The sequence below is a fragment of the Microchirus variegatus genome (genome assembly GCF_963457635.1).
Source record: "Microchirus variegatus genome assembly, chromosome: 4".
Taxonomy (NCBI): Eukaryota; Metazoa; Chordata; class Actinopteri; order Pleuronectiformes; family Soleidae; genus Microchirus; species Microchirus variegatus.
In genome coordinates, this window is record NC_139805.1 from 29,609,085 (window position 1) to 29,753,263 (window position 144,179).

The 144,179-nt window shown below is 41.1% G+C and overlaps 10 protein-coding genes across 10 annotated transcripts; 7 read left to right on the top strand and 3 right to left on the bottom strand.

Moving 5' to 3' along the window:
- Positions 1 to 10,763: 10,763 nt before the first annotated feature.
- Positions 10,764 to 19,522, top strand: LOC310925931 (translocon-associated protein subunit alpha-like). Its single transcript, XM_083888002.1, has 9 exons — positions 10,764 to 10,901; positions 12,638 to 12,756; positions 14,108 to 14,201; positions 14,294 to 14,421; positions 16,049 to 16,183; positions 16,363 to 16,439; positions 17,241 to 17,319; positions 18,585 to 18,678; positions 18,786 to 19,522. Exons 1-9 carry the CDS (start codon positions 10,832 to 10,834, stop codon positions 18,848 to 18,850), a joined length of 861 nt encoding a protein of 286 aa, XP_083744128.1. The 5' UTR covers positions 10,764 to 10,831; the 3' UTR covers positions 18,851 to 19,522.
- A 1,673-nt stretch (positions 19,523 to 21,195) lies between these two features.
- LOC310926189 (neuritin-like) lies at positions 21,196 to 22,953 on the top strand (the record flags this gene model as incomplete). Its single annotated transcript, XM_083888288.1, has 3 exons — positions 21,196 to 21,253; positions 21,895 to 22,048; positions 22,725 to 22,953. The coding sequence occupies 3 exons, from the start codon at positions 21,196 to 21,198 to the stop codon at positions 22,951 to 22,953; spliced, it is 441 nt and encodes a 146-aa protein (XP_083744414.1).
- A 6,972-nt stretch (positions 22,954 to 29,925) lies between these two features.
- On the bottom strand, positions 29,926 to 34,389 carry sys1 (SYS1 golgi trafficking protein; the record flags this gene model as incomplete). The annotated part of the gene is made up of 4 exons (XM_083888096.1): positions 34,252 to 34,389; positions 31,900 to 32,155; positions 31,747 to 31,814; positions 29,926 to 30,166 (listed from the first exon to the last, which is right to left on the bottom strand). Exons 2-4 carry the CDS (start codon positions 32,059 to 32,061, stop codon positions 29,926 to 29,928), a joined length of 471 nt encoding a protein of 156 aa, XP_083744222.1. The 5' UTR covers positions 32,062 to 32,155; positions 34,252 to 34,389.
- Positions 34,390 to 36,247: 1,858 nt separating this feature from the next.
- On the top strand, positions 36,248 to 50,781 carry LOC310926190 (acyl-coenzyme A thioesterase 2, mitochondrial-like; the record flags this gene model as incomplete). Its single annotated transcript, XM_083888289.1, has 17 exons — positions 36,248 to 36,269; positions 36,669 to 36,956; positions 37,241 to 37,340; positions 41,471 to 41,661; positions 41,751 to 41,926; positions 42,051 to 42,167; positions 42,277 to 42,362; positions 46,447 to 46,721; positions 47,553 to 47,652; positions 48,151 to 48,341; positions 48,431 to 48,606; positions 48,738 to 48,854; positions 48,964 to 49,049; positions 50,174 to 50,267; positions 50,370 to 50,450; positions 50,528 to 50,663; positions 50,729 to 50,781. 17 exons carry the CDS (start codon positions 36,248 to 36,250, stop codon positions 50,779 to 50,781), a joined length of 2,289 nt encoding a protein of 762 aa, XP_083744415.1.
- Positions 50,782 to 66,672: 15,891 nt separating this feature from the next.
- LOC310926191 (bile acid-CoA:amino acid N-acyltransferase-like) lies at positions 66,673 to 81,263 on the top strand (the record flags this gene model as incomplete). The annotated part of the gene is made up of 12 exons (XM_083888290.1): positions 66,673 to 66,787; positions 68,434 to 68,620; positions 69,438 to 69,652; positions 71,992 to 72,091; positions 72,512 to 72,702; positions 72,792 to 72,967; positions 74,593 to 74,709; positions 74,819 to 74,904; positions 80,285 to 80,381; positions 80,474 to 80,554; positions 80,643 to 80,778; positions 81,163 to 81,263. 12 exons carry the CDS (start codon positions 66,673 to 66,675, stop codon positions 81,261 to 81,263), a joined length of 1,602 nt encoding a protein of 533 aa, XP_083744416.1.
- An 11,256-nt stretch (positions 81,264 to 92,519) lies between these two features.
- Positions 92,520 to 98,378, top strand: LOC310926192 (bile acid-CoA:amino acid N-acyltransferase-like; the record flags this gene model as incomplete). The annotated part of the gene is made up of 11 exons (XM_083888291.1): positions 92,520 to 92,547; positions 93,004 to 93,213; positions 93,312 to 93,411; positions 95,891 to 96,081; positions 96,171 to 96,346; positions 96,440 to 96,556; positions 96,656 to 96,741; positions 96,865 to 96,958; positions 97,884 to 97,964; positions 98,059 to 98,194; positions 98,278 to 98,378. The coding sequence occupies 11 exons, from the start codon at positions 92,520 to 92,522 to the stop codon at positions 98,376 to 98,378; spliced, it is 1,320 nt and encodes a 439-aa protein (XP_083744417.1).
- A 431-nt stretch (positions 98,379 to 98,809) lies between these two features.
- On the bottom strand, positions 98,810 to 99,788 carry LOC310925582 (protein S100-B-like; the record flags this gene model as incomplete). The annotated part of the gene is made up of 2 exons (XM_083887563.1): positions 98,810 to 98,953; positions 99,660 to 99,788. The coding sequence occupies 2 exons, from the start codon at positions 99,786 to 99,788 to the stop codon at positions 98,810 to 98,812; spliced, it is 273 nt and encodes a 90-aa protein (XP_083743689.1).
- A 2,567-nt stretch (positions 99,789 to 102,355) lies between these two features.
- Positions 102,356 to 111,477, top strand: inpp1 (inositol polyphosphate-1-phosphatase; the record flags this gene model as incomplete). Its single annotated transcript, XM_083887924.1, has 6 exons — positions 102,356 to 102,493; positions 107,764 to 107,969; positions 108,067 to 108,127; positions 108,620 to 108,820; positions 108,905 to 109,079; positions 110,979 to 111,477. Exons 2-6 carry the CDS (start codon positions 107,766 to 107,768, stop codon positions 111,475 to 111,477), a joined length of 1,140 nt encoding a protein of 379 aa, XP_083744050.1. The 5' UTR covers positions 102,356 to 102,493; positions 107,764 to 107,765.
- A 91-nt stretch (positions 111,478 to 111,568) lies between these two features.
- dnajc14 (DnaJ (Hsp40) homolog, subfamily C, member 14) lies at positions 111,569 to 119,137 on the bottom strand. The gene is made up of 6 exons (XM_083888741.1): positions 117,738 to 119,137; positions 117,433 to 117,539; positions 117,033 to 117,152; positions 116,752 to 116,912; positions 116,103 to 116,205; positions 111,569 to 115,623 (listed from the first exon to the last, which is right to left on the bottom strand). Exons 1-6 carry the CDS (start codon positions 119,016 to 119,018, stop codon positions 115,332 to 115,334), a joined length of 2,064 nt encoding a protein of 687 aa, XP_083744867.1. The 5' UTR covers positions 119,019 to 119,137; the 3' UTR covers positions 111,569 to 115,331.
- Positions 119,138 to 124,229: 5,092 nt separating this feature from the next.
- nab2 (NGFI-A binding protein 2 (EGR1 binding protein 2)) lies at positions 124,230 to 130,069 on the top strand (the record flags this gene model as incomplete). The annotated part of the gene is made up of 6 exons (XM_083888567.1): positions 124,230 to 125,135; positions 125,246 to 125,379; positions 125,786 to 125,843; positions 125,974 to 126,076; positions 126,216 to 126,401; positions 129,972 to 130,069. The coding sequence occupies 6 exons, from the start codon at positions 124,230 to 124,232 to the stop codon at positions 130,067 to 130,069; spliced, it is 1,485 nt and encodes a 494-aa protein (XP_083744693.1).
- Between the last annotated feature and the right edge of the window lie 14,110 nt (positions 130,070 to 144,179).

Consider the following 144,179-nt stretch of genomic DNA (forward strand, 5'->3'; position numbering starts at 1 on the left):
CTGCTACGGCCGCTGTAGCTCGCCCTCTCCCTCGCCTCACGAACCTCATCTGCTGACACGGAGAAAGGCGACGAGGACGACATTTGACCGGCTGAGGATACCGTAGCGCTCAGGGAAGGGAGGGGGTGAGCAGAGGAGCAGTTCTTTGTTGTAAATTTCAGCCTCTCCTCTAGACAGCACTATAAACTACTTACTTCACCTTTAAACAAAGAAAAAACTGAAATTATCGTTTTTGGAGCCAAGAAGGAACGATTAAAAGTTAGTTCCCAGCTTCAAATGGTCCTGCTAAAAACCACAAACCAAGTCAGAAACTTAGGCGTCAGACCTAAACTTTAACAGTCACATTAAAACAGTGACAAAGTCAGCCTACTACCACCTGAAGAATATATCAAGGATTAAAGGACTTATGTCTCAGCAGGACTTGGAAAAACTTGTCCATGCATTCATCTTCAGCAGGCTGGACTACTGTAACAGTGTCCTTACAGGTCTCCCCAAAAAGTCCATCAGACAGCTGCAGTTAATTCAGAATGCTGCTGCAAGAGTCCTCACTAAGACCAAAAAAGTAGATCATATCAGTCCAGTTCTGAAGTCTTTACACTGGCTTCCTGTGTATCAAAGAATTGACTTCAAAATACTATTGTTGATCTACAAAGCGTTGAATGGTTTAGGGCCAAAATACGTCTCTGATCTTCTGCTTAGCTACGAACCATCCAGAACTCTCAGATCATCTGGGACAGGTCTGCTCTGTGTACCCAGAGTCAGAACTAAACATGGAGAGGCAGTGTTCAGTTTCTATGCACCACATATCTGGAACAAACTCCCAGAAAACTGTAGGTCTGCTGATACTCTCACCTCTTTTAAATTAAGAGTGAAGACTTTTCTGTTTGCCGCTGCATTTCAGTCATTTCCAATACTGCACAGTAACCTCTGTTCCTTTGATACTCTTGATTTTATTTTTTTATCTTTTTATTTTATTTGTATCTATTTTATTTTTTAATCTTAATCTTTAAATGTTACCTTCTTGTTTTTATTTTGATGTTATATCTGATTTGATAAATGTCTCTTTTCTATGCTTTTTAATGTTTTATGTAAAGCACTTTGAATTACCTTGTTGTTGAAATGTGCTATACAAATAAACTTGCCTTGCCTTGCCTTGCCTTGCCTAATAAGAATGAGAGTTTACTGTTAGTTTTTCTTTTATTCTAATACATTGCTGTTCTATGTCATCAACACTGTACACTGCTGGAATTTTTTTTTTAGTTTACTGTTCTGTTTTGTATGTAGACCACTGTATGTGCAACTTTGTGTTGGTTGGGATGTACACTGTGTACATTTTTTTTGTGGGAAATACATAGGAATAAAATATATTTGTTACTGTGTATTTGTGTGTTTTGAGTATAAAAACAATCCATTCATTATCTGCCCCTTCGTCCTCCACAGGAGGGTCACGGGGTGACATAGAGTGATCAGCGGGGTCACAACCTGGACAGTTCACCAGTCCATCACAGGGCCTATAAAAACAATATTTAAAATATTTTACACACTCATGTATGTACTGTCTGTAGTAAGTGTAACACTAAACACTAAAAAAGGCCTAAGTCATTATGATCAATGGAGAAGAAGTGTTTTCCATTCATCATAGTGTTTTACATTGATCACATCAGTGTTTAACTGGTTCTAATGTCTGTTCATATGATGGTTTGTGTGTCATCTGAAAACAAAATACCATTTTGAGAAGAAATAACATTGTTTTGAATGTAAATTTTCATTTTGCAGGAGAATTGAGGAGTTTGGCCCATTGTGGGTGTGTTTTTGGATTTGTGTGTAGAGTTCTGAGAGCATGAGGCATGCTTTCAGAAAATGTGTGTAAACAATGGAGAAAAACTGTATTAGTTGCTCTCTGCTGCACTGTTAGCTGTGCATCATTGTGAAAATGTCATTGAAGGTGCATCTGCAGTGTTTGTGCTGGTGATGGAGGTCGTGATCTTGGCCCCGTTTGTTGTTTTCATCACTTATGACAACAGGGTAAGACGAAGTCTTTATTTTAGAATGAAGTCCTGTCTGTCTTGTGAGGCCAAAAAGAAGCTCTATGCAGCAACGTGTTTTACAAGCATGCGTCTTCTCAAAGCTTACATGCCCTGGATACACTTTCTTTGAGGTTCATCACTAATTATTACCCTTATTATACATATTTCCAAGCCTACATTCATCAGAACAATACAGGCAGTTACTGTCTTTGATCTCAGGACTCATCCCTATTGTCACTTCCAAGGTTTCGTATACTGATGAATTAGGAAAAAAATGCATTTAAATATGTAGCCATTTCTTCCTGGAAAAAACTGTAGGATTGTCTGAAACTGGTCTCATTGAACACTTTTAAAATATTTTGTAACTGAATTACAGGCAGAAACATATCACTGTAGATGTTTTACCTAAATGCACTATTATATTGCACTCTGCATATTTTATTTTATTTATTTTGTTTGTGTATGTCGCATGCTTGAGTGGTTGTAGCTGTGCACTAACATCTCCCTAACTTCTCAAACTAACATGTCAAAATACAGTGGTGTAAATAGTATATAATTCCCAATAAGATCATTTGTTCTCTCATCCTCCACCTCTTCCTCACATTATACTTCTGACATGTATTAATATTGTTTTATTATTAATTTAATTTCCTCTGTCCACATACTCATATACAGTAGAAACATTTCTTATTTTCCGCCAAGTACCACCAGAGGAAGCTTGCATACCACTGGTGGTACTCATTTCACAGTTTGAGGCCAGTTTGAGAACTTACTATAATGTACTGCTCCCTGTCTAAAAGACAGGAGGTGGAACTAGAGGTGGCAGAAGATGCTGAGTTTTTAATTGGGAGTGACCCGGATGGACAGGATGAGAAATGAGCAGATTCGAGGTTGAACAGTTTGGAAATCAAGTGAGAGAGTCAAGGTTGAGATGGTTTGGTCACCTGCAGAGGAGGGATGGTGATTAATATTGCAAAAAGGATGTTGAGGATTGAGCTGCCGGGCAGGAGGACAAAGGGATGTCCACAGAGAAGCTTCATGGATGTTGTGAAGGAGGACATGAGGACAGTTGGTGTAACAGAAGAGAACACAAGTTTTAGTAAAGATCACATTATTTATTTCAGTGTAATAGTAATCTTTAAAAAAAAATTAAGAAAAATTAAGCAAAGTTATAATTTGTTTGCATGAGTTAAAAGCTAATGCAGCTGCACTAGCACCATTTTCTTTTAATATGATGACAAACGGCGCCATCCTGTGGCAGCAGAACATTTTGTTTCCTATGACAGTGTCAGTGCTGCCTTCACAGATGGTTGGCATAGTCCTCTCCAGTGTCTGTGGTATCGACTGTTTTGGTGCGCTGAGTTTGCACAGAAGCGTACAGATCAGACGTGTTGACAGAGGTGTCTGTGTTGCCTTCATCTTCTTTTTCAGCCTCTGGCGAACTCTCCAACTGAACCACATCTGAGTACTGCATCTGTGGAGAGCTGCGGCCAGACTGAGGCCTGGGAGGCTTTAGGGTCAGATTGGCATAGCAGTCCTGGGGTTTGCACCAGAAAGAGACACAAATCAGAAGGTATCAGACAATATCTCTCTCTGCGTGTGTGTGTGTGTGTGTGTGTGTGTGTGTGTGTGTGTGTGTGTGTGTGTGTGTGTGTGTGTGTGAGTGTGTGTGTGTGTGTGTGTGTGAGTGTGTGTGTGTGTGTGTGTGTGTGTGTGTGTGTGTGTGTGTGTGTGTGTGTGAGTGTGTGTGTGTGTGTGTGTGTGTGTGTGTGTGTGTGTGTGTGTGTGTATATTATCCTTTTTATGTTATTTCTTTCTATGTACAGTTTTTTTTAATAATATTTTGTTTGTATATTGAGCTCCTGGAACACTGTCCACACTGTGAGAGTTTATATGTGAAGATTTTTAGTAATTAGCTCAACTGAAAACAATCCTGTTCTTTCCTTGTGAAGACAGTCTTGATATGCATGTTTATTCTTTCCAGCAGCACAAACAGAATATGGCGAATGGGCCAACAGTTGAGGTTGTACTTGTACTTGCACTTGAGTTAAAAATGAGTTAAAAGGCCGTACCTGTGAGTTAGAAGTGATTCTCTGTTGGTCTCTCACAGATGAAGAGCTAAATGATGATGAGTGTGCAGGATCACCTTCTGTGAACAGAGGTGTGTCTGTGGAACAAACATCACACGTGTGAACAATTAAATGTATAAAAACATAAACATCATATCAACACCAAGACTTAAACTCACCTGTCTTGTATATTACGTTTCCATAAATAGGATTATCTTCCATCTGCCTTGGGCTCCCTCTAACATATCACATACAGACAGGAGATGTTTATAGGTCATGATAAGTTGCATATATGTAGGCTAAGGGAATATAAATAGCTTTTTCCCCCTGAGTAGTAAATAAAAATGCAATATACCTTTGTCTTCGACATGTTTCTTTCCCTGGAGAAAAATGCATGCATCATTAAACATAAAAATAATTCATCTGTTTCAACTGGAACTTTTTGAAAAGCAAAGGCGGAAAATTACCTGAGCAACATTTGGACACACAGAAGAAAATGTTCAGTGACAGTGAGAGGAGCAGCAACGCTCCAATAACTGCAAATGGCACCGGTACCAGAGAAAGTGAACAAAAGAGACCCTCGCATGGAGGACAAGCTGAGAAACACAGAAAGACCTTTATTATCTGACATGGTTAAAGATTCATTAAAGACAAGACTTATTATTAAAGTATTATTTTTGCTTGGCTGAATACCTTTTGTGTGTTGTACACAAACGTAGACTCACAGACATCTAAAACTACTAACAAAACAAAACACGTAAATCTTGCACTAAAGTGTCAAAACCCTGGTACTCACTGTGCACCACTCCTGTCACTCTTACAGTCAACTAACTACCTAAGCTTTCCACAGCGCCACCTAGTGAACCCCCACCCCCATTTCGTGTGGCTAGCCATGACATTATATCAACCAAAGACGTCTGGTTTTTGTCATCATTCCATATAAAAACAAGCCTATAAATTTTTTTTTTTATAAAGCATGGAAACAAACATGGAAATGTAAAATAAGGGCAAAATAACTAGGTGATACAATATAAAGGATGTATGGGTGACACTGACTGAATGCAGCTTCCTATTTAAATACTGCAATTGAGTTGGGTTTATGGACATGCACAGAAAACACTTGATGTTGTTAGTTTGGCAGATTAAATGATTACACAAAAGACAGACATTGTGCAGCTAATAAATCCATTTTGTGAGCCTCAAACTATGTTTTTAAAGATGCCAAACAGGTAAACATGAACTCTTCTGGTCAGAGAATTGTTTATTTCTCAAGAGAACACAGTCTCGGCTTGAATAATACGTGACAGTGAGCTCAGCACTCTTCGTCACTCTGTGGTGAACTCACTGTAACTGTCTGCAGTGCATGTGCTCAATCATCATCAGCAAAAGTGGAAGATGTGGTTTCACAAAGGTGCACCCATGCACAGATGTTGCACACTACTTTTTGTTGAACACATGCTCAGCAAAATATGCTGGATACATTTACAACCTCACAACACACTATAAACAAAGCTTTGGTTCAGTCCAACCCACTGAGTTAGATTACAGTAACAAATCATGTTTATGTTTTGAAATCATGTTTTGGCATGTGGCGCCACCTACCGCCGTCTACCAATCATTGCAGTCAATAGAGTCTCAGCTGCCGAGCAACCACGGGTTGCCAGTTACGTCAGAAAATGAAACCTAAAAGACCTCTGTATTTTGAATTTGAATCTAGTACCGTTTTTGGCCACATTCTTACATATGGCACATTTAATGAGAGTTCAATGTTGTGTGGATGTGTTTGTTTTAATCAGAGTCAAATTAAATGTGGGGCTGTAAAGGCTGTGTTGCACTGGCTGTTTTCAATGAATTATCATTTCTGAAGAGAATGATCACATTGTTACCATGGTGACATCGCACTGATAATCATAGCTGCAATTTTTGACCACTTACCAAGGTATGAAATCAGACTGTGAAAACAATGTGAGAAACAGCTTTATGGATCATAATATCTATGTTCAGCTCTTAAACAGGCAAGCCAGAACTTTACTGTTGTGATTTAATACACTTAATACTGTCAATGTCCTTAGACACAGCAAGTAAAAGAAAAAAGGGTGAGAATGTTCCAAAAGCAATTGTCTTCTCTATCTGCACTAGAGCTGAAACAATTAATCGATTATTAATCGATTACTAAATGAATCGTCAACTATCGGTTTGAAGCTTTTTTTCATGATTAAAACAAGATTTCTGATTGTTTTAGCTTCTTAAATGTGAATATTTTCTTTGTTTCTTTGCTCCAGATAACAAAGAAATCATTAGAACTGAATCATTTTGGTTTTGTGGACAAAACAAGACATTATTTCCAGGTTTGACAAACACTAATCAACATTTTTCAATGTTTTCTGACATTTTATGGACCAAACTATTACTCGATTAATCAAGGAAATAATCATTGCAGCTCTACAGATGACAGTGAACACACTGGAGCATTTGGCAGATCTAATACCAAATAAAGTATTTCTCTCCTGAGTATTGCATGAAGAGAGCAAACAAACACAGAGATGAATCTGAATAATATTAAATATTAACCTTCATTGTTATTGTATTCATTTTAATTATGCCCTTTATTCATCTGCCATTTGTTTTTTGTTTTTTTGCATTTTAGTCAGTTATCGGTTTTAAAACATTTATAAGCTTTAAAGTTGCCTGACTATTTCTTTTTTCTTTTTCTTTTTTTGAAGTTAAAGAAGGAGTTCTTCCTTCTCCATTGTTGCCAAGAGCTTGATCACGGTGGTAATATTTAATAAATTTTGACTATGTAGGTCCTCGAGTGTGTAGTGATTCAGCATAGTATAAATGAAATAATAATAATAATAATAATAATAAAAATAATAATAATAATAATAATAATAGAAATTAAATAATTGTACTATATTATTAACAGTGACATAAATATAACATAAATCTTACACTGTTTGGATCAGTTTACATGGATCTTCTTTTTGAACAGGTAAACCAGACATTTCAACACACAACAGAAATCCTTTGAACAGTGTCTATGTTTTCATAAATTGTTACTGCGATCACAACTCCTGCACTTTATGTTTATCTAGTTGCACTTTTATATTTTAATGTTTGTTTTGTAAATGTTACATTTCCTGCTTTTTATTTAACTTTTGATGTGTGCTGCTGCCTTTCTTGGCCAGGTCACCCCTGCCAAAGAGATCTTGAACTCAATGGGTCTTTTATCTGGTTAAATAAATGTTAAATAAATAAAATAAAATAAATAAATTTCCAAGAGATTTACTGTATGTTTGATAATCAACTCCATTTTATGCACATTATTTAAAACACAGAAATAAAATATAAATATTAGGTTAAGGTTGTGGAAAAAACATCTGCAAATTTGTTTTTAAAAAAAAGAATAAGAAGAGAAAAGAAAAGAAAAACTAAACTTAAACTTAACTGAGTTCTACAAATGGCTGTACATTACTTACCTTTACAAATACAATATAATGCCTTATAGTACAAGCTCATGAATTGATTTAAAAATCAAATGTAGCAATTATCCTTTACGTCTCATATCCACACTCCACCAGCTATCATTTTACGGCGGTGAATCTTCATTCAAAACTTAGTGTTCAGACCTGTATTGTTGCATGGCATGGTGAATCCCTTTTCACCCAGGACAAATATATCTGTTCCTTTGTTTACCGTGTCTATAAAACACAAGACTACAGTGTCTGCTGCACATTCATGCTCACATGTGATGTGATGCTGTTCAAGGAGAGAAAATACTTTTTCAAAAGGACTGTTGGCACAGTACAGGATGTGTGCTTTTGCAGAAAACCACAAGCTTATTTTAGATTGATGAACACCTCCAAGGCAACAAGCAACACGGCTGAGAAAACTCTATCAAAACTTAGAAACACGGATGCTGTGTCTCAGATTATATACCTGTACAGTATATTAGTATATTATTATAGTACTGTATTTACTGTATACTTACTTGCGTAGTTTGACACATCATTCATCAAATTTGAATCTTACATAGAATGTAGACATGCGTCCATGACAACAAAAGACAACAAGATTAATGACAAATGTAATACATAAACAAATATATAAATAAATGTATCCCTGTGTGTTTCACATGTACAGTTGTCTGAAAAATAAAACAAAAAGTTGCCTAACCTTCAATTTTAACCTCAAGGTGAATGTCGCAAGTGCAAACATTTTATAATGGTAATGCAGTGGTGTAGTAGCGAAGTACAAATACTTTGTCACTGTACTTAAGTACAACATTTACACATGAATACTTTCTACCATTTGTATTTCTAACAAATGTTTACACTACTACAGTTTTGCCATTCACCCATCTTTAATACCCAATCACATGCTGCTGCATGGGTTTAAGTATCTTGCTCAATGACATATATAGACTAGCAGAGCCAGGAATTGAACCCACAACCTTCCAGTTGAAAGACAAATCGCAGTACAGTATATGTCATATACTCTCTTACTTTTAAAGGTGCATTATGTAATAAATCTAAAGCAACTGGCCATAAAATCCTCCTAATATGTCACAGAGACTCTGGAATAATGTTCATATAACAAACTGAACTCACCAACAACAACAGTACAGACAAAATATTTGCATTAAAAAAAAACATTTTGCAGACTGCAAATCATGTTTATGTTTTGAAATCATGTTTTGGCATTTGGCGCCACCTACCACCGTCTACCAATCATTGCAGTCAGAGTCTCAGCTGCCGGGCAACCATGGGTTACCAGTTACGACAGAATAAAGAAACCTAAAAGACCTCGGTATTTTGAATTTGAATGTAGTAACTAACTAACCTTTAAAAAAACCAAAAAAAAAAACATTTCTCATACGTTTAGTAGCAGCTCATTGCCACGCATGTACACGGAAACACAGTGCACCACTTGAGCTTTAAGCATAGATATAATAAAGGGTAGATATCTCCTCCGCCCTGCCGGCCAATGGAGTCGCACGTCTGCGCTGGCGGCCATCTTGTCACAGTCGGCTCGCTCACCCATAACATGTGTTGTAGTGGTACATGGACTTTTTAAAGAACCATAACTTTCTCAATTTTATACAGATTTTCAAACGGTTTGAGTTGTTATAAACGTCAGAGATGTAGTTAATTATGACACTGCATATTTATGAATAATTATAACCATGGGCTTTAAATAACATTAAACAGAACAGAAAGGTGCAATGAATACACACACACACACACAAGGTATTTATTTTAAATCAATATATGGGCTACTAAAACTCAGGAAACAGAATGGCAGGAGATGTGTATACTTTACATAGGAATATTTCTAACATATTCTAAAAAGCCTTTGTATCAACAACAATCTTGCAATACTATTATGTCATAGCCTCTCTGTTCCTGTGTAACAGGACCTGTATTGTACATACTTCCACTAACTAACAATTATCCTAAATATAAATCATAATTTTGCAATATGTTACAGGGGAAAGTTGATCCCACAGGTTCTTGTTTCAAGACAACAGCGATTAGAGCATCCGTACGCTGCACAAAAGTCTGGCATCTTCCCTGGTCAAAGTCAGCAATTTCCTGTAGAAATCATAATCTAAGATGTTTTTAACAAACCAAACCTATTGGAAATCATGTGCAAGTTCGTTATTGTGGTTAGTAAAACCTAGTTATATAGTGGGAAATATCAACCTTAATAACTTGCACAAGTAGGCAGGTAGACAATGTAGCCTAGCCGTGATACACAACTAAGCTGCACGATTAAGTTGTTTTCCGAAGAGAAAAGCTGCAATTTCAACATGTTAAGCATCCAGAATTATAACAACGTTAATAACGTTTGTAAGAAACCAAACCGTTTGTAAATCCGTCAAGATTTCAGCGAGATAAGAGTATTTACGTTTGTGCAGATCACTAACTTACGCTGCGTTCCAGAGCCCATCTAAACCAGTAGGACGTGGGACTTATCTTACCTCCAACTAGAAGTTCACTTGAATGCCTGTCGAAGTGGGACCTCCTACTCGCGAAGTCGGGGCTGATCGACCTACCCTGACCTTCACCAAAATGACGTTGGAGAATAATGGCGGCTCCCATGGAGTCACATGAATAGGCTATAAACTTGACCTTTCTGTTGTTTTAGACACAGCAATTTTATCACAACTTGTTTTTCATGTTATGGCGTGAAATTATGTCATTGTTGTTATCTGTTAGCATGAAGATATGTAGGGCTACGGTAAAAGCACACTCATGACGTTACTTATCGATATGTATCGCTTTTACATATAAGGCTCGCTTGTGTATGTAAGTAGACTGAATTGCTGACAGTCGAAATGCCTCTTCAAACATAAATCGTCCATGTTTTCTAACATTCGACTTCAATTGCTGGAACGCTTTGAAATAGGAGCTAGTACAATCCAGGTAGGATAAGTCCCACATCCCATTTGTTTGGATGGGCTCTGGAACGGGTTAGGGTTAGGGTTAACCTCAGGTTCCACAGGTCCCACCAGAGAGATGGACTGGGGCAAGATGGCCGCCAGTGCGCACGACGTTCAACACTCCGCCGTAAGACATCTACCCTTTATCATATCTATGGCTTTAAGTATCTGAAGCCCCGCCCACACCCACAGCGGCTCGCGCCTCCTCTTTCCCCTTCCTCTCCTCGCCGCTGTCCTCTTCTGCGCGGAACGCTGATGTGTAGCTAACGTCTGACTGCAATTCCACAAAAATGTTCAACCTCGGATCAAAATCGCTGTTGCTCTTTCTCTTGGCCTTTCCCTGCGGATTGATCTCCCTTGGTGAGTCCTGTTTTATTTATGTTTTATCTCTCTTTTTTTGTGTGTAACATCTGTCGCTTCGCTCTGGTACCAGACAGAAAAGTTGAATGAAAGTCTGAAACGTATTGACGTGGCACCACAGTTTCCCACAGCCACACACCACGTAGGCAGCTTTATATCTGCACCAGCGCTTTAATACAGTGGATGTGTGGACTACTTTTCTATATTTATATGTATGTATTCACCCGCGGGGTTGTTGCTCATCGTCCTGACGTGAATGCAAATGAACCACGTCATGTTTGGACGACTATCCAGCTATGATAAACTCTACTCTGTGAGCAGCACAAGTGCTTTTGATGTCTTTGATTAAATCAAGAGGACTAGTGTGTGTGTGTGTGTGTGTGTGTGTGTGTGTGTGTGTGTGTGTGTGTGTGTGTGTGTGTGTGTGTGTGTGTGTTCGAGTTTGTTTCACGAACAGTTGACTACGTCCTCTTGCTGGGACACGTCACCATAGATAAGATGACAACAAGGCTTTTTCCCTCTTACACGCATCAGATGGTGGTTTTCTTTATTGTCCTGAAGTTGCTCATATTAAAGTGGACTAGTAAACAACTTAAACCAAAATAAAATACTGTATTTTTTTTGTTTTCAAAATAATAAAATCACTCTACGAAGAGTACCCACACTCTTATGATTGAATGTACAATAGAAACAAATGTGTCTTGCTCGACTGGAACTGAAATCCATTGAGAAAAGATGGGTTTTGGTGGTTATTTTTTAAACTAGGGTCTTGATCAACAATTACAAATGTGCAAAATAGTGATTACATCCCTCTTCACACATTTTCACTGAGATTTCTCATCATCAAACTGTGCTCTCCCAGCCAGGCAAAGGACATAGCTTCATAAAAGATAACACAATATACGATACAGAAACTGCAACAATGACAGTAAAATGTGTGCAAATGCAAGATCACTTCTAATGTTGTGACAACCGGGCCAGAAAAATGCTAAAATGCTTAAGGAAAACCTGCTAAATATTAGCATTCATAAGCTAATCTTAAGGGTTAATTCATAAAAAGAAGCCAGATAAGTAGCAAAGACACGAGAAGGGGCTAGGTAAATACTACTCATTGCTGTGGAGACAAAAAAGACTATCTTTATGTCCCCTCAGGAGGAATTCTGTCTATCTGTATCTATGACCTGGGGGTACGAGCTCAAACTCCCCCCTGCAGGGGGCGATCAGGACAGTTCAGTATGACCTGGAACTTCTTCAGGACCTGCCTGGAGTAAAGGTCCTTAGTTGTACTCACCCTGATAATATTGCTTGCCAAGCTTAAGTACTTTGTTCAACACAAGGAAGGAGATGAGATATAGTGATCCATTAGTGACAAATAAACACAATAATATGAAAAACAAATGACAGGCTAAGTAATAATACCAAATATTCAGTACTAACATCCTGTGATTATTGCCCGTGTGCAAATAAAAGTGCCAGCACTGAAAATAATAAAATGAAATTCTTTGAATAAAACTACTGATTTCTATGGATTGTGTTCAGCTAATGTTATTTCACACCTCAACAAAATAATTTTCCCTCACCTGTATGTGAAAAAAAATCTCAGTGAAATTATGCTCTGGGAAAAGCTGTCACACCAAAGAATCTGCAAACTGATATTATAATATGACAGCTCTACGATCAGTACCTGCTGCTCTTGTGTCTCATATGACGTCACTGTCGTCTTCTGACCCACACAGGCCACGTCTCTGCAGAGCCAGACTCTGCTGAGGACATCGCTGAGGATGCTGACGCCGCTGTAGACGAGGAGGAGGACGATGAAGAGGTTCTTGTTGAGGAAGATCAGATGCAACCCTCGGTGTGTATCTGTGATTGAGTATCTCACTCACTCATCTTCAACTGCGTTATCCTCCACATGAGGATTACGGGGGGCGGGGGGTTCTCTGGTGTTCCCCAAGGCTCTCTTCTCAGTTCTATGCTGTTTATTATCTACCACCTCCCTCTCAGCCACATATTCCATAAATACAACATTCAGTTCCACTGATATGCAGGTGACGCCTAGCTCTCCCTGTCCACAAAACCCACTTCCACCCTCACACCCGCCTCCTTCTGACTGTCTACAGGAAATCAGATCCTGGCTCTGCATGAGCTTCCTAAAACTTAACAGTGACAAAACTAAACGTCTTCTCATTGGCACCAATCCTATCAAAGATGAGCAGCTTCTCCATTCTCACTGATAGCTCAAAATCTCACAATAGGTCTTAAATAGAATTTTGAAAGGTCTTAAAAATATATTAACGTGAATTTTATTTAAAACGTGCATAAACTTCAGTCTCGTGTTGAAATGTTTCGATTTTTGAGGACGCCGATAACATTACAACACGGAACTAAAGTCGAGCACCACTAGCTAGTGTGCTGTGCGCGCACCGCAGTGTGTTACCGCTTAGCATAGCAGCGGAGAAAACTTAACGTAAGCCCACAGCTAAGCCGAATTGCTTGCATAAGATGGGTAAGTGCAAGTTAAACGTTTTGTGGCTCCAATTTTCCTTCATGTCTTTTGTACTTTTTTGGCAGTATGGATGTGAAATGGGTCTTAAATTGTATTCAATATGGTCTTAAAAAGTCTTAAATAGTCTTAAATTTGACTTGTTGAAACCTGCAGAGACCCTGTAAATCTTATATCAACAATGTCACTTTTTCAGCATATTTTTTCCACCTGCGTGACCTCTCCTGCCTCTGTTCATCCCTCTCGCCAAACAGTGCTGCTATTCTGGTTCACACTCTGGTCACATCTAAATCACTGTGGCAACGCCCTTCTGTCCATCCATAAACTGCAACTGGTCCAAGACTCTGCCGTCTGCATCATTACCAGAACTCCCTCCTTTAGTCACAGAACATCTGACCTGCAGAAACTCCATTGGCTCCCCTTCAAATACCATATTATGTATACGATACCTGCTCATTTGACCACGATAGAGCCGAGAGCCTTTAGCCGCTCGCCCCCGTGCCTCAAAAACTCAGATTCTTTTGCCACCTTCAAATTTCAGCTCAAAAACCACCTCTTCAGACTCTACAATAAGTTCTGGTTCTTCTTTATCGACATTCCTTTTGCATTTGTAGTATTTTTTTTTGTTGTGTTCTATACTATTTTGTTTTATTTTAAGGCATCTATAAATAAAATGCATTATTATTGTGATGCTCATCTTCAGGAGGGAGATGAAGACGAGACAGATGAAGCTGCTGATAAACTGGTAACGTCTCACCCTGATATCGACACAACCATCCTCTTCACCACAGGAGAAGGTTGGTGCTCGTCTCATTACTTGAGCTCACAGCAGAATGTCATTGATGTTGTAGCTGTGCTTAATATTTAATTGTATTCATTATACATTTAGAGTTTCCTGCCAATGAGATTGTGAGGTTCCTTGTGGGTTTCTCCAACAAGGGGAGTCAGGAGTTCACTGTTCAGTCGCTGGAGGCTTCCTTCCGTTACCCCCAAGACTTCCAGTTCTACATTCAGAATGTAAGTTTGATATGTGACAGTAAACCACCAGCAAATGTCTCTGCATCTATTGACTCAATCTTGAGTTTGATGGGTATGTTTATTTTATTTATTTATTTATTTATTTATTTAATCAGATTAGTCCCATTGAGAGCAAGTGTCTCTTTTATAAGCGGGTAGTTACATTAAACATTAAAACATGCTAATATAAAGCACTTACACACAGACAACCTGGATTCACCAGAGCTCTAAACTCATTCAGGGTTACTGGGTTTTGAAGCTGAAAACAGGGATTAAAACTAACTTTTTTCACCACCGTCCCGGAAACGTCTCGAAAAACATTTTGAACCGTCCCGAAAATATTTTTTTACATTTTGAGTTGTTACTTACTGATAATATAATAAAAACACAATACATTATGTTGATAATAAATAATATATTTATTTCACAGAACTTGTCACAGAACTGTGGCCTACCAGACCTTCTGCCACTACTCCCATTTAGTGACTGCATTTAGTGGGTTGTAGTCGTCATGAGAAGGGCCATGCATTGAGATTTGCATGAGGCTGTTTAGGACTGTCAAAATTACTCAAAAATGACGTTTGAGCAGTCTCTCCGTCTCACTGAACAACACAAACATGAGCGCGCAGCCATTTACCTTTTCACATAAGTATTTCCCACCGACCGCGAACCCGTTCTGGTTCACAGAAAGCGTTGAAAACTTAAACAGAAAAATTTAGTCAGTCAAAATTCTCTTTCGTGCCGTGGTCGTCCCGAGAGCTAATATTGATCGTCCCGATGACAATTAATTACGTCCCCGGGACGATCGGACAGTGTTAATTTTAATCCCTGGCTGAAAACCATCTTATTTCAAATAATCCCAAGCAATCAGGTGTCAAAAACCTAACCACTGTCTTTCCCAAATAGATTGGAACTTGAGGGACAACAACATTGCAGGGTGTCCAAAGAACACAGATTATTATTTTAATTTTAAGAAGAAAAGAAGAAAACAATAATCATTAGAGATCTGATTTTGAGCTCTGTTAAACATGTTTGTTATTTACAACTGAACAACGATTCCAATTCATACTTTTGTTTAGAACCATAACTCGTACAAGCAGAGTTGATTCCTCCTTCTCAGCCATGACTCCATCCACAGTTTTTGTGCATTTCTCAGCACAAAACATCACACACAACAGCTATTAACTGACAATGCCGACAGTCCACCTCTATGTCTGTTTATATTCTGAAGTTACGTTAAATCACGCACATTTCTCTGAGATTGCAAATCCCTTGAATCACCTCCTTGAAATTTAAACTGCGTCTTGACTAGATCGTCTGTGATTTCTCAGAATTAAAACATTGAAAATCAATTGCAAAATTATTCGTGTCTGTGGTCTCCCATGTTTTTAAAATGAAGTCAGATTTGAAAATACTCCAGTGCTTTAGAGAGACTGAGTGGTTTTTAAAATTCAAAGTCTAATTTCGATGCAAAAAAATTCAGTGTTAGAAAATTCGAATTCAAACTCAGATGGCACAGATTTACTTCCATATCCCAGGCTGGTTAATGGAAATGATGACACACACAACAACACACATTAATATAAATGTTTTACATGAGTTTTTGTAATGGTTTTTGTGTTTTCAGTTCACAGCTTTGCCCCTAAACACTGTGGTGCAGCCTCAGGCTCAGGCTTCCTTTGAGTATTCTTTCATCCCAGCTCAGCCCATGGCCGGTCGTCCTTTTGGTCTCGTTATCCTCCTCAACTATCTTGACCCTGAGGTAAAAATAAATAAATAAATGATAACAATATTTGTTCAAAATGTTTCTGGTGATTGTTCTCATGCAAAAAGCCCTCCACAAACTTGAATAGACGATAATCAGGACAACCTTTTTTTCTTGATCCTATTTTCTGCGATGTTTTAGTCTTTGCTCATTTATTATTTTTCATTTTTCTTCAGGGTAACGGGTTCCAGACTGCCATCTACAACCAGACTGTCACTATCATTGAGAAAGAAGAGGGTCTGGACGGAGAAACGTGAGTCAAAAATGCAAAATCTTAACTAGATGTGATAATGCATCCAAATTTTCACAATACAAATTTACAAGACGCAAAACACTAACAAATGCTGAAACTACTTTAGATGAGCTAAAAACAAAAACCACAGCAACATGAACCGCTTACCAGCTGATTGACTCTTTTTTTCTTATGTACCACCACTTCCTTTCAACCTGGCTTTCAAAATAAGAGTGAAATGTGTACATTTGTTTTCAAAAGTGTAAGTTGCTTCATGTTTTGTTATTTGTTTTGGGATTTGTAAAGGTGTTTCATGTTTCATTGTAGTTGTAGTTTGTACTTCCAGGCCACCATACTGATGGACAAATGCTGTGTGAATAATGTGTTGAACAAAATATTCTCCCTCGTCTCTCAAGGCCCTTAAAAACTTCATAACACGTGCTGTCCCAGTGCATGTAAAGACGTGTAAAAAAAAAAAAAGTAGGTGTGAAAATGACACAAAAGCAATCAGTGTGCTGCTGGTGTGAGATTTGGAAACTGCAACCGCAGCCAAGTGAGAGAAACAACTTTGCATCCTAATATATGAACTCAGGAGATAATTGTTTTTGACAAGGCTTCACACCAACAAATGCACATACTGAAATATATGGCATGAGACAAAAACACACAAAATTTAATGGCTGCAAATTAAGGCCATGCATAGTAGGGGCACTGTAAATGACATGCATCTCACTTAAGATCTTAACTGACCTTTTGAGCAAATCCTTGAATATGAATGTGCTAAGAACTGCAGTTACAGAAACAATGTGGTTGTATTTGCAGGATGTTCATGTACGTGTTCCTGGTTGGACTGGTGGCTCTGATGGTCTTTGCAATGTATCAGGTCCTGGAGTCGAGGACGGTACGTGCTTGTCTTCAATGAACACTTACATTAAAGTGCAACTATGCAGGATTTCAACCCTAATTTAATAGCTTTGGAGTTTTTGTGATAGTTACATTTCTTGTTGTGGGAGATTGGGTGGGCTATCTCCACTCCCCCTACTGTCCGTTAGAGGAAAACCAGCCTTGCAAGATCAGGGCTGCAGACCTGGAGTCCTCAGTATAAAGAGGTCCTGAAAACGGTCCTTTACAGCAGTACACACACACCAGCCAGTTACGGGGTATCATATGAGATAGAGCTATTTTAGACGTTAATCGCAGCAGTGACTGTGAAAAAAAGCAGAGATAACCATGGTTGGAGGACGCGAGGAAACTGTGTTAGAGTCCAACAAAAGAGTAAACGTCGGAAGGTTTTTTTTTCATATGTTGAGAATTGAAAAACACAGAAGCTTGCAAAACAGATGCTTTACCGGCATGGACATGGGTCTACGGCTTGTATTCACCAGCTCCATAGAATATAAATGCAAATGGCCAGGACAGGGCAAGAGAGGGGGGTCATCAAAATAAATATATGCTAAAAATATGTACTCAAAACTGGAGGAGGAGCTCCGTAGAGAAAAAGGACCAGACTTGCAAAGTCCCGCTTTGTGATTCTATTGGGTATCGACACATACTCGGCATCTTGCCCTTTGTTAATAGAATGTGCATGAGACACTGATGCCAGCAGGTACACAAGGAAAAACTGATTTCAAAGGCCTCACCTAAAAATGTCTTTGCAATAGCTTAAGAACATATTCACTGCATTTCTTACCATTAAACAACCTTATCTAACTGGAAACACTGGAGCTGCTGGTCTACTGCTGCCTCCCTTGGTTAGATTGTAACACTTAGTTAAATCCAAATAATGGCAGCATTTTATGAACAACTCCTGTGTGCCGTTATGTAGAATCCTTGATGTTCTCAGTGGAGCTTGGTATGGGGAGAGGGGCAGTTAATAAACTTCAGTTTCCAGCAAAAAAGGCTATCTCAAAGCAGTGAACATCATCTTAAGATCAGTCTTAAGGGGGTTGTTAAGTGGCAGAAGTGTGATCTTCCACAGAGTCAGTGTTGATGTGTCTCATACAATCATACTTCAAAAAACCCAAATTATCACTTTAATTATGTTATGTTATGCACATGAAGTAATTCACTGTCTTTGTTTAAATGGTTCTCAACAGGGGAAAAGAAGCAGATGAAAGGGTCAAAGATATTTAAAACATGTGTTGCTGTCTTCTTGTCTTCTTGCAGAAAAAGAGAATCTCTGTGAAAATAGAGAAGGGCACAGGTGGCATCAACGATGTGGACATCAGCTGGATTCCTCAGGAGACTCTCAATGTCATGAGTATGTTCAATTTAATCCCAACTGTCACAACTAATAACAGCCTCATGTTCCTGTTACTCTCCGCGAGAATGAAAGATAACGAATGATCTTTGCATCCTATCTCACAGACAAGGCTTCACCGAAAACATCTCCAAGGAAACGAACCAAGAGAGCAGCTGGAACGGATCAATAAATCTGTCCATTTTCCATTCATCGTCATACTGTCCATCAGGCCATCAATTCATTTCCTCACCACAGTAACCAGATTCCCATTCATAATGGATTCCTGGAATGAAAATTTCAGTCCCGACCAGTCAGATTAAGATGTTTTATGGATGTCGGCCTCTCTGTAGGATTTCCCTGCTGCATCACAAGCAGAAAACACCCTGGACTCCACAGCTCTTCTCAGTGTGGCTGTTTAGACACTAACAGGACTGATCTGCAATTCATTTTTAAATGTGTGTGTGTGTGTGTGTGCGTGCGAGCATGTTTATGTATGTGAAACCAATGAGTCATTAAAATGGTGGAAAAATAAGAGGGATGTGGTGCAAAAAAACAAAAAGGGGAAGTTAAAAACCTCCACACAGTTGATCAAATGATGGGTACTGTGACTGTGATGCCCCCTGCGAACAAAAGTAAAAATAGATACAAGTGATTCAAAGGTTAAAACCCTCCCTAGGTTTGTAAAACCTTTGAGTTTGATGTGTCATTCATGTTCTCTGGGGTCAACGGCAGCTGCAAGTGCAACCAGCGTTATAACTAACAGTGTTAGAACAGTGAGGCTCAGTGGAGCGTTTCACACTCATGATGATAATAATGGTGCAGTCTCTCAGGCTGCATGACGTTATTTTTGATGAAAAAAATAAAAGCGGTGAACAAACTTGCTCTTATTTCTTCATAATGATGCTGTTGTTGTCACAGTTGTGCTGCTTGCATTAATATTGCATGTGTCTTCAGTATACACTCATTCAGTGGAATTGCAAACTGTGGACAAATAAGGTTAAAGTGAAGATGAGTGTTTGTTTTTGGGTGGGGATTTTGAGCACGTCGTCATGTTTTTATGGATTCATATTTTGCTAACTCCAAGACATTGATACTACTTTTCATGTCTGATTTCAGATATCAAACCCTTGATTATCTACCAAAATCAAAATCAGTATAATAAAGCAGCAAACTTTTAAAGATGGCAAGCTATTAAAAAAAACAACTAAATATCAATTCTTAATAGGAGCATTATGGACTACCGTGGTCTCTTTACGGACCATTTAAACGGTAATTTGTTGATCGTCCGTAAATGAGACCGCGGTAGTCAGCGTGCATAAGTTAGCAGGAGGTTTGATATTCGCTCATTCGCTTATTTTCTCAATCAACAAATAGATATTTTCTCATTCTGATCGCTGTAGTAGTTGCCAATGATAGACAGCTACTTACTAAAGGTGACATTTTGTTGATATCTGCCATTATTGTGAAATGGTATGAAATTAAATATTTAAAATATTCTCCCAAAATCAACAAATAGACATTTTCCCATTCTGATTGCTGTAGTAGTTGCCAATGGTAGACGGCTACTTACTACAGGAAAAGTGCTGTTGTTAAATATTTAATTTCATACTGTTTCACAATAATGACAAATATCAACAAAACGTCAAAGAATGTCAGGCTGAATGGTCGGCCCCCACACATTTTCACCTTACCAAATATGACCCTCACCCCTGAAGTAAAACCGTGCAATGAGCGACGACCCTGTGATCATGGAAAACAAGGTTTTCCGTTTTGAGTTAATGTTTTTATGTTTTCTGCTTTAGTGTTTGTGTAGTGTGATTTGCGTTTCCGTTTTGATTGAATGTTTTTGTGATTTGCATTTGTGTTTTTTGATTTGCCTTTTGCACCTCAGGGCCACCGTATAAGTGTAGTCTATACCTTTACCTCTATATATGTACATTTTTTTTTTCATTCCTATTCTTGATTCTAGAAAATGTTTGCATAGTATAACTTACTGCCATTTCAACGGATACTGTTCATCTGATGAATGATGTCATTTTATGCATGTGCCATTTAATAAATATCATATATTTGTGTATGCATATACAAAAACACACACACACACACACATATATATATAAAGATGCCACAAAGACACAAATTGTGTACCGTTTGTTGCGTTCATATAGCAGGTTTATTTGTTTGTCGGTGGCTCGTGCCAGTGTAGGTGAGAGCTGTCCTGCACTGAAGGGGAAGATGAGCTCAGCGCGCGCCGGGGGGGCAGGTGACGTCAGCAGTCGGCCGGAGCAGGGGAAAAAAGACTGAGCATATATATGTACACACCTACCGAGCGTTTATTATCTCCGCTTTATCAGAGTGACTCTCTTCAGGAATGGACACTTAGTCAGAGCTGTGTGACTGTGTGTGAAGCTTCCTCCTCTCTCTCTCTCTCTCTCTCTCTCTCTCTCTCTCTCTCTCTCTCTCTCTCCCTCTCTCTCTCTCTCTATCTCAGCATCCTCGCATCCCGCGCCTCCGCTCCGCCGGAGATGGGATGATATGGGATTTTTCATGTCGACGAAGATCGCGGGGATTCTTCTTCTGGCGGCTGCTCCGGGTAAGATGTCTCGCGCTCGCGTAATGATGGAGGAAACTGCATCTCTGCGCATCAGAGGTGTCAGGGCATCTCCATCACTTTTGTATCATCGTGATCGTGCCGTGTATTAGCGTGGCCGCCTTCAGCCATTGACGATTAATACTGGGGTGGCTACACTTGGGCGGGAGAGATGCAACACTCAAATAAGAAAGAGAGAAAAAAGAAGCAATAATACATTTGTTTCCAGCAATGAGTGCTTTATTTTCATTTTGCATTTTCCTCCTGCAAAAGTTCTATCGTGAAACTATGATATTATATTATAATAATAGTAGAATTAAAAGTTGTTGTTTTTTATTGCATGTGCTGTACAAATGGAAATAATAATAATGATGATGATAAAAGAGCATTGATGATGCTGCAGTCAAGATAGATAGATAGATAGATAGATAGATAGATAGATAGATAGATAGATAGATAGATAGATAGATAGATCGATAGATAGATAATCAGGACCCTATAGAGAAGAAACTAAATGTATGAACACATTTGACAATACATTTACTTTAAATTGCTTTCAGACCTGTCCATTAAAGAAGTACAGGAAGGACCAAACGTCACACTCACCTCTCTTTATTTATGTATTTATTTATTTATCTCCTCAGTTTTCCTGAGCCTCATCGTGCCAGGAGACTCGGCAGATGTGCGGTGTGAGAACGTTTACAAGGACTTTTCCGACTGTGTCCTGGTGCTGGGAGACAGCATGGACAACTACCAGGAGAATGTGACCAGCGAGAGGGGAGTGGCAGCCGTGTGCAGGTCAGGACAACCAGCATCTGTGTTCACTCTGTCATCAACACAAAGTATAGATCCTATAGGTCGTCAATGTGAGCCAACGCTTCCTGTAATGAATTCACTTTACAGGGGGGGGGGAGATAATTATGGTGGGCTGGAGTAAAACAGTCAAACAGTGTGTAAAACTGCCTCTCCATTCAATTTGTGTGAAATATTGTGATATTGAGTGGAATAATAAAGATGACAGGTGCGTCCTGTGACAAGAACAGTGGAGAGTCTCGCAGGGAGAATAGAGAAGTGACTGGTGCTGAGACACTGAGCCACTCTGCTAAATAATTTATGACTTTGCTGCAGCAGTAATGAAATTCCAGGGACATATTTTGTCATTGTTACTGCTGGTGTGTACTCTACAACCCCGGCACGGAATATTGAAGTCAAAGATTTACACATAAGCCGAAGAATAACTGCCCGGCTGCGATATCATCTGTGATATTGTTTCACTCTGTGATGCAGTTGCCATGGTAATTAAAGCTCAGTTTGACTTACTCAAAGCCACCAGAACCATGTGAGAAAATCAATGAGATTATTGGCAAGCGAATTTAATCCACAACAGCCAGTGGCACGTCAGCAAGTCACGGTGATTTGTGAGTGAAATGGCAGATGCAGAGTTAGTGTGATAATCCTTTGTTTGCCTGCACAGCCACTGGGAAGCGTTCCACACATGTGCTCTCACAGCGCTGTCCGACTGTCAGGAGGAAGTCAGCTCCATCTGGGAGACGCTGAGGCAGGACTCCAGGAAGATGCGCTTCCAGGGAAGTCTGTTTGACCTGTGTAGCCCCAGCTCTGCTCCCAGCACGTGTCCACATCTCGCTGCCCTTACTCTGCCACTGATGCTGATCATGAGTGGGTCCAGCTGGTCCTCTGTATAAAATGAGGTGGGTTAGAGGTGAGAGTTGGGAGATGGGAGAGGAAAGGAGGGTCTCACAATCACATTCCCCAGAGTTCAGTTGTTCCCGAGTTCACACTTAAAGCCATGGATTAAAGAGACAAATGTTTTATTGAGAATTATTTTGACACAGAGCCAAGGATGCCTTGTGGCAAACCAATCAATATTTGCTCAGATGAATAATGTCTGAAATCCCCTCAAATACTTCACAGCTTGATCTTCCCTCATGTCAAAGAAAACAATTTTTCTTCCAATCGTCAGTCCAGAGAGACCAGAGCCTGCAATCAGTCTGTGGATGTAAAACACAATACATCACCAGAGGGAGATCAGTGACACTTTGGGTTAAGATGGACACAACAATAAATGAGACGGGTCAAATTAGAGAATGGCAGGCCATCACGGTCCAGATAATTGATGTACATGAGGGATAAGTATCGACTGGCACGTCCAATACTTTACAAGAAGGTAAATAAGATATTTCTCACCATTCCGTTGATGTAGTGCTCCATATGTTAGCACCATTTCAATCTCCAGTGAGTTTGTGAATACAACAAAACCATATAAATGTATTTAGCTTCTACACTGTGGGAAAAGTTTAAAGGGACCAGACCAACAGCAGCAACAGCTTAACAAAGCTGCTCTAATAAGCTCTTAGAATGATGAAGATACTGAAACGTGAATCATCTACATCAGCCTCAGAGATTAAAGCTGCAGTGCGTAACTTTAAACAAACGTCTGTTACATTCAAACCATTGTCAAATGACTTCACACCAGTGCTGGGTGGTATACTGGTGCATACCAATAACCTGCATTTTTATTTATGTAAACTCATGTAAACTGCAAGACAAGAGGGGGACCCATTTCACTGCTGCACCACAGGGCTTAGCTGAAGAAGTAACTGTGATAATAAATGCATGTATTAGAGCACTAATAATGTATGCAGTTACGCGTGCACACACACACTCAACTATGCCACTCCCTCCCTCAATACGGGCAGACACACACACATGCTGGAGCACTCACTCATGCACATGCATAAAAAATACAGTTGTATACGGATATATATAGAAGAAGAAGAGAAGAGAAATCCTGAATAAAGAAACAGAATTTTACACCATAAGCAGAGGTTAGTAGGTAAATGAGCGGACATTTAAAATGAGGAGTTAAATATCCAAACAGCAGTGGGGATGAAGGACTTCTTTTGCTCAAATAACCTGGTCGTTCAACAGTTTAAATTTTCCTTGTCCCCACCTACCCCTGACTTGCTGCTGTATACACATAAACAACAATAAACAATGAAATATGTCATTGTATAATTCAAAAACATCAACAACAACAGCAAAAATTGCCAAAAGTTACAAACTGTAGCTTTAAAGATACCAAATATACTACAGGTGGAATGTACCTTTAACCTTTTCTCACATTACCTGACAATCAAGCCACTTGTATTTACCCTCCAACATTTCAGCTCACTGTGGCTGATGTTGCACGGCTGCTATAAAGACACCAAAAACTGGCATCAGGCACCGAACGTCCAGCTCCTCTCTCGCTCTCCCCGATCCTCGACCCACACTTTGGTTCAGTCTTTACACTCAGTCAGCCATTAAACGTCTGACCTGTTCATGTTTGTGGAAAAGTGAGAAAGTTCACTGTTCTTTGTCTCTAAATCCTCTGGTTGTTTGTGAAAGTGCTCACGTGTCCTTCATCACATCTCATCACGTGTGACCAGACCTGTACTTCACATTAATAATGCCAATAATGCAAAAAAAAAAACAAGGGAAACACATGATCTGTAGATTTTCACAGACAAGCTTGTATCACACTTCATCACAAAAGCATGATTACATTTTCACAAATTATCATATTTTAATACTCAAGACGCTGTATTCATTTTAATTTGTGTCCCTATATTCATCACTAATGAAGTCAAAATATATGCAAAAGCAGAGTTACAGCTTCTGTAATTAAAAACCATATTCTCTACGTCTTTTTTTAAAAAAGATTAATGGTACCAATTAAATATCTACCAGTTCATGCACTGAATAATTATGCTGTTAAACAAAGATTCCAAGGTGTAATTTTGGGGGAAAATTAGTCCTGAAAGCCCACAAACTGCAAAAGCAGCAAAGAAAGCAGCAGGGAATCTAAGAGAATGTGTGCTCAAGTTCAAAGCAATATCATCTCCACCGTATCCCATTGATTATTTTTGATGAGCAGCCCAAAATTAGTATTAAGAAGAAATTAGATTTTTAAAAATGTTACATTATTAATTTATGGTAAGAATAATATAGCAAGTGCATCGATTTCTGTTTCTCACTTGCACATTTCCTTTGTGATGGTGCTACTAGACGTCTAAATATAATTTCTGTGGTCCTGGACTAATTTTTCCTCATCTATTTTTATCACAAATGCATGACAATTTATGTGGCAGTGGCTAACTTGGACAGTGTGCAGTCAGTGGTATCAATCTGTGCATGAAGCGACACTAGCTCCTGTGTGTGTGTGTGTGTTTGTGTATCAGCATCCTTTCTTATGCAGACTCATTAGCCGACCGCCCTCACACCCGTTACATCAGCATGTTTGTTCTAGTTTTGATTAAATTCACGTTTCATAAGTGGTAGCCTTACGTCATGTGTGTCTGGTGATGAGAATACAAACAAAATCAAGTTGTGGTGTGTCCTCCAAGCATGAGCAATATGTGCGGTCACTCTCTGCTGTCCTCTTTGAAGAGACGACTCCTGAATCATCATATGCCGTTTAGTAAAAGCATGAAAATGAATGAAAATGTGTTATCGCGAGCATTACTCACATGAAAACTTACCATGAGATCAGTTTAAACACGGACAAAACTGCTGAATGTAACACAAGTCAGTCAGTATCCGTGGGATTTGTTTTTTCTTCAACTTACTGATGGAAAAGCACATTATTTACAGATTGCACTGTACAAAGCAATATATGGAGATATTTCTAATAAAGCACCACGTGTATAATTGTTTGTGTGTATGTGTGTGTGCTTAAATTTGATACAAAGGTGTAGAAACACAAAGTGGCCATTTTTTCAATGCAGTACGTCCTCTGTCGTACAACTCATTTACTACCGAGTTCCTTCCTGCAGCAAAGTGCTGGTAATGAGGGTCGACTTGTTAGTGCTCTTCCATCTGTTTCCTTCCACCTGGACACTTCTCACAGGGGCAGTGATGGGAGAAAATGAGGGGTCAGAGCCCGAGGAGGAAAAACCTTAGTGGAACAGCACACGCGCTCCTGCTTTGCCCCTCATTATAGAGCTTTCTTTGATGTCTCAAGCATAAGGGCCAATTATTTTTTCACCTGCAGTTTCCAAACTGGCATCTTCTACCAACTCTTAAGGCTGGAGCAAGCACCATTTAACTCTTCAGAGAGGGGGAAATAATACACTCTGACTGTCCTGATTCTGTGGTGAGAGCAAACTTAAAAAATGGTAATTATATGAATAGGTCCAGCTTGCGTTCTCTGTACTTATATACATTATATAAAGTAAAATGATGTCATGTTAAATAGTTAAAGGTGCCATATGTAAGAACGTGGCCAGAAACGGTTACTACATTCAAATTCAAAATACAGAGATCTTTTAGGTTTCGTTTTCTGACGTAACTGGCAACCCGTGGTTGCTCGGCAGCTGAGACTCTACTGACTGCAATGATTGGTAGACGGCGGTAGGTGGCGCCACATGCCAAAAAATGATTTCAAAACATAAACATGATTTGCAGTCTGCAAAATATTTTTTTAATGCAAATATTTTGTCTGTACTGTTGTTGTTGGTGAGTTCAGTTTGTTATATGTATACATTATTCCTGAGTCTCTGTGACATCAGATTTTATGGCCAGATGATTTAGATTTGTTACATAATGCACCTTTAATATAGAAACATTTTAAAATAGAAAATGCAGCATTCCATGTGAAAACTGTGTTCAGCCACTGCAAGAAATAATCTTGCATTGTTTACATTTGTATTTAGAGCTGCAACTAACGAGTATTTTCACGATTAATCGAGTAATCGCATGGTCCATAAAATATAAGAAAATGTCTTAAAAGTGTTGATTTCTTTGTTATTTGGAGAGAAGAAACAAATAAAATGTTCACATTTAAAATGCTAAAACAATCAGAAATATTGTTTTAATCATGAAAAAAGCTTCTACCCATTAATGGATTATCAAAATAGTTGACCATTAATCGAGTAATTGCTTCAGCTCTATTTGTATGCATTAAAGTAATGGGAATTGTTAGAAAAACCTGTAAAGGAGCTGGTAAATAGATTGTGTTTATCTTCAAATAAGACTTTCTCATGCATGTGTTAAAAGGTTCAGTGAATAACATTTAGGAGAGTGTTATCTAATGTATTTTTGCTCAACAATAAATATATTTCACTTTTAACGGCCTTACAATAGGCCTTTTATGTGGACTTGCTTTACAGCTTGCCGCCATCTTGTGCCAGCATCTTTGTACAGAAGCACAAACAGACGAACCAGCCTGAGCATGGGCTGCTGTGTTTAGAAGAGGAAGCAGCAGAGACAGTGAGAGCATTGAGAAGAGTGATTACATCCTTTCTAGCATTAGGAATAGTACCAAAATAACCTATACCCTGAGTGTTCCATTCTTTGGCACCCTTACCTTGGGGTACCAGAGTAAAATGGCATGGTAAGGTCAGTCCACCGACGACAGTCAGCTGATTGGGCGACAGAAAAATGTCACTCCTGTGTGACCAGTGTTTCGTCAACATCTGCAGTGTATTCTCATACAAAGCTGCTGAGACAAGCAACAACAAACGAATGGATGTACATTGGGACATGGGAATGGTGTCGATCGGTCTGCAGCAACGTGCACTCACAAAAATATCAAGTATTATCACCCTGCACCACAACATTGTACATAGGGTCACAGAAGGGCGGACAATTCTCAGCATGATTTAAATACAATTTAAAAAAAATAAAAAACATGACACAGATGATTTGTGTGTGAGCAGAACTTTATCGACGCTAAATTCTTTCATTGAACAATAACATGAATGTTGAGTAAAATAGTCCTCACAGAATGGCTTCAATAGTTCAGGTTAAATAATCTGTGATGGAGGAATAATGCAGGGGGTGTGGCTTCAATATGCCAGCAGTAAGAAGTGTGATATGTGCCTGTGCTGGAAGGAATAGGAGGAATAGCATTGATATTCAACTGTATTTCCATCAAATCTGATTGTTTTAGCCAAATTATGCTACAGTATATTTACCCAAAAATTAATTTCATTTATTTGCATTAATTCCCATAGAAAGTTGCCCATTTTGAACATTCCTTGAATTTTGCAACCCTAATTGTATACTACACTAAGCAGACTGCATAGACAACGTCGTCACTGCATATTTGAGGAATGTTCACCTCCAACAAACAGTGGATGTTTTTTTGGGAATAAAGTGGCTGCACCGTCCACATTACACATCCTAAAAAGACAAGAAAATAAACAATACTTGCTGTGCAAAAAAATACTGAAGGCCAATAACAAGCAGAATAAGACTGAATGTACAGACTCCATCTCATCAAGTAAAATAATTTATACTGTACACAAAAGACAGAGAAGGAGGGAGCCTTTTCTGTCCGTACTTTGCGTTCATTTCATCAGCCAATGCACATGTCGCAGGAGACAGAGCAATACTACAGAACACTGTCGGGACAGAGTCAAGAGTCCAATCAGTCAGGAAAATGATGAAGAACCTTTATGTGCATTTAAAATGGTGGAACGCTTCGAAGAGAATCTCTGCGAGATGGTGCAGAATTACATCCATCTGTACGATGTTAATGGGATGGCTTACATTCCTGGGAATCCGCTTGCATTTCTGTCTGTATCGGATCAAAGCATAATAAAATAATTATTTTCAATCAAGTCGGCAATGGTCAGCATGTTTGTTGATGCCTGCAACGTGGCACTGCCCTATAGAGGGGGTATTGTGCAATGTCCATAAATGGATATTATAACAAAGTACTGTATCTGACACATGGGCTTAAACAAAAAAATTGGGGGGAACAATAAATAGGGCTGAGCAATTAGTTTTTAATGAAAATGCATTTCCACCACATGGGCTTCCGTAGTTTGTAGTGGTGCAGCACGCCCACAAGCAGCACCGCAGCCCACAAGCAGCAAGGAGTTTGTTCCTTAAAAAAAAGGCTCAGTCATCTCAGTAGCATGGAACTAGTTTGGTTTTGCAGCATCAGACTTCGAGCAAACCACCACCTGCTGTGAACTGTGTTTAAATGTGATCACGATAATAAGCTGTGGGCAGAGTTGTGTTGCTGTGTGTTGTGGTTATAGTTAAAAACCCGAAGGAAATATCATGTTCATAGTTTTGTAGTTAAAGTAATGTCTCTTTGTCTCTCTCCTAAAACGAGTTTGGTGGAGCGGAGATTCAATTTTTAGGCCGTATCACCAGGACCTAAAAGTGAACATGTTACCCAAAGAACCGGCTACTGGACAGTTTAAAAAGATCAGTACAGTAATCTGTGACTTTGCACAATGGTGTAACAAACTTAGCCAGCATAATGCACAGAGAAAGGAATTACAAGTTGTGTTATTTGTTAAACTCCCTGTTTTGTGTAAAAAAAAAAAAAAAAGGAAAAAAAAGGAATTAAAGTTTTTAAAATGTGGGAATGTGGCATTTATGCAAATGCACTTACTTCTGAACGAAAAAATGACCAGAGAACTGTAGTTGTCAGAGAAATATGTTTTACCTAAATCTGCTTTCATTAGCATTCCAATGAGTATCTTAATATACTGTAGCTGAGTCAACACTGTCCAACATAAGAATAAATAGATCAGTTCATCTGATGCATCCATTAAGGAGTTCCTTTACTTTTGCCAACAGTGGAAAAGCTTCCCCTGCAAAAGTTCCAAGAGGTTTAAACATCCACAGGTTTTCATTGAGGTGTCCACAACAATTCACAGGTTAGACTTGGGTCCGCTGTTGACTGGAATGGCCCTGAGCTCAGTTCGCATGCACAGGTACTCTCCGATTACAGCCATCAAGGCCATGCAGGCCACGTTGACGAGCCACCAGGACAGAGCGGCTGGAAGGTGAGTGTTATAGATCCAGCAACCGATCATGTGGAAGAAATGCACAGTGACAGTGAAGTCTAAGCACTGTTTCCCTCGCCGGATGAAGAACCACAGACCGAGGGCACTGCGAGAACAATGAGACCAAGTGGGTATGTTATCATCAGCAGGGACGGACAAATCAAATACAAAATATTACTTTGTAATTTGTATTTTAGTGAGTTGATGAAAAAAAGCTTTATTTTATAATAATATTTTTAAAATACTGTAAAATAATGCCTTTGAAACGGCATGAGGACATCATAAGAACATAAATCAGAAAGCCCTGACTTGATGAGAACAGAGAAAGTTGATTCAATGACGCATTTCTTTAACCCATTGACGCCGGGGAAGCATTGCCGCACTTCAACCATTGACGCCGGGAGAGCGGCTGTGCGTTTTATTCTCTCATATACAACAGTAAAGCGGATACGTCAGTTTTCGGGGGTATAAGGGTTCCTCGCAACATTGTTTTGAAATTACTTTGCGCGAACATGGAGGACTTTGACAGCGGAGAGATTTCTGAAGGCAGTGATTTTGAGGAATTTCGTCTTCGATGGCGTCATCGCTGATAACTTCAAACGCGGTGAACAAATCGACCGGGATTTATGGTTAAGACATAATTATGTTTGAAGACGACGAGGTCGGCGATAATGGCGATAAATACCACCGTAATCGACGTTTACAACCGCGCACCAGGGGTGACAGTGGATTTACCTGCAGATGCTGCAGCGATGTAAGCACTATCACTGTCACATGTGAAGCAGACTGTTACAGTCATTACATGCTGTTCTTGTTCTTCACACAGGACAAACAAGTTGATATGACTTTATTTTCTTACTGTTTTTTTAATTGAAAATAGTTATTCCCTTTAATTTTACATTTTTGTATCTAAATAAACTAAATTTCACAGGAAAGCCACAGGTGTGAGCTCTCAAATACTTTTTGAATTGTGTTCCTATATCTGCTACAGAGGCTGAGAAATCAGTTATTTAGTAGCCATTGAAGCTCAGGTTTTAGAGACATTTTTCCAGGCGCTTCAGGCCTTAATTGGTTAAACCATGAATCACTTTCTGTTCAGTGTAACATTAGGCATTAACGTAGCTGCTAACTCTCTCTGTTAACTGATCATTTCACGTAAGAAACGTTCCCAAATAAGATTGTCCTATTGACACATTTGTATTTTCAAAATACAGTATTTCATTTTGATAGATGGTGTGGCCATGTGTCTTTATGATTCAGGTCTTGTGGATACACAGTTCAGCCATTACAAATTCTGAAGTTTATGCCATATCATTTCAATTTCTAGAAATTATACATGATCATATATACAAAATATATGAAATAACACTTTGAATCTGACTTCTGCATTAAACTGTAAAGTCAAAATTAAAAACAAAACTAAATCTAGTAAACTGATTACCTTGAAAACACTGTTAAGCTTAATTTAAAGTCTACTTGTTGCATTTACAACTTTTTAACTAATTGTAGGGCACAAAAGGTGTTTTACAAATTGTCCAAATCAATGCACATCAATTACATAGCAACTTTTAAATATGCATCTTAAATATATATTAACTTAATGACAAAACTGCAGCACCATCATTACCCACCAGGGGGTGACGGGCCACAGCTCTTTTCTTATCAAATATGGAAGAAATTAAATACCAGGTGAGAGAGTTTAAGATGAACGCCATCATCGACAGCCTCCCTTGCATTGTCGCAAAGCCAAGGGTCTGCAACAGTGGAGCAAAGATTTAAAAGCTTGTTCAGTAATGTATTTAAATAATAGTAATTAAAAAAGAACATCTTTTAACTTACTTCATAATTGAAGATCTGGTCCAGTGACCGACTGGTGTGCACCAAACTGTCAACTCCAGCCAACCACAGACCCAAGAAGCTGTAGTAGATGCACTGCATCAGTACAATCTGACACACAATGAGGACCGGGTCCCATATGTAGCTGCGGAAGTGACTGGCCATTGCGCTACACGTGCAGGGCCACAAGGATGTTAACAGATGGCTTTAAATGTTACCAGCCTTTCCATCCAGTCTGCACTGGGTGTGATCTCCAAATCTGAAAAAAATAAATGTTGCAACAAGTTCAATGAACCCAATATTTTGACAAACCCAGCTACACTGCTGGCACCTTTCATAACAGTTGTCTTCAAATCTCAACTGGTGAAACAAGAAAAACATACTAGCTAACAAAGCGTACACAGTTCATGCACAGGATTAGTCTAAAGTTAATCATAAGTTTTACCAATTGTCAGTGTCCTATGAGCTAATCCCCAATTAAAACCAAAGTATGAAAAGAACCTATGATTATTTCAAGCAGTACAAACAGCCCTTAATAAGTCATTTACCATTAGTCAGGTTGAAGAGGTCAGAAATGTAATCAGTCAAGTCCTTTGTTGTTGTCTGTATGCAAATCAATCTTAAACTTTGAAATTGCAGGAAGTAAGAAAACGGGGCCTTTCTGTTACAATGACAGCCACATTAGTTTTAGCTGTAAAGTGACTCATAACACAAATACAAAGATGTTGAAGTTGTGGAATGCTACTTTGTGACATAAAGAGGTTGTTGAACACCCTTAAGCCAAAGTACAACATCCTGTGTCACAGACATGCTCAAGTCAAACACCATTACCAGTTCTCTACAAATAAGTTCAACAGACTGCAAACATTCAGACTGCATCTGACTCACCACAAATTTGTGCTAGGGCTGCAACTATTTTCTTATTTCAGAATGGATGCATCTCTCAATTAACTTCTTGAATTACCGAGTAGTTGTTTGGTCCATCAAATAACAGAAGTTGTGGAAAAATATTGACGCTTGTTCAGCGTGCATAAGTTAGCAGGACGTTTGATATTCGCTGGATATTTGTTTTCGAAAGACATTCACTCAAAAAATAGATATTTTCCAATTCTGATTGCTGTAGTAGTTGCCAATGGTAGGCAGCTACTTACTACAGGAGCAGTTTTGTTGATATGTGCCATTATTGTGAAACTGTATGAAATAAAATATTTAAAAAAAATTCACCAAAAATCAACAAATAGACATTTTCCCATTCTGATTGCTGTAGTAGTTGCCAATGGTAGACAGCTACTTACTACAGGTGAAGTCTTGTTATGTGCCATTATTGTGAAATAGTATGAAATTTATTATTATAAATACTATTCTTCTAAAATAGTCTGTAATAAAAAAAACGACTTGTTGACGACGCCTTTGGTGTGTTTTTCAGAATTATTCCCACCCTGTTTCACCAAGTCACCTTAAGTAGCAGCTACCATTGGCAGCATGCCGGCTACGTCAAACAGACTTCGTAGAATAGCTGCCTACACTTGGCAACTACTACAGCAATCAGAATGAGAAAATGTCTATTTGTTGATTTTTGGTGAATTTCTAAAATATTTAATTTCATACTGTTTCACAATAATGGCAAATATCAACAAAGCGTCACCTGTAGTAAGTAGCTGTCTACCATTGGCAACTACTACAGCAATTAGAATGGGAAAATATATGTTTGTTGATTTTTGGTGAGATGAAGGCGTTTCCAAATGTCTTGTTTTGTCCACAAACCAATATTATAGTGTTGTCGATTTCTTTAATATATGGACCAAAACACAGCAGAACATATTCACATTTAAGTAGCTGAAAACTCAGAGAGCTGAACAAATACAAACAATGAATCGGTTATTAAAACAGTTGATGATTAATTTAGCAACAGCCACTCGGAACATTGCAAAAATATCTTAGTGTGGACATTAATTCGGCATTATCGTCCCGTGACATGTTGATATAGATACACATCCCCGTTATCTCCGTTAAAATGACAGAAAACAGACAGGACGAAACAACAACACAGTGATTTTAGGTCTATTCAGAAGAAGAATTAGACAGCACAACACTCAGCCAGAACTCTGCTTTTACGACAGGATAAAGCGAATACTGAGCGTGGACGCCAAGCTAACGATGTTACTGGATATTCTGATGATCTTAACATGGCAGCCGATATTTAATTTAAATATCTTTAAAATATAAAAGGGGAACGCAGTCAGCCGTGTGACAACAACACGTACATTATAAAGGCGACGCGGCAGAACAACAACTGCTAGCGTGTTAGCATGACAGTGTTCTCTCAGGAACAAAACACATAGAGCAGAAACACACCTGGTTACTGAGCTGCAGAGACTTCACGGCGCTTACATTAATGCCCAAACTGTAGTTGACCAACTGAGTTAAAACTATAATGGAAACAACACAGGCCTTGTGTTACAGTCTCCTAACTGGAGCTGGTGAACAACACGGAAGTGACGGTGTGTGAACTCGGAAGGAAAACTTTATCTGAATTCTTCTTTTTCATTTTATGGTGGATGGCAGATTCTAAACGGCATTACCGCCACCTATCGTGTCGGAGTTCGGACTTTACTTGCATTTCATTTAATTTAATTTCATCTGATACGATGGCCGGCGGGCCGAGACGCCACATGAACGCGCCTCGCTGTGCTCTTACACAGCTGTGACGTCACTCGGAGAAATAATGCTGCGTTCCAGAGCCCATCCAAACAAATGGGATGTGGGACTTATCCATGTTCATGTTTTGACGTCAGTTACTGGGACGCTTTGAAGTAGGAGCTAGTACAATTCGGGTGGGATCATTTTTTTGGATGGGCTCTGGAACGCAGCATTTGTCTGGGCTTTTTTATAGGCTTTAGGAAGGTTTTACAAATTAAAAAAAAAACTCCATGAATTAAAAATATAGAATATAAAGATCTATAAAAGCCTATTTCCATGTCTCAAGGTGTAATTGTTGACACTTACAGGTGTCTCTTTTACTATTGTGGTCAATGGGAAATGAGAGGGGGGTCGGACAAGGTTCTCACCCTATTTGGACTTATCACGGTAGCAATTGAGTTAGTCCCTGTGAACCAGATTCTATCTCTATCACTGAGGTCATATCGACCAGCCATTGCTGAAAAGAAGTTGTTGCTATGTCAAAAATGTTTCTACAAGTAGCTCCACGCCTCCAAAACAGGTTTGGCCAAACAATAACGTCCTAAACTATTCACATATTCTAGCTCACTTTGTATATACATTTAATTGAGGACAATATCTGAGATGTACAGTTTTTGAACCATGTCATTTATTTGTGACAAGTGTACACTTCCATATTTATGCTATTGTCCGTCATCTATAATCACTATTTTACAAAGCATATAATCTCTCTCTCTCTCCCTCTGTCTGTTTGTCTGTCTCTCTCTCTCTCTCTTTCTGTGTGCATGTGTTGACGTGTGTGTTCGTCGGTATAACTCAACACTGAAATGCTTTGGGGAAGGAAAACGGTGCTGAAACTAATACAGTGCTTCAGTTTACAGAGGAGACAGATAAGCCTGCACCATGCAGTGGGTAAGAATATTCTTTGTACTTTATTATGTTTTATCAAATCTGGTATTTGGAGATCTTCGCTCTCAGTAATGTTTATCAACCCCCAGGCATTTCTGCCAGTAGTTTACTTCCTAACATGTAGCTTTAATTGTGATGTGATTATTCCATTACAGCTTGTAAGGCAAGCTGTTTAATGTCAAACATAACTAAAAGGCTTATTCTACAGCTACAAATTTCATTTTATCTTTTTAAAGTGACAACTTGAACAAGAATACCTATTGTAATAACAAATAGTCAACAGGCTGAAATGTACTGTAGAACCTGTGACCCCAATGGTGTCTTCAAATAACTCCTCTGATATGTTGCCTATTTCACGTTTAGGTGTTTTTTCACCCCAAATTGCTGTACACAATGGCTCACTGCAACTGTGTATATGATCAGCAGGTGGCTGTCTGTATATAGTAACTGTTCTACATACTCAGTGTAGTGTATGTTTTGTTTTGTCTTCTTAAAATGAGTACCACCCCCCTTCTTCCTGGGATGAGATTATTTAAAGTCATTTCTCGATGAAGCATCTATGGATAGGTGGTATTAGAGTCAGCAGATAGCATCTGGCTGTCAGCCACTTCTAGCAATGATATGACATCACTGGCCCACACAAAACAGATGTGAGCCTAAACTGGCCCACATGTGAAATGGCAAATGCGGCCTGAATATCCTGAAACAAACATGGACCTTTTTAGATGATGTCACCCGAAAGTGGTCCGAAAGGCGTTGGGCGATGGTAGTCTACATGCTGCTGGGTACCTTTGCATATTTAATTTTGTCAGCACTTTAATTTGTAAAGGTCTTACTTTAATTAAAAACTATTCATATGAGATTTGTTTCCCCTTGTGTTTCCCCCTTGTCCTTTATGCACGACACAAGAAAGAAAACCAAACTTGTTAAAAAAGTAACAAAAAGTGGTACTTTTACATGAGTATAATATATCAGTACTCTTTCCACCTATGGTTATATTTTATATGGCCCAAACATTGTTAAACTGCACTTTGGGGAAAGATGTGATCCTTGCTGATGTGGTTATCAGCCTAAAGTGTTCTACGTATAATGCAATGAATGTGGACCAACTATCGTGAAAGATGTCTGGTGTTTTCCTGGTTCACTTTTTGGCTTTTTACCTTCAATAACCAAGTCAAAATAAGCAAATACTAACAGCATAAATAGGAAAAACATTATACTACAATATAAATTGGTCAAAATTGTGTCTCTAATACTTGCAGGTGCAGTACGGTGGCTGAGCAGAAACAGACCAGCTCCTCTCTTGACGGCTGCTCCTCTTCGTGCCATCATAGATGAACCGATCAGCATTAAAGGCCAATTCCTGCCCCCATACTCTCCAGTTACTCTTTGTGCACAATTGTGTTGTGAAGATGGTGACCTGTGGGAGGCATTCGCCCATTATAATACAAAAGCTGATGGCACTGTCAACTGTGAGTCACACTGAAGTTTGCTACGTTGTTAGAAACGTATTATATTTACTCTTGGATTATATACAGTAAATGTTTTTGTAGCAATGAAACTCAAAAATATTATCTTATCTTCCCTTTGTGCTGTTTTTCTGTCAGTAGCCAGAAGGGAAACTAAAATGTTATTTTGCATAACAGGTATTTCAGTCCAGTGTTGACTTCAACTCGTCTCTGACAAAACTAATCTCCCAAATATGCAGAAACATGTCAACTAAACTGTCTCCTCCTCCGTCTTTCCCTTTAAACAGTGACCAGGGATCATTCAGTTGGGGGTTCATATTTGGGCTGTGAACCAATGGGACTTTTCTGGGGACTGCAGCCAGCTCCTGGAGGAAGAGAAGGCCAAAGGCAAGTTATACTATCTATCTACAGATTGTGTAGTATGGGCCTGATTTACTAAAGCTTACTAAAGCAAAAACGTGCGCAAACTGGATTGCACACGCAAATTTGCGTTGATGCTGATCTATTAACAGGGTGCAACAAGGAGTGCGTCCCTCAGACGGGCAAAATAGCACTCGCAACCCATCTAGCGTGCTTGTCTCAATGCATATGCAATGTGGGGCGTTTGCACGCAATTTTGCGTGTGATGGGAGGAGAAAATGTAAATATGTTATTTTAGCACGCGCAAAGTGATTTATCAAACCTGAAACTGACTGCACGTTTGAAAGGGAGGTCTTAACTGGCACAGCGTTGTGCACACATGGCTGCGGTTATGTACATATCCTCTGAGAAATCCATAAACAAAAATACTATTTGTAAATCAGGAAATTCCGCTTTTCCAGAGCATGTTCAACTTCACGTTCACAGATGACGCACATTCATTTCTTATTTGGTATATCTGAATAAATGAAATATAGATATCCAGAGGAGAAATGCATGTTTGTACTGGTATGGGCTTACCTTGGTCTGCAGTTTGTGGTTCAAGGAGGGGTCGTACCTATGTTCACTGATTAAGACTGGAGGAATGGGGAACCCTGCTTTACCTTAACGGGTCCATCAGCTATAGATATATCATCTATATCGATTGTTCCGTTGCCTCTGACGTCAGATCAAAGGCTGTTGGCACGCGTAATGGAAACTCAGCCTGACTGAATGAACACAGATGAAACCAGGGACGGACTGGGACTAAAAAGCCGTTGTGATGATCCGCTTTTTTTATTTATTTACTTATTGACAAAAAAGTCACACATCCATTGAAATTTGACCTATGTGTAATCTTGAGAGAAACAGCAGAGCGCCCCCTGGCAGCTGTCAGTGAGCTGCAGGTGAGTCAGGAGGAGAGTGCAGCACCTTCTTTTTTTTTACGGCAACATCCATAGTCCATAGTTTTCTTTGTTTGATACGTCAGGTAATGGTGGAGCTGTCCATCATACTGACGCACGATTAAAATAATAATAATAATAATAATAATAATGATAATAAAAGGTCCTGGACCCGGGGAACAAGGATGTCACATCCCTCGATCACAGTTATCTGCTCATCGCAGAACGTCAGCTGTACTTTCTGTTCAGTGGCTTCAAATTCCATTCTGCGCGTCCGTTGAGTCTGCTCTTTCTCTATGTCGACAACACTAGCGCAAAATCCTCATTTCAATGGAGCGGTCGCAATCTTAGTAGTTCACCCGCAAAACGTAATCCAGTAGCAGGCGCAGTCTTTAAACTCGCGCACGCAATTTAGCGCTCTCTATTTGGAATCTTAGTAAATCAGGCCCTATGTCTGTTTCACTGGCACTGTTGCCTCTTTGCAAGAAGGTTGCTCGTTGCCCCAGTTTTCACCAGTATCCTCCACTGTCCAAAAACATGCAAAGATTAACTGGACACTCTAAATTGCATGTAGGTGTGAGTGTGCGAGTGGATAGTTGTCCGTGTCTATATGTTGGCCTTGTGATGGACTGACGACCTGTCCAGGGTGTACCCCACCTTTCAACCTAAATTACCTCAGATTTGTACCAGCAGCTCCGTGCAAGAAAAAACGGGAGACAGTAGACGGAAGAATGCCTCACTGTCACTATATTGTTCTGGCTTCTTACCATCTGTGCAGTCCCTATCTCGATGGTTGAAAAACTGGGGAGGGTGATCAGCTCATGTTAAAAGGTGGCTGGGTCTTCTGGGATGTATGGAAAAGGAATTCTGGAGATTCCTGTGTCCAGTCTTACGGAGGAATTCAAGTGCTCCAAAGTAAGTTCTGGACTTGACACTGTTAGAATCCTGTGACCCATCTGTAGCCCAGACAGGCTCCTACTCTGGTGACTGGGAGAAAATGGACCGCAAGCGCAGCAACACAGCAGGCAAAGGCAGACCTAAGGCACCATGACATTGATGACCTTGCAACAGGGGAGAGGAGGCGTTAGCCTTGGATCGAGCAGTCCATCTTGGCACAAGGCAGCACGATCCCAGCGCAGAAGCCTGGTTGTTGAGGAGGTGCGCTGGCATGAACAGGCAGCAAGGTGCGCAAAGGCTGTCGCTCAATCGAAAAAGGGGCAGTGGATGGGATGGGAGGGCATTGAGAAAGGAAGTTCTCTTGGAAGGAACTGTGGAATATGGAAGCTTTATCTTACGGGCAACATATGATGTCCTGCCATCTCCCAGTAACCTTAAATGAGGGCGGAGGCCAAGCCAAGCCAAGCCAGAGGCGATTCCCCAGGGGCGTCCTACGTCGGCCCCGAGGTGGCCCCGCTGGCCCCGAGGTGGCCCCGCTGGCCCGAAGGTGGCCCCGCCGGCCCTGAGGTGGCCCCGCCGCCCCACCTCCTGCACCACACACACTTGCCTTAGTACTCGCTTCACGCACACTCCAATCTTGGGCACAAATTGGCTCGGGGTTTGCGAGCTTAGCAGGGGAAACTATGAGGGTGCGGTCACGTACATCAGGGAAATGTGAGTGGTGTGCTGTGCTTAGTGGTGAGGCGGAGGTGCCCCATCCCGACGCTGCCTAGAGGACTATGCCACGTGCTATCCCGAGGCAGTGGCCCTGCGCAATATCTCTGCAATGAGTGTTGCACATCTCTCCCTTAGAGATAGGGTGAGGAGCTCTGGACGCCTCCCTCGGACCCTGGACACGCTGGAGTGACTACGTCGCTCGTCTGGCCTGGGAACGCCTTGGGATCCCACCGGAAGAGCTGGAGGAAGTTGTCCTGCGAGAGGGAGGTCTTGGCGTCCCTTCTCAGACTGCTGCATAGAAAGAGCGGTAGAAGATGGATGGATGGATGGATCTTTTATTCATACGAAAAAAATCTGGTGCTGTCTTTACAGATACTCTGTAAAACAGTTTGTGTCCTCTTATAAACAGTACAACTGACATGGTCATCTTAAACTCTCTCACTCTCTTAAACTCTCTCACTCTCACAAGTAAAGGCCATACTATACTTCTCCGACTGCGTAACCACGGAGACCCCTCAAGCCTTCATACTTACGCACTGCAATTTCCTGCCCGATCAGTAGGGGTCGCTACGCAAGGTTGTTGTGCGTTTAGCTACAGTGAGAAATGGCGTCCGAGAGAGAAAGACTGTGGAAGCGGAATAACATTGAAACAGTGGCCGCTTCTCACTTTTCGTTTTAAGATAATTTGAGGCAATAAATTGGCCATTTAGAGTCTAAACATGTGCTGTGTGTATTAAGATATGACATATTATAGTTTGGCAGCTTACGAGGTGGCGTAACGTTACTCTGCTTCTCACTGTGGTGGCGGCTAATATGCTGCTGCATGCTGCTCGTGTTGCCGCTATATGTTAGCAGTCTCTTGCAATATTTACATCTGGTACGCCAGATGAGCCCTCTGGAGGTGTCGTGGGCCTGTCATCAAAACACCAGAGAAAGAGGGTTCCCACCCAATGATCCCGATGAGCCCTGAACCCTTCTGTCTCATTAACAGTAGCATTACTCCTACCCAGAAACCCCTTGGATGCCTGTTCCAACCGACCTCACACCTCAGGAGTGCAAATCACTATGGGATTGTACAACCGAGTCTGAATACAGAACTGATTGTTACGACCAGGCCTGGGGGAAACCCTGACCACAAGAAGACTAAGGAGACCCCCTCTTCTGAACTCCCAAAAGAAACTAGCAACAAACCAGCAACAAGTAAAACTGTTAAGTGATGTGCTCTTATTTGTATTATGATATGATTTATTGCGTATTTCTGTTTAAAAATGATGATTTCACCCTTTGTTACAGTGGACACTTTACATTGATAGTATTTAAGGCCATGCGTGTGAGTTTGGGTGATCCGTCCATAGCTGCTGATGCATTTTTGCATTTATGCAGCTATTGAAGAAATAATAAAAAGTGAAGCGACTGAACATGCGTTCATTCCTTCCTTAACATGGAGGAAAAACTCTGAAAAACCAACAAAAACAAATACTTTAAAGGTTTATTTAAAAGCAAGCTGTCTGTTGTCCATAACATAAACTCAAATGCATGTTAATGCCTGTTTTAAACGGTTTGGTACTGATGAGACTTTCATGTTTTGTGCTCTTTCCACAGACTGAGGAAGAAAAATGTAGAAACTCCATACGTCGTGCACATTTCCCTCCTGGATGGGCATGTGTCACCCAGTCAGAGACAGAGCACTGAACTGGCTGCTGTAACTGCTGAGCGCTGGTACATGGCACCAGGCGTAAAGAGGATAGAGATTCGCCAAAATGGACTTGTAGGGACGTTATTCTTACCTCCTGGTGAGCACAGGATTTAAAGCATATACTGTATAAAGGTAGTGGATGGGAACTGTCCTCTCAACAGCATCATCTGTCCTGATTTCATGCAGGTCCAGGTCCATTTCCAGCCATGTTGGATCTTTGGGGAGTTGGTGGAGGACTGGTAGAGTATCGCTCAGCCCTGTTTGCATCCAGAGGTTATGCCAGCTTATCACTCGCCTACATGAAGCACAAAGACTTACCTGGCCCATTCCATTGCTTCACTGTTGGTGATTCATATTTCAAGGTACAGCAACATGGTGAAATTACTTTGTCCTGTTTCAATTCAAAACATTTTATTCTTCCCTCAATTCAGTGCAGATAATCATATACTAATGTTTTATGTATATCCTTTTATTCTGTTTGGACAGTCAGCTTTCCAGCTGCTTCAAGAACATCATCAAGTTTGTCCTGACAGAGTTGGGATCATCGGTCTGTCGTACGGAGTCTACCTGACTCTTAGAATTGCCACTCAGTGTGGTGTCAAAGTATGTCTGAACATCCACAGTCTCACATTGGTTTCTCATTATATTTTTTAAACATAATAGCTGTTAGCGGTACAAAGTTAGATTTGTTTTATTATGTTCTTCTCTCCAGCCATCATGCTTGATTTGTGTCAATGGACCAGCTATAGATATCTTGAAGAGCTCAGGTGGAGACAGCAGGACTCAAGACAGTGATAGGTAAATTGTACATGTTTGAGTTTTTTTTAGTATTAGATAAATCTTTGTCTGAACAGAATACATGTTATTAGTCACTCACAGTGATTTGAGGTTCTCCTCCCACCAGGCTGACAGTCACACAGACACACCCACAACACACTCACTCAGACACATTCAAAGAAGGAGAGAAACAAACTGCAAATAAAGGTGCCAAATGAATCAAAAACAATACAGACATGTAGTGACTAATCAGTCCAATTTTTAGCCACACTGCTTCGTGTGGGTCAAGATCTACTTCAACACACTTTACTGAAGAGATGTCCAGGTTTGGATTCCCCGTTTATTGATCTGCTACAAACTGGTGATGCAAATATTTTGTGAAGATGCATTGTTTAGCGGTGAAAATAGTGTGTTCCCATCACCCATACATGATCAGCTGCATTCATAGAGACTTAGCTACTCCCCATATGCTATGTTTATATTTCAAAGTTTTACACTATAGCTTGAAATTAACTTTTCTCTTCTCTGTGAACTTTTCAGTGATCCACAATATTGGACATATGACCATCAAGGCTACGTCACTTTCAAAGAAGTCTCCATGCCTCATAATATTGGCCCAGGAAGCAAATTGAAGGTGATGGGAAAGACTTAATTGGCCACTCTGCCACCTCCAGCACTAACACATATGAAATGTCATTTTACAAACACCAATCCAAGGTAATTGTGTTTTTTACAGCTGGAGAACATCACCTGCCCATTAATGTACATTTTGGGAGAAGATGATCTGAGCTGTTCAAGTGTGGAGACTGCAAACCTGGTAAATTGTATCTCTTTACTTTCTTTTTACAAATTAACTTGCTGCTGGTTTTATGACTCTGATATGTTGGTCATCAGATTGAGGAAACCCTGAGGGCTGCAGGTAAATCTCACCTCTTCACTCGTTTGTCGTATCCTGGTGCTGGGCACTTGATCGAACCGCCTTACACACCACATGTAAGGGCATCACTATGGAGAGTCAAACCAATAAAATGTGAGTCCTATGTCCTAATCATAGTCCTGAAATTGGACTATGATCTGTCCTATGTTGTATTTTAGATTCAGCCACATCACCCACACTTGTCATCATCATTGCCGTGAAATGTAATTGAAGAGTAATAACTGTGAGTCTGTGTTTTTTTCTTTAAATATACTGCAGTGATGATGTCATGGGGAGGTCGTCCCTCACCTCATGCAGCTTCCCAGGAAGATTCCTGGAGGAACATTCAGGAGTTTATGGAAAATAATCTGAGACGTTGAATCTGGTGGTGAAGACTTGCAAGGTCTTGCTTGTGTTTGGGAAATGCTGCATCTACGTCAAAGAGTTTTGCCTCAGCGAAACTGAAAGAAGAACTTAAAAAGTAACTCTTGTATTTCTTTGTCGTATCTAACATACAGAAAACAGAACGTTTTTATAACTGTGTGGAGTTTCTTTGGAGTGTGCATGTTGTCCTCAAAGCGATGTGACAGAACAACAACTGCTAGCATGTTAGCATGACAGTTTTCTTTCAGGAGCAAAACATATTAAGCAGAAACACACCTGGTTACTGAGCTTCAGAGAGTTCAGGTCGGCCGCCGTAATTTCACTGAGCCCCAATTTTCTGATCGGCCCAATTTCTGTCCACAAATACTTCTTTATAGACACTTCCTTTGTAAGATTCCTATCTTGTCTTATAATTGTTTCTACTTCTTAAGTAGTACAAACGCATAATCCTGTGGGATGTTTGGAAAGAAAACTTATTTATGAAAAAAAAAAAAATACTGTATATCACCTGGATGTCTCTGAAACATTCATCTTATGATGCCATTTGATGCTGCCAAGTTCAACTTTTTAAAAAGTTGTATTATAAAATATTAATGATAAGTTGGGTTAAAGTTGATTAAAGGTTCACGTAATAGCGGTATGACATTTACAGCGTAGTGTACAGGGACTCTTGTGCAAACCAGTTGGTTGCATCACATGAATTACAGACATGCTGATAATCATCCTTGCATGATTGAATGCTGGAGTTGCTCTCCCCAAGAGGGAGTGTCTGCCCATTTGAAGGGCCCAAAGTGACGAGATAAATGTCTAAAAACATCTGACAATTGATCCACTGTACAAGTAGAATCTGAAAACAAACTGAAAACAGTTTTTGTCGTTTCTGTGTCAACATTTATTCTCCAAGTTGCTGAGGTGTGTGTTAACATATTTTCCACACCTTCAGGTTTTGCCAAACAATAATGTCCTGAACTATAACACTTTCTCACTTTTTATATACATTTAATTGAGGACAATATCTGAGGTATACAGTTTGTGAACCATGTCATTTATTAGTGTAGAAGTGTACACTTCAATATTTATGCAATTGTCCATCATCTATAATCACTATTTTACAATGCATATAATATCCCCCGCCCCCTCTCTCTGTGTGTGTGTCTCTCTCTCTCTCTCTGTGTGTATGGTTCAACATATGTGTTCATGTGTATAACTCAACACTGAAATACTTCACAGAAAAATGGTGCTGAAACTAATACAGTGCTTCAGTTACCTACAGAGGAGACAGACAATGCACCATGCAGTGGGTAAGAATATTCTTTGAGTTTTATTGTGTTTTATCAAATCTAATATTTGGAGAGCTTGTTTCTCAGTAATGTTTGTCAACTCGTAGGCATTTCTGTCGGTGCTTTACTTCCTAACATGTAGTTTAAATTGTGATATATGTCATCATACAACACAGCTGTAAAGCAAGCCACTTAATGTCGAACATAACTAAAAGGCTTATTCTACAGCTACATATGTTATTTTATTTTTTAAGTGATACACTTGAACAAGCATAACTATTATATTTGTAATACATTTAATAAACCAGTCAAGATGCTGAAATGTACTTGAAGAACCTGTGACACTAATGGTATATTCAAATTCCTCAAATAACTCCTCTGAATATCAAACATTGTTAAAATGCACTTTGCCACTTTGGGGGAAAATGTGATCCCTGCTGATGTGGTTATCAGCCTAAAGTGTTCTACATATAATGCAATGAATGTGGACCAACTATCGTGAAAGATGTCTGGTGTTTTCCTGGTTCACTTTTGGCTGACAGTGGACAGTATGTGGCCTAAGTGCCATCACTCCACTCTGTATGTGGGTCCAGGGCTGGCCCAGGTCTTCATGGGCCCTAAGAAGAAATTGATTTGGGGCTCACCCCCACCACTTTGGCACATTTACTATATCCAATGTTTGACCACTCACACACTCTAAATATCCACCTGCTGTGGAGGAAATGAGGACATGAAGACAAATGTGAAGTATTGGAGCATTGATTGAAGTTTTATTTGTAGTAAAGTAACAGACATGATAGACTAAGTTCTAAGTAGAACCATATAAGGTTCTTCGGCTTGTCCTTATAGGAGAACCCTTTTTGGCTCCAGGTAGAACCTTTTTATAAAGAACCCTTTTAAAACCCTTTATTCAGGAAAGGGGTTTTAAAGGGTTCTCGGGATCAAAATGGTTCTTACTGGAACCATTAGTGTTACCAAGAACCCTTGAAAATCCTTTCTTCTGGAAAGGGTTATTCAGAAGCAAATGGTTCCTTGTAGAAGAACCCTTTTGGAACCCTTTTTTGCAACACATTTCTAAAAGTGAAGATACAGTTCAGATCACTTTCTCTCCCCAGGTACTGTGTGTCAGGGAGGTGAAAACAGCTTATCAGGGCAGCTCACTCATACTCACTTATGCATCAGGCCGGCTGTAGTGAAGTCACAGTATACGATACGATATGATATACCCTTATTGTCCCACAATGGGGAAATTCCCAATATTACAGCAGCAAGAGATAGTCACACAGCAAAAGAAAGTCAAACAATTATACATATGTTTGCACAGCAAACAAGGAACAGCAACAACAGATGCAGCATAGAAGCAGTGAATTGTGACAGTGGGTGAAAGAATTGAATATTTAATATTATAATATAATATTACAGTGGTGACTGGGTCTGCCTTTTTGATAAAGTGCATAAAAATATGGATTAATCCCACTCAGCAGTTTAAAAAGTTATTACCTTCAAAATAAGCAAATACTAACAGCATCAATAGGAAAAACATTATTCTACAATATAAATTGGTCAAAATTGTGTCTCTAATACTTGCAGGTGCAGTACGGTGGCTGAGCAGAAACAGACCAGCTCCTCTCTTGACGGCTGCTCCTCTTCGTGCCATCATAGATGAACCGATCAGCATTAAAGGCCAATTCCTGCCCCCATACTCTCCAGTTACTCTTTGTGCACAATTGTGTTGTGAAGATGGTGACCTGTGGGAGGCATTTGCCCATTATAATACAAAAGCTGATGGCACTGTCAACTGTGAGTCACACTGAGGTTTGCATACAGTAGAAACGTATTATATTTACTCTTGGATTATATACAGCAAGGATCTCAAAGCCACATGCGGCCCCCCAAATGATTACATGCGGCCCCCCACTCAAAACATGGCCCACGACCTCACCGTCTTTTTAACACAGCGTGGAGCTGAGGCACAGCTGCCAGCGAGGTGATAAATATTATAATATATGTTTGCAATGTTTTTTATAACAGTAATAGTAAGACATTTGGTCATTTATCATTTATCCCATTATTAAATGTATCATATACAACATTCAATTACATACATAAATACACTTGTTAGGGCCTGAGCCACGAACGGCAGCGGCCGAAACGGCTCCTGGCACAAATTTTAATTACAGTTGTCCACACTATTATTGATGTAATTTAAAATAAATGTCTGTTTTTGAAATTAATACATTGATTTTGCATCATAAATAGTATTATTAAGTATACGTGTGATATCATGATGCGATATGGTGAACAGTCCCACTTTTTGTTATCCAGGCCGGCCCCCTCTTGACCACAATAGATGTGCATTGGCCCCCAGGTCATTTGAGTTTGAGACCCCTGATATACAGTAAATGCTTTTGTAGCAATGAAACTCAAAAGACGTTATGTTATCTTATCTTCCCTTTGTGCTGTTTATCTGTCAGTAGCCAAAAGGGAAACTAAAATGTTCTTTTGCATTTTATGTTAACAGGTATTTCAGTCCAGTGTTGACCTCAACCCGTCTCTGACAAAACTAATCTCCCAAACATGCAGAAACATGTCAACTAAACTGTCTCCTCCTCCGTCTTTCCCTTTAAACAGTGACCAGGGATCATTCAGTTGGGGGTTCATATTTGGGCTGTGAACCAATGGGACTTTTCTGGGGACTGCAGCCAGCTCCTGGAGGAAGAGAAGGCCAAAGGCAAGTTATACTATCTATCTGTGTAGTACAGTATGATTGTTTCACTCGCACTGTTGCCTCATAGCAAGAAGGTTGCTGGATCATGCCCCAAAAAGAAACCAGATTGCAAGAAGACTAAGGAGACTCCCTCTTCCCAACTCCCAAAAGAAACCACAAGCAACAAGCAAAACAGACAACTTTAAAGGTTTATTTAAAAACAAGTTCAAAATGTCTGCTGGCAGTCTGGCTGTGAGTGGTTCAACTGCAGCTGCGATGATCAGGCCTCTTGTACTGGTGCCTCCTGTGCAGGACCAATTGGCTCCCAGGATGCACCGAGACTAACACACATGTCATTCACCCAAATATGCACACCTGCAACCCATCTCGCATGCAGACAAGTACACACAAGGAAAAGCAGTCACGACCCTGGGGCCCTAACATAAACTCAAATGCATGTTAATGCCTGTTTTAAACGGTTTGGTACTAATGATACTTTCATGTTTCGTGCTCTTTCCACAGACTGAGGAAGAAAAATGTAGAAACTCCACACGTCGTGCACATTTCCCTCCTGGATGGGCACGTGTCACCCAGTCAGAGACAGAGCACTGAGCTGGCTGCTGTAACTGCTGAGCGCTGGTACATGGCACCAGGCGTAAAGAGGATAGAGATTCGCCAAAATGGACTTGTAGGGACGTTATTCTTACCTCCTGGTGAGCACAGGATTTAAAGCATATACTGTATAAAGGTGGTGGATGGGAACTGTCCTCTAAACAGCATCATCTGTCCTGATTTCATACAGGTCCAGGTCCATTTCCAGCCATGTTGGATCTGTGGGGAGTTGGTGGAGGACTGGTAGAGTATCGCTCAGCCCTGTTTGCATCCAGAGGTTATGCCAGCTTATCACTCGCCTACATGAAGTACAAAGACTTACCTGGCCCATTCCATTGCTTCACTGTTGGTGATTCATATTTCAAGGTACAGCAACATGGTGAAATTACTTTGTCCTGTGTTTCAATTCAAAACATTTTATTCTTCCCTCAATTCAGTGCAGATAATCATATACTCAATGTTTTATTTATGTATATCCTTTTATTCGGTTTGGACAGTCAGCTTTCCAGCTGCTTCAAGAACATCATCAAGTTTGTCCTGACAGAGTTGGGATCATCGGTCTGTCGTACGGAGTCTCCCTGACTCTTCAAATTGCCACTCAGTGTGGTGTCAAAGTATGTCTGAACATCCACAGTCTCACATTGGTTTCTTGTTATATTTTTTAAATATAATAGTTGTTAGCGGTACAAAGTTAGATTTGTTTTATTATGTTCTTCTTTCCAGCCATCATGCTTGATTTGTGTTAATGGACCAGCTATAGATGTCGTGAAGAGCTCAGGTGGAGACAGCAGGACTCAAGACAGCGATAGGTAAATTGTACATGTTTGAGTTTTTTTTAGTATTAGATAAGTCTTTGTCTTAACAGAATACATGTTATTAGTCACTCAGAGTGATTTGAGGTTCTCCTCCCACCAGGCTGACAGTCACATTGACCTCATGTCTGGTCAGATGTTGTGTTCTAAAAAAAAGTTTGTTTTTGGCAAACATGTTCGCCTCCGAGGAGCGGCCACCTTAGGGGTTTGCGTGTCCCAATGATCCTAGGAGCTAAGTTGTCGGGGGCTTTATGCCCCTGGTAGGGTCACCCAAGGCAAACAGGTCCTAGGTGAGGGACCGGACAAAGAGCGGTTCAAAGACCTCTTATGATGATGACAATAGATGAAACTCACATTTCTTCGCCCGGAAGCGGGTCACCGGGGGCCCCCTCTGGAGCCAGGCCTGGGGGAGGGGCACGATGGCGAGCACCTGCTGGTCGGGCCTGCACCCATGGGGCCCTGCTGGGCATAGCCCAAAGAAGAAACGTGGGTCCCTTTTCCCATGAGCTCACCACCTGTGGGAGGGGCCATAGAGGTCGGGTGCAGTGCGAGTTGGGTGGTAGCCGAAGACCACCTGGTGGTGAGTTGGAGTGTGGAGTGCTCTCTTCAGGGTCGGGGATGAGATCCTGCCCCAAGTGGAGGAGTTTAAGTATCTTGGGGTCTTGTTCACGAGTGACGGAAAAATGGAGAGAGAGATCGACAGACGGATTGGTGCGGCCTCTGCAGTCTGTCTAGGTAAAGAAGAAGCTGAGCCAAAAGGTGAATCTCAATTTACCGGCCGATCTACACTCCTATCCTCACCTATGGTCATGAGCTGTGGGTAGTGACCGAAAGAACGAGATCGCGGGTACAAGCGGCTGAAATGGGTTTCCTCTGCAGGGTGTCTGGACTCTCCCTTGTTTGGATTCCCCATTTATTGAGCTGCTACAAACTGGAGAAACTGGCGATGCAGTATTTTGTGAAGATGCATTGTTTAGCGGTGAAAATAGCGTGTTCCCATCACCCATACATGATCAGCTGCATTCATAGAGACTTAGCTACTCACCATATGCTATGTGTATATTTCAAAGTTTTACACTATAGCTTGAAATTAACTTTTCTCTTCTCTGTGAACTTTTCAGTGATCCACAATATTGGACATATGACCATCAAGGCTACATCACTTTCAAAGAAGTCTCCATGCCTCATAATATTGGCCCAGGAGGCAAATTGAAGGTGATGGGAAAGACTTAATTGGCCACTCTGCCACCTCCAGCACTAACACATATGAAATGTCATTTTACAAACACCAATCCAAGGTAATTGTGTTTTTTACAGCTGGAGAACATCACCTGCCCATTAATGTACATTTTGGGAGAAGATGATCTGAGCTGTTCAAGTGTGGAGACTGCAAACCTGGTAAATTGTATCCCTTTACTTTCTTTTTACAAATTAACTTGCTGCTGGTTTTATGACTCTGATATGTTGGTCATCAGATTGAGGAAACCCTGAGGGCTGCAGGTAAATCTCACCTCTTCACTCGTTTGTCGTATCCTGGTGCTGGGCACTTGATCGAACCGCCTTACACACCACATGTAAGGGCATCACTATGGAGAGTCAAACCAATAAAATGTGAGTCCTATGTCCTAATCATAGTCCTAACATTGGACTATGATCTGTCCTATGTTGTATTTTAGATTCAGCCACATCACCCACACTTGTCATCATCATTGCCGTGAAATGTAATTGAAGAGTAATAACTGTGAGTCTGAGTGTTTTTTTCTTTAAATATACTGCAGTGATGATGTCATGGGGAGGTCGTCCCTCACCTCATGCAGCTGCCCAGGAAGATTCCTGGAGGAACATTCAGGAGTTTATGGAAAATAATCTGAGACGTTGAATCTGGTGGTGAAGACTTGCAAGGTCTTGCTTGTGTTTGGGAAATGCTGCATCTACGTCAAAGAGTATTGCCTGAGCGAAACTGAAAGAAGAACTTAAAAAGTAACTCTTGTATTTCTTTGTCGTATCTAAACGTACAAAAAACAGAAAGTTTTTATAACTGTGTGGAGTTTCTTTGAAGTGTGCATGTTGTCCTCAAAGCGATGTGACAGAACAACAACTGCTGGTGTGTTAGCATGACAGTTTTCTTTCAGGAGCAACACATATTGAGCGGAAACACACCTGGTTACTGAGCTGCAGAGAGTTCACGGTACTTACATTAATGTCAAAACTGAAACAGAACAGAAAAACCCACACAAAATTCATCTTTGTGAATACGCAGCCTGTTTCTCCTCCTGGCGGCCACCGTAATTTCACTGAGCGCCAATTTTCTGATCTGCCCAATTTCTGTCCGCAAATACTCTTTTTAGACTCTTCCTTTGCAAGATTCCTAACTTGTCTTATAAGTGTTTCTACTTGTTGTAGCCTACCTGTTGTACTCATTTGCAAACCAGTCCGTTTCATCACATGAATTACAGACATGCTGACAATCGTCCTCTTATGATTGCATGTTGGAGTTGTTCTCTCCAGCAGGAAGTGTCTTGTCACGTTTCCTTTAAGGGAAACGTCTGAAATGTATTAGTTGGACCTGAAATGCAGACGGACACGAGGAGTAAAATGATCAAAATAATATTTATTTTAACAATCATAGAATTCAGGTGATATAACGAAAACAGGAGAATTATGCCGATGCAGCTGCACAATTGCTTCAAGGCGAGAATAACAGTTCGTAGGTAGGTTCCATCTTGGAACAGACTCACTCAAGGCAGGAGTTGCGTGGAGGGAATCCTAGGAGCCGAGGGAGACGCTGCTGAAGACTCATGCCTTGTGGAGAGGAAGGTGAGAACACGACGATGAGTCGAGCGACAGTGAGCCACGGAGGAGGAAGTCGCTGGCGAAGAGCCGTGTCTCTCATGGAGCAGGAGATGTGGTGACCTGAAGATAAGCGTGGTAAGTATCCAGGAAGCAAAAGATTTGTTAGCATAGACTGACGAGACCAACGGGTAGAGAACAACTATCTGACGCTGGTGAACGGGCGGCTCCGGCTAAAGAGCGCTCCTGATTGCTCATCAGGAGTAGCTGGGGCGGAACAGCCACACAGGTGAAGCTGATCACTAGCGTCTTCACAGAAAGTAGGTTAGCCACGCCTCCTGCAGAGAGAGAGGGGGAGAGAACACGGAGCAGCAGAGGAAACAACAATAATAATAATTGAAGTATTGTGGTGAACGTGGGATCGTGTCAAGTCTGCCGATTTGAAGCGCTCAAAGTGACAAGATACACGTGAGATAAAAAAAAAAAATATCTCACAGCTGATCCACTGTACAAGCATAAACTGAAAACAGTTGCTGTTTTTGTGTCTATATGTTTTCTCCAAGTTGCGCAGGTGTGTGCTAACATATTATCCACCCCTTCAAAACTGGTTTGGCCAAGAATTAATGCCCTGAACTATTCACATATCCATCTAGGTCACTTTATATAGCTCTGTCTCTCTCTTTCTGTGTGTATGGGTCGTCATATGTTCATGTGTATAACTCAACACTTGCTTCGTAGAAAAATGGTGCTGAAACTAATACAGTGCTTCAGTTTACAGAGGAGACAGACCATGCACCATACAGTGGGTAAGAATATTCTTTGTACATGTTTTATCAAATCTAATATTTGGAGAGTTTGTTTCTCAGTAATGTTTATCAACTCGTAGGAATTTCTGTCTGTGCTTTACTTTCTAACATGTAGTTTAAATTGTTGTTGTGAGTCAACTTGTAATTGGTCAGAAAATATTACAGTTTTTCTCAATTGTTTACACACAAATACTGGTACTTGGGACACAATGATCACTCAAATTGCAGTTGTAAAACACACTTTTTTCAAAACACTACACACAATTCTCTGCATTTGGCACAATTTTCATGAAGAAAATCTCTTGTTTTCACAAAGAACAAACTGTCATTCAAAATTCTAAAGTTAATTTTCCTACTATGCAAACTGACTCATCACATGGGAAAACACCTGTCACACAGTTTTACAATTTGCAATCAGAGCGTTAGAATAAACGGGTTCTGTTTTGTATGTAGACCACTGTATGTGCAACTTGTGTTGGTTGGGATGTACACTGTGTACATTGTTTTTGTGGGAAATACTGTTACGCTTTTCCCTTTAAAGGGAAAAGCCGAGGACTTAGGCGTGGACCCGAATGCAGAGCAGGACAACCAGGTATCAATATAACAATATTTATTATAATAATAATAAATATACAAACAACAATAGCCGACCAGCGGTATACTCGATAAGAATATATATATATATATATATATATATATATATATATATATATATATATATATATATATATATATATATATATATATATATATAAAACAATAACAATATAGATATAATTATAGATATATATAGATATATAAACAAACGACGAGCACGTGCTGTGTTAGCTAACGTGACAACGGGGACAGAGACAGAAACGGGTTGAATGTCCAGCGAACGCAAAGTCAGCGTCTTCAACGACTCTTCGTGGCGACACAGTTCGTGATTGTTCCTCCAGGGAACGGACTCACTCGAGATGACGAAGAGCGGAGTCGGGAAGCACACGAAGATCGAAGAAGGGCGACGAGGCGATGCTGGCGTGGAGATGACAACGGGAACGGAGAGGAACAGGAGGTAGCGATTCCGGGGTGGAAAGGAATCCGCAGGAAACTCCGTGATCCTCTCTCGACAGGAGACGTGGTGACCTGAACAAAGACGTGAGGTAAGGACGAACGAAGTCAGGATTTCTAGCAGCAAAGAACGAGTAGTTACCAAGCGAGCGAAAACATGGATCTGACACCAGAAGACGCGAAGCTCCGCCTTATAAGCCCACGTGATCGCTGATCAGGAGCAGCTGGGCTGGAGCTGCGCAGGTGGAAGTCATTCTGGTGTCATCAGGGAACTAGGTCAGCCACGCCCCCTGCAGGGTGGAGAGAGAGAGAGGAGAACACAGAGTGGCGACGAACAAAACAACAACAAATAGGTCTGTGGTGCGAATGTGGATCGTGACAGTACCTCCCCCTCAACGGGTGCCACCTGGCGCCAAAGCAGGTACATCGGGGTGATCGCGGTGGAAGTCCTGGATCAGGGACTGGTCCAGGATGAAGCGACGAGGAACCCAGGATCTCTCCTCCGGACCATAGCCCTCCCAGTCGACTAGGTATTGGACCCCTCGACCGCGCCTGCGAATGTTAAGAATTTGATTAACTGTGAAAGCCTCTCCGCCCTCGATCATCCTGGGCGGAGGCGGGGGATCGGCGGGAGGGACCAGTTCGGACTCGACCACTGGTTTGATGAGGGACACATGGAAGGTTGGATGGATTCTCAGAGCTTGGGGCAACTTGAGGCGGACGGATGTGGCGTTGACCATCTTGTCCACCGGGTAGGGACCAATAAATCTGGGTGCCAGTTTGCGGGATTCAACCTGCAGGGGTAGGTCCTTGGTTGAAAGCCAAACCTTTTGGCCGGGAACATATTCGGGAGAAGGGATCCGATGGCGATTGGCCTGATCCTGGGAGCGTTGGGACGCCCTGAGGAGGGAGGCTCTAACCTCCTCCCAAACCGCCTGGCAGCGCTCCATGTTGGCGTGGACCGAAGGAACCGCCGCGTCTCTTTCCTGGTAGTCGAAGAGTGGGGGCTGGTAACCAAGAGACGCCATGAACGGGGAGACACCTGTTGACGCAGAGGTTAGGGAGTTGTGTGCGTACTCGATCCATGGTAAGAAGGTGCTCCACTCCTCTGGATGGCGGGCAGCAACACAGCGTAGGGCCACCTCCATATTCTGGTTGGCCCTCTCTGTTTGTCCATTTGACTGCGGGTGATAACCTGAAGATAGACTGGCAGATGCCCCCACCGCTGAACAGAACGCCTTCCACACTTGGGAGGCGAATTGGGGACCCCGGTCCGACACAATGTCCGTTGGAAAACCATGAATTCGGAAGACGTGCTGGACCAAAACCTCTGCTGTTTCCATAGCGGAGGGAAGGGCGGGGAGGGGGATGTAATGGACAGTCTTAGAGAACCGATCGATGACAGTGAGGACAGTGGTGTGATTGTTGGATGTGTGACCAGGGACGATGGGGAATGGGAAGGGGGTGTAGTAATCCAGACGGGGGACGATTAGACGACTTGCCTCTCGAGCAGGTGGGACACGCTGAGACGAAGGTATTAACATCTTGAGACATGGTGGGCCACCAGAAGCGCTGTTTAATGAGCTGGAGAGTGCGTGCGCCCCCAGGGTGGCAAGCCAGCTTTGAGGAGTGACCCCATTGGAGAACCTCCGAGCGAGTGACCTCCGGCACGAATAGCCGGTCGGGAGGTCCTCCTCCGGGGTCAGGCTCGTTGGCCTGAGCCTCGCGGACTCTGGTCTCCACAGGCCACGTAGCTGCGCCGAGGATACAGGTAGGGGGTAGGATGGTGCCTGGTTCCAGCTCCGGAGGATCAGGTGAGTAGATTCGGGAAAGGGCGTCGGGTTTGACGTTACGGGAGCCAGGACGGAATGTCAGAGTGAAGTGGAAACGGCCCAGGAACAGGGCCCAGAGAGCTTGCCGGGAGTTGAGCCGTTGAGCGTTCTGGAGGTAGGCCAGGTTTTTGTGGTCCGTCCATACGATAAAGGGTTGGACGGTCCCTTCCAGCCAGTGTCGCCACTCCTGCAGGGCCAGGACGACCGCCAGGAGCTCCTTGTTGCCCACGTCGTAGTTTCTCTCAGCCGGGGATAGCTTGCGACTGAAGAAGGCGCAGGGATGGAGCTTCTGGTCGGCGTGGTTGCGCTGGGAAAGGACCGCCCCTACCCCGGTGTCGGATGCGTCGACTTCGACCACGAACTGGAGATCAGGATCCGGGTGCGACAAGATGGGAGCGGAGGTGAACATCTCCTTCAGGCGTGTGAAGGCTGATTCAGCATCGTTGGACCACAGGAACGTCTGCTTGGGAGAGGTGAGGTTAGTTAGAGGTTCAGCAATGCGGCTATAATTACGAATAAAACGTCTGTAAAAATTCGCAAATCCTAGGAAACGTTGTAGTTGTTTCCTAGATGTGGGTGTGGGCCAGTCTTTTACTGCTGAGATCTTAGATGGATCAGGGGCCAAACTGCCTTCCTTGACAATGAACCCCAAAAAGGGAACCGACTGTGAGTGGAAGCTACATTTTTCAGCTTTTACAAATAGTTTGTTCTCCAGCAGTCGCTGGAGAACGAGGCGGACATGCTGGACGTGTTCCTCCTTCGTCTCAGAAAAAATCAGGATATCGTCTAGATAAACGAAGAGGAACTTATCCAGCATGTCGCGCAGAATGTCATTGACGAGGTGTTGGAACACCGCAGGAGCGTTGGTAAGGCCAAATGGCATCACCAGATACTCAAAATGTCCACTAGGTGTGTTGAAGGCTGTTTTCCATTCGTCCCCCTCCCTGATTCGAACCAAGTGATAGGCGTTACGTAGATCCAGCTTGGAAAACACCTTGGCCTTGCTGAGGGGGTTGAAGGCGGCATCTAGGAGAGGAAGAGCGTACCTGTTCTTGACAGTGATGTCGTTTAAACCTCTGTAGTCGATACATGGGCGGTGGGACCCGTCTTTTTTCTCCACGAAAAAGAACCCTGCCCCCACAGGAGACGATGATGGTCGGATGAGACCTGCTGCCAGCGACTGGTTGATGTAGTCCTCCATACTCTGGCGCTCGGTGCGGGAGAGGTTGTAGAGCCTCCTTGACGGGAGGTTGGCGCCAGGCAGGAGGTCGATGCAGCAGTCATAGGGTCGGTGCGGAGGTAGGGAGAGGGCTCGGTCCTTAGAGAAGACCTCAGCGAGGTTGTGATACACCTCGGGAACGTTGGAGAGGTCTGGGGGTGCTGGCGGTTCACTGGGTGGCCTGGTCGAGGATGGTTGAGCGGAACGAAGACATCGGGAGTGACAGGAAACGCTCCAACCGGAGAGACGACCAGAGGGCCAGTCGAACGACGGGTTGTGGAGGGAAAGCCAGGGAAGTCCCAGGACCACCGACGCCGAGGAAGCGGGGATCAGGAAGAGTTGGACCTCTTCGACGTGGTTCCCGGACAAAGTCAGAGTAAGGGGAACGGTGCGGTGAGTCACCTCGGCCAGTAGTTTGTCATTGAGATCAGAAATAGTCTTCGGTTTGTCTAATGGTATCGTCGGAATGCCGGCCTGTACAGCAAACTGAGTGTCTATGAAGCTTTCATCAGCTCCGGAATCCACCAAACAAGTAGTGGCAATGTTCTCCTGGCCCCAGCGAAGTTGGGCCTTTAAAGACACACGGGTGGGTGCAGGACAGGAAATGGTCCGGCTCACCAGCACTCCTGCAGGAGCTGGTGAGCCTAGGCTTTTTGGGCGAAGCGTACAAGCGGCGATGAGGTGACCCATTTGTCCACAGTATAGGCAGGCTCCCATCTGCCTCCGACGCTGTCTGTCCGTCGTCGAAAGACGAGTGCGACCCAGCTGCATGGGCTCTGAATAGCTATGAGGATCAGCCGGGACAGAAGAAAGTGAGGGGACTACTGGTGACGGGGCTAGAGGAGAACCTCGGGTTGTTAGCTTCCGTCGTCTCTCGTGGTTTCGCTCCTTAAGTCTAACATCCAATCGGATGGCTAACTCCATTAGCGACTCGAGGTTGGGTGCGACATCTCGTGTAGCTAACTCGTCTCTTAACTCGTCACTTAATCCCCGCCGAAATATAGCCCGTAATGCGGAATCCCCCCAACCACTCTCTACTGCCAGAATGCGGAAACTAATAGCAAAATCTGCTGCTGACGATCTCCCTTGGGTAAGGGACAGTAGCTGATTAGCAATATCACAATTCTGAAAGTTGTGGTCAAAAACCCGAGTTAGCTCTGTTGAAAATGTCCCGAAGGTAACCCCCCTATGGTGCCCCGACTGGAGGAACGCAGAAGCCCACTGGGCAGCTCGACCCGTCAATAAGTTGACGACGAAGGCAATCTTAGCATGGCTAGTCGGGTAAGTAGTAGGCTGCAAGTCGAACACTAACGAACATTGAAACAAGAAACTAGCGCACTTGTTTAATTCCCCAGAGAAACGTTCGGGGGTTGGAACGAATGGTTCGCGACCAATGTGCGGGGTAGCAGCTACGGGCGCGGCGACAGGCGCTGGAACGGGAGCAGCGGCGAGTGTCTGGGTGGGTGCCTGAGGCCTAACGCTAGCAGCTAGCTCCTGGAGAGCGGAGGCTACGTCGGTGAGCAACCCCTCGTGCCGACGGATAGCTTCGCTGTGTGCTACGAGCGCCTGTATAACCTGGTCTCTGTCTGCCGGGTCCATGGTTGGTCAGATCCAACTGTTACGCTTTTCCCTTTAAAGGGAAAAGCCGAGGACTTAGGCGTGGACCCGAATGCAGAGCAGGACAACCAGGTATCAATATAACAATATTTATTATAATAATAATAAATATACAAACAACAATAGCCGACCAGCGGTATACTCAATAAGTATATATATATATATATATATATATATATATATATATATATATATATATATATATATATATATAACAATAACAATATAGATATAAGAATATAGATATAATTATAGATATATATAGATATATAAACAAACGACGAGCACGTGCTGTGTTAGCTAACGTGACAACGGGGACAGAGACAGAAACGGGTTGAATGTCCAGCGAACGCAAAGTCAGCGTCTTCAACGACTCTTCGTGGCGACACAGTTCGTGATTGTTCCTCCAGGGAACGGACTCACTCGAGATGACGAAGAGCGGAGTCGGGAAGCACACGAAGATCGAAGAAGGGCGACGAGGCGATGCTGGCGTGGAGATGACAACGGGAACGGAGAGGAACAGGAGGTAGCGATTCCGGGGTGGAAAGGAATCCGCAGGAAACTCCGTGATCCTCTCTCGACAGGAGACGTGGTGACCTGAACAAAGACGTGAGGTAAGGACGAACGAAGTCAGGATTTCTAGCAGCAAAGAACGAGTAGTTACCAAGCGAGCGAAAACATGGATCTGACACCAGAAGACGCGAAGCTCCGCCTTATAAGCCCACGTGATCGCTGATCAGGAGCAGCTGGGCTGGAGCTGCGCAGGTGGAAGTCATTCTGGTGTCATCAGGGAACTAGGTCAGCCACGCCCCCTGCAGGGTGGAGAGAGAGAGAGGAGAACACAGAGTGGCGACGAACAAAACAACAACAAATAGGTCTGTGGTGCGAATGTGGATCGTGACAAATACATAGGAATAAAATATATGTGTTACTGTGTATTTGTGTGTTTTGAGTATAAAAACAATCCATCCATTATCTACCGCTTCATCCTCCACCAGAGGGTCGCGGGGTGACATAGGGCGATCAGCAGGGTCCCACCCTGGACAGTTCACCAGTCCATCACAGGGCCACATATAGAGACAAACAATCATTCACTCACACTCTCACACCTACGGTCAATTTACTACACCAACTACTACACCAACTGTGGGCCCCCTATAAAAACAATATTTTACACTCTTATGTATGTACTGTCTGTGTAAATGACAGAAGATTCTTTTAGGCTGTCACCTTAGTTTTCCTTTGTTTTTTTTGTTTGTTGAGTCAGTAAATGACCTAATACTGACATCTGGTGGCCAGTCTTTGTGGAGGGTAACAAGGTATAAGAGGGAAGAGACTATTGACGCCTGTAATCCTCACCTGTGCACATTCCCCCTCCTGAGTCTTTGTCTCCTCTGTGCTGGCATGGTGCATGTGCTGCTGAGTCTCTCCTTTGTCTGATTAATTGTGGCTTTCCATGTAAGTTTTATTTTAAAACCATTTATTGTAATCCTCATGTTGATTTGGTGCTGTGGTCCGCTTTAAGTTTGTTTTATTGTTGTTAGGAGGCAGATGGTTTCCCCCGACGGCACCTTTGAATCAAACAATTAGCTCCCTTGGTATAGTGGAACGAGGTATGTGGACCTCAGTTTCTGAATTATTTTTATCCTTGGGATGTCTAGATTCAGTTAATTCTGAGGAATGTGCACATTGTTTGATATGGTCCGATTGAGTTTTAACAATGATTCTGAACATGATTTAATAAATGTATATTTTAATCTTTTTATTGAACAGAAATAAATGTATTGATGTGTATAAATGAAATATTTCTCTGATGTATTTGATCTAATTTCCTATTTTTCCTTTCTGTATTTCCTCTTTATAGTTTTCACGGTGCAATGTCAACTAATAAAATTTAAGCACCCGTTGATTCTCTCCGCCTTATTTGTGAACGCCAAGGGCCCGCTACAGTCTGTAGTAAGTGTAACACTAAACACTAAAAAAGGCCTAAGTCATTATAATCAATGGAGAAGAAGTGTTTTCCATTCATCATAGTGTTTTACATTGAGCACATCAGTGTTCAACTGGTTCTTATAAATGTTTATTCATATGACGGTTTGTGTGTCATTTGAAAACAAAATACCATTTTGAGAAGAAATAACATTGTTTTGAATGTAAAGTTTCATTTTGCAGGAGAATTGAGGGGTTTTGCCCATTGTGTGTGTGTTTTTGGATTTGTGTGTAGAGTTGTGAGAGCATGAGGCATGCTTTCAGGAAATGTGTGTAAACAATCGAGAAAAACTGTAATACAAGTGATTAATTATTTTTAATAATTCATTTGTTATTAATTTTCTTAAAAACCCTTGCAGGGGGCACCATTGTGTTGTGGTTCAACAATAGTGGCAATAATTTGATTGATAAAAATAAAAGTAATAAACATTAATTCATTCGTTTAATAATTAATTAACTTTAGATCGGGGCACCACCCTGAAATCAGGGAAAAGACAATCAATCTTTGCCTTTCAACATCAGTCTAAATAATCACTGTAATTGACTATATCAAAGATATCCCAATTGTATGGAGGACCATACCTGACATATCAATAAATAAATAAATAAATGCATAAATAAATAAATACAGGAATAAATAGATAGATGCACCAATAAATGCATAAATAAATAAATAAATACACAAATACATGCATAAATAAATAATTAAATACACAAATAAATAAATATAGAAATGCATAAATAAATAAATAAATGCTTTACACATTTCTGTTCACCTACATTTATGTATTTATTTATTTCTGTTCACCTACATTTATTTATTTCTACATTTCTGTTCACCTACATTTATACATTTATTTATTTCTGTGTCCGTATGTTAATGAGGTAGGAGGTCCTAACCTCAGTCAGACAGCATGATTGGTTACAGGAGTGTGCTCGATTTGGGTCTACTACTTCTGCCTGTGTCGCTGATTCCTGCTACACCGGGGATAGGGGTTGCTATAGCCCCGTCAAAAATCTGTGTAGCCCCAGTTAAGCCCCTCAAGCATTTTATTTTATATTTTATAAAATATAGAATATATAAATGTATATATTTTCTAAGTTAAAAAAACATTTAATAAGTTCACAAGTAGCCATTCTGTTCCAATCCAATCCCCGCGTGCGTGTTTGTGCTGCGCCTGTACCCCATTGATTAGTGTGTGTGTGTGTGTGTGTGTGTGTGTGTGTGTGTGTGTGTGTGTGTGTGTGTGTGTGTGTGTGTGTGTGTGTGTGTGTGTGTGTGTGTGTGTGTGTGTGTGTGTGTGTGTGTGTGTGTGTGTGAGGGGACAAGATCAGGGGAGGGGGGTTAAAGAAGCTGTGCACGAAAAAGTGATCCTGCTGTCCAGGCTCCGTGCGCTATCACATGATGGTGCACGCATTGCGGAGGACGAGACACGGCCCGATTTTGTGAATGAAATAGGTGAGGGCGGGTCGGTAAGGTAACTATGGAGCTTTGGCCGCTGTCTGTGGTGCTCAAAGGCTGCTTTGTAGGATGAGTGTGTGACCAGTCACCTGTAACGTAAGCCTACATGGTGACAACAGCTGTTCTCTGGCTGTGAATGTCCAAGCGTGTGTGTGTGTGTGCGTGCAGTGCGAACGAGCTTGCGCTAATGTTTAAGACGGGGGGTGGACACTGCGAGCGCAGGTTCATAAACCTGAGCACAGGTGTGGAGAGAAAAAATCCTGGCGCCGTGCCTGACTGGAGCTTATTTGCAACGTCAAAGGTAGCACGACTCGGGGTGGGAATCGTTTGCTTTTGTCTGGCTCTCCGATTTGACCAATCATGCTGTCTGACTGAGGTTAGGACCTCCTACCTCATTAACATACGGACACAGAAATAAATAAATGTATAAATGTAGGTGAACAGAAATGTAGAAATAAATAAATGTAGGTGAACAGAAATAAATAAATAAATAAATGTAGGTGAACAGAAATGTAGAAATAAATATAAAGCATTTATTTATTTATTTATGCATTTCTATATTTATTTATTTATTTATTTGTGTATTTATTTATTTATGCATGTATTTGTGTATTTATTTATTTATTTATGCATTTATTGGTGCATTTATTTATTTATTCCTGTATTTATTTATTTATGCATTTATTTATTTATTTATTGATATGTCAGGTATGGTCCTCCATACAATTGAACAGTAATGAAGGTATGAATCCGAGCACTGACTCTCTTCACCCCCCGTTTGTCACAATATTCATGTACAAAAGACACAGACCGTTCCTTTAAGTGAACAAAAATAACAATTTATTAAATCAAATAACAAGAATCAATTAAACAATTTGATTCATCATTATTAAGTATCCAAGGTTAATTGAATGATCTAAGTTAATGAACATTAAAGCATAAATGATAATTTGGTAATTTAAATCAATAAATCCTACTTGCTAAAGCTAAAATCACACAACTAAATACACCACACTGTGCAGTGGTTCGAGCCCAGCGTGTTCTGTGACTGAAAAACAGGATCGCGTGTAAGTTGATGGCAGTGTAAACCACACAGACTTGACACAGGCGAAGCCAGACCAGTCTGTGAGTCATGACGTTTAAACAGCCCTTATCTCACCACGTGATCTGCCTGCTCGTTCACAGCAGGGGAGGATACCTGCGGGGCCCTGCAGTAATACCACAATAACGAACACAAAACGTAGACAAAGAAACATGTGGTTATGACGGCATGACGAACACAAATGTGAGCGTGTGGGTGCGCGATCCAACACGTTCAACACAAAGAAACGTTAACAAACAGGTTGTGTGGGCCGTGGGTCCGGTCGAATTTGTTGGAGCCGTGGAGTGTGGACGGGCCGTTATTTGGCTCATAGCAGACAGCTGTTGATCCTCTTTGTCTCTGAGTGGAAGCAGTTCGGGCGGCAGGTATGGAGGGTTGCGCTGGCGGAGGAATGGAAGCTTGCGGCTTCTTCAAACAGGGCATCGTTCGTGCCGCAAGGGAACGCCGCATGCCGAAGGGCATGGCCAGAGCCACGTTGCCCCACCAGCAAGAGAGGAACAGGAGCAGCAAGGAGAAGAGCAACCAGGAGAAGAGACCAAGGAAGAGGAAAAGAGAGTGAACAAAGAGTGTCTCTTGGTTTTATATGGCTGACCAGTCGAGCGGCCATAAAACAGAGACGGCCAATGGGACTTAAAGGAGCCTGTATGGCGTCATTATAGTGCCATATTCCGCGAGCATAAAAACATAATCAGCGAGCAGAAAGACCACTCTCCGCGCGCTCGCGAACACTCTCCGCGCGCTCGCGAACTCTCTCCGCGCGCTCGCGATCTCTCTCCGCGCGCTCGCGATCTCTCTCCGCACGCTCGCGGTCACTCTCTACGCTCTCGCTGTTTCTCTCTATAACTTCTGCTCGCTCGACTTTGCTGACTTTTGGCACTGGGGGGCGGGTATTGAATAGACGCCCCGTAACACCCCTCCTTTCTGATTGGTCACTTAAACGCCTGGGTCAGAGCCAATCCGAGGCAGAGTAGGGCGGGTCATCATTGCAGTTGGTGGCAGAAGAATGTGATTTAGAACGGCGGACGGAGATGTCAGAGAAAAAAGTGAAAGAATGAGTAGTATAAATAAAATTGACTTTTTCAAAACTACTCATTCTTTCACTTAATTAAAATGAAAAAGAAAAGGACATTTTAATAAAAATGAAAAAGACAAGGAGATTTTAATAAAATAGGTTGATTGATTGATTTATTATTCTTAACATGAAATGCATTTCAGTTTAAATGTTAGACACGTTTTGCTTCCATAGAAACTGTTGGAGCTATTTATTTATTGTTATTATTTAGTGCTGTTTAGTTTAGTATTTTTGTTTAGTGAGTAGTTAGTTTTGGTTATTCTGTGCAACAGTGGCCTTTTGATTCACATAATTTGAAGTTTGATTTGAAATCATTATTTGTTTGACAAACGGCCACTACAGAAACTATGGGAACTATGAAAGTCTAGTCTGTTTTGATAACCCATGTGCTTTGATTTCAAGGAGCCTCCATCCTCCCTTGAAGCAAGTTCTTAATTTAAATATCTGTCTGTTCCTCTACTTACTTATTTTTTCTCCGTTCTAAATCACATTCTTCTGCCACCAACTGCAATGATGACCCGCCCTACTCTGCCTCGGATTGGCTCTGACCCAGGCGTTTAAGTGACCAATCAGAAAGGGGGGGTGTTACGGGGCGTCTATTCAATACCCGCCCCCCAGTGCCAAAAGTCAGCAAAGTCGAGCGAGCAGAAGTTACAGAGAGAAACAGCGAGAGCGTAGAGAGTGACCGCGAGCGTGCGGAGAGAGATCGCGAGCGCGCGGAGAGAGATCGCGAGCGCGCGGAGAGAGTTCGCGAGCGCGCGGAGAGTGTTCGCGAGCGCGCGGAGAGTGGTCTTTCTGCTCGCTGATTATGTTTTTATGCTCGCGGAATATGGCACTATAATGACGCCATAAGCCTGCTACCCCCTGGGGGGCTCTCCAGTCATAAAACCAAATAGTGTTACAAAATGAAGGTTACCGATTGTGAAACTCAAATTCAGGCTTCAAATCCTGAATACAGGCCTTAGTCAGAGAACAATAGATTACAGCCATAATAAATACAGCTGTTAGGGCCCAACATTGTGATATATGTCATCATACAACACAGCTGTAAAGCAAGCCACTTAATGTCTAACATAACTAAAAGGCTTATTCTACAGCTACATATGTTTTTTTTTTAAGTGATACACTTGAACAAGCATACCTATTATATTTGTAATAATACATTTAATAAACCAGTCAACATGCTGAAAAGTATTAGAAGAACCTGTGACACGAATGGTGTATTCAAATTCCTCAAATAAATGCTCTGAATATCAAACATTGTTAAAATGCACTTTGCCACTTTGGGGGAAAATGTGATCCCTGCTGATGTGGTTATCAGCCTAAAGTGTTCTACATATAATGCAATGAATGTGGACCAACTATCGTGAAAGATGTCTGGTGTTTTTCTGGTTCACTTTTGGCTGACAGTGGACAGTCTGTGGCCTAAGTGCCATCACTCCACTCTGTATGTGGGTCCAGGGCTGGCCCAGGTCTTCATGGGCCCTAAGAAGAAATTGATTTGGGGCTCACCCCCACCACTTTGGCACATTTACTATATCCAATGTTTGACCACTCACACACTCTAAATATCCACCTGCTGTGGAGGAAATGAGGACATGAAGACAAATGTGAACTATTGGAGCCTTGATCTAAGTTTTATTCGTAAAAACAAGTTTCAAAGTAACAGACATGATGGAACATAGATATATGTTAAACATAGTTTAACATGTGTGTTGCGTAAGTGTGAGCATATGTGCGTGTGTGTTGATAACCAGTTGTGTCAATTCTTGGGACAATCTGACCCAACGCGCTTATAAAGGTGCATCATTTGCCCCAACTTTGGAAATTCAACTCAATTTTAAAATGTGACAATACTAATGAAAAGAAAATGTGCAGAATATTAGCTGGATTGAGAATTATCTAAGGGGTCCACCAAGCCTCTAAAGTTGTTTCTTAGCAGAGCCTGTATCCCCGTTCTTTTGGTAAGTGTCTGATTCTCAAATATTGCATTTTCCTTCTTATTGTTAGCATTTCTTTGTCCCAATAGCTAGTGAAGGTAGTCCAGTTATGGCGTTATGGAAATATATATTTTTTTTCATATTAATGGAACCAAACCTAAAGATACATGTATATCTAGACATGTATATCTTGCTGCTGTTGTTATCCTGTAGTCCTTGTCAGTATTTTTGTCACTATGGCAGCTAAGCCATTGCAAAAGGATAACAGCCCAAGCCAAAATGCTAAATAAGCAGCAACAAGGAAGTCCAAGTCCACATATGGACTGGGGGCTACAATAAGCAAAGATGATGCAATCATAACAGGTTCCAGGCCTCCAACTGTAATCAAGTCCTCAGATGTTTGATGTCCAAAAGGGCGCATCTGAGCCGTGTTCCAAATGGGATGCAGCAAAACTGGTGATGGTACAACTTCAAATCTTCTACCAGAAAGCCAACATCCCAATGATATCTCAGATAAAAGCCATGCAGAAGATAATAGCCTTGTCAGATGAGAATGCCAAGATAAGAGCTATCCAAAGCCAGCTTCACAGCATAAACTACAGAAGATGCAGGTCAAGCTTCAGGAGACAGTTTGCCATCTGACCTTCTAATGTGGAACAGCTCATGAAAAACCAAGAAGAGCTGGCATTTCTCCACTCCATGAAAACAGATCAGAAAGCAACCTTTGGTGCTCTGGACAAGATGACTGTTGCAAAGGAGAAGAGGAAGGAAGCCCGGTTGTCAGCAGAGAATGAGATAAAACACAGGTATGAGGAACAGGCATCCACATCTAAAGGAGCCATCAGAAGCAGAGATGGTGAGTATTCTGATGATGATGAATCTGTGCAGCAGCCTTCCAAACAGCGACCACACAAGCTTGTCAAAAAGACTGGCACCTGTGTGTTCACCGTTGAATGAAGATGGATAAGGAAACCCACAGAAGGACTGAACTGTGGCTGTACTTCTTAACAAAGACAGAGACAGACACAGACACTTCTGCTATGTGAGTGGACTCGTTAGCATTTTAAGCTAGCGATATTTATGCTAACATGTTAGCAAACAACAAACAGATGGATAATTTAGCAGCAGAAAGAAAGCAGGACATGACAGTAACTGGACACAGTAGTTAGTAGTAGTGGCTAAAGTTAGCTTTTCTTACGCTAACATCAATTCATTATGTGTGTGTTTCTTTAGCATGTTTAGCTATGTTTACATTCAGTGACGGTGTGGTCATCTCTTTGTGTGTTATAATAGCCAATCTGCAAGCTCACAATGTGTTGCAGTGTGTCTGCTGCTATTTTCACAACTTATGTGTAACACTGCCCAACAACAATCTCCAATACTTATTGACCTAAATAAATTTGTTAAAAGTACTTCTACTACTTAAAAATACTTCTTTTTTCAACTAAAACTAGGCTAAAACCCTTTTGAGTTTCCGTTGACTAAAACTGGACTGAAACTATCACATATAGAAGTGACTAAAATGTGACTAAAACTAATAAGCATTTTAGTCCAAAAGACTAAGACTAAGGGCCAATTCCAATTCCTATCTTAACCCTCAATCTTAACCCTCAAGCTCAAAAATGCACGCTCCCTCGAGTGCAAGTGCTGTCCTGATTCTCAGAAAAATTAAGTTGAGGGGCAAGTTTAAGGGCTGTATCGCCCTGAATATTGAGATTTTCCGAGACCACCCTTGGGAGCAAGGGCTACCCAGAATGCATTGCGTGTTTTCACATAAGAAAGATGGCGTCGAAAGCAGCGAAGCGAGTGCGATACAAATTAAGTATTTTCTTTGTTAATAGAGATATAAAAATGATGAAAACCATTGTATTATCTTAGTTTGGCCCATATTATAGATTACAGACGTCATGGTTGCGTAACATTTATTTTTATTTTACAATCTTTTGTCAATAGCTGGCCGGAACGGACAATCGATCATTTGCAATTGTTTACTTTTCAATAAGCCGTGGTGTGTGGTAACTGTCAGCTGAATATGTCCGTGGTTGTGGTATTTGTATGAGTATCATCTTATAACTAACTGACAACCTAATAACTTGACTGAAATAAAATAATAAATAAATAATCGTGACGTAAATGTGTTCTTCTTCTTCTTTTTTGGAGTTGACAGGCTGGACGCAGCTTTCGCGTTATTCTGCCCCCTGCAGTATGAAGACGTATCTGCATTTAAGGGGTGTCCCATTTCTAAGTGACAAAATAACCCTCAACACTTGGTTTTGAGGGCCAGTTAAGATAAGGGTTGAGCTTGAGGGTTAAAATTGAGGGTTAAGATAGGAACTGGAATTGGCCCTAAGACTAAATCTAAGATGGTTGTCAAAAACAACACTGATCGAAGAAGCTGGTGGAAACTCAAAAACAGTCATATGCAACAGCTGACAGATCCCGTAGACAGATAATGAAGCAAATATCTACATCCAACAAGGAAAACTGGGCCTGTTCACCCAGCTTACAAGGAGGTCTTGATTCACTTGGAGTCCATGAATGTGGTCAATGACAGCGCAGAGCGTAATGTGAAGCTCAGCACAGACTACATAGGCTCTGCAAGAGGAGAAGAACATTACCAGAATGTTCTGCTGGTGGTGGAAGCAGACAGAAAGAAAACACCAAACATGAGGAAGAGGAAGGGAACAATGTAAAGACGGTGTGTTCTTTGATGTTAAAACATCATTTATATGGTGCTTAGTTATTGGTTGTTAATGGATTACCACAGTATTATGATATGTTTGTAGGAGGTTTAAAGTTTGTCTTACACTTTGAAATGTAAGGTGTTCATAGTTCTAGAATAGAGCAATCTTTAGTTACATAATGTTATGATATTGTGAGTTAATGGAATATAATTTAAGATTTTATCGATAGCTTACTTTCAAGCTGTTATTATGGAAAATTTTTATTGTGTCTTCCCCCCAAAATGACAACTGCCATATCTCAAGAAGTAGTAATGATAGACACACACAACTGACACCAGATAATGCCCAATGTCCAAATTTATATTCAACTTTCTTTGACATTATAGGGCTAGATCTATTATTTTTGCCATTATTTAAGAAAAAAACAATATTTGTATGTCCGTCGTTAGTTGGAAACTTCAGAGGCTCGGTAGACCCCTTAGATATCAATGGAGTTTAATAAAATTGAAAAATGGAAGTTTAAATTAGTTAGTGCAAAAAATGTATTCTAGGTACAGATCTATTTTAAAAAAAAAAGTGGAGCAAATGATGCACCCTAATACTTATATCCTTAGATTATTCAAACATCCTCTAACTTAGTTTTTCCACCATAACTGGGATATAGAGTTGTGCTTCAGCAGTGGAATTACTCACTTTAAAATAGACTGTATCAAAGTTCAAGGTCCATCATTGTAATTAAATAAAAAAAATTAAATTTAAAAAGAGCACATAATCTCCTGGTCTTCTGCAATATAATTATGTAAAAATTGTGTCTCTAATACTTGCAGGTGCAGTACGGTGGCTGAGCAGAAACAGACCAGCTCCTCTCTTGACGGCTGCTCCTCTTCGTGCCATCATAGATGAACCGATCAGCATTAAAGGGCAATTCCTGCCCCCATACTCTCCAGTTACTCTTTGTGCACAATTGTGTTGTGAAGACGGTGACCTGTGGGAGGCATTCGCCCATTATAATACAAAAGCTGATGGCACTGTCAACTGTGAGTCATGCATACACTTGGATTATATACAGTAAATGCTCCCTCTGTGCTGTTTATCTGTCACTAGCCAGAAGGGAAACTAAAATGTTTGCAACCCGGTTGAAAAAAAAAACAGGTTAAATGTGCCATATGTAAGAATGTGGCCAAAAACGGTTGCTACATTCAAATTCCAAATATCGAGGTCTTTTAGGTTTCATTTTCTGACGTAACTGGCAACCAGTGGTTGCTCGGCAGCTGAGACTCTAATGACTGCAATGATTGGTAGACTGCGGTAGGTGGCGCCACATGCCAAAACATGATTTCAAAACATAAACATGATTTGCAGTCTGCAAAATATTTTTTTAATGCAAATATTTTGTCTGTACTGTTGTTGTTGGTGAGTTCAGTTTGAACATTGAACATTATTCCTGAGTCTCTGTGACATATTAGGAGGATTTTATGGCCAGTTGCTTTAGATTTATTACATAATGCACCTTTAACTAACATGATGAAGGAAATTCATAATTATTTCATTAGTTCTGTTTTAGTTAGTTCTTATTCGTCAAATGCTGAAAGTTCCCATGTGCACTTGAAGGCACCATCTCCCTTATTGCAGCAGATAACCAAACAGGTAGCAAAACGTCATTCCACTGCCAATTAGATCTCGGTAAAATCTTACTTCCTCTTTGACTCTGCCGTCGCAGCAGCAGAGTACGTACGCGAGGAGTGAAACAATGAGGTATAGTTTTCTTCGGAATATATGGATAAAATTTTATTAACTTAAACCAGCAGTGTTCATAGTAGTGATGAGATCGGCAGTTCATTTGAGTATACTTAGTATATATAGTAATCACTTGAATCAGTTCATTAAAATGATTTGTTCAAAAGATTCGTTCACCGAATAGTTCAGCGCTAAGCAGGAGCCCAGTGCACTACTACCTGACTCACCTTCTCCCTGAGTGCAGTACGTTCGCGCCACAGGTCATAGAGTGAGTGACAGCGCAAACGAGATTCATGTCCTCAGCCACAGTTCACCAGCTCTCTGTGTGTCAGTTCGTTCGCGAGATTCACGTCCACAGCCACAGTTCAAGAAATAAGAAAGGAACGAATCAGTTCATGAAGTGATCCCAGTCAGTTCGTTCACTCAAATGATTCATACTTTCGAACGAATCACTCCTGACCGACACAACACTAGAGTTCTGGCGTTGATGGAAAACATAAAAACGACGACGAAGCTTCTCCACTTTGTTGAGAGTGTGGCTCGAGATCCGGGCCCTGACATCGCTCGGTAGTGGAGCATATGAGACTCGGTCGGGTTTTTAAAGGGGAAATAAGTAGTTTATAGTGCCATCTAGAGGAGAGGCTGAAATTTACAACAAAGACCTGCTGCTCTGCTCACCCCCTCCCTTCCCTGAGCGCTACGGTATCCGCAGCTGGTCCTCGTTGTCTTTCTCCGTGTCAGCAGATGAGGTTCGTGAGGCGAGGGAGAGGGCGAGCTACCGCGGCCGTAGCAGACGAAGTGGCGAGAGTGGAGGCGGGACTTCCGCTACAAGTAAAGAGACGCTTGTTTTGTTCTCTCGCGTTTGTCCTTACAGGCTCCGGTAGAAACATGGCGTCTCGCTGCTAACAGTGGCTATGCAACCGCGGTCCGTGACCATGTTGTTTTACATGACTTTTTTAAACACTACGAAAATGAAACAAAAACTATTATACAGCGACTAGACAATGCAGGAGCAGATAATATGTATACAAAAGTGGATTTTGGGTCATATAAACTCATAAATACTACATAGTGTCCCTTTAAGTTGGAGTGAAAAGATTCCTGTGGACCATTCCAACGACTTCCAGCAGATTCCAGTAGATGGCGAGCTACCCAGTTGAATACATGAAACAGGAGGCACCAAATCGAACACACGTTAGAAAGAGTGCACTCAAACGATCCTTTTAGACACGTGGATTCTTGACTTTTGAACTCAGATAGATCAGAACTCTGATCGGAAATCACTTGACTTTGACTGAGAGACAAGTAAATAGGACATTTTAATTTCATTTTAAAAGGGCCCAATTTTTTTTTTCTATGCAAATATTAATTATTTGTATGTTGCATAAGGTTCTGTTGCAAACTAAGATGCAAAGTGCAGTTAATTGAAACCTGTGGTGTTGCTGTGGTCATTACACTCTAATCTTTGCTCCTTACAAACCTAGAGAAGCGTGTATTTTCCAGGAGTGGGTTACATGTTCTTTAGCATTTTATTTTATTCCAGTGTTGACCTCAACTCGTCTCTGACAAAACTAATCACCCAAACATGCAGAAACATGTCAACTAAACTGTCCCCTACTCCGTCTTTCCCTTTAAACAGTGACCAGGGATCATTCAGTTGGGGGTTCATATTTGGGCTGTGAACCAATGGGACTTTTCTGGGGACTGCAGCCAGCTCCTGGAGGAAGAGAAGGCCAAAGGCAAGTTATACTGTCTATCTGTGTAGTACAGTATGACTGTTTCACTCGCACTGTTGCCTCATAGCAAGAAGGTTGCTGGATCATGCCCCAGTTTTCACCGGTATCCTTCACTTTCCAAAAACATGCAGACATTAAATGGACACTCTAAATTCCCTTTAGGTGTGAGTGTGAGAGTGGATAGTTGTCCATCTCTATATGTTGGCCCTGTGATGGACTGACGACCTGTCTTTACCCCTGTACCCCACCTTTCAACCTAAATTACCTTGAATTGGCACAAGCAGCTCCGCGAACCTCAGGTGTAACAAGAAGACTAAGGGGACCCCCTTATCCCAACTCTCAAAAAAACTCAAATGCATGTTAATGCCTGTTTTAAACGGTTTGGTACTGATGAGACTTTCATGTTTCGTGCTCTTTCCACAGACTGAGGAAGAAAAATGTAGAAACTCCATACGTCGTGCACATTTCCCTCCTGGATGGGCATGTGTCACCCAGTCAGAGACAGAGCACTGAACTGGCTGCTGTAACTGCTGAGCGCTGGTACATGGCACCAGGCGTAAAGAGGATAGAGATTCGCCAAAATGGACTTATAGGGACGTTATTCTTACCTCCTGGTGAGCACAGGATTTAAAGCATATACTGTATAAAGGTGGTGGATGGGAACTGTCCTCTCAACAGCATCATCTGTCCTGATTTCATGCAGGTCCAGGTCCATTTCCAGCCATGTTGGATCTTTGGGGAGTTGGTGGAGGACTGGTAGAGTATCGCTCAGCCCTGTTTGCATCCAGAGGTTATGCCAGCTTATCACTCGCCTACATGAAGCACAAAGACTTACCTGGCCCATTCCATTGCCTCACTGTTGGTGATTCATATTTCAAGGTACAGCAACATAGTGAAATTACTTTGTCCGGTGTTTCAATTCAAAACATTTTATTTTTCCCTTAACCTCTTTTTCACGGTTGCCCCCGGGATCAGGGGCAGTGTCAGACGCAGTGACAAAAGCGTCATAAAACCATATCTAACTTTAACAAACACAGACATGCTGCATACCCACAGAAAGGTCAGAAACTCAGCTAAAAGCTCATATAAACCATTCTTATGTTCACGAAACACAGCTAAAACACGGATTGATCAAACAGCAGGAGCGGGAGAAAAAACCGTCATCGCGCATACGGCTGTAGTTGACTGCTATTTGGCTTCTAACTTTAGTTCAGTTCTGACTGTTACCGCTCAATCAACCAGACTCCATTTCTTCATGTCACTCTCTCTCACAGCCCCGCTAGTTCATCCCACCTGCACGTTCACGAGAGGCTAAATTACATTGAAAATCGGCACCGGAGCGTCAGCGTGATTATGTAAACAAAAAAAACCACGTGTCGGCTGGACAGTGGAGAATCCACAGATTCCAGCGGTACCATTTGTATCACTCTACGACCAAGATTCACGGATCCAGCCCCAAAATAAGAGCAAAACAACAACTGACTTTCAAGAAATACAAGCAGAAATGTTGCCTTACCTTTGCTGTTTATCAAAACAAGTTATTTCCACCGGAACAAAACCACTTCTAATGAAGAACTACTCTTCCCAGCATGCTTTGGGGACAAATCCCGGTCTGATTGATCATTACAGAGCGACATTAGATTGTTCTGATTAGAGAAGGGCGAATGTCCGCACAAATGCGTCATATGCATTTATGTCCTTTTGACTCACTAATTAAGTGATTCACACGCATTTGGAGACTGGGGTCTGATTCTACCGGTTTAGAAGTTTAAAACGAGCTGACAATCACCCTAATTGACCAAGGTAAGCCAGAGATATGGCGCTGCGTAACTGAAGACGCTACAGAGCCACAAAGTTGTTATTACACACCACACAGGGATTATCGATTTAGAGCGAGTTATCATACTTTTTTTTTTTTTTGCAAAACAAGTTCTTTTTAGATCTGTAGTGACATATAAATAAAATTAAATGGGTTTTTAATAATTTGGTACCTAAGAAATCTCAAATGGCACAGATGGTGCCAAGCTGTGCCAAAAGTGAGGATGCCCAGACATCTCTTTAATAAAACATCTGTAATTTCACTCTGCTTCACTTCAGCAACATCAGACTTTGCACAGCTCATGTCCACGTGATATTACATGACCTCCATGTGTTTTAAGCTCCTACTGCATATTTTAAAGGTGATATTTGCGTTAAAATGCAATATATTTTTAGGCGAGAGAAAAAAATCCTTCATTTATGCTGTGTTCATGTACATTTACTCTGACACAGTGGCATCTACAGTGAAACTTACACCTCTGGTGGAATCTCACAAGTGTTATCTGTAGTTTGATATCAAGATAATTCACATAGAGCTTGTAACTACAGAGATTTACTCTATTTAGTTTTGGCATGTCATTTTCCAGCAGGGACTCCAAAAAGAGGGTCAGGGAAGAAGAGGTTAATTCAACACAGAAAATCATATACTAATGTTTTATGTAAATCCTTTTATTCTGTTTGGACAGTCAGCTTTCCAGCTGCTTCAAGAACATCATCAAGTTTGTCCTGACAGAGTTGGGATCATCGGTCTGTCGTACGGAGTCTACCTGACTCTTCGAATTGCCACTCAGTGTGGTGTCAAAGTATGTCTGAACATCCACAGTCTCACATTGGTTTCTCGTTATATTTTTTAAACATAATAGTTGTTAGCGGTACAAAGTTAGATTTGTTTTATTATGTTCTTCTCTCCAGCCATCATGCTTGATTTGTGTTAATGGACCAGCTATAGATGTCGTGAAGAGCTCAGGTGGAGACAGCAGGACTCAAGACAGCGATAGGTAAATTGTACGTTTGAGTTTTTTTTAGTATTAGATAAGTCTTTGTCTGAACAGAATACATGTTATTAGTCACTCACAGTGATTTGAGGTTCTCCTCCCACCAGGCTGACAGTCACATTGACCTCATATCTGGTCAGATGTTGAGTTCTAAAAATAGTGGGTTTTTGTCAAACCCACTATTTGCCAATGAGGGTGCCTCATCTGTCACTCTCCTCCATCAGCGCCATGGAGGGCTGTTGTATATTCGTCTGATGACTTTCTGCAGTAGTCGTTTATCTCGACGCACCTTTGCTGAGGACTCGACCTCTGATACTGATTTAATTGATTAATTGACCACTGCAGGACTCCGGTCAGAGAGTCATCTGCTGTGTTTTCTTTATTTTTTTTACTTATCACTTGCAGTCATGCGACAATACAGTCTCCTACTATTGTAGAGGAAGTAGAAGAGGTAGAAGTATCTGGAAATAAACAGTAAATTAAGATTCACTATCATAATCGAACAGCAGTACACATCTGGTTGGTCTTCACAGCGCAGATCTCTCTAAGATCTAATATATGTTTGCTAGCAATGTGTTTATAACAGTAATAATAAGACATTTGGCCATAATTATCCCAAGTAACGAAATACATTTACTCAAGTTACTGTATTGAATACTTTTTTTTGTGTATTTTGTATTTTTTAAGTACATTTTGTATTTTACTTGAGTAAGTATTGACTCAAGTATTGTACTTAGTTACTTTATAAATCCTATCCGTTACTGAGTAAAAATAAAAATACAGCACAATGAAGACCTACAGGGGGAAAATATACACCAGAATCAGACAAATGTTGATGTGATTAGCACCAGCACTGGCACATGAACAGAGGGCGTGCGCCAAAGTGACGTAATATCCTGTGTCGCAACGGGCGCGTGAGCTACAAAATAGTTTTAGATTTCTGAGGCCTTGTCATATTTCTACTACCCTCACACCCCACGCAAAGTGACTTTTACTTAAAGTACACTTCAAATGAACTACTTTTTACTTCTACTGGAGTACATTTTCAGATGACTACTTTTACTTCTACTTGAGAACAATATTTAAGTACTTTTTCCACCTCTGCATATGTAACGGACGGAGTTATTGCCGCCGCCTTGTAGGGGATAGTACAGTACTTAGCTTAGGGAGCTTTGAGTTGGCCAGGATCTAGGTCACCCACACCCAATAGCTACAGCTCCAATGTCCGTGTATGCACGAGCAAGTGGTTTCCTGTTCAGCAGCCCAGACTAAATGCAGGCTTAATAGACTGGTGACAGTGGGCTTCAGGGTATAAGGAGTGTCCAGTGGCTGCCTGAAGGGGATGTGGTGTATGAGATTTTATGTACTATACACTCACCCCTACTCTATCCAAGTCTAGGTGAATCAGGTGGAGCGCCCCTACCCCCAGGTAAGTAACCCAAAAGAGAATAGTTAAGGGAAATAATATTTGCTACTTATGAAATATAAATATAAAATACTGAATGATAAATGCAGCACCTTCCAATAACCTTTAGTTGTGCCTGCAAAACTATCTTTTTTAACAGGTAACAAGAAAACATCAATTCACCTTTGACATTGTGTTGACATGAACTAATAATCCCTTTTAACAGGTAGCAAGAAAACATCAATTCACATTTGACATTGTGTTGACATGAATTAATAATCCCTCAGATAAAGGGCTCACTGTTCTCAAACACTTATCATCTCTAAACAGACATCCACTTTAAATCACTTTGTTATAGAATTAGTCAGTTCACATTCCTTCAAACACCGAACCATAAAAACCAGTGTAAATTTCTGAGGAAACACAATCAACCCAAAACAGAATCTCAAACATTCACATTCAAAATGGGTCATGTGTAAGCAAAGTCAGTGTAAGTGACGTTAACTGTCAATATCGTGAGCAGGCGCGTTTCTGTTCAGTTCAGCAGGCGCCGTGTATAAGGGACAGAATCAGTAACAGTCTTGTTTCTCTCCAAACAGTGCGAATGGCGTGTGTGTGTGTGTGAGTGAATTGAGTGTGTGAGCGTGTGTGCGTGTTCTGTCAGTGTTACTGTTATGAGGTAATTACCCACAACCAGCGAGATCACAATGTGGATGTCGGACAAATGGCAGGGCAGGAACCTTCCCCAGGCAATCCTTTCAAACGTCGATGCACTAGCCACCAGCAACGCAAGCTCGAAATGGCGGCTCTTCTCGTAGATGAACCAGGCAAAGAAGTTAGCTTCTCCAACGTAACCCACTTGTATGCCTCGATCACTCGTCCCTCCAACGTAACCCGTCTGTATGCTTCGATCACTTGTCCTTCCAACACGCACGCTCGTCCAACCGTCCTCTGTGTAGCCTAACATATGCCGCCATGTCACATTACCCACTATCGTAGATAGATTAACTGCAGCCCGACTTTGTCGCCAAAATAAAACGTAAACAATATCGACGTGATACTGACTTACAAATTCAACGCATACGGCTGAAGTTGACTGCTATTTGGCTTCTAACTTTAGTTCAGTTCTGACTAGGGTTGCCACCTTTCAGAAATTAAAATAAGGGCCGCCCCACCGTGGCTCCTCGGGGCCATGACCACCACGGAGCCGACTAATGTGGGACATCTAGGCGGAGGCGGGTTGGTGTGGAGCATTTGAAAATCTGAGGTAAAAATGGGGCATTCTGAGGCTTTTTGAAGGAGCATTATGATGACTCATGAAGTAAGGCCAAGTAACTCAAAACATTACAGAACTCTGTATTACAGAAAACATCTACTTTGGGAAGCAGCTGGGGGAACACATGAATAAGAAATGTCTTTATTGGCAAGAGCAATATAACTAGGGATGCACCGAAAATCAGGAAACAGTTGGCCGAAACCAGAAAACCGAAATAAGTTATTGTGCTAATTCTGTACCATTGTCTGACTGTGTGCTTACCTCACTAAAGTCAAGGCATTACAATTATAGTATATTATATTATAGAGTGCGCCCCCTCATCTGGTGCAGACGGGCCTTTTTTTCTGCACCGCACCTGCACTGTGGCTTCTCTCTCTCTCTCTGCTGCGTTGTGCGTCGCTGCTGCGCTCTGCGCTTTTCCTCCAAGCGATCTTTCCGTATCAGCACAGACTGGATTATTTCTCTACACGCAGTTTTATCTTTACATCCAATAATAATCTTTATGACAAGGATCGGTACAATCGCGATGACGTGCAGGGGATCCGAGTAGAAAATACGGAATCGTCCAAATAAAGGACGATTCCGTATTTTACAGGACGTGTGGCAATCCTAGTTCTGACTGTTACCGCTCAATCAACCAGACTCCATTTCTTCACGTCACTCTCTCTCACAGCCCCGCTCGTTCATCCCACCTGTGCGTTCACGAGAGGCTTAATTATAGTTGTCCACACTATTATTTATGTAATTTAAAATAAATGTCTGTTTTTGATATTAATACATTAATTTTGCATCATAAATAGTATTATTAAGTATATGTGTGATATAATAATGCAATATTGTGAATAGTTGTTTTTTCCCCCCACTTTTTGACCACAATAGATGCACATTGGCCCCCAGGTCATTAGTTTGAGACCCCTGATCTACATGCATCTCACCACCTGTCATTCACACACATGCACACACTTCATTTTGTTTAACCCTCTAACACACCTAGACACCTTTTTGTGTTTTTGACTTTTACTTTTTAGCATATCTTTATAATTTTTTCATGCATATGGTTCAAAATTTGCCAGGTTGTGTATTTTTGAGTGTATTTAAAAGTTATTATTATATAATTTTTTTTAAGTCCATTTTTAACAACGTGAACTGAAATGCTAACACTTTAACACCTACGCACCAAAATGTGCTCATTGAAACCCATTCAAATCACTATTTTTGATCCTGCTCAAATATAAAGTAAAAAGCATGAATCTTCTAATTTTTTTACATCATTTGAAGCAAAAGGCTTTAAATATGTGCTCTGACCGATTTCTATCAAGATTTAGTCATTTAATCTTTTTTGGGCACATGGAGAAAAAAACTTTTTCTGATCAATGGCACTCCCACTAAACTTCCCGGGGGCTTTCTCGTGTCCCACCAACTCCACTGACTCTTCTGACTGTGGAGAAGAGGTGACCTTTTGTGAAAATCTAAAAACGGAGAGATCTGGGCACCCACAAACACCCTGACGCTCCAGCGCACGCCTCCAGACTCAGGACTAACTCCAGAACCTCCCTGCTATGCCGTGGCCATTGTTAGTGAGCTGATTGACACTTTTTATTTATTTTTCACCATGGAGATCACAAAACTTATCACGGAATGAACCAAACTGCATGAGATAAAAGACAATGCCCGAGTGGAAGGACCTCGTTGCCACCACCTTGCGGGCTTTGTTTGGACTCCTTCTGCTGCCGTCTATTGGTCAGCTGGTGCGCTGCCAGAACGAAACCAAGGACAGAGAGGGTCGTGTTGGACATGATGGAGGGGCTGGGAGGGTGACTGTGACTATTGATCATTTATTTTCCTCATTTTGGCGGATCACTATGGTTGGCACAATGCCTAAAAACTGACCAGAGCTTCCCCCACAGCTCCCGAGGCTCCTCCATCTTTGCGATCACCCCAACTCACATGGTGTCCTACACACCGAACCGGGACAAAATGTCTTCCTGCTCAGCACCAAACACCGGGAGCCGGAGATCAGTAGCGGGGAAAAAAAGAAGCCCCAGATCATTCTCGATTAGAACCGCTGCAAAGGAAGCGTGGATACCACGGATGGAAGTTCTTCATTACAGCACAAAGAATAATGACTAATTATTTTTATTTGGTATCTATGATAAGGTCTGATGTTGGTCTAAAAAAGACATATAAACAAAATGAAAATATGAAAATATAAATGTTATAGCTTGTATTTGTATTGGTGCTCTAGGTATGTTAACACTGGTATTTTATGAAACCTGGCATTACAAAAAATAATAAGAATGCAAAAAAAAAGGTTCTGGTAATCCTTTACATATACTGGGCTGCAATAATCAAAACAATAAAAATCCAGTTTGCATGAAGTATACTGAAAATAATTAATTTTTTGTGTTTTTTAGATCATAAAATCAAGGGGCATCATGCATAAACCTGGCAATTTAAGGGTTAAAAATAAAAAAATATACATTAATATTTTATATGCATGGAAAGAACAGATGTTGATCTAGAACTTAAAAAAAAATGAAAAATACAAATGTATACTATTTTTATAGTTGTGTACTTTCATGCGCACCATTTGGTGTGCTGGGTAAACCAAATTATACAGTGTATATACGTGTATCTGTATATAGTATAAGTTACACACTATAGCTTGAAATGATCTTTTCTCCTTTCTGTGAATATTTCAGTGATCCACAATATTGGACATATGACCATCAAGGCTACGCCACTTTCAAAGAAGTCTCCATGCCTCATAATATTGGCCCAGGAAGCAAATGTGTGAAGGTGATGGGAAAGACTTAAGCGGCCACTCTGCCACCTCCAGCACTAACACATATGTCATTTTACAACGTTTTTATGTTTTACGTTTTTTACAGCTGGAGAACATCACCTGTCCATTAATGTACATTTTAGCAGAAGATGATCTGAACTTTTCAAGTGTGGAGACTGCAAACCTGGTAAATTGTATCTCTTTACTTTTTTTCTTTTTACAAATACTAAATTAACTTGCTGCTGGTTTTATGACTCTGATATGTTGGTCATCAGATTGAGGAAACCCTGAGGGCTGCAGGTAAATCTAACCTCTTCACTCGTTTGTCGTATCCTGGTGCTGGGCACTTGATCGAACCGCCTTACACACCACATGTAAGAGCATCCCTATGGAGAGTCAAACCAATAAAACGTGAGTCCTATAAGTTCAATTCAGTTTAATTTTACTTGTTTAGTGCCAAATCACAACATACATCATCTCAAGGCACTGTACATCTAGACATCATGCAGATCAGAGAAACCCAACAATTCACACAATGAGCAAGCACTAGGCATCAGTGGAGAGGAAAAAACTCCCTTTTAACAGGAAGTAATCTGACAGAACCAGACTCAAAGATGTGCAGCCATCTGCCAGTTGGAGTAAAAGAAAAAAATGGGGGACACAGGAGAGGTGGTGGACAAAGTGTTGAATTTTAGATTCAGCCACATCACCCACCCACACTTGTCATCATCATTGCCATGAAATGTAATTGGATAGTAATAACTGAGTCTTTTTTTTCTTTTGTATATACTGCAGTGATGATGGCAATGGGAGGTCGTCCCTCACCTCATGCAGCTGCCCAGGAAGATTCCTGGAGGAACATTCAGGAGTTTATGGAAAATAATCTGAGACGGTGAATCTGGTGTTGGTGAAGACTCGCAAGGTCTTGTTTGGGAAATGCTGCATCTACCCCGAGGAGTTTTGCCACAGGGAAAGTGGCAACTTTGTTGTATTTCTTTGATGCATCTTCTGTTTACAGAAAACAGAAGATTTGTATAACTGTGTGGAGTTTGTGTGAAAGTATATATATTCTGTCAGTGGTAAGAGCAAAGCTATGGGTTTGGTTGGTATGTCTGATATTCCTGTTTATACATATGCTTGGAAACTTCTGCATTTTAAAGGTGCATTATGTAATACATTTAAAGCAACTGGCCATAAACTCCTCCTAATATGTCACAGAGGACCAGGAATAATGCTCACCAACAACAACAGTACAACAAAAATATTTGCATTAAAAAAATATTTTTCGCACATCAAAGTTTGTTTATGTTTTGACATTATGTTTTGGCATGACCGTCTACCGCCGTCTACCAATCTTAAAAGTCAGTAGAATCTCAGCGGTTGAGCAGCCATGGGTTGCCAGTTACGTAACTACAATTGAAATGAAACGAAAGGAAACCTAAAAGACCTCTGTATGAATGTCAAAAAAGCCAAGATAAAGTTTGCAGCAAAGCGAGGGTCTATGCTTTTGAACGGTGGAGACAGTTTAAAGCTGAGAGGAATTTCAAAACGGATGTAGAATGGGCTCTTCTCCTAGAAAGGTAAGTTCAGCTTGGCTAAGTAAGTTAGCATCATAGCTCGACTGTCGAGTTCTGTGTTTAACTGTTCCCTCGGTTTTGAAGGCTGCCGTACGGCTGCCATACCCGCTTCGGTGCAGCGGGGGTTGTGGCTCCGGCAGCTGCGTGCCACCACCACCGCACCGTGGTGGACAGCGTTTCTAATCTAACCTAATGGTCTTCTTCTGACATGCATGGAGAGAATAATAGCGGTAGCAGAGTGGTTAAATAGGTGGAATCGTGTCGGGAAGGTTGTAGGATTGATTCCGGGCAGTGTCAACGTTATTTACCTTATTATTGTATAAAGCATTAATAAGCTTGCGATGCATAAAATATTACCATGAATAATATATTGGGTGTGTGGTGGTAATTTGCCCTGCATGCCACGATGTCTCACACAGCCCTGCTGTTGTGATTCAACTTTGAAATTGGTGAGAGAATATTAATACAAATGATGAATTATTTTAAATAATTAATTTTGTTATTAATTTTCTTAAAAACGGGGCACCACTCCTCTTAATGACAGAAAGACTGTTATTTAACAACCTTTAAGTGTCTCGACTATCAGTTATCACCAATTAATAATAAGTAAATTAGTATTCATTAATGATTAACAAGGAAGGTGTGAGATCGTACATTGGCTTCTTTCAATTACCCTTTGTCACAAACAAGCAAGCACTGACATCAACCGGAGAAGAGAGTGGGTGTCTCGTTGCGCAGCTCTGGAGCTGTGTAATACGTGGTCCACCGACTCACGACAGGGACAGCTGGGCGACGGTAGTTAGGACCATGTGCAAATCACAGTCCTTTTCTGCAGGAATAATGGGGAATAACTCACAGGGAGTTATTCACGGGGTCCTTGGATCAAAAATAAAAGTAAATAAAAAGGGTAAAAACCAAAAATGGGGTAGGAAAGGACAAAATAGAATCTTCACAGCTCGGCCAGCAAGGATGTAGATCTTCAGGGTGTTGATTCTCCCTGGTGGGGTGGCCTTCTCTTTCTTTGTTCTCAACCATGAGGCCTTTTATGACCTCAAACTTTTCACCAGGCTTTATGGCTTCCCAGTAGGCCTCAACAGATGACAATGGCTAGGCCCAACACTGCTATATAACATTGTAAAAGGGGAGGCCAAAATGAAGGACAGTTCTTTCAAATATCATGCATAAAGTTATTCCATCTGATATATCCATCCCTAGTCAACAGCTAATGTTACCATAATTTATTTAATTTATATCTTGATCTTTGTAGTGGCTATCTTCGTTCTTTGTTATTTTTTCTTTTTCTTTAACCACTAAAGAACGACATGAGACTGCTTACTCCTCGTTGAGCTGGGATGGTGCTAACGACGGTAAAACAACCGTGTTGCTCTGTCGTTCCCTCAATCTTTATTGAACACACACACGTTTTTTAACACTTCACTTCCTGTATATCTAACAGAGCTATAGAAGCCCAGAAAGCTCAAATTTCACAATCAACTCAAAACATTATATTCAAATGGCGCTTACAATCTTTACTGAGAGAACAGAATTGTGTGTCTTAGAGCCACTCATTTATGATAAAACGATGGTTCCTCGCTCGTTGCTGACGGAGTTACATGTCAACCGCTCTGGTAACCTCGACTCTGGAAGGGAGGGGTGGAGTGGAAGGCGGATATGACCTGCAGCAGTGTTTTGATTTTGAGTGTAGTAACTGTTTTTGGCCACATTTTTTTGTTTTCAAATGACACACAAACCATCATATGAACAGACATTAGAACCAGTTGAACACTGATGTGCTCAATGTAAAACACTATGATGAATGGAAAACACTTCTTCTCCATTGATCATAATGACTTAGGCCTTTTTTAGTGTTTAGTGTTACACTTACTACAGACACTACATACATAAGTGTGTAAAATATTTTAGAATATTGTTTTTATAGGCCCTGTGATGTCAGCCTGCAACCCTCCGGTGGAGGGTGAAGCGGTAGATACAGTTTTTCTCAATTGTTTACACACAAATTCTGGTACTTGAGACACAATGACCACAACAGGTAACTCATGCACCAACCCCCTGAACCAACTCTGCTAAACTACAAGCACAATTCCTGCTTTACACTCAAATTGCAGTTGTAAAACACACTTTTTTCAAAACACTACACACAATTCTCTGCATTTGCCACAATTTTCATGAAGAAAATCTCTTGTTTTCACAAGGAACACACTGTCATTCAAAATTCTAAAGTTAATTTTCCTACACAGAATTGTGTGTAGTGTTTTGAAAAAAGTGTGTTTTACAACTGCAATTTGAGTGTAAAGCAGGAATTGTGCTTGTAGTTTAGCAGAGTTGGTTCAGGGTGTTGGTGCATGAGTTACCTGTTGTGGTCATTGTGTCTCAAGTACCAGAATTTGTGTGTAAACAATTGAGAAAAACTGTATTATAGATTTCTTTAAAGGTAAAGTAAGTGGTTTATAGTGACATCTAGAGGAGAGATGCTGCTCCTCTGCTCACCCACTCCCTTCCCTGAGCGCTATGGTATCCTCAGCCGGTCAAATGTCGTCCTCGTCGTCTTTCTCCGTGGTGCAGAGTACGGTCAGGTACTGGTGTTCCTTTATTTGCTGTAAAATACGTGTGCTCCTCCATTCTAAACGCGTAAAAAGATCCGCTCTCAGCCTCGTCTCGGCGCCATGTTATTTTACATGACTTTTTGAAACACTACGAAAATGAAACAAAAAATATTATACAGCAACTAGACAATGAAGGAGCACATAATATGTATACAAACATGGATTTTGGGTCATATAAACCCATAAATACTACGCAGTGTCCCTCTAAGTTAAAAAAAAGAAGTTATTTTTCACCTGTTGAAATACATGTAAAGGACTAGTGCACACAGTAACATGCAGTAATCCTGCTGCCAAAAAAGTGATCTGTGCTTCTACCTTGTGGCTGAGGGGATATTTTTCTTCAAAATCACTACATTTGATTCAAGATTCAAGATACTTTATTGTCATTATACACATGTGTACAACGAAATTAAGGTGCACAGTCAGAGTACGGCCACATCAGTTAAAAGATAGATAAATAAAAGGAATAAAAATAGAATAAATAAAAACACTGTACACTTACAGCCAAACCCTAATCCCGCAGGATTTCAAGCATCACACACACACACATATATTCCCACACATACAACACGTACAATACCAATTATGTCAGGCCAGTAAACAGTTCAATTTCACTCATTTATATTGCACATCGCAATTAATATTGCACTTATATAGTCTGTTGGTGTGCTACAATGTTCAATGCGACTATTGCTGTGGGATAGAAACTGTTCCGGAAACGTGTGGTGTGTGTTTTGATGGACCTGTATCTTCTGCCTGATGGCAAAAGTTCAAAGAGGTGGTGGGGCAGGATGAGAGGGCTCTTTAATGATGTTCTGTGACTTTTTCATGCAACGAGAGTGAAAGAGCTGGTAGTTGGGAGTTGGTGATCTTTTGTGCTGTGTTGATGATTCTCTGCAGGGCCTTTTTGTCTGCTGCAGAGCAGCTTCCGTACCATGTCAAAATGCCATAAGTCATAATACTTTCAACAGTGCAGCGGTAGTAGGACACAAGCAGGTGTTGGGACAGGTTGATCTTCCTGAGTGCTCTCAGAAAGTATAACTTCTGTTGTGCCTTTTTTACCAGGATGTTGGTGTTGTCAGTCCATTTCAGGTCCTCTGTGATGTTATTGCCCAGGAACCTGAAATTTTCTTTGCACCACATTGTCAGCCTTTGCACCTCCTTCCTGTAGTCAGACTCGCTGTTTTTGCTGATCAACCCCACCACAGTAGTATCATCCGCAAATTTGATGATGGCGTTGGTGTTATGTGATGGGGTGCAGTCATGAGTGTACAGGGAGTAGAGGAAAGGGCTGAGCATGCAACCTTATGGGGCACCTGTGCTCAGTGTCAGGGTGGAGGAGTGGTGAGTGCCCATCCTGACTGACTGAGGCCTGTTGATTAAAAAATTCATGATCCACAGGCAGATGTTATACTCTATGCCCAGGTTTTGCATTTTGAAAAACAGTCTGCTGGGTAGGATGGTATTAAAAGCGGAACTGTAATCCACAAACAGCAGCCGTGCATAGGTCCCAGGATGTTCCAGGTGGTGCAGGACAGTGTGGAGCATAGTGCAGATGGCGTCATCAGTTGACCTGTTGCTCCTGTAGGCATTTTGATGAGGATCCTTGATGTGGTTTAGCACCAGTCTCTCCTGGCACTTCATGATTACAGGCGTCAGAGCCACGGGCCTGTAATCATTTAGCTCAGACACTGCTGTCTTTTTGGGGACAGGTATGATGGTGGATGTTTTCAGGCACTTGGGGACAGAGCACTGCAGTTGAGATGAGTTGAAGATATTTGTAAATACCTCAGATAACTCTGCAGCGCAGTCTTTAAGAACCCGCCCTGGTACCCTGTCTGGGCCGGCTGGCCTTCGCATCCCTGATGCCCCTCTTCAGGTTCGCTCTGGCCTCGCTGTACTGTTGTTGGCCACATCTGTATGCTTTTAACAACTGGTTTAACTGTGTTGATAAAAGGGGTGTGACTTACTGTATTTTTTTTTTTTACCCGTTGAAGTACCTGTAAAGGGCTATTGCAAACAGTAACGTGCAGTATTCCAGTTGCCAAAAAGTGATTTGGGCTCCTACCTTGGGACCCAATTGCTGCCTCAAAATCAATGGTTTCTCTCACAAGGGTAATATTTGCCAGATTACACCTCACCCAGTCATTTCTATCTGTTGGAATACCCTTAAAAACTTATTAGGGCCCGAGCATGAAACGTGCCAAGGCCAACGGCTCTTCGAGGAACCGATTGTTTCTGTTCACTTGGATTTTTATCCGATATTGCACTCAATTTTGAGGGTGTTAACATACATAAAAACTCTTGAAATTTCGCATGGAGGTCAGGTAGGCAAAAAATGTGATAGTGCCATAGGGCCTCAACCCGTGCCTAGCCTAGCCTCTATAGCTACCCCAGAAGTTGGCCTATGGTCAGACAAAAGTACTCCGATCTGGACAAAATTTGGTGAGTGTGTTAGGCTTAGTCCAAATTTTCTTGAGGAATTTTTTGGGAATTTTTGACGCAAGATTAAGTGGTCAAAATTGCAGAAAAAGCTGAATGTTTTATTTTTTGGTGTCTAAGTCGCACATAGTTGTTGCAATTTGAACCAAACTTGGTACAGTTGTTGCTCTCGTGATTCCAAACAAAGCACGAGAGCACAAGGTTGGTCAATGATCAATTATTATTGTGTATGTTTTCAGTTGCTTCTCATGTCTGTTTGTAGAGTTCATCTACTTCATTTGCCGCGAAAGTTCTTCTGAGTGAATCATTTGCATGGTTGACCCTTTGGTTGACCCTAACCCTCAACCAAAGGGTCAACCATGCAAATGATGAATACATTAACCCTTAACACACCAAGAACTTAGGCAGATTTTTCCATGACTATTTTCTGTTACGATGTTATTTTTTTTCCCCATTACTGTTTTTATATACAAAGGCTATATAGAATGTATTGTATGCACACAAAAAAAGTACTGAATTACATGGCTGCTTAGTTAAATATAAATAAATACAAATACAAAAGTTAAGAGGAAAGCTAAGGGTTGTATATATAGTGGTATGCAAAAGTTTGGGCACCCCTGTAAATGTTCATGATTTTCCTTTATAAATCATTGATTGTTTGTAAAAGAAATTTCAGTTAAATATAACATACAGGAGACAGACACGGTGATATTTGAGAAGTGAAATAAAATGTATATGATTTACAGAAAGTGTGCAAGAATTATTTAAACAAAATTAGGCATGTGCATAAATTTAGGCACCATCTGCAGCGAGATGATGTTGTAGATCTTTGGAGCTGGTCTGTGGGTTGACTGTGACTGTTCTCACCATCCTTCGCCTCTGCTTATCTGAGATTTTTCTTGGTCTGCCACTTCAGGCCTTAACTAGAACTGTTCCTGTGGTCTTCCAATTCCTAACAATGTTCCTCACAGTTGAAACTGATAGCTTAAATCTCTGAGGTAGCTTTCTGTATCCTTCCCCTAAACGATGATGTTGAACAATCATTGTTTTCAGGTCATTTGAGAGTTGTTTTGAGGCTCCCATGTTGCCACTCTTCAGAGAAGATGCAAAGAGGAGAAACACAATTGACCTCATTAAATACTCCATGATTGGATTAACCTGTGTATGGAGGTCAAGGATCACTGAGGTTACCAAACCAAGTTCCAATAATTAGTGCTAAAGGTATTGAAATCAATAAAATGACAAGGGAGCCTAAATTTATGCACATGCTTAATTTTGTTTAAAGGGACAATGTGTAGTATTTATGGGTTTATATAACCCAAAATCCACCTTTGTATACATATTATGTGCTCCTGCATTGTGTAGTCGCTGTATAATATTTTTTGTTTCATTTTCGTAGAGTTTCAAAAAGTCATGTAAAATAACATGGTCGCGGGCCGCGGTTGCATAGCCACTGTTAGCAGCGAGACTCCATGTTTCTACCGGAGTCTGTAAGGACAAACGCAAGAGAACAAATCAAGCGTCGCTTTACTTGTAGCGGAAGTCCCGCCTCCACTCTCTCCGCTTCGTCTGCTACGGCCGCGGTAGCTCGCCCTCTCCCTCGCCTCACCAACCTCATCTGCTGACACGGAGAAAGACAACGAGGACGACATTTGACCAGCTGAGGATACCGTAGCGCTCAGGGAAGGGAGGGGGTGAGCAGAGCAGCAGTTCTTTGTTGTAAATTTCAGCCTCTCCTCTAGATGGCACTATAAACTACTTACTTCACCTTTAAATAATTCTTTCACACTTTCTGTAAATCATCTAAACTTTATTTCACTTCTCAAATATCACCGTGTCTGTCTCCTATATGATATATTTAACTTAAATTTCTTATCCAAACAACCAATGATTTACCACTGTTTATACATATACTGTGTATATATACAGTTTATATGTTTGTGTATATATATGTACACTGTATATATATATAATTATTCCATAAATTTCCAGTATGAAAAATATGACGAGCCAGATTCAGCTGCATCCTTATTAACACTGATCCAAAAAGCACAAACTTTAAACGAGAGGACATTTTGAGAAAAAAGGGATGGCTCACACACAGTCACCTCTATCACACGTGAAGTAGAGCCACTGATTGACTTCTGTTTAATGTACTCAGTCAGTGGAGGTGCTGCTAATCCATATAAAACATTTATTTACTCAGACTCAGGCGCTCCCTGCATCTTCTCAACATAAAGATTTGTATCACTGGAGTGTGACTTGCATTAATAATGTTTCAGTTTGCTTCTGTAATGTAAGTTAATGTGTATTGTTATGGGTCAAAGGTATAATGTCTATTTCTAACACAAGATTGACCTTTGCCTAGAAAGTGCACCCTTTATACAACATTGGAACAATCATTAGTTGAATATTTACCTGGGGGTGGGCCCACTTTGTGTGACTTGACAGACAGTTTAGTTTCTGTGCTTGACTGCCACTCTTTTGTCCACATGCTGTAGGTTTAAGAAACTCATTATGCTGAGACGACATACGATGATAACAATACAGCACATGGGAAAAGTAAAAATGTCATGTTTCAGTTTACTGCTCAGTGTGCATCGCACAGGAGGTAAGCATTAAATCTTACTTCCTGACCCAGGGAAACTGCTTTTTGTAGATGTTTCAGTGTTGTCGTGTGGGGCAGATGTCTTTTTCTCAACCAAATTGTCCCTAAAAGATAAGAAATCAGTGATTATACATTATGGCACACATAACTTGTTGATCCACTGCTGCCTCGATCAGTACATTCAAATGTGTTATTTTGTGACTTAATGATCTTGAAATCCTTCTTTGAGATCCACCTAAATTGCACAAATTTATCGAGCAAGGCAGCAGTTGAGAGCAGCTCTTGTGACCCCTGTAATCAAACAACAAAGCATGTGATGTTATTATAACAGATAATCAGTCAGTCAGTCAATCAGTCCCCTCAGGGAAATTCAAGCATGTTTTAACTTAAAGTATAATAAAAATGAATGTTAGTATGTTATTCATTTATATTGTAGATTCAATTGAAAACATATAAAAATCATATTAATATATTCTGTATTATTACCACTGGTGTAGTTATATTCATTTTATTTGTGCTTTAATGTTCTCTTTCAGTACCTATGACATTCAGATTTCTTATTTTTCTTATTGTGTTCAAAACAGAGGAGACTGCTGCTGAGTGAAGGAAAATAGAGAGAGGGACAGAGACAGTGAGACAGTGAGACATCAGGATCCAAGCACAAAAGCCAACAGATGCTAGGGAAGATGAAGAGACTGACTCATTTATTTTTAAATTTCTTTATTTGACTAACTGGTTATTGATGTGAGATGTTATTTCATTTCTGCATTTAGTCTGTCAATTCATCTTAATAGATTTGATATATTTAACGTTCCCACGGCCTTTCCAGGACCAATTCCGTCAAATTAGAGGACTTAATGTGCTGACACAGCTTAAAATGGGAGGGCAACTTGTAAGCGCTGCTTCGCCCATGGTGTCCACTTTTTTGATTTGCAGCACACTCTGCATCTGGACAAGTGATTGTCCTTGGGATCTTGGGCAAGTCAGATTTTGTCATTTTCTTTGGTGAGCCAGAGATGTTGGAATTTACATTTTCCCAGGCATCATGTAATTCACTCTCTTGCTTAATGTTACTTGATCACTTTTCTGCATGGACTCTCACATAAACGGCAGCGAGAGACGGTGGACAGTTATGGAAGCAAATTTGTGCCATTATTCAAATTAAAAAGCATTAACAGAAATGCTTTCTCATTTTCAAAATGGAGCTGAATTTTGTGACCCATAAACAAAATGAATAATCAATATTTCAAAATGCATTTTCATTTTCAAATTCAAGACTGCTCAATGTCAAATTTTAAAATTAAAATGTATTAAATGAAATGCTTTTTCATTTTCAAAATGTAGCTGCATTTTTTGACTCATAAATAAAATTAATAATCAATATTCCAAACTGCATTCTAATTTTCAACTTCTAGACTGCTTATTCTGTGCCTTAATTAAAAGACTAAGCAAACAGAGAAATGCTTTTTCGTTTTCATGTTCCCCGCAAAAAGTGTTTCATAATTCAAATGAGTTCGCAATACGGATGGACGCAGGATAGTGGTCCAGGTACTAAAGTATAATCCGTTTTTTTCACAATACCAACAAACGAGAGCACGGAAATTTCCTTGTTTCGTATTGAACCAAAATACGAAAAAACGGAAACAGCGCCCCTATTTCCTTGTTTCGTATTCAACCCAAATATGAAAAAACGGAAACAGTGCTCCTTTTTTCGTATTTAACCAAAATACGGAAAAACGAAAGAAACAAAACAAAATAACGGCCCAAATTTGTTTTTTGCAAATTCCTTCTTTTGATTTTTGTTCCTTAATTCTCGAGACGGCGGCTGACAGACCGGAAGCGGAAGTGAAGTGTAAAAACTTTAAAATAAAAGCGTGCTAATTTATTTTCATACAGATTATATTATATTCTCTTTATACACTGTAATGTAGTACATGTATTTTCGTGAAAAGTGAAACTATAACAGCTGGTTGTTTGGGAGAAGGACATGTAGTCCTTATTATTTTAGCTGAGTGTGTGAATGGATATTGTAGAAAACGTTTACCCTGCCGAAATAAGCTAGCATCTAATGTCACCAGCAGAGGTCGCCATCAGCCGCAGTCAAGACAGACATGGCCAATAATAGTGTTAATAATTATTTGAAAATCAAAACTTGTGATTAAGTTCTGATGACTTCAGCGTCGATGTTTAGCCACAAGGTGGCGCCCGCATCCACCCAGGGATTTATTATGTTTTGTCTTATAGCCTATAACCCTGTATGATTTAGAATACAAATATGCTGAGATGGAGCTATAGTATGTAAACTGGCTCATGACAGGTCATCTGAAATACAAAGCAAACGTACCTGTCTCAAATGGATCAACATCTATGGAAGTCTTGTAATTACAGCCTACATGTCCTTCTCCCAAACAACCAGCTGTTATAGTTTCACTTTTCACGAAAATACATGTACTACATTACAGTGTATAAAGAGAATGGTATATAATCTGTATGAAAATAAATCAGCACGCTTTTATTTTGAAGTTTTTACACTTCACTTCCGCTTCCGGTCTGTCAGCCGCCGTCTCGAGAATTAAGAAACGAAAAACAAAAAAAGGAATTTGCAAAAAACAAATTTGGGCCGTTATTTTGTTTTGTGTCTTTCGTTTTTCCGTATTTTGGTTGAATACGAAAAAAGGAAAAAGGAGCATTGTTTCCGTTTGTTCATATTTGGGATGAATACGAAACAAGGAAATAGGGGCGCTGTTTCCGTTTTTTCGTATTTTGGTTCAATACGAAACAAGGAAATTTCCGTGCTCTCGTTTGTTGGTATTGTGAAAAAAACGGATTATACTTTAGTACCCGGACCGATAGTGACGTCACTGGTCACTCCCCTTGTTCTTCCAAGCATGCTGAGCATAGATGTCTTATGGCGGCGTGTCCAACGACAGTATTGGCCAGCAGCGCGGACGACACATCTACCTCTTTTTATATCAATGATGCTTAAGGAGTACTATGCGTGACATCGCCAGACTGCCGACGACTGATTGACCACAGTGCCGTCACAGGAAGAAAAGTCTTACACAACCGACTGTAGATCAGTTAAAACTTATGACTGTTTGTTCTGCATAGTCCTAGTCAATGTACATCAAGCAATGCAGGGCGCGTGAAACAGTAGGTGGTGTTGTAACAAACAAGGGAGACAAATGACCTTAATATCAACATTCATGCACAAAATTCAAGCACTTTCAATGATTCATGTATATTTTCTGATTTTCAAGGGTCAAATTCACAAACTTTCAAGGATCCATGGGAACCCTGTATATTTGATGAAACTAAAAGTTTTCCATTTAAAACGATTCCATTTGGCGATGGTGTCATACACTATAATTGAAATCAATTGCAGGTGCAGTACGGTGGCTGAGCAGAAACAGACCAGCTCCTCTCTTGACGGCTGCTCCTCTTCGTGCCATCATAGATGAACCGATCAGCATTAAAGGCCAATTCCTGCCCCCATACTCTCCAGTTACTCTTTGTGCACAATTGCATTGTGATGATGGTGACCTGTGGGAGGCATTCGCCCATTATAATACAAAAGCTGATGGCACTGTCAACTGTGAGTCACACTGAAGTTTGCACACTGTCGTATACATACTGTTCACATATACATGCTATTTATCATCTTGTCTCCCTATTCTTTTTGTCCTTCAACAGTGACAAGGGATCATTCAGTTGGGGGTTCATATTTAGGCTGTGAGCCAATGGGACTTTTCTGGGGACTGCAGCCAGCTCCTGGAGGAAGAGAAGATTTGAGGCAAGTACACAAGCTCGCTGAGTATCAACAGACGGGTCCTTGAAATCCTTGAAAGTATTTGAATTTGGAAAAGGCCCTGACACTGTCCACTGTCTCTCTCCACCGTTGATGTGAGATTCCATGCAGTACAATGAGCAAGTAATGTTAAAGCGGAACTCGACCGGAAGTTCCTATTAACGATGTTTTTTTTTTTTGGTGTGTATCTGCGTCATTACCTTGTTTATGAAGCCCTGAAGGTTCTAAACAAACAGTTCAGCCACTGCTGAGAACGCTGTGTTTTATTGTAATCTCGGGGCTCAACAAGATCTCTGAAAATCCCGTAGTAGTTAGTTCTCCTTAACAGCAGATCGTCCTGCTCCAGGCACTAGTCCGGACACATCCAATTGCGTACATTGAACCACAGAAGAAGAATAATGTCAGTTTTGGAGGTGTTTCACGAGCGACAGTGTCTTCTGACTCCGGGTCAAAGTCATGAAAGGGACTGCAGCTGGGAGTCCTGAAGAAGCTATTTTTAAACATTGTTAAATCAATGTTTTGATAATGAGTAGCAGTGCATCCACCGTTCCAGAGGGGGGAGCTGCACTTCTGAGAGCTGGTGTGCTGAATAGTATTGGCCAATCACAAGACTGTCTTCTGGGCGTGAATGTTCACTCTGAAACATCGCGGCTGACGAACACTGTCCAACACCATCCAACACTGTGACCATAAAAACAAGTTAATGTAAGTAGACCTCCATAACTAACATATAATATATGTATAAGTGGTCCTGTTGCACATATTATGTGCAACAGGACATAATAAGCAAGAGAGAGCAAATTATGTGATCCTTAGGTAATTTCTTTTGTAATGGAAAACCAACCAAACCGTACAGAGGTGGTACTATATAGTGGAAAAACGCCATTAGAAAGACTGACTTGCCCAAGATCCCATGGACAATCACTTGTCCAGATACAGATCATGCTGCAAATCAATAAAAGTGACTCTTCCATTTTTCTCTTCCATCTTAACCCTAGAACACTATCGCTCAAATTCAAAACACCATCTCTAAAGCTGGGTGATTTTTACCCGAGATAATAAATACACCCAATAAAAAGTACTTGTCATCAAAATATATCAAAACATGACAATACATGACACATTTGAGTAGTGCTCTTTTATTTTAAACTGTGTCATGTCTAACAAAATGAAAGAAAACCATCACGAGGGGACCATATAAACATGCTCCAAAATTACTGGAAAATTAGAAATTTGGGAACAAAAAATTTCTAAAAAGTAAATAAATTTGGTTTTCATGAAAATCACATACATTTATTTGCTCGGTTTTCACCCGGTAATGGTGTTCTAGGGTTAAGCTGTGACAGCACATACTGTCCTTGAATTTAAGGAAATTTTGTCCTGATTAGTTCTTAAAAAGTCCCTGAATTTGATATCACCAAGGTGTGGAAACCCTGGTCATCCTGTCAGTCCCAACAGCCTTTACCCCTAAGATAAATGCTGGGTTAAAAACAAAGGTTTACTGGCTTAAACTAACACATCAAGATTGTTTAAATATTACACTTCGATACAAATTGTGAATTATATAAACTCAAAGATTGGGTTTGTTCTACCTCTGAAATAGGTGATAGCACATGTGGCATGACATGTCATGTTTACCCATTCATTCACAAACACTCACAGATCATTTACCAATGGCTAACTGGCAAAAACTGCAGTTTACACAGTTGTCAGCTCAAATTGGAGAGCTGACTGCAAATCTAGCAGCCGAGAATCACAAAAACTCCCTAATTACTCAAAAGAATGTATGTATGGAATGTATGTTTTTCAAGTATGTGGGACATAAATGTTTGCCTGGACTCCACAGCCACTGACTGCCTCCTACAAATGTCAATGTATACAGCCAGAACAGTGTCTTTCCAATCAATACTCTTGTTCATGTAATTGTTTAGGTCTGTTTCAGTTAATTGGACTGATTTCAAGCCTCCATCTAAATACACAATCTTACTGACTATACAGAAGACAAAACCATTACATTAACAAAAAATACACATGTTAATAGCAAATAGTGTCTGGTCTTGATGTCACTTTTAAGAATCTGAACCCCCGTTATGAGATGTATGATTTGGTCTGCGCCATGTTGATGTTTTGCAAACAGAGGTTCACAGACATCTGGACTTACATCAGCTGTGCTTTATTGTCAGTTCTCCTCTGAACAGGAACATATGTACTAAGTTGATATCATGTTCTATTGAAGAAGACCTTAAACAGCCACTGAACAACCACTGAGACCATCGACTCCATAGGAAAATGTTTACGTACGTTACAATCAAACGGAAAATAGGCTAATTTCCCCATAAGCTTCCATTCAAATAGTTATTTTTTGCATCCAGTGGTGCCATTGACATATCCAACTCAAATGTTAATGCCTGTTTTAAACGGTTTGGTGCTGATGAGACTTTCATGTTTCGTGCTCTTTCCACAGACTGAGGAAGAAAAATGTAGAAACTCCATACGTTGTGCACATTTCCCTCCTGGATGGGCATGTGTCACCCAGTCAGAGACAGAGCACTGAGCTGGCTGCTGTAACTGCTGAGCGCTGGTACATGGCACCAGGCGTAAAGAGGATAGAGATTCGCCAAAATGGACTTGTAGGGACGTTATTCTTACCTCCTGGTGAGCACAGGCTTTAAAGCATATACTCTATAAAGGTGGTGGATGGGAACTGTCCTCTCAACAGCATCATCTGTCCTGCTTTCATACAGGTCCAGGTCCATTTCCAGCCATGTTGGATCTGTGGGGGATGGGTGGAGGGCTAGCAGAGTATCGCTCAGCCCTGTTTGCATCCAGAGGTTATGCCAGCTTATCACTCGCCTACATCAGCCACAAAGACTTACCTGGTCTACCCAACTCCCTTAATGTTGGTGATTCATATTTCAAGGTAGGATAAGAGACAGGTTTTAATTTGTCCTGTGATATTTTCATTTATACCCTTCTGAACATCTCAAAATATCCCATTGTTCTGTTTGGACAGTCAGCATTCCAACTGCTTCAAGGTCTACATCAGGTCTGTGCTGACAGAGTTGGGATCATCGGTCTTTCATTTGGAGTTTACCTGACTCTTCGAATTGCCACTCAGTGCGGTGTCAAAGTATGTCTGCACGTCCTATGTCTATTGTTGACTATGAAGATGAATAGGCAAGTTGTCAGCAGTACAGAGCTAATGCTAATTTACGTTATGTACTTTCAGCCGTCGTGTTTGATTTGCATCAATGGACCAGTAGGAAGCACTGTGAAGCTCCGAAACGAAGAGGTCATGTCTGAACCCAATGATATGTAAATGACTGCTCAGGTTAAGTATCTTACATTTATAGTTAACATTTTAGGATCTTAAGCATCCTATTGATTAAGATCAGACACAAATCTGTTTTTTTCTCCCTGTGAACTTTTATTTTCCAGTGATTCAAAATATTGGACGTGCGATCATCGAGGTTATGTCAGTTTCAGAGAAGTGTCTTTACCAGCAAATCTTCACCCAGACACCAAAGTCAAGGTAATGTTAACAGTGCAGCACTACTGTGACATACAGACTGTATTGCTGTATTTCCATTTAACTCTTAGAACAGATAGCATTTCAGCTGCTTTTTTCCATTATCATGTCTAAACGTACAATATTTACAGAGGTTATAAGAATGTGCAATATAGAGTGAATTATATCCTTCTTTTTTTTTTAGCACAACCAAGACAATCTAATAGAAAAAAAACATATTTTCACCAATTATCTAAACACACCTGAGCAAAAAGTACTCAAAATGTTTAAAATTGGATAGAATTTGGAAAATTTGTAAATACTGTACGTCAAAGTTCACTTGGCTCATTTTTAAGAACAAAATGAAAAGAAAAAGTGTCTATTTTGTGACTTCTGTTCAATTATTGCTACTTTATATCACTACTAAAAGTTTTTTAACACAATTTTTTTTAAAGCCTGAATATGTGACCTATATTTGTTTTATTTACTATGGATGTGGAAGTATTTATACTGTGTATATATATATATACATATATATATATATATATATATACAGTATATATACTGTATATATATATAACCCATACACATTGCCTGGACAGTCTTGAGATTTTATTTTGCCCTGCACAGATTAAAAGGCACCGACACATGCAAGCACATAGTGGATGGTGTTCTTTTCTTTAAGAGCTTCATTGTTCTGTCCACTAATGCAGACCTGACAATGCTAAAATCCTCCAGTTTTATCTCATCAGCACAAAGAATATTCTCCTCAAAGCTTTGCAGCTTGTTCACATGCATTTATGTGAAATTAAAGTCTAACTTTTAATTGAATAACTTTTCAGGAAGAATTTAACCTTGTTTATTTATGCTGCAGTGGCACCAATATATATACATAAGTAATATATATATACGTTTACAAAACTGCTAAAGAGTAATTGTGTTTTTGCAGGTGGAAAACATCAACTGTCCATTAATGTTCATCGTGGGAGAAGATGATCTTAGTTCTTCAAGCAGGGAGAATGCTTACCTGGTACATTCTTTTTCACTTTAGTTTATTGCCATTTGTTTATATATATACTGAATTAACGTTGCTGTTTTTATGACTTTGACACATTGGTCATCAGATTGAGAAAGGCCTGAGGGTTGCAGGTAAATCTCACCTCTTCACTCACCTGTCGTATCACGGTGCTGGACACTTGATTGAACCGCCGTACACACCAAATTCAAGAGCGTCACTATGGAGCGTCAAACCAAATAAATGTGAGTCCCGTTCATTTGTTCATTTATCGTTCAGTTTTGTAATGAAAAGTAACAACTGTAATCTGAGATGTTTTCTTCTGCAGTAATAACTCTGTGGGGAGGGCATCCCGCTCCTCATGCCGCTGCCCAGGAAGATGCCTGGAAGAAGATCCTGGAATTTGTGGAAAAGAATCTAAGACAGTGAATCTGTGACGCCGGGGAGTCTGTCTCAAAAGTGCTGTTTTTCTCTCCCAAGAGATTTACATGCTTAACTGAGGGAGAAACCGTTAATTTACCACAGGGGGGAGCTGGTGGGTCAAAAACAGCTCTTTACATTTTAAATACAGCTGCTACACTCATTTTGACAATAAATATGTCAAAACAATTACTCTTTGACTGTAGATTGGACTTAGTACATATGTAAGATAAGATTAAATTGCTGCCATTGTTTCTTGCCAAGATGTTACCTTGGGTCAAAATGGGATTTTATTTTGTTGTCACATTTAACCTTTTAATTGAATAATAATACCAAACAAAATATATCCAATATATAACAATCCATCAAAACATGCTCAGACACTGTTCCTGTGTTTCTTCTTTTTAATGAGTTACTGGTGCACAAGGCAACTACTATTTCTAATGAGTTGGGATGAAGAGTTCATGGCATGCCGAGGTAACCATGGAGATGAGGGTGATGAACTCTTTGAAGTCAATCTCCAGGTCTCCGTTCTGATCAAGGTCAGCAAAGAGCTCATCCAGAGTGTCATTCTCTTGGATTTTCTGTGAGGGGGAAAAAAAACAATCTCATGAATGTCAATAAAACATAAGACTAAACGTCTTCAGCAAGGCCAGCAGTGGTTTCAAAGAAAACTGAAAAGATGAATGAAAGTTTATTTGCTATGTTTCACTCTTGATATTTCATGTACACATATATACATTCTGTTGCCAATTTCAATATGTACATTAGACCAATGTAAATTAAAGTACAAAGTTACACACTGTAATGTATTTGTTGAATGTCTGTGGCAGAACACATCCAGAAACTACAGAAAATATGTAAGCACTTTTAAAACATCAAATCAGCTTCTACAGGTTTAGTCTGACCTACTCTTACTATAACAAGTATCTGCTGTGAGACAGGACTTGTACACGTTTTATTTAAGACATGCTTGAGCTTAACATACACACGTAATATGAGTTAAACTCAAATTATAGTTTCCTAAAATATAAGACTGTGTTTCAGTCACGTCTTTCCAAAACTGCCAATGATCACCCTGAGACTGTAGATCAGGGTCAGATCAGCCACTGTCCTGCATGTTCTAGGTGTTTCCCTGCTCCAGGTGTGTTTGAGCAGGGAAACATCTAAAACATGCAGGACAGTGTGAAACCCTGGCATAGATGGAAAAAAAAGCACCTGCATGTTCAGTGTTTCAAAAGCTCTATGAATTATTCCAAGCATTTCACCAGTTGCATCGATGTAACGTACCATTATGAAATGATTCATCTCATGGTTGATAAGTTCCTTCAGTTCGGCTTTCTTCAGCTTGCACTTGTGTCCCGAGTATTTGTGGAAAATCCGGATTATAGTGACCATGCCACTCTCTAGGTCTGACATTCTCTCCTTTGAAGCCTGCAACAATCAACCCCATATTTTACTCTCAAACAAAGACGATTCAAGAGAGAGAATTCTGTTTGTTACCGCACAAAAATGAATTGCAACAAATATTTTACCATGTGAAGACCGCTGCCCGCTGTCTTGTAAGGAATCCCAAGTGCGAGTGATGTCTTGTGTCTCAGCAGTGTGTGCTGAACAGCCTCACCCAGTTTGCTGTGGACACTAAAATGTATTGATCAACTCTCTCACTCACTTACTCACTCGCAAGACTAATGGATTTTATTGGTCAGAGATTTGACCAAAAACCATTTGCTCTTAAAATGTGTCACTTGACCACGATCAGGTTTCTTCCTTTCATCCTCTACTCCCTCTCACTGTCTCTCTGCACACAGACTGTGCCCTGTGTTTCTGTTCCTGCAAACTTAAAGGCACAGTGTGCAAAATTGAGCTGAAATTATGTTTCATTTGGCAGGTATTAAAGTTAAAATAATGGCACGTCATTGTACTAAATGTATTTATGTGGTGTTTTTAATTGACCCACTAAGGGCCGCCATGTTTTTACTGTAGCTCAGTAGTGGGAAAACCAATCTTTTAGAATTGTTTGATGCTAACTGAAGGCTACAGAGATTCTCCAACACACTTGGAAGTGAACACTGAGGGATATTTTGCTGCAATTTCACCAATAAATGTTGATACATTTTACACACTACCTTTAAGTGGAGCCTGGAAGCCTATAATCCATCCATCCATTATCTACCACTTTATCCTCCACATGAGGGTCGAGGGAGGGTGCTGAGCCAATTTCAGCTGACATAGGGCAATAGGCGGGGTACATCCTGGACAGATCGCCAGTCCATTACAGGGACACATATAGAGACAAACAACCATTCACTCACACTCACACACCTACAGTCAATTTAGAGTCCAAATCTGCATGTTTTTGGACTGTGGGAGGAAGCCGGAAAACCCGAAGAAAACCCACATGCACACAGGCAGAACATGCAAACTCCATGCAGAAAGGCCCTTGTTCCAACCGGGGCTCGAACCTGGGTCTTCTTGCCGCAAAGGCAAGACCACTACACCAACTGTGTGGCCCGAAGCCTATAATATAGTCAGTGTTCAGACAATGTGAAGCACATTGTCAAGCTATCACACATTGTAGAGTACTTGACTGAAATTATAGAGTGCAGAAGACACGGCTTTTGAAAAGCCACTTTTCTAATATATTACTAATTGCACTAAGTGATGTGTTGTGGTCTGCAATTTTATGGGATGGGATGGTCCTCGTGAGGTGGCTTTTAAAGAGCTCTAAAGTACAGTTTTCAAACCACATGAATATTGTGAAAATGAAAAAAATTATGAAAAACAATACAATATTTGCTTCTGAAATGTAATGGAATAAAAGGACTTAATTTTCAAGAATTAAATACTTTGCTTTGTTAAATGTACATTAATCACCTCCAATGAGGATAATACATCATACAATACATGTATGTATGACAAATTCTGCTTACTAAAGCATTAGTTTTAGTAATGCTTTAGTAAAAAATCTTTACAGGGGTTTCTGTCCCACACGCTGGGAATCACTGCCCTATACAAATGTAGACATAAATAGTTATACTGTGCTTTAATGGGCTTTAAATCACAGTAGATGTGTGTGTATTTGTGTGTATATGTCTATACCTATCTTTGTGAGGCATTATGTCCGTGTCCTTACTAATGACTTATAAGAATATTAATGTGCGTATTCTTGTATGGGTGTCTTTGTGAGGACCAAACACTTTATAAACTATAGGGAGTGAGGACAGTTTGGGAACGTGAGGACATTTTGGCTGGTCCTCATGTTCTGTCATAGGGAATTTATTACTTGTGTGTATTACTTTATTTACGTGTGTGTGTGTGCGTGCGTGTGCACTTGTACTTGTGACCTCTTTGTGACTTGGCCAGTAGTCCTCATGGAGACCAAAACCAGGTCCTAATGAGTTATAACCTAATTTCTGAGTAACTGGTCAGGTTTAGGGCTCAGATTTGACTTGTGGTTAGGTTATGGTGTGGGTACAGCATTACTTTTAACTGGTTATGGTTATGTTTAGGCTGTCCACATGAGTCCAGTGTCCTTAAAAGAACAGCTGCAAACATGTGTGTGTATGTTTATATATATTTGAGTGAGGACAAAAACAACAACATAAAACCCACAGGAAATTAGGACATTTTATAAAAAATGAGGACATTGTGGCTGGCCCTTATGCTCTGTCACACCTTAAGGGCTGTTTATGGGTTAAGACTTGGTTTTAGTGTTAGGGTTACAATTAATATAGTGTGCTGTATTACCTTTTCTTATTTGTATTTACTTATTTAATAGTATAAAGGATCATTTCCAATTTTCATTGGAACCGTGAATGCACCGCGGTAGTGTTTCCTGTTGGCCGCTCCTGGTAAAAATGTCCGTGTTCGCTTCGCTCGCTGCGGTGACGCTTGTGTCGTGACCTTGTGTGTGTGTGTGAGGAACCGTCCGCCCTTCCTTGCTGCAGGAAACGCATACTGACGATTCTGACGTACAGAAACGCAAGTCTTACAGATCTCCGTTTTAATTAAGTTTTAACGACACTAGACACACTGGCTTATTAAATTATCCGTCTTTGCGACTGGTGGAGAAAAACACAACAACCCCAAGAGACAGACGAGAGGGGAATAAGCAGTGTTTGGTGAGGTTTCTGTCATTTGTGTGTCTCTCTTTTGTGTTCTTTACATTCCTGTGCTGCATACACTCTGTGTCCTGTTGCATGTGTACATGTACACGGTGGCAGTAGCTGGCTGCAGTCACGTTGACTACAGTCACACGTTAAAACAACTGAAATAACATTATTCACGTTTTATTGAGGCCTGTGTTTCCATCATGTAGGAGACGATGGGAAAACGTCCTGACGTGGTTATCCTGACCAAAAGAATTGCGATTCACGATATTATTCACGATAAGTGATATACTTAGTTATAATTGTAAAACCGAATGATTTCAAATCATATTTTGTTCATTGTGTAAATGTAAACAGACTGGATACAATTTACATTTCCTATCATGATGATCCTGACCAAAATTATTGTGATTTCAAATATTACTGTAATATTTTTTTTCTCTCTCGATTTCTAATTGTAAACAACTATAGGACTACTAATAGGATTATGAACATTTCCTGTCATGATTATCCTTCCAAAACAATCAAAAGTAATGGTTTTATTGCTCATTTTTGTGATACTAAGCTTCCTGATACTGTTGAATTGATATTACTAATGTTACGAAGATGTTATTAAGTACATGTAGGTACATGTTTTTCTTAAATCTAAAAGCACATCAAAAAGTGCCGAGCAAACATCATAAATATGATCATTATAACTCAGAGGGACTGTAAAAGATGCTCTATACACTATTTTTTAATGATCAACTTATCATGAGGTCGCAATAATCTCATATCATCCCATCCCTAGTTTGAGTTCTCTGGTCGTAACTATAATCCATGCATGTGTTTTGAATGCTTATGTGAAAATGGGTGGTGTTGTATGGAGAGGATACAACACCAAATGATTGAGTCGCTGTGTGGTTCACATGCAAAGACCTGAAACCACATCCTTCCCTCTTTTTTTCTTTCAGTAATGACCTGTTTTCATTTTGAGGCTAAAATTATCTCTGCATATATAATGACCTGCCTTTTTTTCTTCTTCCATTTTTCACACTGTTCTTAATAAATCCTCACTAGGACCCCACCATCACTGCATCTCAAAAGGATCATCACAAACGTTTTAATACATATTCTCATTTAATACTACTTCTGTTACGATTGTCTCAAGGAGACAATCAGAGAATTTGGAGAGGTGGACACTGAAAGCAGATGGAGACGGTAAGTATGTGAAAATAATAATATTTATTTACAAAAAAGGAAAACTGAAAGCGACTTCGCTAAAACAGGAAGTGAAGAGCGAGAGACAGGTAAGTAACGCCGATGCAGCTGTGCCTGGGTTGGCGTGGTTAGGAGACGAGTTCAGATTCCACCACGGGTTTCAGGAGGGAGACGTGGAAGGTGGGGTGAATCCTGAGGGACCTGGGGAGCTTGAGACGGACGGAGATGGGATTTATGATGCGGTTGATGGGAAATGGACCGATGATTCGAGCTTCCTGGATTCGACCTGGAGGGGAAGGTCTTTAGAAGACAGCCAGACCCTCTGGCCGGGTTGGTAGGTGGGGGCAGGGATTTGGTGACGATTAGCTTGCTTCTGGGATTGGAGGGAGGAACGTTCTAATGCGGCTCTGACCTGTCTCCACACAGAGTGGCAGCGACAGAGATTGGCCTGGACGGAGGGGACAGCTATCTCATCCTCCTGAAACTCGAAGAGGGGGGGCTGGTAACCAACGGAGGCCATGAAAGGGGAGATGCCAGTGGATGCAGAGGTGAGCGAGTTGTGGGCGTATTCGACCCAGGAGAGCATGGAGCTCCAGGAGGCGGGATGACGTGCCGCCACACATCGTAGAGGGCTTTCCATACTTTGGTTGGCCTGTTCCGTCTGGCTGTTTGACTGTGGATGGTATCCGGAGGAGAGGCTGACGGCGGCACCCAACGCCGAACAAAAAGCCTTCCACACCTGCGACGTGAACTGGGGACCCCGGTCAGAAACAATGTCCGTAGGGAATCCGTGTAGGCGAAAGACGTGGTTGACCAGCAACTCCCCAGTCTCAGTGGCAGACGGCAATTTGGTGAGGGGAATATAGTGGACGGCCTTAGAGAAACGGCCGACCACGGTTAGGACCGTGGTGTTGTCCAGGGAAGGAGGGAGTCCGGTGACAATGCAGGAGGGAGGAACGATCGGGTTGGGAGATGCTGAAGGTGGATCAGGAGAGAATTGACGTGATAGAGCGTTAGGCTTGGCATTCCGGGACCCAGGGCGGAAGGTAAGAGTGAAGGTAAAGCGACCCAGGAAGAGGGCCCACCGTGCTTGCCTGGAGTTGAGACGCTTAGGTAAGAGAGGTTCTTATGATCAGTCCACACTATGAAGGGTTGGGAGGCTCCCTCCAACCAATGTCGCCATTCTTGCAAAGCCATGATCACTGCCAGTAGTTCCCGATTTCCCACGTCGTATTGATCTCAGCAGGAGATAAACGACGGCTGAAGAAGGCGCAGGGGTGCAGTTTCTGGTCCGAGGAAGAGCGTTGTGATAAATCTGCTCCTACCCCGGTGTAGGAAGAGTCCACCTCTACGATGAACTGGAGACTGGGGTCTGGATGTGATAGGATGGGGGCAGTGGTAAACAGTCTTTTTAGGTGGTTGAAGGCGGAGTCTGCTTCGTTGGACCGGGAAAAGTGTCACTGCAGGGAGGTGAGTCGAGTGAGTGGTTCAGCGACCTTGCTGTAGTCCCTGATGAAACGTCGGTAGAAGTTGGCGAACCCAAGAAAATGTGGGTGACTATCGGGAGATAGTTTGCCTTTTTCCACAATAAATCCGAGGAAGGGGACAGACTGGGCGTGGAAAGTACACTTTTCAGCTTTAGCATACAGTTTGTTCTCTAACAGTCTCTGCAGGGCAAGGCGGACATGCTGGACATGTTCCTCTTAAGTCTCGGAAAAGATTAGAATGTCGTCGAGATAAACGAAGAGGAACTTGTCCAGCATGTCGCGCAGCATATTGTTCACCAGGTGTTGGAAAACGGCAGGAGTGTTGGTGAGGCCAAATGGCATAACCAAATATTCGAAATGGCCCTTCGGAGTGTTGAAGGCCGTCTTCCATTCATCGCCCTCTTTGATGAGGACCAGGTGGTAGGCGTTACGAAGGTCAAGCTTGGTGAAGACATGGGCTTTGCAGAGAGGACTGAAGGTAGCATCCAGAAGAGGCAGAGCGTACTTATTATGAACAGTAATGTCATTTAAGCCACGATAGTCAATGCAAGGTCTCTTTGTTCCGTCCTTCTTCTGGACGAAGAAAAAACCCGCTCCAACGGGGGAAGAAGAGGGGTGAATTAGTCCGGCAGCCAATGACTGGTTAACATAGTCCTCCATGCTGCTTCATTCTGTGTGCGAGAGATTGTACATACGGCTGGAAGGGAGCGAGGAACCAGCGGTCAATTCCGCAGTCGTATGGTCTATGAGGAGGAAGGGAAAGTGCCAGTTCTTTAGAAAAAACCTCACCGAGGTGGTGATAGACCGCTGGAACAGAAGACAGGTCCGGAGGTTTAGGTGAGGTAGGGGACGACTTGATGGTGGAGGGAAGTGCCGAGTGAAGACAGCGGGAGTGACAGGGTACACTCCAGCCAGAGAGTTGTCCTGTCGCCCAGTCGAATTGCGGGTTGTGGAGAGCCAACCAGGGGAGACCCAGCATGACAGGGGCCGAAGAAGAGGGGATGAGGAACAGCTGGATGAGCTTGTGGTGGTTGCCGGAGAGGATGAGGGAGATGGGTTGAGTGCGATGAGTGACGGTGGCAAGGCGTTTGCCGTCCAGGTCGAGGATCTCCTTGGCCTCCGGAAGTGGGACCGTGGGGATTCCGGCCTGGGTAGCGGCTTGCAGGTCAATGAAGCAGTCGTGCGCCCCCAAATCGACCAGACGGGCTCAATCTTTTGGCCGGAGCGGACAGGAGGCCAGTTGGTGATTTAGCCCCCCACAGTAAATGCAGGCTCCAGTCTTTAATCTCCGGTTCCTCTCTGAAGACGTGAGGCGGGCCTGACCCAGCTGCATGGGCTTGGGGAACTCGTTGGAGGAAACCGGGGGGAGTGAGGGAGTGTGGGCGCGAACTGGAAGAGTGACCGAAGCTATGGGTAAAGCGTTAGCTAGCTTGCGTGACGTACTCACTCTCTCGCGGCGTCTCTTGCGAAGTCGATTATCGAGGCGAATCGTTAACTCAATAAGAGAATCAATGTTCAATGATTCGTCGCGAGTCGCCAGTTCGTCCCTTAGTTCCTCATTTAGATATTTTATAAAAAAATAGCTCGTAGGGCAGAATCATTATTTTTGCGCTGTCAGAGGGGTACGTGAGCGGCTGTAGGTCAAACACTAGCGAGCATTGGATAAAAAACCCGAGCATCTACCAACCTCGCCTGAAAAACGTTCTGGGATGGGAATGAACGGTTCTCGCGGAAGTGACATGGAAACGGAAGCACCGGGTGTAGCTTCTCTCCTCGTATTCGAGGGAGTAGATGCTAACGTCGCTGTGGGTTGGTTTACAACCGCCGCGAGACTCGTGGACAATTCGTGGATAGAACTAGCGATTTCAGAGAGTTGAGTGTTATGACGCCCAATGAGGGTTCCCTGCATCGCTAGTGCCTGACGAAAAGAGTCTAAATCTGCCGGGTCCATTGTTTGGTCAGATCGTTATGTTGCGATTCTCTCAAGGAGACAATCAGAGAATTTGGAGAGGTGGACCCAAAAGCAGACGGAGACGGTAAGTATGTAAAAATAATAATATTTATTTACAAAAAAGGAAAACTGAAAGCTACTTCGCTAAAACAGGAAGTGAAGAGCGAGAGACAGGTAAGTAACGCCGATGCAACTGTGCCTGGGTGGTGTAGACGATCACCAGCGTCTTCAGAGAAAGTAGGTCAGCCACGCCTCCTGCAGAGAGAGAGGGGAGAGGAGCACAGCAGCAGCAGCAAAACCAAAACAACTAAAACTAATGAAAAGATGCTGAAGGTGCAGGTGAGATCGTGAAAACTTCTCAAAATTAAAAAACAATTTTACTAAAATCAAATTAGATATAGAGTAATGGAGTGTTCCATTAGCTATATTCCGACCAGGTGGGGTGTTCCAGTTGAAACTTCTGATTAGGAACTTGTAAATTACCATAATAGAGGAAAAAAAAAAAAAAAACAGTTTAAATGTTGTTAATTAAAAAGGTATACTGCTATATCCTACGTCAGGGGAATGTGCAGGCCGACTGAACAGAAAACTGTGAAGGTCAGAGGTGCAAAAATTCTTTAACTCTGTTGTCCTCCTCTGTACAGTCATGGCTGAACTCCTGAAGCTGCTGCTGCGAGTGGCTGAAAAAGCAGCCAATGTGGCTCGCGTCTGCAGACAGGAGGCTCCGCTGTTTCAGCTCCTTGTTCAAGAGAAGACCGGAGATGACAAGAACAAGAAGTTTGTACAGGACTTCAAGACACTTGCTGATGTGGTGATCCAGGAGATGATCCGGCATGATGTCGGCGTTCAGGTAGGAGCAGTCGCTGTGGAAGAATGGACTGTATAAGACTCTATGTAAAGCTGTGTGCGTTGCCTTTTAACCCCGTCATGTCTGTTTTTGTCTGCAGTTCCCTGAAATGGTTGGTTTCATTCATGGAGAGGAATCCAACAAGTTTGAAAATGGACTTGGTAAATACTTAATATTTAACACTCACACCACAAGCCACCACTAACACCACCACAACTATCTGGGCTGATGTATGGGAATATAATTAGTGTAACAGAATCCTGTGATCCTTCAACAGTTTATTGCAAAAGCTGGCCTTCAGATTTGCAGCCTTGCAGAATCAGTTCATATCATTAGGATTGTAAGATAGAATGTGCTGTAGCCACCAGAGGTTGCAGGGTCACCACTGTTAGTTACTTCAGTTGATGTCTGTTTGGTGTTGCATTGAATATAAATTTAAGAACTTAAGTACAGTATCAACAGCCGTGTAGAATTTTGCAATAAAAACGTTGATTTTTAGCAGGTGAACTGTTGTACCTGGGTGGTTTTAGGAAGCTTCGTAATAGAAAAATAAAATTTGTGGTTCAGATATTTTTCCTGTGTGTTGCTGTCCAAATGTTCCAACTGTAAATATTTAGTCACTTGCTGTAGCCTCACTGAATGTGTGTCTACAGGAGAGAATGTGACGGTGACGGTTTGTGCGAAAGAGGAGGAGACCGCAACTTTGCTGGCCACGGTGCTGGACGGTGACCACATAGCGGCGTCTCTACTTGCTCGAGCCATCCACCAAAACCCTGAGACCATTGACACCAACACAGACAGTCTGACCGTGCCCTTAAAGCCCTCTGAGCTCGGCATCTGGATTGACCCCATAGGTGAATGGGTTGTTGTTCTCTTTGACTGCAGTTAATTTTTCTTACGCCATGAGAACTGATCATCTCTGTTGTTTTTTAATCAAGATGCCACCAGTCAGTACATAGAGGGCCGTGAGGAGGTGCTGCAGGAGGGCCACCTGTCTCCCTCAGGTCTGCACTGTGCCTTGGTTCTGATCGGAGTTTACCTCCGGGACACAGGCGAGCCAGTCATGGGCGTCATCAACCAGCCATTTAACTACAAAGACCCCACAGATGGAGGGTAGGTTAAAAACATTCTCACTTCAATTCAAACATATTTAATACACCCCATCATAGGGCAATTTAAAGCCAAGCAGGTTTGCAGAACAGACACACAAAGAATAAACAAAGACAACTTCTCCCTGTTTGTCTTGCTAACAACTGAAAGTCTTCACAGAGGACATGTGTAAGGCATGTTAAGAAGTACCAGAGTGAAATAAAAATGGCCTTTTATGACTTATATTTTTATGACTTAACTTTTATGTCCCCAAAGTGCAGTTTTCTTTACACCAGTGTCCAATCAAATAGTACAGACAGACATGTATATGTTGGTATTTGTATTGTAAATAACAAGGGGACAGTATGAACATCCTTCCTCTCATGATTATTCTACCAAAACAATTGCAAGTCATGATGTTCTTGCAAATGTATGTGAAAATGTGAAAATTTTACTAAGAAAACATGTTTTTCTAAAATGAAAAGCACATAAGTAAATAAGATCATTATAACTAAAAGATGATCACTCTAAAGACCAATGGTGAAAGTGTTAGTGCTCGCTTTAGGGAAACTAAACCTTCTTCCTGAAAGGAGCAACTGAAACTCAGCATAGAGTGAACTTTTGAGATGATCATTGAATTTCTTATATTTTGCACGAAAGTGTGCGTTATCTCTGGGTTTAACCCATTCTTATGACACACCTGTAGTAAACACACAGAGTGAGCGCTGGGGCAACACATATCTGCACCTGGGGAGCAATGAGGGTAGGGATCCTAACCGGAAACCCTCCGGCCTGAATCCCTTCCACTTGTCCATGGGTTGCCCCACTCCATACATTCTCTGAAGATTAGTGAGTCACACTTATGTGGTGACACTCAAAAACCATAAGCCCCTCCAGGCAACTAAGTGAGGATCTGAAAATGAAGCCAGACAGGTTCTGGAAGACCATTAGAAAGAGATACAACTGCAGGGCAAAAAAAAAACTGAAAGACAGCAAAGATAGGAAGGGTTGAGCTGACACAAGAATGGTATTGCATCACAACATCTGGCTTATCTGATTGAAAATAATTCAATTTCTGTTGCTATTTGTCTGTTGTTTTATTCAGGCTTTATGCGCTCTTGTACTCTTCATGTCACACAGCCAGAAGTCCTTTTGAAATTCAGTTTTAATACGAGCCTGAGTCAACATGAGTCTGACCAGATGTCCAAAGTTGATTTTGGTAGAGATGTTTTCTGAGTGAATTCTCCAGTGTGGGTCATGATGTTGTTCAGTCAGCTTTGATATAAGCCTGTAAAACCCATTCAGACCTGGTAATTAGCATCTGTCCTGAGTGAGCTGTTCACATGCTGACAGTGTAAGTACAGGCCTGAATGCACCATGTTTTCACTGTGTGGAACGGTTTGGTTTGTTACAGTACGGTATGTATTTGTTTGCGTTTTCATTAGGAATAGTACCAAAATAAGCAGCCCCGTACCTTACATTACAAGGTACTCTTACCTTGGGTTACAAGAGCAACTCCAACAGTCAGCTGATTGGGCAACAGAAAAATACTACGTCCGTACGATGGGTGTAAATAGCCCATGGAAGTCGAGGCAAACACTCGCAGTCTATTCTCATGCAAAGTTTGACGTCTTGAGACAGACAAAAGAGCTGCTGGATGTCCTCCACCGTTGTTGTGTCGTCTTCACAGTGCGTAGCCATCAGGTACAGGTCACACTCCGCCTACCGAATAAAGGTACTGTTCTCAAGCCTGACTCTGGGTTTAACCATTCCAAACCGTACCGTACCATGATGGCAAAAGCAAATGTTTGTGTCACCTGGACCCTTGTGGACAGCTGCACACATGCAGATACAGAAAGTATGAGCTGGTCCTTAAGATGGATGTTTTTTTCTTCACTAAAATGCCTTTGTTTGCATTGACAGCTGGAGGGGGAAACACTTCTGGGGTGTGTCCTGTGGTGACCTCAACATCTGCTCACTGTGTCCACCCAAACGTGGACCTGAACAGGGACAGGGTCTCTCAGTGGTGCTGAGCTCCAGTGAGAAGCAGGTAGTCAAGGAATCCCTGACTTTACTGTGTGGCCCTGAGAAGCTGATATACGCCTCTGGAGCCGGTTACAAGATCCTGTGCGTCATTCAGGGCCTTGCCGACGTCTATGTCCTCTCAGAGGGCAGCACCTTTAAGTGGGACTCCTGTGCTCCTCACGCCCTGCTCCGGGCCCTTGGAGGAGGAGTGGTGGACCTGACGAAGAGTCTGCAGTCCAGCTCTGGAGCGCAGGACCACCTGACAGAACTGACCTATCACCAGGCTTACACTGAGTGTAGGGGAGCTGACCGCTGGGCCAATCATGGAGGCCTGGTGGCTTATCGAGACTGTGCCCAGCTCCGCAGCATCATAGAAGCCCTGAAAGGCAAGTTGTAGTTGGACGCAAAGTGGATGTAATCAGCAGATGCTGCCACATTTTTTGTTGCATATATGATCATGTGTTTTTTTTTCCATTTTAGAAGAGTTAGTCGGTGAAGGACAAAATATTTTAATTATAATAAATAGTCTATTTTTATCCATATACATATATACAGTATATATGCAAGTGTATAATTTACAAGATGAACTATTTTACAAGGTCTAGGCCAAGAAATATTTGTTTTGTGAACATTCAGAAGTAAACATTTAACAAATGAGTCTTCTGATCGTGAAAAGCCTATAAAACTTTAGTTTGTTTTGAAAACAAATGACAAGATCTATTATTTTCAATACAAATGTGCTTTTATTATAGATTTAAGAAACTGAAGCCTCACCCTGACATGATTGTGTTTAAGTATCAATTAAAAATAAAGCACAAAACACTGCCATGTCAAACTCGTAATCATCTTAAACTTCTGTTCAGTAAAATCAGGCCAGCCTGTGTTAAATATCCGCTATACTTTGTAAATATGAGCTCAGTGCTGGAGGGATTTACTGGTTCACTGCCAGAGGAAATATCACCTCACTGCCTCTGATATGTGTGAAGGAGTTTCTTTGAACTTGCAGTTATGATAGTGGTATTGTATTCTCATACTCTGTCCTATCTTATCTATAAAAGGATATGATTAGTCAAGAGAGGAATTGAGACTTGAATCAGGTATTGTGCAGGAATCTCTCTCAAACAGCACCTTGTAAGGAGCAGAGGGACACACATGTCCTGCCCCTTTTCCAGGATTGTACCTTCATAAGTTAAAAGGTCAGACAATGGAAAAACCATATGAGGTAAAACAGTGACGATTTGCAGGACTTCTTCAACATTAAATTAAATGAGGCCAGTTTGAAGTGTTGGAACCTGAGGGAGATACATTCAAGAAATGCTATTAACTCAATGACCAGAATCTACACAGACATGTTGCATATAGGAAATCATCTTTATTTTGAAAACCAGAGAGCGGGGAAACGAAAAAACCAACAGTGATATTTTTAAAACCGTTTGCCAGCCAAGAAACTCGCTACACAATTCCCTACAAAAACCCTGATGATTGTCAGATATTTTTTGCAATACTTCTGCATATTCTGTTGAAAAGAAAAGAAAAACTCTTTTAAGTATTGGCTCTCCCTTTAACCTTCTGGACTTTAAACTGCTACCTTTAACAACCACAAGGTGGGGACGTGGTAACAAATAGGTGTGGTTCTGTGACGGGGACTGAAGTGGATATCTGACGGTTTATCAACATTGCAAAGTTTTTTCCTGAAAATATTGGTAACGATGTAATGAATAAAAAGAAAAATACAAGAAACTTAAATGTCATTCTGTAATTTTGTTGATTTTATGTTGTCTGGATATCACATGGTAACAATCTCAATTTAGCTCTCACAGTTTATAAATGGACCCTGATCTTCTTTCAGGCTCTTACATTGTTTTTACCCAGATTAATCCTTAATCCTTGATATCATACATTTACATTTAATCAATCCATGTCTGGAAAACCGTCCAGAACAAGAAAAGTTGAACGGAATTAACACAATGTACTGCTTTGATGAACTTTTGAAAGCAAAATTTGCAAAGAAAAAATCCCACAAAAGCTACATTATGCAAAAAATATTTAAGATTCTCCAGATGGTAAGTGAAGTGCAATGGTCGCCCACTCAAATGAGATCTTTAGATATCATTGTCACTCATTAAACTCTTTTCTTTTCACCAAAAACGTATCTAGCGTAATGAGCTACACCTCCTACTCAGCCACAGCTGGAGGAGTCTGATGAAATCACTGATGACTGTTGAAAATCCTGTGATGTTATTACAAGCGTGGGACGGTGGGAGTGCAAATGAACACAAACGAAACAAAACTAAAAATGGCATTCTTGCTCAACTGTCAATATAAAAAAATAGCCTTTTATCAAATGCCTTCTACCACTAAAGCTTCACAATCTTCACATATCAGGTGTAAACAATAACAATTCTCAAATGAACGGATGGAGATTAGTGTCTTTTTTTTCCTTCTTCGTCTTCAAGAAACCAAAGCCAGACAACAAACACAGTTCATGTTGTTACAAGCAGCAACACTGAGGAGATTACAAGGATGTTAAGATGTATTTGTTCTGGAGATTTGTGACCTTGACATTCTGAAAACCATTTAAACACTTGGAAGTCAAAATGAGAATATTGTTTAAGGGCCCTTTGCCCAGCCGCCACTTTGACAAGTCAGAGGAGGAGAGTCCCAGGTGTGAATCATGATGAAGTAATGATGGCCCTGTTTATTTAGCTTCACAATCACACTGTCATGACTTACATGAACTGAATAGAGCCATTATTAATGAGCTCACTAACACCTGTGCAGAACCGCTGCTACGTAAAGGGTCCACTGTAAGCAGCTAAGAAACACTGCGATTGAGGCGCTCATCTCTCTCTCAGTTGTAGAATTATTTTCGACCGGAGATTTTATTTCTTAAGCATCTTCTCCTAAAGCCAAAACAGCTTCAACCACTTAAACTATGCAGATGAAACATGCTGCATTTTTTTTACTGTGGAGCTATTAATAATCATTAGGGACAAAAATAACGTTGCCGTTTACAGACAGTCAACTTATAATGGACACAGTCTCTTTTCAATAGGCCAACATTAAAAATCAGTAAAGTGGTTACAGGGCAGATCAACAGGGGGCAGTATGAGTCCATTTAACACAGTCTTTTCCAGCAAATAAAGGTTTCAAAATGTCAAGGTTTCACCAAATAAAGGTTTTAACACAAACTGAATTCACTCCTGCTGTTATATTTGAACCTCGGTTGTAATTATATTGCCAATCTTTAGTCCAAGACAAAAAAACAGCAGGGAGATTTACAAATGAAAACAATATCACAAAATAAATTACACCTTTTTCCACTTCACTCTTATTTCTTGACAGCATCACAGGTTATTATTTCTGGCTTCTCATGTTCACAAAATCTGACAGGGCTGTGTTAAAATGTACCTTTTAAACATCAAACCAAATTGTATTAAAAGGGCTCCAATGACTGGTGTGATTCTCATTCACTGAGCCACGCTTACTCAAAGTGTTGATGCCATCTCTCAGTGTATGTGTGCCTATGACCAGAGAACCACACCAAAGCCCTGCTGAAACTAAACCCTGGCCACAAACAGGTCAGCTCACACGAGCAAGAGTGGTTACTGTGCAGTACGCACACACAGTGAGTGAGTTCACTTGTGTTGCTTTTGGCTGGTTTGGAGTCTTTTCTTAAAAGATGGTGGGCAGAGTGTAGATCTAGAGGTTGACCCACATGCCGCTATCGTGAGTTAAACACTGACACAGTGATGTTGCTCATATCTTGTTCATGTGGAGTATTGTGATAATTTGCGGTCCAGCAAACTGCAAACCCTCTTCAACAGTCAGCCGTAAAAATCAACGTCTTGAACTGAGCATATGCAAAACGATAACAAAACTGAGAGAACTGAAGTGTTGAAATGCAGGTGATTAATCATGCTTTGCAGGATTTGGCAGGAAATTATGTAAGGAAAAATGTTTCATGACAGCATCCTGATAAGGATTTAAATGCCAAGGCTACAGTCGTCTTACAGACCAAGAGAAACAGAAAGGTAAAATGAGAGGTAAAGCACCGTCGTCATACTTGTTCTCAGTCCACACACTCTGCTTCATGAATCACTTTATTTCTCCTCTGGCTGATCTGAGCGCAGCCTTGTCCACGTTAATATTCTCCAGTTCAGAGCTTGGCATGCCGACAGGCAGGCAATAGACAAACATGGCCATTATTAGTTGTGTCCCTGTGTTGCTTCATTGATACACTGAGAGGCTTCACCTCTGGAAGGGTTTCCGGACCTTCTTTCTTCGCCTGGGGGGTTTGCCACCTTCAGCCCAAGTCTCGCTGGACTCAGGCCGGTGACTCCCTGGCATGTTGAAGCCTGGCTGGCTTGGGGGAGGAGAGAAGGGGGGCACTCCAGCACCAGGTGGGGGATGCTGAGGTGGGCCTGAGGGAAAGAAGCCCCCATTGGCAGCCATGTCAGTAGGAGGTCCTTTGAAGATGCGGTTGAAGAAGTCCTGCAAATCGGCGGGATTGGCTGGACCTGTAGACTGTTCCGAGGTCGCCCTGGAAGGAAAAAACAATATGTTTCAAGACTGTTGCTATTAACAACTCTTTTGTCTCTTAACAAAAGCAAATGAGTCATGTGACGTCTGATATTTTTTTCTGTATAAATTAGGCTTAAGGGGAGGGATAATTATCTGTATTAACAAATAAATATGTCATCATACAAACAGTTAAAGTGTTAAACATTACCACAACAGTACACAACACAGAGATGACACCTCCTACACTACACACAGCAGGTTGCTATAAAAAAAACAAAAAACTCAAATTTGTATTGCAATTGAAGGAGATAATTTACTGTTGTCAGAAGACATTAAAAACATCAGACACATGATAGATGAAAATGTGGAAAAATTAAAGCTCAGATGAAAATGATTATATAACAAATAGAATAGGTGAATAGAGAACTTGTAGGGCCCCCCGACAGCCTTTCAGATTTCGATTTTTGTCACCTCACTTCTTCACCGGAGTGGACGTACCTGTGTCGTGCAGGGTTGCTGTTGTTCTTTGAACCAAAGGAAATGTGATAGGGCACACGGTGCGTGTCAGGAGAAATGCCTATTCTTTGACAGCCTGCCCACTCTGAAACATGACAGAATTACAATGGGTTACAACCAGAGACGTACTGCAGCATCAAGAACGCCTCATACTGAAAATACATGAACTCGTACAACCTACATAATGTTGTTAGTTAACTCAGTACTGAAGGAGCCTCTCTATGGGAACCGTGTTCCCATAGAGTGGCGTGGTTCAGTTTGGTACAGTACGTTTTTTTTTTTGCATTTCGATGTGGAATAGTACTTAAATAACCAGCCCCAACCGTTCCATTTTTTGGGTGTCCTGGCTCCACCCAGGACAGTCAGCTTATTGGGGTGACAGAAAAACATCACTCCCTTGTGACTGGTATGACTCAACTTTTCACGCTGACAAAGCCATCGGGCACAGCCCACAACCCGCCTACCAAGTAAAGGTAATGTTCTCAGTCAAAGCGTAAGCCTGGCCCAGGGCTTTAACATTCCAAACCATACCCTACTGTACAAAACCAAACCGTACCATGATGGAAACAGCATAAGATGACAAAGTGAGCCATCTTCACAGAAATTACAAGACAAATGTCCTGACGTTCACCTGTGATATCATAGACTTTGCCATCCATACAGGCAAAATACGTAATGCGTAGGCCCAACATGCTTGACTCAGCCCACAGGTCCCCCTCCTCAGCACTATGGCAACGGTTACATTCAGCACAGAAACGGGCCTCGGCTGGATCGCGATCCATCTCAAAACGCCTGCACACAGACAAGTCACAAAGAAAAACACAAGTGTCGTGAAAGATCTGCTGCCGAGATGTGTGTGTTGCACAGTGTTAAAGATCATTCAGATGCTGTTGCAGAAATGTAATGACTTACTTGTGTTTGCCCTCGCACTTGGTACACATCATGGTATTCATGGCTTCCTTCAGGTCATCCTGCAGCTTAGTGAGGAACTCATTCATGGACTTCGAGAGCTCAGTCGCTGCCATGCGTTTCCTGTGTGGGAGTGAATCAAACAACAGGCAAACAATGAAAGTCCACTGTCACTGTCTGCTGAAGGGTCGTTCACTTTACAGTGGTGCACAAAGAGGGAACATTATTCTACTGATATTACCACTGTGTGATTAAACACAATATTAGATTTGTCAGAGAAAATGATTACCGTAATAATGGATTCAAAAATAAATAAATAAAGTCAATGTTTTGAACCACCAACCTTTTATATCATTGTTTTGTTTGCTTGTCCTTTGACCATATGTTTTCTGTGTGTACTCACAACTCGTACTCTCGTCGTGTCTCTGGATTACTGACAATATCCCAGGCAGCCCTCAGTACTTTAAAGGCCTCTCCAGCTCGTGGGTGTTTATTCTTGTCTGGATGGACCTGAAAAACACAGTTTAAAAGGTCGGTTGAGTAAAGGAGAAAATGTTGGCCTTAGCTGCAATTTATTAGTCATAATTTTAGACATCCAGGTGTAACTTTTAAAATACACAGTTGGTACTTTTAACTCAACTTCAGATCTTTATCACACACACGCACGCACAAACACACGCACGCACACACACACACACACACACACACCTGGACAGCCAGCTGTCTGTAGGCCTTCTTCAGCTCAGCCTCAGTGGCGTGCACCTCCACACCGAGCACTGTAAAGGGGTCGAGCTCATTCTCTGGTATCTCAACCAAAGCCAGAAGTCTCTCCAGCTCCTGGCCTGAGTGGCTCCTCCCTCCTCTGCTCGGTGACTCAGGTGTAGATGGTTGTGTGTAGACATCTCTCCTAAAAAACTTTTGAACTCTCTCCAGCAGAGATGCAACTCGCTTCCAAAACTTTGATTCCTGAAAAGCTGTCCAGTAGCGTTTTCCACGCTCTCCACCAAGTCGGACAACTAAACCCTTTGCCCACTGTGACCCAAGGATGACCAAAGCACTGAAAAGTTTGAAACAAGATAAGGCAGCTGACTTTACCCACTTCACTAACCAAACTATTTTATCCACAGCTTCCACTCCTGCACATTTAGTCCAATTGAAAATCTGACTAGCATCTGCTTTCATACCATGTACATCTGTGATCTTTAAAAGGAGCTTCTGTCCAAAGTTGTAAAGTTTCACTCCTCCAGTTTCCACACCAACTCCACAATTGTGAGTTAATGTGACAATAATCTCAATCATCATGTGGACACAGGAGATGCACCAGAAGCTGAGAGACTCTGACAGCATCTCCTTGAAAGCTAAGACGAGCTGTTTGCCAGTCCGCCTGCGGCCCCGGTTCTGCTGATGGTGATGATGGTTACGTCTGCGGGTCTGCTTATGCCGGCCACCACTGGACATAACATTGCTTTTTTGAGTGGAGGCAAAAGTGCTTTGACTGCTTTGCTCCGAAAAAGAACCACTGCTCTTCAGTTTGCACCGCCGTCCACTTCCCAGGTTCCTCCAACCAGACTCTCCATTCATGTGCTGCTGCTCCTCCTCAATTTCATCCTCTTCCCGACTCACAGCCTGCACATTCTCATGATCTGTGGTGCCGTCATGCTCAAACCCATCTGAAACCTGCTCTTCTTCATCGTCTTTGGCCTCTGCAAATCCACAAAACTCTGCCTCACCAATGTTTAAGTCCTGTGGAGTGGCAGAGTTTGAGGTGTCCTGAGATTTGTGACTGGATGTTTTGTCATCCTGGTCACAGTCATCATCCATCTCTCTGGCCTCACACTGACTAGATTCGGTCACTAAGGTGTAAAAACCACCAGGGATCTCCTCATCAGTGTCTGTAACTTCATCCATCTCCTTATCAGCTGCTTCCCTCTCCATGTCCCTTACAGCTTTTTGATTAATGTGCTGTGAAATTGGAAACTCTGAGAACATGACATCCTAGATCCATATTTTCTGGGAACATTTCCCCAGACTCTCATCAAAAGGTGAGACTGGGGGCTCCTACAAGTCAGGCTCAGGTCCACCATATCAGCAGCCACTTGCAGATGTCAAAAGCCTTGAACACACCACACAGCTCACATCATGCATCAAGCTGGTCACTGAAATAAACAGAATGAAATATTAATTAGCATATATTTACAATATTTCACCGTTTTACACTTTCCAAAATAATAAACGGAGAGCAGTCAGTGTTGACACTAGGCCACTGTGGAAAATGCTAAGGGAAAAGAAACATATGTATAAGGTTTAAATGCAGTAACAGTGATAGTGAGGCTTTTTTTTTCTTTGAAAGCAAAAAGAGTTTGGAACATGTGATGAGGGTACAAGAGGGGCTTTAAGTTGAGGATCCTTTATATTCTGATCCAGACATGACACATCTACTTAAAGTGCTTCTCTAGAAAGGAGATAATCAGTGGCCACTTCAAGGCTTCCAATCCAGTTGCAGCACAATCACCAGCTTTTGCAGGAGTTCTTACAGCTATCTCTCACTGCAACAATGAAGCACATCCACCCATCCTACACAATTTCTCCAGATGAAAGACCCGGTAAATATGGGGTGATGTGGTGGTTGTAAAGACACTGTGGTGCAGCACACGGATCTGAACTGCTTATTTGATTCAGCAGCAGGAGTTAAAATTAAAGACACAGCTGCCCCTTGAAGTGCCTGTTGCTCTTGCCTAATCAAGCTTCTCTACCACACCCTGCAGAAAGGTCATTAGTTCTGATTCATCATCGTAGTTCAGCAACCTGTTACCTTTCTTTAAAAAAGACCTTGCTGATCATCAGGAGCACCTTGCAGATGTAGGACAGGCAATCAACGTACAGTGCACACATGAATATTTTGATCTCGGATATCCTTCTATAATTTTGATAGTGCCTGAAACCATGCTGTTATATCGATCTTCTCACCTATCCATCCAAGTTCGCCACTGCTAATCTTGACATATGAAACCTCCTTTGAAGTATATTGGAGTTATTTTAACGTTATGCCATACATTAATGATTAACTTACATGACATGTGCCAACACGACCTTATTTTCCCAGACGTTTTAGAAGTGACTGGATTCATTCGGATGTTGGAAAATGACGACAACCATAAACTACACTGCTTTACCGTTTGCTAGTTCAGCTAGCCAACGAGGAACACGGTTGACAAACACACGTCCGATCTGCAGTAACAACTATTCAACCTTTCAGATGCAATAAAAAAAACGGAATGTGTAGTTCAAAAAGGTGACGCCTGTGAGTCAGACCTCGTGTTAAGACAACTCTGATAACAACAGTAGCAGATGTTAAAGCAGGCGGCTAATGTTAGCAGGTGGCTAGACTGTTAGCAGGAGGAAGAAGTTGGTCAGCTGGACGACAGACAGCCGCTACTGGGGCTAATATTAGCTTTCGTTTGCCACCAAAGCAGGCGATATTTTGACCTAACGAAGTCTCACACAAGGTTAAAATGCCAGCAGGGCAGCAGACTGTCAGCGCTGTCAGCCAACCGAGAAGCTAACTGTTAGCTACTAACATAATAACGAGACGGACAAGCTACTATTTACGACTGTGCCCTCCTGTGGGTCTGACGTGTAAAAAAAAAAAAAAGAATGTTAAGGGCACCGGGCGAGCCTGGTAAGTACATTATTATTCAATTTTGCATTCAAACAAACTAAATGTAATATATACCTCTCATATAACTGTGTAACCTTGTTTGTTAAGAGATAGCCAAGTGTCCGTGGTGTTTTTAATAGACACTTCTTCTTCTGTTGCTTCTTCTCGTACTTCTTCTTCCTCCTCCTAGCTCTTCTTCTTCATCATCCTCTTCCACGACTGCTACTCCTACTTCATCGTTCATTTCTGACCGTCAAGAGACAACAAATGCTCACTGCTGCCACCTGCTGACGTGGAGTTGACTGCAGCTTGAAATGGCGTTTGTTCGAAATGGGCCATTTGCCATTTTGACAGGTCACATGATAAAAATACAGGTGTATACAATAAAATTGTGATTGTAAATCTAAATCTGTGGACGATATGATTGGATGTCTTACAGGGTCTCTTACGAGTTGCAATTGCTGGTTGACTCGATACACTCACATCAAACAAAAAAGCCATTAAAACCTCTCACTTAAATATAAAATAATAATAATAATGATTGTTATTATTATTATTACTGTATTATCATTATTTTGATTTAACTCATATAGAATAAAGATGTTATGCGGGGGGGTTTTACTGGAAACCTACAAATGATGAATAGACACACAGTATATCCATGTCATCACTACCTGGTGTGGCATTGCAGACATACAGTATAGCAAAGTGGTATATGAGAAGGGTTCTTGTCCACTTGATACGACATTTGCCCTGCGATGGGATGGTGTCCTGCCCAGACCGTACTGTAAAGCAATAGACAATTGATGGATGGGAGATGCAAAGAGTGGTTATGTAAGAATGTGGCCAAAAACGGTTACTACATTCAAATTCAAAATACCGAGGTCTTTTAGGTTTCGTTTTCTGGCGTAACTGGCAACCCGTGGTTGCTCAGCAGCGGAGAATCTACTGACTGCAATGATTGGTAGAAGGTGGTAGGTGGCGCCACAAGCCAAAACATGATTTGCAGTCTCCAAAAGATTTTTTTTAATGCAAATATTTTGGCTGTACTGATGTTGGTGGTGAGTTCAGTTTGTTATAGGAACATTATTCCTGAGTCTCTGTGACATATTAGGAGGATTTTATGGCCAGATGATTTAGATTTATTACATAATGCACCTTTAAAGGTGAAGTAAGTAGTTTATAGTGCCATCTAGAGGAGAGGCTGGAATTTACAACAAAGAACTGCTCTTCTGCTCACCCCCTCCCTTCCCTGAGCGCTACGGTATCCTCAGCCGGTCAAGTGTCGTCCTCGTTGTCTTTCTCCGTGTCAGCAGATGAGGTTCGTTAGGCGAGGGAGAGGGTCGAGCTACTGCGGCCATAGCAGACGAAACGGAGAGAATGGAGGCGGGACTTCCGCTACAAGTAAAACAACGCTTGATTTGTTCTCTCGCGTTTGTCTATACAGGCTCCGGTAGAAACATGGCGTTGTGGCAATGCAGTAGTGGCCCGCGACCATTTTACATGACTTTTTGAAACACTACGAAAAGCAACATCTATCCATTTTCTACCACTTTATCCACCCCAGGAGGGTCGCAGAGGTTGCTGTGCCAATCTGAGATTGTAGGGTGAGGAGAAAAAAAACATTTTGGATATAAAGATATCAAATAGTGTTGAGCTTAAAATATTTGGGGTTTGATATTGATTTGATTTTTTGGAGTTGAAGATCGCTCATTTAGGTCACATTTGCATATCTGTTCTAAATTTAAAAACCAAAGACATTAAACTGGTTTAAGTTCACTATCACCACACTTATTGCGTCACTGTGAATACTAAAGTGCAAATTAATACTAGTACATAAATAACACAATTATAATTGATGTAATAGTTATATTTGTATCAATAATAGTCAAGCACCAGCTCCTCTGAGGTGGTGGGAAGGAGGTGGGGGCAATCAAATTCAGTTTAGGGCCACATTAAGGCTTGGGCCAGCCCTGTTATCATTTCAATTTAGATCTAGCAAATGCTAAATCCATGTACAAAGAACTGAATGTTGGGTTCATCCATAAAAATCAAACATGCAGATGACAGAAGTTATGGTTTTCCAAAGTGTGCCAGTATGACAACAGATCAAATGAACTGATATTTCTGGTAACTTTGCGTGAACTGAGCCTTTACACATCTGTTTACACAGTCGCTCTCTCTCAGAATAAACTTGTAAGCACCTTTATCGTCGGTGCGCTGACTACTTCTCTGAGGGTCTGTTCATCTGGCGAAACTCTGGGACCCCCGGAAAAAAAAGCTTCTGCGTAACAGAGTGATCTCGAAGACGCACAGGGTTAATTTCGAGCCCCCGCCACTACCACCCACGTCTCCTATTTGAAAGCCGCCTCTCTACCGGGAGAGGAAGGCTCTTTTTCGGTCAGATGGCGTGCTGCAGTTCCGCCCCCGTCATTCTCCAGCCCACGCAGACAGCAAAAAGGCAGCCAGCAACCAATACGGTGCGCCGGAGGAGGATTTCTGCCAGTGATTTCAGACGAGCTACTACACGCAAAAGGGATTTACTACGTCGATCTGAGCAGGGGACGCTTGCGGCGAAAGGCACTGGGGTAAGAAACGAATGGGATATTTTCCCCTTGTTGTTGGGTATTTACAAATATATCATTTTTACCCGTGTATTTGTACTTTAGTGTGCTTTCAATGTGGCTGAAGTGGCATTAGTTTCCATTTTTTTCATGTTAGCCAGTTTCACTCAGCAGTACGGACCTGTCTGTGACTTCGGTGATTGGAGAGACACCTTTGCGTAATTACGCCCGTCTCCTCTCTCTCTGCTTCATCATCTACCTGACCTGGAGAAGGTAAGACAAGACTATACGCAACTATTTAGGCTCAGCATGGCTTATATGAACATTTCTTTCAAGACTGAGGGGGGGATAGTTACAGCCTATTGTGCTTCAAAGTAGTGGTTCTCAAATGGGGCCCTGAGGTCAGTGGCACATTGCCAAGAGTTTTCCAAACCATATATTGAAAGTGTCATTCTATAGAGGTCTCAATGATTTTAATGCTTTGCAGTACGTTTTGTAGTCTAAAAAAAGGTCTTCAAAATGTACATTGATGAATTTCTTTTCTTAAGAGACGGTTACAAGTGGTGGCACTTTTTGACTCAGTAGTCTTCATCCTTGCACATGTGATTTTTCTACTTCAGTGTCTTTCTGCCACGAATAGTTGATGGACTTGTGCTCATATCCATGTTGAGTACCTGATTTGTTTTGTTTTTGTTTGCTGTTGTGTTATGTTGTGACCAATGCAGCACTCTCCCCAATTAAACAGAATATTGTACATTTATTCTGAACAAAATAGATGAGGGGTTAAGTCCCTGATATATTTTTCAACCTCTGCTCCTAACCGTGCACATACATTTATTTGTTTTGTTTTATTTGTTGAAAATGTCTATTGTGTTGTAAGGCATTTACAGTATAATGTAGTCCAGCTGGCAAAGCCTTTATTAAAATGGATGATCACATTTTCCTTTCTCCTGCCTCATCTACCCAGTGCCGTGTGCCATGTCTCTGCCACGAACACTTGGGGAGCTGCAGCTTTATCGGGTGCTGCAGAGGGCCAACTTGCTGGCCTACTATGAAACCTTCATCCAGCAGGGCGGTGATGATGTGCAGCAGCTCTGTGAGGCAGCGGAGGAGGAGTTCCTGGAGATCATGGCTCTAGTTGGCATGGCCACCAAGCCACTGCATGTGCGTAGGCTGCAAAAGGCCCTCCGAGACTGGGCAGCAAACCCTGCTCTCTTCAACCAGCCTGTTTCTAACGTCCCACTCGGGGGCATACCACTCTTCAAAGTAGATGGAACGGGCACTAGTGGGTCAGCGGGCGGACCCAGGAAGTCTGTGAGCAATGGGCAGCCAGGGTCACCGTGTGAAAGGGAGGACCGGGCGTGTCTTACTCCAATGCACAGTGGGAGTCCGAGAAGCCCCTGCTCCCAGGCCTCACCACAACCACCAGACACACACTACAGGGAAAACCTGTCACCCATGGACCCACACTGGCTCAGCCCAGAGCCAGATGGAAACTGTACTTCTACATCTGGATTAGAGGAGGAGCCGCCCAGCCCACCTCTGCTGTCAGCATGTCCTCCTGGTCCCTCCACATCTCCAAGCCCCTCTGCTTCTTTTGTCCCAGCACCTCTGTCAGCCTGGCCCGGAGGACAGCTGGATGGGGAAACGGCAAGGGCGGTGGTGGAGAGTGTGGATAGACTCCTCAGGACCCTGCCCAGGTCAGATCCTGCAGAGGTGAAGACTCTGCTCAGGATGAACAAGAAAATGGCAAAGACTGTGGGGCACATTTTCAAAATGGGGTCCCAGGATGTGAACAAGGAGGAGGAGATCCGAAAGTACAGCCTCATTTATGGGCGCTTTGACTCCAAGAGGAGAGAGGGCAAGCAGCTCACACACCATGAGGTAATAACCATCAGAGACAAGAGCTGAGGTGAATGTATCGCATCATGCTTCATACTGACCTGGAAAAGAAAATGTCTTGATATTATTTTTTATTGTGCCTCTCTCTTCAGCTGATCATCAATGAAGCCGCTGCTCAGTTCTGTATGCGTGACAATGCCCTTTTGCTGAGACGGGTGGAGCTCTTTTCTTTAGCTCGGCAAGTGGCGAGAAAATGTGCCTACACCTCCACACTGAAGCATGCAAGGTAACCAAACGCATGATCACGCTCATGTATTCAAGGCAGATTAGCATCATGTGTACGAGTGTGAATGATTTCATTCACACTCGTACACATGAAATGTTGCACATGTTTACATGTGGTTACACATGGTTTACGTGAGTCATCCTCTGACAGGTGTTTTCATTTTCAGAATGAACCTTGTTCAAAATACAGTGGGAATTAAAGTCCAACCTCTGTAGTGTCACACAAAACCCTATATTATTGTTTCACACTTTTTTTTCATGAACATAAACACGAGCACGAACAAATCTAAATGAATGAACGTAGCAACAGAGCGCAAACCAGGACTGATTGATTAAATACTGATCTTGTTTCCAGTTTGAAGAATGAGCTTTCACATTCATATGTCTTTGTTGTTTTCCCCCTGCAGGACAAATCCAGATGACATCTGTGTGGTGTCTCAGAAGAGAGTGAGACACGAGGTGAGTGTTCAGAGCAGGACTGTCACAAGTTTCAGTATGAGTCTAACTTGTGGCACATTCTCTAAAACTCCATGTTACCTTTCAGCCGTCTGAAATCGTTCATCAGCACTAAAGTGTCAGTGATGTTGTGTTTTAGGAGACCGTGTCATCACTTCTCGGAGCAGAGGGTTCAGAGGGTTTGACCCAGAGGGCAGACGATGACAGCTTATCTACAGAAAGCCTGGACAGTGGATCACACGGTAAAGAGCTCAAATATGAAGTCATACTAATGTGTCTTCAGTAGATCACATCTTCTCCTTCTGACATCCTTCCTGTTTGTTTAAAAATAAATTTTTGGAAGAGGACTGCATTAACACCCAGCTCTGTCTGTCCTGTTAGACACTGGCTCACAGTGCAACCAGTCTCCTTCCCCCCACCCCCACACTGACACCTCCAACCCCACCAGCTGGAGTCGCCATCTCATACAGCAAACACTAATGGACGAAGGGCTGCGATTGGCTCGGATGGTGTCGCATGATCGGGCTGGCAAGATCAGCCTAAGATCAGAAGGGACCCGCTCCACAGGTGACTTTTCAAATACTGACATAAACACTTTATGTGTTTAATAACAGATGTAAAATAAAAGTGTTTTGTTTTGTTTTTTTACAATGTTTACTCATCAGCGAAGTTTAAGGAATTGTTCAGTATTTTTGTTCATGTACTTGCTGTCTGGCAGAGAGTTAGATGAGAACTCTCTCGTCTGAAAGATAAAGTTGGTATAAAAATTTACGTGAACGCTTTTTTAATGTGAATCCCGGAGATTTGCCGTTTGACAGGTGCCAAGTTGGGGTTTTGTCAATGTGGGCCCCATACAGGTTATAGTTGGGGTCCCAAGTGGTTTTGTCCATGGTTTTCATGATGGCCCCACCCACATTTGCCCATTTAAAGCTCACGCCCACTTTGTACCATTTCCAGGCCACTTGGGTACGGAGTGGGCATGAGCTTGAATTGGGCAAATTGCAGGTCCCCAATGGTTTTCAGTAACATGGCCCCCACATGAGAAAGCCTATGTGTGTGTCCACTCATATGTGCTGTGGTTTACTGGCTATTTTTCCTCTAAATGGGAACATAATTTACAAAATGAACATCATATTCCTTTGAAAAATATCTGAAACTAGCAATCGAGACCTGTTATGCCTGTTAATGTTTACTGATGTTAATTAAGAAGAGAAAATGGTTCATATTCCGACAGACTTCCATTCAAACAGAGTTCTTTTTAGTGGAGTCGCACCAATCATCCTATTTCTTAGGCTTTGTTTTTAAACCAGAGGGCTATGTACTTTTATATACAGTCAATGGTGTGAACACACAAAGCTAGCAAGGCTCCAAACTTAACTTAGTTAAGTTAGTGATGTCAGCGTTAGGTCCGTCCAAAAGTAAACTTTAGTGCTTGTATAAAGCTTTGTTTTTCGAAACAACAATTCACAATTTAAGTCAGGGTTATATGTTGGACTATTTCTAAAATCATTTAAACAGAAGAGGACGTTTACATTTTGTTAATTAAGTTTCAACATACAGAAGAGCGAGGCTAACTCTTAAATCCAGTTTTGTTTACAGTCTTAATGCTTACAGTCTTAATGTTTGTGGTGATACATTATTATCACAAATATTCATCCGCTGGATATATAAGTTTAAAACATTTTGAAATAGTCACAGCAAAAATGTACATATATTCCTCATATATATGTTTTAATATGTATGTTTATTGCATCAATGGAAACATAGCACATGTACATGTACATACATTACATTTGCGATTGGGAAGAAACACATTTCCCTAAATGTTTTCTTTTTTAATTGAGAAATCAATGGATAATTGAAAAGCTTGATGTTGATTTTGGGCTTGAGTTGAAAATGACAGAGGCTCCCAACCTCTCGTAACAATGAATATTTTATAGCTCTACAGCTTGAACTTCAGTGAGTCACATTCTCTCTGAGGTGACGCCTCCCACTATGCACAAGTGAACTTCACCAGACTGTAAATTAGAGAGGATAGACGTTAGAAGGGGAAACAGAAGGAGGCGGGGAGCAATAAAGAGAGAGGAAAAGAGTGAGAGATGAAGGGTGAGGGTCACACTGTTGTAACATTTCTTGAAAAAGAAATAAAGCAAGTAATCTGGGCAAGTTAGTCTTTCTGGGCTGTGAAAGTCAGCCGAGGAGATGAGGCGATGAGAAGGAAGCCAGCAAAGATATGAGGGGGTGGGGGAGGAGGAGGGATAGGAAGTACTCCGTGGGTGGCAGAATCGGACCCCCCCCCTCCTCTCTCAGCATCAACTGACGTCAGAGTGTGTTAGGTGTGTGGGCTGAAGGGCGGGATGGATGGGGCGTGGGGGCGAGGGAGTGGGAGGTAATTGGAGGGGTGTTGCATTGAGTCACCAAGCGACAGTGTGCAAAAATAAAACCTGTGGGCAGGGAAATGGCACAGTCTTTTTTATACAACTTCTCCCTCTACCAAAAGAACTGCGGAAATAACAAAAATGACATATGTTTAATCGCTGACGATTAATCTCCCTCATGTTGGCTTTGTTGTGTTTGTTCTTTCTCTCTTACTTGTCTAAGTTCCCTCCTTCTGTTTATCTCTCATTAGTCACAACTGTCTTTCATCACGTCACTTTTTCTACCAAATTTTGATGTTGGTTTCTCCGATCACGTCATTCATCATTCAAAACCATGAATATACACAATCCTCAGTCCAGTAAATCAAACCACATTTTCTTTTCATTTGTATGTTACTTCATATGTGCTAATACATTTTTGTGGAGTTACAAGTAATTATTGTTCATATATCATTATTATATTATACACTGAAGTGTGTCAAAGCACATGGACACAATAAATTGTGTACAAATAAATCGAAGGAAAACAGATTTCAAACATTAAGATACTGAGTAAAGATGTCATTACAAAGTCAAATGTTTTTTTTGTAGTAGTTCTTCTTTGCAACCGAATGTTCTGCTGTAAAAATATAGCCCATAAGTGTCATTTGGCCGACCTCTTCACTACCTCAAAAATGATGAGCCTCTGCAATACTGGTAATTTATGTTTGTTTGTTTTCATTCAATGCAATAAACAACAGAAACAAATCTGCAGAAGGAAATTAATTGATTTACTTTCTTTTAATAGTCTGCACTTAAAGGCCCATTGTGTGAGAATTAGTGACACCTAATGGTGAGAAGGCAGAGTGCAACAAATGGTGCTTTCACATGATTCAGTGCTAGCACTACTCTACTCAATTCGACTCTACTTGGTTTGGTATCATTCATGTTGTTTTCCATTACTTCGGTATAGCACGGCTGCATGAAACTGCCAATACGCGACACAAACACACAAACTAGTGACGGGCAAAGCAGTTGTTTCTGGTGTTTCATTAGAATCAGTTAAATAATAAGTTCAGCAGTGTTGACGTCACATTTAGTATTGGCCCAGCTCGCTTGTATCTCGCCACAGCAGGTACCAAAACAATATACTATCCCTAATAGAAAAGCAAAAAACGAGTCGAGGCGAGTCGTGCTAGAACTGAACAATGGAAAAGCACCAAAATGCAACAAATACTCCACCGCTCACTCCTCCCTCTCCCACGTTCTTCAGGAAACTACAGTGGCCTCTTCGTACAGAGAGGACGCAAACACTCATTCACCACTCTCTCCTTTCTTTCACTCTCCCACTATAGCTGCCATTTCTTTGTTAGTTTATGCTTTGGGTTTATATGGGAAGAGCTGTTTTTTTACGTTTCCATAATAAGCTTCCATCTTAAAATAGATGGACTGCTTTTGAAATAAGGTGGAGCAAGATGGTGGCCTCTGTAAAGAAAAGTCCTTGCGCAAAGAACATAAAAGTGATATTACACTTAAACACTCCTACGTATGGGGGATATTTTTTTAGATTTTGCCCATAACCCCACCTTAGTCTTGCACACTGGGACTTTAATTGACCTAATATTTATAGTGTTGCAGGCTTTAAAAAAAACGATCCACTCATCAGTTACAAAAGCACTTGCCTCAGCCTTAAATCTAGTGTCCAGTGCTCTTTATTTCTATCTACACTTGTTCTTTGAACAGCTCCGGCGCTCATCTCAAACTTTACATCTCTCCACAGACCATGACAGTAAAGTGGAGAAGCGGAGCTCATTACCAGCGTGCAGGAGCAGTAGCCCGTGCATCACCAAAGACAACTCAAGTCACCGAGGGAAATGAAAATGCTTACAGGTTAACAGGGAACTAGTTGTGCTCAACCTGCCATTGAACTCCCTTCAGATTGTGCTGTTAATGAGCAGGCTTTTCACACACATGTACTTCACTGACATCACAAGCCTCTGATGTTGAGAAAACACTCATGGACTAGAAAATTCATCAAGTAAATGGCAGATTTTATCAGCAGTTAAGATCATAAACCATAAATAAAGTTAAAAGGTAGGGGAGACTCTAGTTTTGTTTTGTCAGGGAAAAATCTGATATATTTTTTTTGTTTTTGGAATCTGCTTAAAAAAGAAAAACATCCAACCTTTATCAGATGAAATATACTTGACACAGCAGAGGGCACTGCAACTTTAAAAATGAAATCTGTTAACTTCGCCCAGCCCGAGTAGACAGACGACAACACAGATTACTCACGTTATTTTAAGACTATGACAGATCCTCACCCTCAGGAAACAAACTCATGTGCTGGTTTTTGACACACATCAGTGTGGAAGTCAGATTTATTCCGACGTGAACGGTTTGCCTTGACATGCAAAGACAAGTTATGCATGAGGAGCTGGAAAACGATTAGCGTTATGTACTGCAAAATGATTGACATTTCCCACAGCATAATGACACTTAAACACCACGGGGTAGTTTCAGAAACATTTTGTTCTTTGCTGCATCATCTAATGAACCATTATTATGATTTACTCCCTCACTTCCTTGATTAAACAATTTTGGACAAAAGGCCGGATAATATTTGTAGAAGAAAACACTTTGAGGCATTAAAATGGTTTGATTTGGAAACATTTATTTCTAAAGAATACAGACACTTTGATTTCTAAGTGAAAACAACACTGTCTTTTCTTTTCATGCAGTGAAGTCAGGTTTCAAACATTGTGCCAGTTGTACAGCCTGCATTCACAACTAAATATTACAGGTATCACGGCATTTACCCATCAAACATTTGATGATTTTGTTTTGGAGATGTAGTGGAAACCCATGGCCTGTGGTCGTCTGTATATGGAATCATTTCTTTGGTCATAGATGTTGACAAGGGCAGCCTCATGATGTTTGTTTTTTGAAAAAGAAGTGAAAAAGAGAAAACATGCAGAATATCATGGTGCTTGAGTTTTCATAAAGCAGCTTCGATAATTTATTTCAACCTACTGGCCACAATCAGGAATAACTGAATGATGTTCAAACTCCATGTTTACTTCAAGTGTTGATAATGATTATGTTAGGATTTCTGAGTATGTCAGTGAGGTAGCTTTCTGTGAGTCAGTGACACCTGCCTGTCCCCTGAGCATTAGTAACCTCAGTTTATTATGTTGCTAAAACAGATTATTTATTTTGTTACATCTCAATAAATGTTATTTTATTGCTTAAATCCACAGTGTGTTGCACAGTTTGTTTGCTTTTTTCTACTCTGGCTGCAGAGCCAGCGACACCTTTGCTGTCATCTTGTTTGTTTCACTGACACTCTGCGTCGACACTGGTATGACTCACCTGTGCCAGTGATGTTATCTGGACTCATACATGCACACATGCATGCACACACACACACAGATGACACATCGTGAAAATGGAGACCAAACATAACAGCTTTAAGATGTTTAAACCACAAATAATCTTTAGTTTATTTCAGTGTAGTCAGTGTATTTGTAACAATCTTAAACGTCAAAACTGGGTTTGAACATTAAATGTTAAAATTAAGCATTGCTATAATTTACAGTTATTAATGCCTAACACTTTGGTCCACACATAAATATGACAAAATAACATTATTTAATGGATTGCCTGGACATTTTGTGAAGACATTCATGGTTCCTACAGGTTACATACAACTGTCTTTTTCTCTAGCGCCACCATAAGGTTGATCTTGTGCATTTTCATGAATTCAGCGACACACTGTCACTGATACCAAGTGGATCTTTTCAGACCAAATGCAGAGCTCATGACACTCCCATCAGCCTCAGCTGTCAGTTGCTAAATGATAAGAATGACACTCTCCCATGAACACTGAGTTCAAAGCACAATAACCGTGCACCCATTCCTCTGAAGTCCTCAAAACCTGGTCATTATGTTAACATGCATGTTTAGCTAAAACAATTTTCCCTGAGCTTTCTGACCATATAAGAATGATCACATTTGAATTGGTTTTCTTTATTGTGGTTCAGAGAGGAGCATGTGGCAACGGAGGAGGGGAGGCACCATCATCAATCAGCTGTCAGCACCATCAATTAGGGACATAAATATCTGAGGCTATTCTTAGCCTGGGCTCTTTCTTCTTGTACCATAGATCTGAGCAGCAGCCAGCTGATTGGTTTCAGGCTCCACTTCAGACACGTTAATTTAATGACTAATTGTCTAAATAATAAAATATTTGTAAATACTTCATTATGCTGACAGGATGAAGAAACAAGTTATTCCAAGTAATATGTACAATATATTATCACATAATGACTGCTCCATAACTGGTATTATTACAACTAGAATCAGATACCTGCATAATCTTTTGGGTATAGCTAAGCTATCATTAACAAATACATGTCATTTCTTTAAAGTTTGCGGTCAGAAATCTTAAAAACTGGACAAATAAAACCATAAATGTAGATGAAAGTGACAATATTTGGTCATTTGTGTGAACTGAGCTATTTTAAAAACTTTCTTTCATACTTTTGCATATAATGTGAGCACATGAAGGCTTTTTCTGCCTCTTAATTTTTCAACATTATTGTTTCCAGAGATCAGGTTAACTGATATTTGAGAGACAGTTTGACTCTCTTACTTTATTTCCAAACTGTCAGTTTGGAAATAAAGTAAGAGAGTCAAAGGTGAGATCTTTTGGTCACATGCAGAGGAGGAGCAGTGATCATATTGGACAAAGGATGATGATGATGGAGGTGCCGGACATGTGGAAAAGAGGAACATCACAGAGAAGGTTCATGGATGTTATCAAAGAGGACATGAGGGAGAGGGCAAGACTGAGGCAGATGATCCGCTGTGGTCGAAAGGAGAAGAAATGAACTGATTTTTTTACCATGCTCTATCATGCAAACACATTAACACACTGTATATTAGAACAATAAGTTTGATCAGCCGTGTCTAGGTGATGTGGGTGTGGAGATGTCGCAGGAACTCTCCTTTGGTGGTTGTATCTCCGGGGAAAACTGCCTGACAGAAGTCGCAAACGTGAGACTGCAGCGCCACGTCTGACAACAGCAAACCATCAGCCTGGTCCATGAAGTCATGGCCTTGAGAGATACCGTCTGACAGCTGCATCTGATACAAACAAGTACACGTCAGTCAGGGACTTTGTGATGAAGAAGAATGCGCTGTGTTTCCATCATGGTACAGTTTGGTTTGGTACAGTACGGTATGGTTTGGAATGGTAAAGACCTGGGGCAGGCTTGTGTTTTGACTCAAGAACAGTGCCTTTACTTGGTAGGCAGGGTGTGGGCTGTGCCCGATGGCCATGCAGCGTGATGTGTGACAGCAACAAATGGCGACATTGAACACGACCCACCCTGACCGTACCCAAAGGAAGGGTGCCAAAAGAATGGACTGGTTACTTTGACTGTACCAAATCAAACCGTTCCACTGGGTGGAAACATGGCTTTAGAGAACCCATGGGCACACATGAGATTTTTACCCTCACTGTGTGCAGACTTCTGTCTCTACGTGGACAATCCACTTGCCCTGCATGTTTGGACTCAGTGGATGAAGCCCCCTGCCGCTTGGATGAGTTCAGGGTTGACATGGGTGCAACAAACTGCTCCAGCATCCCACGCTCCTTTCTCCGCTGAGGCAAATTCACACCTAGTTTGGACATATCTTCAGCAAGGAGATCAGACCACATCCCCAAGTTTCCGGACGAGCCATCAATGCCACACTGTGATTCAGGCTTAAGTGCTGTTGCCGTTACCAGTTGTGGCTTTTCGTGGAAAAACAGAGGGATTTCTTGTGTACACTGGACAGGGATGGACATCAAGTCACTCAACTCCCCATTGGGAACAGTGGCACCTGCAGAAAGACACATGCTTTTGATTTGTGTTCAACAGATGCATGTATGTAAATATTAGGATTTGGTTTCTTAGCTACGTACTTAGATTTGGACCTTGCTGTTTCTGCAGGGCTGCTGTGAGTTGATGCAACAGAGCTGCTTGTCTCAGACAGAGCGACCTCAGACGGAGGAACTGCTGGTACAGTTCACTGTATGCTTCCTCCATCTCACCAGCTCAGGGATCTGCAGTGAGATTTAGAGCAAAGTAGTGTTGGGTACATGACCAAAAAACAACACACAGTGTGAAGCACTGTGATGCTGTACTTTGGAAAAATAATCAGTTCTAAGAGGAAGTTGTTTAGCATGTTCACCATAATTATATTTTTAAATCCATCACCATGCTCACAGAGTTTGATTCTCACAAACATACATTCAAAGACACTGGTAATGCAAAAACTATTTCCAGTCTTGTTTTCAATGTTTATTTTTCCCACTATCCCACAGAAATGATGTGAACACCAAGGTCGTCGACCTCATTGACATTACATTTGTGCAGTGACGGTAAATCCAGTGACATGAAAGCACCACCCTCCACAGGAGCATATGCATTTTCTCATATGTTTACTCTGTTTTTGCTCTTCTGTGTTTTACCATCCAGCCACGCAAACGATCTTAACCTTGTTCATTGTACAGAACAAATGAGATGAGTCAGTGCTCTGTTTTTGTTTTCCTCGTTCCTTGTTTCTTAGTTCCCTGTATCGTGTAATCTAATCTTGCTCTTTTTGTGATAGTTTCTAATTCTCTTTCTTGGGTGAGAGACCTGAAACGGACTGATTTAAAAGGATGTTATACCTGTACCACATCTGCTGAACAGATTTCTAGAGGACAATATATTTTATGAATGAAAGAAACTTAAAATGATTACTTACAACAACAAAATGAAACATAATAAAAACCCACTTTGATCCCACAGCATCTTCAATCTACTTACTCTTTGTAGGCTCGCCTGTCGGATGTTGTTGCTAAAATCCAGGACTCCTCATCATTCCTCACCACAGCAAGATTTCTCCGTTCGTTTTTTCAATCAGGCTTCCTGTTACTGCGGAATCAGACACAACATTTAAACACAGACTGTAATCCACTCACTGAGCATAGCCTGAAACAAAGATGACGCTTTCCCTGTTAAGCTAATGGAAATAATGCTTTACTGATGTAAGATTCGTCACAGTGGGAACTGATAAACAGAAGGAAGTAGCACTCGAAAAAGGAGAAGTGAAACCCCTGTCAAAATAACAAGGAACATGATCTCTCAGTTACACTGTCACATGACTGTCACGTGACAGGTTTTTTTCTAATATAAGAAAGTGCAGTGTCATAAAAGTTGTCCTCTGCAAAGTTAAGATTTGTTATTAGTGAGACACATCATTGTCATGAAGACCAATGAGTGTGCGTGACTATGTGTCCACTCAAGAATATGTTTGAGTCGAAAGATTTAGTCAAGTATAACTGAGGAGATTATGACAACAGCACATTCAAACTCAAATTATTGACCTCCGCCAAGGAGGTTAATGTTTTCGCCGGAGTTTGTTTGTCTGTCTGTTTGTTAGTGACCAACATAACTCGAAAAGTCATAGGGGGTGGGGGGTGGGGCTGAGCAGCATAGGCGGAGGTCTGCACTCTCCGAGTGCTTTTCTAGTGCAACATCCTTGATTGGAGAGTGATGTTGCACTCCTCCTTTTCTATGTGTTATTATTGAGCCTCTGTTTTGGTCAAATGTGAAACATTTACACTTGACTATCATTGGTAATGCTAGACGCAGCTGATTCATATGTTGACCTAGAGCAACCTCTTAGTGGGCGAAAGGAGAAAAATGTATTTCCCACGGCACACCTGACTATCCCTCACATTTCAAAAAGAAACAATTGTTTTTTGCTAATATTTTGATTTTATGCACTTTGACTTACACCTTTGTCAAATATAACTATAACTATTATATTCCTGAGCAGAATTTGAGGTACGAGCACAAGACATTTTAGTTTGAAATCATAAATATTGTGGTCCTATTTGATATTGTGGTCCTATTTGCCCTTTGCACGCCTCAGAGTGCATACAGACAAAAATAAAGTGCATAGTAATAGCTGTAACAATGTTTTATCTTTAAAAGTAAACATAAATGGGTTTGTTTTTATCACTTTTTTATACACATTTTGATGTGTCTTACATACATTTGTCCAGAGCTGAAAATATTACTCTATTAATCAATTACTAAATTAATTCTCAACAATGATGATAATCAATTAATCGGTTTGAAACTTGTATCATGATTAAAACAAGATTTCTGATAACAAATCATTAAAAGTGAATCATTTCTGATCGATACGATTCGATTATTTGATTAATCGAGAAAATAACCGACAGATTAATTGATTATGAAAATAATCATTAGTTGTAGCTCTACATTTGTCCAAGCTAAATTTCTTGATTTGAAAAAAATGGCCCAACTGAGTTTGTAACTGAATAGGACTGTGTGTGCTTGACCCGGTATTTAAAGGAACACTGCGTAGTATTTATGGGTCTATATGACCCAAAATCCACTTTTTTATATATATTATGTGCTCCTGCATTGTCTAGTCGCTGTATAATAGTTTTTGTTTCATTTTCGTAGTGTTTCAAAAAGTCATGTAAAATAACACTGCTAGCAGCGAGACGCCATGTTTCTACAGGAGCCTGTATAGACAAACCAGAGAGAACAAATCGAGCGCCGAGACGAGGCTGAGAGCGGATCTTTTTAGGCATTTGGAATGGAGGACCACAAGTATTTTACAGCGGATAAAGGAACAGCAGTACCTGACCGTACGCCTGTACCACGGAGAAAGACGACGAGGACGACATTTGACCGGCTGAGGTTACCGTAGCGCTCAGGGAAGGGAGGGGGTGAGCAGAGGAGCAGTTTGTTGTTGTAAATATCAGCCTCTCCTCTAGATGTCACTATGAACTACTTACTTCACCTTTAAGTGTGCTGCATTCAAATGGGGTTGTTTCACAAGACAAGCACATAATGGACACTACCCGTCATATTCACGACCTGTTAAGTTTCTTAACTAAGTTTTCTCAACAAAATCCCAGCTCTGATATTCTGTACACGATGAATACGTCAAGACTTCCAATTAAATGGATCACAGCTTCCACTTGAGTGGCAGACAGTAGATCAAAGCAACTCTCTTGCTGTTGTTCTTTTGTTAAAAGGCTTCAGACAAACCAGTGTTTATATTAGTCTAGCATTTCCACAACGTGGAATAGCATGAGCTGTGAAAGCTCCATAATGACTCAGAAAAGACTCAGCTGGTACTGTAGAGGGCTGTGTATGGTCAATAATCTGACAATACAGGTCTTAATACAATAAACTGGGGATACTTTAAGCAAGGCACTTTTTTCCACCCAAAATAGTTTATTTGTAGAAAAGCTTTCGTGCTAAAACATTTTTTTAAATAACATGGGTTATGCATAAGTAATAAACAGTTTTCTTTGTTTAGTGAAAGGAGCAGGAGGAGGGGGACAGAGTCAGATGGCCAAAAGCCTGAAGCCAGAACCACTGTCAAGATTTTTTCAAATACATCAATACGGTGCTTCAAAGCATTGATACAGTATCCCAACATGAAATACTGCAATATCTCTGTGTTTAAATACTCTTTACAGACCTAATTACAGCACAATTAGTAATGTCAGCTTACTGACGTGTGTGTCTTTCAAGTGGAAGGTTGGGGATTTGATTCCCAGTTCTGCCAGTCTACATGCTGATGAGTCCTTGTGCAATACACTTGACCCCACTTTGCAACATGTGAATGGCTATGAAAAATGTGTGCTATTAAATGAGCTGCACATATGTGTGCAAAGCAGCTTTGAGTGGTCATCAAGACTAGAAAAGTGCTGTATTAATACAGACTATTTATACCATTCAAGTGTACATTTAAAAAGTCATTTTCTCAAAATCACAAACTTTCAAAGACCATGGAAAGTGTACATGTCTATGATAAAATACTTTTTTTTATTATTATATTTATTATTTAACATTTTAAATTATATTTATAATTTACCATTTTTGGACTATGTTTGTTTTGTTTCCATTTACAGACATTGTGTATTTCCATTATTCTATATCATCAAAATGCATAACCATATCAAAACAGCTGCTTCTTCTCCAGTCAAGTGTTCTGTACTAAAACCTCTCTTGTATTAGGTCTCATTATGTTTGTTTGTTTGTTTACTGTTCACCTACACATAGGATATATGTATTCTTCCTTTCTTTGCTCATATTTTGGATTCAGCCAAAATGCCTCTGTCTGTCTAATCACAAATGATTTCTTTCATGGTAATCTACTTGGTTAATCACATTGGTTTGTTCAGTTTCATTTTCACTTTCCAGCAGTATTTAAACAGGTGTGAAGCCTCAAACATGTAAAGACACACATTTGTCTTCAGGTATCTGATTCAAACAGAAATAAATAAAATGTACTTACGCTGAAAATGAAAGCATGTCCTTCAGCCTGAATGATGACCTCACACTTTTGTCCATGCGTCAAACCCAGGTGAGCCCTGCCAAAGTACAACTTCCTGTTCAACGAGTTTGCCTTCAAAATAAAAGTCAAGGCCTTTCAATGAGACGTCAATCATTCAGGAGGAACTTGTCTGTTGAGCTATTGTTATGTAATGCATGAATTCAGCAAACAGAATGTTAACCCTTATGTTGTTATACTTTCTGTGTATTTCTGATGCTGAACCACTAAATGCTGTTTGTTTGTTTGTTTGTTTGTTCATTTGGTTTGTTCAGTCGTTTGTTAATGTGTTTGTATGTTTATTAATTTGTTAGTGCACTTACCAGTGTTTATTACAAATGTGTACACTCTCTCTAGAAACCATATACTACAAAATTAATTATTTTTTATTCTCAATGCAACATCTTTGTTGTGATGAACTTCTCATGCCCAGTGCCAAGCCTTTTCGCTGCTTTCTCCAGATAAAAATAATTGATGATAATAATCCATTACTCCACACCTGCAGTATCCCAACATCTTTCTGATTTTGTGTTCAACTTTCCCTCAGCCTACTATGGAGAATGCTTACATGTCGCAGTATAAGCATGTAAAATAAGAAAGATATTAAAACGTGTTAGAGCCATCTTACGTACTCACTTTGGGGATCCTGTAAAATGTGTATCCCCTGCAAAAAACATAATAATAATAATACATTTTGTCATAATTTAGGACCCTTTCTGGCATTAACACTGACTGACCTTGTCAGGACCAGTAGTCCTCATGGAGACAAAAACCTGGTCCTGATGAGGCAAAACCTAATTTCTGAATGACTGGTTAAGTTTAGCGCTAAGATTTTAATTGTGGTATGGTTGAAGTTTTTGGCATTAACTTGTTACGGTTAAGGTTCGGGATAACTGATTGTATAGAATCCAAATGAAGGTGTTGGTGCAGTGTCCTTAAAAGGACAGCTTCACTGTATGTGTGTGTGGCATTAAGTGTTGGCATTGAGCATGGAAAGAAATAGACCAACATGAGGACGCTGGAGTCCTGTGGGTGGGGTGGCAGAACCTTAATTTCATGCCATCGGTCCACTTAGAAGGAGCAGCATTTTTTTGCCCTGGGGTCAATCAGCGACAGCTGAGTTCACAGCCACCACCTTGTGATCTTGCGGGATGTCAGCCCCCTTTGCTTATAAGACAGTTATGTAACGCTAAGTATGAGAAAGCCTTTCGCCATCTGATCCCACTAGACTTATGTCCAAGGAGATCCAGTTTGTTGTGGCTTTCCCTGTTGCCAGCGTTACCATTTATGGTTGGACACTTTATTAATAAAATGTAGTTGTCTTCTTCAGCATGTAATTTAACTTTTCTGACCCTGTTAACCCTTTGAGAAGTCTGGACAAGCTGCATCAGCAAAATAGATCATATTGAATTAGTAATATGCAGAATTGCTTAAACTGTGGACAAAGCCAAGTGGCAACCGGTCGTCATTTCACCCGCAAGAATCTGAACAGACATGTGGTAGCCTCCAGAATCATGATTTCATCAGCACCATGTTGACGAGAGTCAGGCAGTCAGGCTCCCATTGAATGATACCAGCTGTCAATCACACTGTTGTCTACTCACATGTGCCACACTTGATATTTTTGTCCTCTAAATAGAAACATCATTTACAACATTTACAAAAATTATGTCATGTTACATTTAAGAAGAGATTAAACTAGCATTTGAGATCATTATGTTTTACTAATTGTATGAGAAGTAGAAGCTCATTTTAAACTTCCATTCAAACTAAGCTCTTACCTAGTGGATGTTCATTATATTCCCATTTCCTGGTTGGACATACATTTTTTGATTTGGTCCAGTGACATTTATGGGCCCCTGAAATTAATTTGAATTTGGAGCCACCCTCCCACCACCTCGGAGTAGCCGGTGCTCAACCATTATTGATACAAATGTAACACTCTAAATTATATGAACTATATTTGTGTTATTTACACCAAACCAGTGTCAGTGTAACATAGTTACATCTACTATTAGTTTGTTTTTCTTTTTATTTGTTTCCATGTCTTGTCACTAATTCTCCTGTCATTTCAGACCCCACCTTTTCCCTATACTACACCCTCACCTGGTCTTCCCTCACCTGCAGTCCATTTTCTCAATAGTTCCTCTGTGTATACAGTAAATACCAGCCCATTTTTATTTGACCTGACCCTGTTTTGCCCATCTCAGACTTTGGATACCTCCCTGCCCCTTGTCGGATTTGTTTGCCTGTTTTTGGACTAAGTAAACTGCCTTTTCCTCTACAAACTTGCCTGTCTCGTTGTGCTTTTGGGTTCTTTCTCTTGTCAGTGCCTTGTTGTTTTCAGTGTACTGAATCATTAGAATCAGTAAATTAAAAAGATTTGTTCACCAGATCGTTCAGTGCCTAAAAAATGCCTGATGAGGTTGTGATTATAAAAATATTGAGATTTCCTTGCTAAATGTTGGAGATTAATGCATGTTTTGAGGATTTGAGTCTTTTTTAACTGATCTACAGTTTGGCATTGTTCAGTTTGATTCTTGTGTCGAATGTTGCGCTCATGACTCTTCCAGTGAAGACACTCTCTGACCAATCAGTGGCCAGCAGTCTGTTGACGCCATATTATGTGCAATGATTTTATGTGGAGGATAAAACAGTAGAAGATGGATGGATTATTTATTGTACCATAAGGGCTTTCATATGCACAGCTTGAGTCCAAGACAAATTTCCCAATGGGATAATAAAAGTAGTATTGAATTGAATTGAATTGAATTGAATTGAATTGAATTGAATTGAATTGAATTGAATTGAATTGAATTGATTTTTGATTGATGGAAAAGCAAAAAAAAAATAACTAGACTCAAGTCGAGTAGTGCTTCGTGAACTTGAATTAGTAAGCCGGTTTAATGACTTGCAGTAAATGTGCAAATGTGCACTGAACGATCTTCAACTCCAAAATCAAACCAAAATAACTTAAGCTCAACACTATTTAGATATCTTAATATATCTAAAGATATCTAAATGTATTTAATATGTCAAAAGGTTTTGGGGCTCTTTTTTATCCAGACACTGCTGATTAGTTTGCTTATTCCTTGAGTCAGCTCTGGTATGGTCTATGGTCTAGGCTTAACTATGCTAAGCTAATGAGCAAAATAAATTGACACCAACACAAGGCATGGATATGATACCACAAGACTATATGCAAATAAAGAGACTGCAAACCATGCTTCAGAAACTTAGACAAAGTCTGCATGTTGGTCCCTATTTTTAACTGCTCCTCATGTTTCCAAGGACGTGTGATGCTTCGTCACGTCCAAAGCTCGTAACATGAAGTGTTCAAAACTGTCCACAAAAAGGTTCCTTCTGGAAACCTACAGCCATGAAGGAGTTGTCATCCACTTTATAGCAGTCGGATCGTGAAAGGTTGATTGATACAGTTATTTTGTGCCCTATACCAACATTCTGTGCCAGGGAGTTTGCTGGTTTTGCACCATGTGCTTGCTCTGACCTTGAACCTCTCCCTACACACACACGAATGCACGCACGATCACACACACACACACACACACACACACACACACACACACACACCACACCCTGTCCACCAGCCTCCTGCACTTGATCCTCATTTTGGCTCTGTGTATGTGTGTGTGTGTGTGTGTGTGTGTGTGTGTGTGTGTGTGTGTGTGTGTGTGTGTGTGTGTGTGTGTGTGTGCGTGTGTGTGCGTGTGTGTGCGTGTGTGTGCGTGTGTGTGCGTGTGTGTGCGCGTGTGCGCGTGTGTGCGCGTGTGTGTGTGTGTGTGTGTGCGTGTGTGTCGGATTTGCTGTGAATAACTTCCAGGCATGCTGCCAGGAACTGTCATCTGCTGGTGCAACACTATCCATCCTGTCAATCTTGTTTTATAATTGTAACATTCTCATATTCTCTGGTTGAGCAGAGTGAAGTTTCCAATATAATGAGACATACACACGTACACACAGCACACAGAATACACACACAACACACATGGGCCTACATGTACATATATATATATATATATATATATATGTACATGTAGGCCCATATATATATATATATATATATATATATATATATATATATATATATATATATATATATATATATACGATATACATGTATACACATATACACATATCTAGCGCATCAGGACACATGGAGAAGCAAGATGGCGGCCTACATAAAGCAAGGCCCTTGCATAAATACCTGTAAAACGTTTATTCTAAGACTATGAAAAAAAAAGTAATGCCCATGGGTATATACAGTTAGGTCCATAAATATTTGGACATCGGCACAGTTCTCTTTATTTCGGCTCTATACACCACTACAATGGATTTGAAATGAAACGAACAAGATGTGCTTTAACTGCACACTTTCAGCTTTAATTTGAGGGTATTTACATCCAAATCAAGTGAACTGTGTAGGAATTAGAACACTTTCTATATGTGCCTCCAACTTTTTAGGGGACCAAAAGTAATGGGACAAACTAAACAATCATAAATCAAACTTTCATTGTTTAATACTTGGTCACAAATCCTTTGCAGTCAATTCCAGCCTGAGGTCTGGAAGGCATAGACATCACCAGACACTGGGTTTCCTGGTGATGCTCTGTCAGGTTTCTACTGACACGGTCTTCAGTTCCTGCTTGTTCTTGGGGCATTTTCCCTTCAGTTTGGTCTCCAGCAAGTGAAATGCATGCTCAATCAGATTCAGGTCAGGTGATTGACTGATAACATTCCATATTTGCCTTAAAAACTCTTTGGTTGCTTTTGCAGTATGCTTTGGGTCATTGTCCATCTGCACTGTGAAGCACTGTCCAATGAGTTCTGAAGCATTTGGCTGAATATGAGCAGATGATATTGTTGGAAACACTTCAGAATTAATCCTGCTGCTTTTGTCAGCAGTTACATCATCAATAAACACAAGGGAACCAGTTCCATTGGCAGCCATACATGCCCACACCATGACACTACCACCACCATGCTTCACTGATGATCATGAGCAGTTCCTTACCTTCTCCACACTCTTCTCTTCCCATCACTGTGGTACAAGTTGATCTTGGTCTCATCTGTCCAGAAGATGTTCTTCCAGAATTGTTACGGCTTTTTTAGGTGTTGTTTGGCAAATTCTAATCTTGTCTTCCTGTTTTTGAGGCTCACCAATGGTTTACATCTTGTGGTGAACTCTGTTTGAAACACATACACCTACCTCATGGAGAGTGTTTTTGATCTGGCCAACTGTTGTGAAGGGCTTTTTCTTCACCAGGGAAAGAATTCTTCTGTCATCCACCACAGTGGTTTTCTGTGGTTTTCTAGGTCCTTTGGTGTTGCTGAGCTCACTGGTGCATTCTTTCTTTTTAAGAATGTTCCAAACAGTTGATTTGGCCACATCTAATGTTTTTGCTATTTCTCTGATGGGTTTGTTTTGATTTTTCAGCCTAATGATGGCTTCTTCACTGACAGTGACAGCTCCTTGGATCTCATATAGAAAGTTAACAGCAACAGATTCCAAATGTAAATGTCACTCCTGGAATCAACTCCAGAACTT

What these genes read in the sequence shown, in the direction of transcription:
- LOC310925931 (XM_083888002.1), top strand. Translation starts at nt 10,832, where the DNA reads ATGTTCAACCTCGGATCAAAATCGCTGTTGCTCTTTCTCTTGGCCTTT. An exon ending in AAGATCAGATGCAACCCTCG is followed by an intron (nt 12,757 to 14,107) that starts GTGTGTATCTGT and finishes GCTCATCTTCAG; the next exon opens with GAGGGAGATGAAGACGAGAC. An exon ending in CCTCTTCACCACAGGAGAAG is followed by an intron (nt 14,202 to 14,293) that starts GTTGGTGCTCGT and finishes TTATACATTTAG; the next exon opens with AGTTTCCTGCCAATGAGATT.
- dnajc14 (XM_083888741.1), bottom strand. Translation starts at nt 119,018, where the DNA reads ATGTTCTCAGAGTTTCCAATTTCACAGCACATTAATCAAAAAGCTGTA. An exon ending in ACAGACAGCTGGCTGTCCAG is followed by an intron (nt 117,540 to 117,737) that starts GTGTGTGTGTGT and finishes TGTGTTTTTCAG; the next exon opens with GTCCATCCAGACAAGAATAA. An exon ending in ACACGACGAGAGTACGAGTT is followed by an intron (nt 117,153 to 117,432) that starts GTGAGTACACAC and finishes ACTCCCACACAG; the next exon opens with GAAACGCATGGCAGCGACTG.